A 144179-nucleotide genomic window follows, 5' to 3' on the forward strand; every position below is an offset into this window, starting at 1 on the left:
CTACCAACACAAATAACTGTTTAGCAGAGCTATACTCTAAGGGGTATGTCTTTACATATTAACATAATTTAGGTAGAAGTAGCCATGACACAATGTAAAAATAAGCCATTACAAGAAAAAGCCCTGCATTCAAAGTCAATATCAACAAAAACAAATACATTGTTAAGCAAAAATGTATTATTAAAAGTAAATAGCTTATTCTTATGCAGCAGAAAACCCCCTGTCAGTTTTATAGAATAATGTATTATATTGGAGTTTAATGGTTACAGATGCATGTGCATAATGCAGTTTCATCTGTAACAATGCCTCATATTGTATTTCCAGATTCTGAATCTGGAAATGAGTTATTTACTCCCTAAATATGTCATGAATGCACTGGAGTAAAAAAAGCAGCATTAAATAGAGATACCCCAAATAAAGTGCAGGTACCTCCAATGGAGTAATTGAGTGAATGTATTTAATGAGATTAATGAGATAGATAGATAGATAGATAGATAGATAGATAGATAGATAGATAGATAGATAGATAGATAGATAGATAGATAGATAGATAGATAGATAGATACTTTATTAATTCTGCAAGGGGACATTTGTTGCAGCATTATGATACAGGTAAGCAATCAAAATAACAAAGTAAAAAATAAAAGATTTGGTATAAAAATGCACAATATGTACAATAAAAAATAACAGTATATGTTAATATTAAATTAACCAACTAAACAGGAGTGCAAAGATTTAACCAACAACAAACAACAGTGTAGCGGTGTTATAGTCTTGTGAATGAGGTGATTTAATGTATCTTTAGAGTTTAAGTTGTAACTTAAACTCATTCTAATATCACATTCACTTTATAACCCATCAAACATTGCCATGCTCACAACATCCAGAGGACTGGTGAAACATGTTCAGTTGTTCATGGATCTGAGGCGATCCAACAGCACCATCTATAGACGGACAGCGGGCCTGTCGCTTCTCGCCACCCGGACACACACCACCTCACCATCGCTGCAAAACACAGCACAGGCCGGGCTACTGACTGTCCCCGAAAAAGAGCAACGAAGACCACCAAGATGTCAGACATGGAGGACGATTTCATGTGCGACGATGAGGAAGATTACGACCTGGTATCTGTAACTGCAATTTCATTACTTTGTGCATATATACTCTAACCGTTTTATCCGTTTAGCGCTAACAGTGGAGGGTCGACAGTACGGGCTAGCTAATGTTAGCTGTTTAGTTAGCTTGTTGGCTAATATCAAGCTGACAGCGGATGACTTACGTTTAGCCTCCTAGCTGGCTAATGATAGTTGGTTTTAGCCACTAGCCTTATGCAGTTGGCTAATACTAATACACATTAGCCATCCTGGATAGCTAACTTTGGCTATATGCGTTTAGCTGCCCTTTGGGTTTCAATTACTGGCATGAAAAGCAAACCATCCCGCTAGATAGCACGCCATGGCGTTGGCTAACTTTGGCTAACGTTAGCTCAACGGCTCATACTTGTAGAATTAACCGGTATATTCAGGGGCAATCTATTTCCCCCACGTTTGTTTTAGCTAGCTAAGCATTTCGGTATATTTTGTTAGCAAACGTAACTTGTATGTTAGAGCTGGATTTTATGATTTGAACTTTGACATGATTATGTGATTACATTTAGGAATACTCAGAGGATAGTAACTCGGAACCCAATGTGGACCTGGAGAACCAGTACTACAACTCTAAAGCCCTGAAAGAGGATGATCCCAAAGCAGCACTCAGCAGTTTCCAGAAGGTGGAGTTGTACTCCCAATAAAAGCAATCTGTTCTTGTTTCAGTTATTTAAAAAGCACAATATTTACTGACATCTCTTGGTGTTATCGTGTGCTCAGGTGTTGGAACTAGAAGGTGAAAAAGGAGAATGGGGATTCAAAGCATTGAAACAGATGATCAAAATCAACTTCAAGCTGGTAGGCTGTGCAACATGTGCCATCATTTTTTTTACACCTTTCCTACCAGACATGCATTCTTGAAAAGTTGTTTTCTTTATGTCTCAACCCTGTAGACAAACTTCCCAGAGATGATGAACAGGTACAAACAGCTCCTTACATACATCAGAAGTGCCGTCACCAGAAACTACTCGGAGAAGTCCATCAACTCCATTCTGGACTACATCTCTACCTCCAAACAGGTAGGGATAGACGATACGAGACTGAAAAATACAAGTGGCAGTATCAGATGTTCTGAATCTGTCTTTCTGAAATGCATTTCTTGTGTCGCTAGATGGACTTACTACAGGAGTTCTACGAAACCACGTTGGATGCTTTGAAGGATGCAAAAAATGACAGACTGTGGTTTAAAACTAACACAAAGGTATTCAAGGGTACTCCACTGATTCAAAGCAGTCTTAAACCATCATTTCCTAGTAAAACAGGTGTTTCAAATTCTCATTTTCTTTGTTCCTCTCCTGCAGTTGGGGAAGCTTTACTTAGAGAGAGAAGAGTATGGGAAACTGCAGAAGATCCTGAGGCAACTTCACCAGTCATGTCAGGTAGTAAGATAAAGTCTTTATTCCTTTTCTATCTGTATATGCAATAATATGTTTTGGGGTTTCTATTGATACAAAAAAAGGTTTAACCTTCCAGATGTCTTAGAATAAATTGTGGAATTGTTGATTATTTGGTCATTCAAGCCTATATAATTAGTAAAGTGTATCAGTATCACCATTTATGATGTCTTTTTATCAGGTGTGAATGTATATAATATGTAGATTTGATCACGATATTTATCCAATAAGTGGTTGTTCTATATTGATATCAACTACAGACGGATGATGGAGAGGATGACCTGAAGAAAGGCACACAGCTGTTGGAGATTTATGCTCTGGAGATCCAGATGTACACGGCACAAAAAAACAACAAGAAATTGAAAGCCCTGTATGAGCAGTCGCTTCACATTAAATCCGCCATCCCTCACCCGCTCATAATGGGAGTTATCAGAGGTATTATTGCTGCACATATCTCCTTCATTCGTAATGCAGTTGTCTAGCTTTGTGCTAAGCATGACTAGCACTATAAGTACTGACATCACTGTCTGTTGAATGACCTGTGCTTGTTTGCTCCTGACCAGAGTGTGGTGGGAAGATGCACTTGAGAGAGGGGGAGTTTGAGAAAGCTCACACAGACTTCTTTGAGGCCTTTAAAAACTATGACGAGTCCGGCAGCCCAAGAAGGACGACATGCCTGAAGTACTTGGTCCTAGCCAACATGCTGATGAAGTCCGGAATAAACCCTTTTGACTCACAAGAGGTATGAAAGCCATTTTACTGTTGGAAATGTTTACTTTTAATAACTCTGCATACACTGTATGTAAGAACATGAAACACGACTTGACACAGACTTGTGGTTGCCACATACATTTGTGGAGGTTGCAGTTGAATTTTTAGATAAAGCACAGCCGGAAAGTCTAATCAGAATCACTTGCTGAACGTATTTATTTAAGTTTTAGTGCCAGATGTAACTTTTCATGTTTTTCTTCCACAGGCCAAACCATACAAAAATGACCCAGAAATCCTAGCAATGACAAACTTAGTCAGGTAAGCATACATCAATGTATTTATTTTGTCTTGCTATATAGCATTGCCAATTATTTCTACTTTTACTCACTAAATTAATTCGGAGCTTTATACCAACTTGATGGCCACAGCTTCACAAAGCAGCAGAAATGGACAAGCAACAACAATAGTGAGACCACTTGACTGAGGAAACTATTTCTAAGTGAATAAATAAAATATAAGCACCTCAATTATTTATAACATAATCATTTGGATAAAGACTTTGTGGTTCCCTTTATTTTAAAACAATAGGCTTCGAGGATATAGTTGACCTGTCTGATCGCTGTTCCATACATTCAGTTGTAAACCTTTGTTTGACAGAGTCACTAAGCCACCCACTCTATCACTTAGCATCCATAAGTCTTTGTGAGGCGAGAACAACTTTTAAAAGAGAAGCAAAGGAGAGGTGCAACATGCTATGACCAGTCCCTAACAAGTCACACATTTAGTGTGATAATTAATCCTCCAGAATCTCAGTTTTTATTCAAGTGCACCCTGGGTTTGTGCCAGCATGCCTTCGGCACACTTTACATGAACTTGACTGTGCTTTGCGTGCTGCATCTTTATCTATCACAACAAAGTTGATGAGGAAAACGTTATTGTTAAAAGAGACCAAGAGTGCTAGAAATAAGTGCTGAATGTATTGGTATCTCTTGTATGGCCTTTGGTCAGTATTTCAGCAGAGCTTCTCATTCCCTGTGTCCCAGTTGCATACTAATGCAGTTTGAGGCGTCATGTTTGTTCACATTTTTAATGGATCCCTTTTCCTATTTCATCTTTGTACAAAATCATACATGAACAACAATGGTGGCCTTAATATAATTCGTAACAGTTAAACAGTGCCCTGTCAAGATTGGTGTGCATTTCACAGTATTCGTATAAAGTATGGTTTATGACTTATGTCTTCCCGAGACCTCATTGTCTGCTCTCCTTTGTCCTCATGCTGACAAAAATAACTGGCACTGTCCCATATTTGCTCAGTTTCCATGCATATATTAGACATTTTTATTGCATAAACAAGAAACTAAGAACAGAATCTCCAAAACTGTAATAAGAATAGTGTTTACAAAAAAAATCTCATATTTTGAAATGTGTTAGACAGCTATCAGGATGAGTTTTCTTGTAGGTCACGGAAACGCATTGTATGTGGTGTAACAACACTGATTTATTTTGTTTTTACAGCGCCTACCAGAACAATGACATCACTGAATTTGAGAAAATCTTGAAAACGAATCACAGTAACATAATGGACGACCCCTTCATTAGAGAGCACATAGAAGGTGAGTTGGCGAACGTGACTGCAGTCCACATGCGTTGATATAAATGTGTTGGAGGAACGTTGAGAAAAGATTATCATTGATTTTTTTTTTTTGTGTGTTTCAGAGCTCCTGCGGAACATTAGAACTCAAGTACTTATCAAACTCATCAAACCGTACACGAGAATACACATCCCTTTCATTTCTAAGGTAAGTCCATGTGTTCAGAACACATCCTGTCCGGTGACTTTCTATGTTGTCGTTCCTCTCTGAGAGCATTTTCATGGAATGTTATTAGGTGCCATGTGACTTTGTGTGGATTGTTTCCATTTTTTGTTTTGTATTGTGTCATGGTCATGTCAATGATGAGAAAGTACCATTGGAAGGAAGCACATTGATGAGCTTGTTTTCCCACACGGAAGTGTCTTCGATTTACTGTAATAAAAGAACGGGCGTCAACAAGGCAGGAAGTAATTCACTCGCGTCATGGGCTCATCGCTCAGTCCCATGACAGTCAACAACAATGCTTGTACATGGATGGTATCTGTTCATGCTTTTGCAACACGTTCTCTTTATTTGTTTATATACTCTGTAGTTCACATAGACATGGCAGACTGTCTCCACAGGTCTTTTGCAACACATCTAGCACAACATTTACAATCTGCAGTGTGTTGGATTTTGTGCGTCCTTCCATGTTAAATCATAATAGTTGACATACTTCTTTACAGATGTGAAGATAAGTCTTGTCTTTTTTTTCTTCTTGTGTTTCAGGAGCTGAACATCGATGTGTGTGATGTGGAGAGTTTGCTGGTGCAGTGCATCTTGGACAAGTAAGTGTCTCTCCCATGTGCCTGCTGACAAGTCAGAGAAATAAATAGCTCCCTTCCTGTAAATGGATGTAGTTCCTCATTCATCGCATTCTTTGGCTTAAGAGAGTCGGGCGGAATGAGTTGGCACTTTTAATTACATCTTGTCCTAGATTGAGTGTCATATTGATATTGATTGTCATAGCAACTTACAGTCACACATCCCAGCTGTTCTTCCTCTGACGTAAATAACATTCATTAGGAAGGGAAAACATCAGGTTATTCTGATGTACTGCTGAGGGCAATGTCATGCTCTGACATGTTAAAGAGATTCTTTTTTTATTTTCTATTATTGCCACTCATTTTGAAAAAAAATAATATAGTTTGTTGTTTTAATACAGACATCAATGTTTAAAAAACAGTTGACCAGTCAAGATTATTTTTGTGATTTTCAGTACTAGGCGTTCTCAATAAATTATGCCAAATATGTTCTCGGTCTCATTGACTTTCTTTACTGCATTATCCCATAATTTAGCAAATCAGATATACAGTTGTAACTACAAGAAGACAAGCAACAGTTGAAACGGCAATTCAAGGCTCAAATATCATAGCTTGGCTAAATTGTGTGGAGAATTAAGTTGTGTTTTTATTGCAATATATGTGGCTTAAATGCTTACTTCACTTCTTTCTCTCTTTCAGCACAATCCATGGCCGAATTGACCAAGTCAACCAGCTACTAGAATTGGACTACCAGAAGAGAGGAGGGGCTCGCTACACAGCTTTAGACAAATGGACAAATCAGCTGAACTCTCTCAACCAAGCCATTGTTAGCAAGCTCACATGATGGCATGTCAAATCAAGAGACAAGGAAAATGGCATGTATGAATACATCCATAAAGTATGCTACTGTGCTTCTTCAAGTAAACCCTCTGAGACAAGATACACAGCACAGGTTTTGAGAATGCCACCAACTTAAAGAAGACTCCAGGAACCCCCAAGAGCGTGTTCAAAGTGTGTTGTTTTGTCGTGATGAGAGGAAATCACTGGCACTTACTTTTCTGTTTTTTATGTTCCTGATTGGCAGATTCTTCCATGTGCATCACACAAATGCTTCAATTGTTTAAAAAAGAAAAAGAAAAACAGAAAAGTCAAAAATGTGTATGAAGACTTGTACACAATATTTTAATGTATACTGTTGCCTGTTGGTAATAAACAGATTTCTCTCAGCACTGAAAGGGTTCTGTTGAGTTTGACGAGCTACAGTTTTAATTCTGTAACTGGTGAGGACGAATACAAATAAAAAAATGTTTTTAACTGTCACAAATGAGATATGAATACATCTTTTATTTTACTTCATTTGAATCGCTCTTTGGCGACACTTCCTTGTACTCGTGACATAATTGCGTTTCCTAGCCAGTCAAAAGCTTTTTGAGCCGCGACGGTTTCCGTCCCAGGTGACTCCCATTTCCACATTCACACAGCGACCCCGAAGCTTTCAAGCTAGTCCGGAGAGCGCAGCCAGCTGACGCAGCAACAGTCGGTACTGAGCCGTGGGGGTGCAGCTGTCGGTTAGCAGAAACTGGGTGTGAGTGTCTGTAAGCCTTCAGTGATTATTATTTTGTATTCACAATGAACAAAATAAAAATGCTCACGTCCTGACGTCTGCACTTTAGTCAATGACCGTCTGTCGCGGTGTCGGTGACTGACATGGACGCTAGTGACAATAAGGTAACGTGCAGTTTAATTTAAAATTATCTGGGGTGTTTTTTATGTGTTTTGTTTGGGTTGGTTGGCTAAAGCTTTAGCCTGTGGAAGAAGGGGACACGGTTTATTTAATGCTGCCGAGGCCCAATATCGCACTCTGGTCAACGTTATTAAAAAAAAACCAATTATAAAATGCAGCGATGCTCAGTTGTGGCTTGGATAAACTATTTGTGTCATTAGACATACAAATCGCCCAATAGCTCTAGCTTCGGTGTTTTGTCATGCAAACTGTTATCCCATTTCGCTAGCAAGCTAACGTGAAGACAGCTAACGGTATCTGCAGCTCATTAAAAAAAAGAACTCCGGATATAGCGTCCATTCATGTCTGGTCTTCTGCCTTAGTGTCGTGTGTCTTTGGTCATTTTACAAAATTATTCAGATGTATTTCCATGACAGTAATTCTATGCGATAAGCTCAGAAAGACGGGTCTTGCGTTAAGAGTTAGCTTAGCTCCCTAGTTAGCCTTAAAAGCTAAATATCTCTTCTGTCATTTGACGACAGGTAGCGTTACAGCCAGCAGTGTTTTGGGAAAAGGTAGCTTTATTGTTTGGGTCACAATTTGGATGACCATAAAGGTTTCAGTCGCGTCACCAGGAATGTGTACTGGGTTGTTGTTAGGAGAGGCGGACAGGTTTCGTGGATCGTCGGCAGAGGAATATCTGGTTCTTCTGCATGTATGGCATTCTTAAGTTGAGTTAAGTTGGGTTTTGTGTGCCGAGGCGAATTGCCAAATGCTTCAGATGAACCGGCTGATCTCGCACACTCCTCAGGTAGTGTGCGAGATTTTCGTGCATCTGATCGAGTGTTGTGATATTCGTCAGTTCTGTGAAACCCCTTAAAATTCTCTGTGCGTTCTGCGCTGCAGTCTACACAGACCAAACAGACGCTGCCTGTTGGTGTTTTGAACGCAACTTATGTAAGAATAAGTGCTCACACAAACAAACAGAGGCTTGTGAGATCAGTAGTCTAATTACTCGGAGATCTGTCACCCCCCAACCCCATGCACATCTGGGTCTGACCTCATTGCCTTTTTCCACAATCCCAGCTATTCTCACTCAGCCTCTCCCTGACACTCGGATACTACAAAGACACACATGGTTGATTCAAGAGATGGATCCACTGGCCAGCTCTGTTTTCATTCACAACTTTTATTTTTTGATAGTTGGATTTTTCCACTTGTGTTCAGAATTCAGTGCACACGAGGCTCCTGTATCCTGTAGCACTGTCCCAACTTTATCCTTTCCAGCTTAATCCTATAACACAGCTCCTCTCAGCTGTACTGTACGGTGGTACATGGTCAGACTGACTACTCGAGTCCTAAACTCTTGCAGCGATGTCAGTCTGCCCACGGAGGCTGCTACTACCTGGGGGTTTGTCAACAATCTTTCCTTGCAACTGTAGTTTGGTCTTCTTCAGTGAACCGGTTGACCTGGCTCCATTCACCATAGATCGGATGGATTCTATAGATGAACTGAGGAAAAGTCAGAGAACCACCCACGAACAGTAGCAGTGGGAGACAATAGCTGTCTGTGTGACATCCACTGGCCACACTGATGACTCTATTCATGCACCCCGACCACTGTTTCAGAGAAGTGAGGGGAGCCTTTGTACTCTAAACCCTGTCACCTCTCCTCATCCTCTGTAAAATGGGAGATTATTTTAACGGGACCTCTTGCACGGAGCTGCCACCTCGGGTTAGACCAACGCCACTACGATGTCAAAGGAGGAGCACGATGAGGTGTAAAATATGTCTCATGACCGCAATGGAAAATAATACAACCGCCCTTCTTGTGCTGGCCTTTAATTCAAAGAAATGTTGTTTCGTGTAAATTTCATGACTTCAAATTTACAGTTTTATGACTTTATAGCAATAACTCTTTGACATGTTGGGCAAGTCACTGTAAACTGAGAAATGGAAACGTTTGACTACTATTTACATCATTTATAATTTCTCATAAAAATGTACACGTGACTTTTAAATATGGATCACTACGTTGTAATACAATGAGCAATGCTTTGCTCTATTGTTTTTACATGTTCTATGTTTTCTGGTTTGATTTTTTGCTCGTGATTTATTAAGGAGATATGTACGCCTGCCTGTTAGCTGGTATCATCACCAAGCGTATCATATCCATATGAGCTTGGAAGTACTTAAGTGTTTCAGTCCCGAGCCTGCCTTGTATTGCCCCGGCGTCTTATCTTTGGGCTTTCTGTGGCCTGCTATACCGTTTCCTACAGCACAACAATCTGACTGTTGGGTGCGTGTCTGGGTCATACATCTGGAAACCCATGAAATCAGACTTGACTAGAAGAAGACGTCATCGAGTTTGTGCACAATGACTTGAAGAGGACGTTTTTGGGCCTTTGCCTGCCAGAAATATGTAGATTTTTTAAATATTTTTTTTAAACCAAATTGCTCTCTGGATTGATTTATATGGCCTTTTGATTATATGTTGTGCACAGGAAATGGCATTCTGTCTGACTCTGCCAAAGCTCTAAATGTAACACAAAAGTTACGTTAAGTCCTTAAATTGTTAAAATGATCTACAGTTTGTGTCTTGTCTGGTGTTTGTACCTGGGTGCCATTAAGGCATTGAGGGACTGTAACAACATGACATTTAAGGCCTCAAACACCAGCTTTTAATGTTAATCTAATATTACCTTACATATCTACATATAATTATCTATATAATGTTTCCCAAAACAAACTATAAACTTGTTTTTGGCTTTGAGGTACAGAAACTCGCCTCATTGTCGACCATTTTTGAGTGTCTGCGTGAGTGTCAGAGTATCAGCATGCACTGATACCGTGTTTATTGATTGTGGTAGACACGCAAGACTGTAAACCAACTAGAACAGTGTGACGAAATCACTGCTCCGCTGTGATCAACACTAAACAAAGGGGAGATTGATCAATAGACCTTCTACAGCGCTTTGTCTGTCAAGACATTCAGTACTCAAGTTAATAACTTAATAACACCTCTGCATAGATCTTCTCTCACAATTTTTGGAAAGTTGATGTTGGTAAGTTGTATCATTAGTCTTTAAGCCCTTTAGAGAGAGCTTAGCAAACCTACCCAAAACAATAAAGTTAATTCATGGAAGACTGGAGATGGAGTTGTTACTACGCTGATATGTAGTGTTGCTTTCACTTTGGAACTAACTCATTTGATGTTGCTCACAGTCTGACCGTGATGGCTGTTCGTTTGTCTTTCGTGCAGGATGTGAAGCTTTCAGCCGAAGTGGAACCGTTCATCCCACAGAAGAAAGGTCTCGAAGGATCTCTCGTCAGCATGAGTCTTTCTGGCGAGGCAGGCGGAGGTGGCGGAGGTATAGGAGGAGGAGGAGGTGGTGGTGGAGGGGTGGAAACCACTCCCATACCCAGCTACCTCATCACCTGCTACCCTTTCGTCCAGGAGAACCAACCCAACAGGTACGGTCACTCTTTTTCAGTGGGGAAAGATTCTGGAATAGAAAAATCGAGTCGTTCCAACCCCATTCCACGGAGAGCGAATGGCACCAGTGGTTTAGGTTCATGATCATTTTGGATTTTGCCGACGCTTCCCACTTTGGCAGAAATGTTGCCATTCTTTGTGGTATTGTGGGAAGTCTGGTGTCCCCATTTGGAACCGCCCAAGAACAATCTGCTCTCTTGTGGACCTTTCTATTTTCACAACTCATTCAATGCCCTATTTACTTTCGCAATAACAAGAAAACACTGTGGCCATAATCAGATCCTTGGTGCCATTAGATTGTGCAATAGTTTAAGACTGCTTAATTATGAATGGAAACCCTCCCAGAGTTAAGAGTTTACTTGGAACCACAATCAATGTTTCCAGTGGCTCTTTCTTTGTCCCGAGTGATCTGCTGTATCCTTGCACACATCCGTTCCTCTGTTTCCTTCCCCCCCCCTATTTGAATGCAAGGAAATGCCCGCTATAGTAGGCTGGCTGTGAAAATATCATCTGGATCCTTATCAACATTTCTGCATCGCATGTACACACCCCCTACCAAGCCAACCGCCATGCACTTCACCGCAGCTTCGCCGATGTTAACCCGGGGAGCGTCAGCTCTCTCTCTCTAAATGGGCTTTAGCCTTATTTTGTGGAACACACTTTAATGCGTCTCCCCAACACTGTTGCACGTTTTGAGAGGAAACGCAAAGTGAGAAATATTTAAAATAAGGCAAACAAAGTCCCAAAAACTTCACACACTGCTGTGGTTAACTCAGGATGTTGCAATCATGTTGCAATCATGTTTCTTGAAACTGAACATGTGGGTTTCTCAGTATCGAGTATCTGCCAGTAGTTTCATTTAGTTTCTTTTGAATCTATTTCTTTCTCACATAACAAAGGTGCACAGTGCACACCTAGCCTAAAGTTGACATACAATAGAATAACACTTGGCTGTAGGAGTCAAAAGCAGCGTTTGCCCCTCCCTCGTTTCGACCACTGAGGTGCCCTTGAGCAACTGCGCTGGTGGAGCTGCTCAGTGTTCCGCAGATCAGACTGTTGTTGGACTCAGAAGTGTGACGGGGATCAGGGCATTCCTGCAAAAGAGAACGTTGCTTCCAGTGGAACTCCCCCTGAATAAATAAACGTGAGAAAAAAGAAAACGCATGAAAACTAAATAGATTAGTATGAAGGCAATTGAACCTGCACCACAGCCTTTTTTATGGTTTCATATATAACGTTTGTTATATATTATTAACTGAATGTCACTCCTCCCCTCAGTTAATAATATGGCAGGACATTTTGGATTGGATTTGGAGAGCTCTTCAAAATGCAGTTATCAACCAAGAAAACATTCACTAAAATAGACAAAAAAAGTAATTGAACATGTTACCTCTCTGCTCCTTCACAGACAACATCCTATGTATAATGGAGGGGAGCTGCGCTGGCAGCAGCCTAACCCCAGCCCCGGTGGTTCGTACCTGGCCTACCCCATCTTGTCTTCACCCCATCCTCCTGTCTCCAATGACTACGCTTACTACCAGATAATGCCTGCTCCATGCCCACCGGTGATGGGCTTCTACCAGCCCTTCCCTGGCCCCTATGCAGGTCCTGTGCAAGCTGGTGTGGTCAACCCTGTCTCAGCCGATGTCGGCGAAAGACCGCTGCCTCTGGGGCCAGCGTATGGGATGGCCAGTCAGAGGGGGAGAGGCATGGTGCGACCTAACTGTCTCCCAAAGGTACAGAGGGTCAACAGCCTTATCCTGATACTGTCACATTGACGTCGCATGTTATTTGTGTCACTGAAAAGTGTCCGTCCTCATCCTTAATCTATTTAGTGAGCACGCGCTGCCTCTCTTTCTTTCTCCTACAGCAACAGCTGGGTGTGTGCCAACCTCCAAGGGGTCGTCGGCCTCCAACCAGGAGTGTAGCTGTGCAGAAGGAGGTGTGCACTTTGGGGCCTGATGGTAGGACCAAGATGGTCATGCTGGTGGATGCAGCACAGCAGACTGGTAAGAATACTGCGGCAATAATCAAAGCTATAACTACGTCCTACCAAGGGTGCATACAGAGGGATTTTAAACAATCGTACAAAAATCGAACTAAAACTCTGCTAACTAAAGATGAGAAGTTGCAGTTGGTTTTGTTGCAAAGGCTGCATCCCATCCTTGGACAACAAATAAGCAGTAGTTTCACAACAACTGAAGACAACGTTATCAACATATGTTCTTAAAAACATTCCAGACTTTGTTGACGAAGTTGTCTTGCCTGTGAACAACAAACTTTCCCGTCGGCACACAATGGCAGTAAGTCTGCTGGCCGGTCGTACAGGTTGACGTTGATGATGCCTGTGCTTATCTTCTGAAAGAACTGGAATGCAGAGTTTCCAGGTTAACATAATCCAGGTGTGCATCTCATGTTTTCAGCAGTGATGTCGCCATTCTTGAGCGCTAATGAGCCTGTGTCACTGTTTTGGCAACTCGATTGTGGTTTTAAATCTCATGAATGATGTCCGACAAAGTAAACTCCGTCCAAGTTGGTGGTTAATGAGTCTCCTCTGATTCATCTGCTGTAATAATTGTTATTTTGTATGGTAATAATGGCAGCAGTTTGACTCCACTTTGTAACACTGTAACAAGTTCACTTCTGGTCTGAGCTTCTCCTACTTTGTCCTCAGATTTCCCGGGTGAGGCGTCAGGGCGTTGCGCTGCAGAGCGGGCAAGTCCGCTGCTGTGGAAGAACAGGCAGACAAAGAGAAGACGGGCGTCCCATCCAGCCGAAAACTACAACGAGCAGGGCGCCAGTGAGGCAGATATAGACAGTGACAGCGGCTACTGTAGCCCCAAGCACAACCAGGCTGCAGGGGCAATGCAACGAACCGCAGACAATACAGCAGCACCCACAGTAAGTTTACCGCCAGCTCCAGACCCAACAGACTTACTGTAGAATTTGATTTAATGATCATTGAATAATAATTCCTGTTTGCGATGCACATTTAACACACACTAGATATCTCAACATGTCTTTTTCTTCTCTGCCCTCTCAATGTCTTCTGTGTTGTACAGGGAGTAGAGGCTGGTGTAATGACAGGTAAGCTTGATGCAACATGTTGTGAACATCCTCACATCGTGCTTTCATATTCATAATTCTTATGCGGCCTGTATATAATGTATTACAAAGGCATTTAGATTTTTCTTTTACCTTCTATTCACTAGCAGGTACCTGGGTAAATGTAGCCTCTCAGGCTACCCAGAAGTCCTGGGGGGACAGGAACGGCCAGTTTCACAGAGCAGACCAGAGGAAGAATCCTGAACAGAGAAACTTCTCACAGGTACAGTAGATCTCACTGGAGCAGACGCTGAGTAGAAGGTTGCTGTACGTCTGGGGAGCAGCTACAGTGTTTAGTTATGAGAATAGATGAAATGCTGTTAATGTTGGCGTAACGACTCTGTCCTGTGAGTCACACTTAAGCTTAATAGAAGGTGATCAGAAAAGCAACAAATCAACATTTTCTTATTCTAATTTTGGCTTCATGAAAAAGGTGGTGTGCAATATTATCATTCCTAATTGGCTGAAAAAAAATAGGCTGATTCATGCAATTGTTATTTAATAACACCCTGACTTAACAGGGAAGTACTGAACGTATGTAGGTAGTATTACAATTATATGAATTATTAGCATAGCATTGTTTTTATGGCATTTAAAGATGGAAGTTGTTCAACTGAAGGCTATCAAAAATAATCTCTTATATAATGCACATCTGTCCGTCACACAGTCAATAAACTATTTATACAAAACAAAACGGGTCTATACATGAGTCAACTTATAGGGAAACATCTATGAGCAAGAAAAACATTACCAACAAAAGTGATGCAGCGCCACTTAGTTTGAAAGTTATTGAACACCAGTGGTACCCTGTTTGACGTCTGTGATCTCCGACCGTCTCTGCCTTCCAGGATTTCCACTGTGGCTATCCAGGGCGTGTGCAGCCCAACCAGTCAGAACAAAGGCTGCAGCCAGCAGCGGTCACTGGTACTGGGGTCTCCCCAGAGCCCCTCTACTTCGAGGTGAGAGAGGGTTTCTTGTGACTTTCATTGTGATGAAGTGTCAGTGCAGCACGGTCACCGTCGCACTCATTATAGATCTATTTTAGAGTTTATTTGTTGTGCTAACATGTTTTCTACATGTTTGTCAGGATGAAGATGAATTCCCAGACCTGGCTACTGGAGGGGCTGCCCAACGCAGCACCAAACCAGAATCTACTTCAGCCCAGACACACGCGCAACCTAAACTTCACAAAAACCTGGTAAGGTTAAAGCGGTCTGTGAGGGGTTCATTTTTATTTCAAGTACAGCATTTTTGGTAAATTATTGTCAGCTGACCACATTCCCTTATTCCGGAAGCAAGCGCCCAAACCCGACCCGCAAACCACCAACTTTATGCATCACAGCAGCAACATTATCAGGAACAGGACAGAAGTCTGAGCTGGTTGGGTCAACTAGGGCATCACTGAAACCGACAGACTATCTGTCCAAATGAACACCATTGCTATTGTGAAAGCAATATTTATATTTATTTGTTTCCACCATGAAAAAGTTTACGACGTCATAACAACAGTTCCGCTTCATATTTTCTCTGTCACGCGCACTTTGAGAGCTACTGCAGTAAATAAACAGCACATGGTTCAGTCGCAGTTCAGCCTTGAGCTAGGAGACGCTTCAGCATCAGCTGCGTTACTTAACTTGTGCTGACTGCTCCTCCTGGCAGCTGTGCTGTCAGTGTACAGTGTTTTAAGTTAGTAGCAAGGTGTGTGGTGCTCTGGGCGTTTTCTTTACAATACCTCTGCGTGTTTTGAAGACGGCATTGTACACAACGGTACTGACATGTTGACTTGACTACTTGACTGTGTGATTTGGAAACATTGTAAACCTGCAGGAGAGGCACAGGTTGCATTCAACGATTAAAATCCATGCTGTAGCAGGGGTTGGCAAACCTTTCGATACGAAGTGTAATTTCTTTAATTGTCTCGTTCATCAGTGTGCCATATCAAAATAAAGGTTAATCTAACTATGACACCACTTCAAAATGTATATCTCAAACAGATCCGTGATTTTATTCCATCCATATAGGAAACGTGTTTAGCAATATTTAAAAAACAACAATCTTTTCCCGCTATCAAGACATTGTAATTATATATGGAGCACGATACAAGGAGGCTGCCGTCTTTGTGAAAACATCTGAGTTGAAGTCATTAACGCTACCAACCATCCACCCATCTTGTTCATCAGCAATAACATCTGTTTGTGTATCTATGCGGCCGAATATCTGACTCTTGTTTCGGTTCGTCTTTTCACCCCGACTAATTACTTATTTGTGTCTCTAGCTGGATAACCTGCCAGAAAACTCCCCCATCAACATTGTGCAGACACCCATCCCCATCACCACCTCTGTTCCCAAGAGGGCCAAGAGCCAGAGGAAGAAGGCTCTGGCTGCTGCTTTGGCCACTGCACAAGAGTACTCTGAAATCAGCATGGAACAGAAGAAATTACAGGTATGAACACGCACTATGTCAACTGGTCATGTAGGATTGGTTCAGTTTGAATGTATGACTTGTTTCAGGACATTCTGATCTTCAGTTGCATTTGACGGGCTCATTGGCGTGACCGTCTCCTGCCTTTTTCTTTCTGCGCCCCGGCAGGAAGCATTCACCAAAGCAGCAGGGAAGAAGAGCAAAACCTCCGTCGAGCTGGACCTGGGAGATATGCTGGCAGCTTTGGAGAAACACCAGCAGGCTATGAAGTCTAGACAACTGAACAATACCAAGCCGCTGTCATTCACAGGTATCCATTAACTCAGTCAGACACCAACACGTGGTTTAAGAACAGAAACAAACATACTTTTATAATACATTAGCCCTGCATGAAATGATAATATTGGGTTCAGGTATGTGTCATTGTTCAGCAAATATCCTAATAAGTAATTCAGAAATTCCATAATTGTTGTGCCTTTTGTAAATGTTCGCATGAAAACCTGTTTAAGGATGTTGTCAGACTCTTAAAACGCATGCCCCAATGTTGTTTTAACTTACATCTGCACATGTCCACGTTCTGCTTGTGTATTAACGTTGTTGTTCTTCTCTCCAGTTGGAACAACCACTCCGTTCCACGCTGCAGGCTTGGTCAGCCTGCCGTCCATGTTGAAGGGCCATCAGCAGACATACTCGGCCCCACACAATTCCCTGGATTCCACCGCACCCCGCATCAAGAGAGGGAAGGAGAGAGAGATCCCCAAAGTAAAACGGCCCACAGCCCTGAAGAAGGTAAATGATTTCAGCTGATCATTTCGGAGAGGTGGGAGAAAGATGTTTTAGTTTACATGAAAGTTAGTAAAAGGAATGGAGATCTTTTTCATTTTTTCACATTTTTGTTCTGTGTTTCGATAGATCATCTTGAAGGAACGTGAAGGGAAGAAAGGGAAGACGAGCGTGGAACAGGAGTCCTCGGGCCAGGAGGAGCACGGGGAAGAGAGTTTCCATTTTACTGATGATCTTGCACGAGAGCCTGCCTCCCAAGAAGGTGAGGGTAAATTATTATTAAGAGGTGAAAGCCATTCAGATGTGTACCCATTTTCTTTATCCATCATACATTTTCTAATTGTTACTTGTGGTCTGCTGTTTGTACCACAGACAACGGTCTGAGTATGCCCAGCGATGCGTCGCTTTCCCCGGCCAGTCAGAACTCTCCATATAGCATCACCCCGGTGTCCCAGGGTTCTCCTGCCAGCTCTGGCATCGGGAGTCCCATGGCCTCGAACGCCATCACGAAGATCCACAGCCGTCGTTTCAGAGAGTAAGTAGGCGCGCTCAACCTGCATGGCGCGAGATACGGAATGCCGATCTGACATTTTGTAGGAATCCCGTTCATTGAAATGTCTCAAAAATGCACAAGAAATTGCGAGCAAAGCAAATACTTGTCCCACTCGGAATCCAGAGCCTTGGCTGGGAGAAGCGTCCTCTGAAAGTTATCGGGTGTTCTTAAGGGCGGAACTGTACAATAATGAATTGTAGAGTATGGCACAGATGCCGAGCACGAGCACATTGTCCCTTCTTAGCGAAGATGTATGCCGGTGCTCACAAACACAGCTTTGTCCATCTGCTGTGGGCCTATTGTCCCAGCCCACCCGTCTCTAACAGATTTAGCATTTAAAGCCTCCAACAGGCCTCTGTAGCCAAGCTCCTCCCCTCAGCTGTGCCAGCCAGGACGCTTGCTCCTCAGGACACACTACGTCGATCTTCCCATTCGATGTTTCACTAAACCATAAAGCTCCTGGGAGTATTCATCCTGTTTTTATGGCTCTGGTCAGACAGCAATGAAGTGCGATAGTGTAAACATAACCAACAAAGCTGTATAGACTTTGAGTCACTCTAATAAGAGCAACAACGATGATAGCCGCATAGGGCTTCAACATTTATTTTCATCAGACTGCTTAGGTTATTTGTTAAATCATGAAATGTAAGAGAATAATGGAAGATGCCATCACAATTTCCTGAATCGCAAGTTGACACCATCTAATTGCTGGTTTTGTTGGATCGGCACTCTAAAACCATATCTACTGTTGCATTAGATAGAGAAGCAGCATATCATCACAATTTTTAGCATTATTAGTGCTAGTTACCATTAATGGTGATCACCATTGTTAGCTTGGTAGCCACCTAAAGGATGAAAACACTCTTTTGAACATCTATAACCTCTTATTTTATTTTCTTTCTGCAGGTACTGCAACCAGGTGCTGAGTAAGGAGATCGACGAGAGCGTGACTATGCTGTTACAGGAACTGGTTCGCTTCCAGGAGCGGGTCTACCAGAAGGATCCTACCAAGGCCAAGTCCAAACGCCGCCTGGTCATGGGTCTCCGAGAGGTCACCAAGCACATGAAGCTGAATAAGATTAAGTGTGTCATCATATCTCCCAACTGTGAGAAGATCCAAGCCAAAGGTAAAGAATGTTGTAAAACCACCCAGCGTTAGTCCATATTTTCGTGTTTCATGGTATACCCATATGCCAAATTTCCATAATCCCAAAACGGCAGGTTTTTGCACTTTCTGCTCAAGTCACTAGCTGGAATTTCCTGTTGTTTTAGTTCATTTATTTTCTGAAATTTGATACATTTGAGTCCCTTATTGTTGACTATGTTGCAGGTGGTTTGGATGAAGCTCTATACAATGTAATTGCCATGGCACGGGATCAGGAGATCCCGTTTGTGTTTGCCTTGGGCAGAAAAGCTCTTGGACGCTGCGTCAACAAACTAGTGCCTGTTAGTGTGGTTGGCATTTTCAACTATTCTGGAGCTGAGGTAAGTCACTTTCATAACACGTATGCATCAGGTCACTAGTTTTCAGTATAGAGCAGTAAAAACACAGTATCATTTCTTAGCATTTGGGGTTTTTTTTGCCCCTCACTAAACTTGGTTAAACCTTCTTCAGAGTCTCTTCAACCGTCTGGTGTCTCTGACTGAAGAGGCTAGGAAGGCCTACAAGGACATGGTGTCAGCTCTGGAGCAGGAGCAGGCCGAGGAGGCTCAAAAGAATGACAAGAAAGTCCCACACCACATGGGGCACTCCCGCAACCACTCTGCTGCTTCTGCCATCTCCTTCTGCTCCATCTTCTCCGAGCCTATTTCAGAAGTCAATGAGAAGGAGTACGGTAAGCTCCCTCATAAGCTCCCTCATTTTCTGTCAGTTATTTAGGGTTATCTATAATCGGTAAGTGAAAGCACCAGTTATGGAGCATAACAACTCTATTAATTCCTTCAGAGACCAACTGGAGGAGTATAGTGGAGAATTCAGATGCCCTGGAGCCTGTAGAGGCTGAGCCCAGTCGCCCTGCACCTTCCACAGCCACCCAAAAAGAGGGTGAGACTCTGGCAGCCACGCCTGGCTCAGCTGCTCCCCAGCCAGCCAGGCCAGCGCCTCAGACGCTGACACAGGGTACCGGCGAGAGAGACGAGGTCCGGGTAGACGACCGGCTGGAGCTGGCCTCTCAGCAGAGCACAGAGACGGGCTCGCTGGATGGGAGCTGCAGGGGCCCGCTGAACTCCTCCATCACCTCCACCACGTCCACCCTGGTCCCCGGGATGTTGGAAGAGGCGGAGGAGGAGGAGGAGGAGGAAGAGGAGGACTACACTCCTGAGCCTATTTCTGTGGAGGTGCCTACCCTCAGCAGCCGCATTGAATCCTGGGTGTCAAAGACCCTGGAAAACCTGCAGCTGGGGAAGAGCCAGGAGAGTACAGAAGAGGAAGACGAGGAGGAGGAGAAAGGGCAGAGTGAGGAGGAGGACCTTGATTCAGCGGATATCGCAGAGACGAGGACCGAGGGCAAAGAGCAAGTGGAGGCTAAGAAGGTCACAGGTTGATGTCGGCTCCTCCTCCTCCCTCCTCAGTTCTCACATACACTCATTCCCTCTGTTGCTCTCACATCCTTCTTCACAGCAGCCAGCAGCTTCTCTCCTTCGTCTCCAACCCCTGACACCAGACATAATCTCAGGTATCCAACCAACTGACCAACACTCACACGCATTACAGAGAAACTGACCAACTTACCAACACACAGCATCGCAGACCAAACGGCAACTAACACAGTCTGAGGGACAGTCGTCGACACCAACACTCCTCTTGTAATTGAAAGGATGCCCTCACTTCTTCGGCCCAAAACCTGCTACACTTGAATTCAGAGGGAAGTTTGTGACTTTCCTCCTCCGAGGCTGAACTCGTTTAGAGTCGGGAACGTTTCTGGGAGCAAGTGCTTAAAAATGGTGAACTGCTGTCTGTAGCTCACAGAGAATGAAGGTTGGAACCGTTCAGCTCCCATCTTATTTCATGCAGAGCTCAGAAGGTTTACAGCTCTGCAAGTATTCATGTGCTTGTGCGTGTGTTTACAGGCATATAGTTTGCATTTCGTTTTTGCTGTGTTCTTTAGCTTTATCTTTGTATATCGTGTTTTTTTTGAGGGAAGGAGAAACATGCATTTCCTGATTACTTCTTGGTTGATATTTAGCTTTTCTCACAGAGCATTACAGTGTCAGGGGGTTCTGTCTTTCTACCAAAACCACGCCCACCCATCGGTCTTCAGAGTGTTATTTTAATGTTCAAATAATAAGTGTCCCATTCTGTGTTCAGATGATTCAGATGACTTTAACTTCTAAGAAGCAAAATAAGCTTTTGTGTATATAACCATGTCTATGTGGTTCTACGACAGTATATATTGGTTTGTCATATTGATTCTGCCTCGTGTGAAACTCTTTTGGTTGTTTTTCCGCTGACTGGAATTGTCTTGAGTTCCCAGATGTCTGCGCTTCAGAAGAAGAAAAAAAAGAAGAAGAAATGTTGCTGTTGTTCCTCTGGTGGTGTTTGTTCTCTGATGGGGAGGGCGGTCTCAAGCGGTCGTCTTGGTAATGACATAACATTTTTAGAAGCCCTAACATTGAGATCAGAGAAGATCCACAGAGCATAGTTGTGTAATGTATGAAATAATCCTGGTACTGGAAAGTCATTGTTTTACCAGTATTCACTCCATTTCCTTAAAAATGACACTTAAATCAAGCAGGTGTTTACTGGTATTCATAAAGTTTAACAATACCCAAGTAGGCCAAAAGTCTCAGATCTGGATCAATCCGTTTAGAGCTCTTCTAGATTTTACAGATGGGTTGCCGAAAGTCAGTTCACCACAGAAGCTCCCTCATCGGGGCAGAGGCACCCTGGAAGTAGTCCCACAGTCGTGCTCAGACCTTTGTAAATACATGTGTACAAAAGAGATTTTGATTTTTCATTGTATTAAAACAAATACAATCATCCTGTTCTTAAAGCCATTTGATAAGTTTTAACAATTTAACAGTTTGAATCCAATTTAGATAATGGTGTTTGATAGTGAATCACAGTGAGATGTCAGCCAGCCGACGGCGAGGCGGTGTGTTTAAATGCAGTATGCCGGGCTGTATGCAATGTGGAGCATTGAGAGGGGAGACGACGGCGTCTTAAATATCATTCTTGGGATTATGAAAGTATTTCTGGTTTGGTAACAAGTACGCTGTGTGTAGGCTTTCGGTTGCTCTGACTGCCATCAAAGTGTTTGAAGTAAGTTAATTAACAGCAAGTGTGTTTCTTTGCACTATGTAAATACAGTACTGGTAAAGGTCTTGTAACTAATGTGAACAAAAAAAAAAAACCGGTTCAATGAAGTACTTTTTTTTTCAGCGTGTTCCTCGTCTTTATATGGATATTTAACACCGTCTCCTTCAGACTGTACATCACGAGCAACATTGTTCTAGGCTGTTTCTCATAATCCTGTTATTGCTCTTAACCTATATGAACTGATGATTATTAACATCATTAAAATGTTTAAGTAAATCGTTTGACTCATACCTTGTCTTCTTTGTTGTATATGACAGTAAATTGAATTTATTTGGGTTTTGGGCTCTTGGTTGGATAAAACAAGCGATTCCAAGAAAATACAAAAGCCATTTTTTAAATGGTTTTGCGATATTCCACAGAAATAAACCACGCTTCAATTAATCGAGAAGCTGGTCGTCGGATAATTGATTATCTAAATAATTATTAGTTCTAGGCCTAGAGTGCAGTTTCACCAAACAACCACTAGGGAGGGACAAAACTCTGCCGCACACTGTTTCATGCACCAGACTTGACTCTTAACTGTCACATCCAGCTTATTTACATATAGTATGCAGTGGACCAGTTATCTGTCGTTAAATTATTTGTTTGGAAGAAAAATCCTAAAGTCAAAGAAATAGTGCTTTACTCTTATATTCCAGGCTGAAGTATGAAAGTACTTCTACACTCTGTCTGCACTTTGCTTCTGTTCCCTATTAATCTTTTCATCAGTAATGAGTGCGATATGTAAATCACTCTTTAGTCGGTGCTGACATATTGCTTTGATTGGAATCAAACGGAAATGCAAATGTTTTAGGTAAATGTCCTTCCTCTTGCGTGTTCATGCAGGTCATTTGAATATCACATGCACGAGGTACACTATGGAATGTATTATTTGGTAAATCAAGTCACTTTGATTCATTTCTACAAAAGATGTCAACCCCTTATGTTCTTAGATTATGAGAAAACCTTTTTAGGGCAAAGCTAGTGTATTAATATCCCACTTTAACAGCATCTCTGAGGTGCAGCTGATGTTAGACTCAGCACTGTACTGTATTGGCTCTGCCTCAGTGTGTGAGTGTGTGTATGTACAGCATGAGTCACCCTACTCGCCTGTGATTGGATGGTAGTTTATGGGTGAGGGAGGGGGTGAGAGCCTTAGGGGGCCGTCTGTCAATCTCCTCCGCTCCATTCACACATTCATCTGCATGCACCGTCATAGAGAGAGACAGAGGAAGTGAGCGAGAGCCTCTCATTCATAAAACAATAAATAGAAAAGTTCATTCATAAAAGCTGCACAACTGTCTGGGTCATTCTAGTGGGACTACAGCAGGCAGGACTAGAGCGCAGCAGACTGGACGTTAGACTACACGGGACATCCGCTGTCCCACGCTGGTGAGTTGAATCTACTGTAACGTACGGCAATAATCTGAGGACACAGTGTGCCAGACGCTTAGATCACTTCCCAAAGATCAGGTGATTCGCAATTGAACCGAAATGATCAACTTATCGCATTTCATGCCTCTCTTGTTTTCAGCTATCTGTAGTCACATCTATGTAATCCAGTCAAACCTCTGTATGAAATAACTGTGATTCCTGTTTCTGTTCTGCTGTGTCCTAGTGCTCCACCTCGTCCAGTTTCTTGATTATGAGAGAGCAAACCTCACCCAGGTTCAAATCACAGACGGGACCAGGTAGCTCATCTCTTTTGTAGTCTTTACAGACATAATCAGTGCAATGAAATGCACTTTGCTGGACATCTGATTGTCACTTTCTGCTTCATCTTCTACAGGCATGCTGAAGCGCACCAAATACAGTCGTCTGCGCAACGATTCGCTGACGTCCCTCGAGGATCGGCCCCAAAGAATGCTGCCCTCAAAGAGGGACCTTTGTCTCGACTCTGACTTTGCACAGCTGGATGCCGGAGCGCCGACACACCAAGGGACGTCCACCCTGAGGGACTTCATCCCCCGCGTGGCCAACATCCGATTGCAAAGTCCAATTTCCCTTTGGGGCCTGAGGGGACAGACGAACACAGACCGGGACAGAACCATTGATGGACACACCGACAGACCCTTATCCAGGACAGAATGGGGCTCAGGGCCTGATCAGAGATTTTGTAGCCACCCTTCCCTCAATGTGCCCCTATCCACTGGCCAAAACCTGACCCACTCGGCTCTGCGCTGCACAAAAAGATCCATCACCCTGCATCGGATTACCAGCCTCCCCTGGACCCCCGACTGTCCTCCTCGCTCACAGCACAGAGACGGCCTGTGCCCTTTGAAGACTTCCTCAGCAGCAGACCACTGTGCAGTGGTGGGGACGGCAAGCAGAATGGTTCACCATCACATCAAGGTACCGATCACACGTGCACTAATAACAGCGCATGGATATAAACCATTTGCCCAAAATTGTTCATGTTTATTACTAAAATATCGATCGGTTGTTGGTGTAAAGCTTCTTCACTTTACACTTGGTAAGACAGTGCAGCTAACCTCATATCCAGGGTCCCATCAGAGACTTGAGGTCTAATTGCCGCTCGTGCCAACACAAAACACATACACGTGAAGGAAGAGTGCAAACATATAGAAACATATAGAAACACATAGAAACACTGTCTCACTGAGCTTTATCCACACCATCACACTCACTCTCATACGTTCATCCCCTCCCTCTCAGATAGAGCTTCCTGTGTCGGCAGTCGTGACTCATCCTGGCTCTCTGCTCCTCACTAGATCTGCTCTGCTTCTGTGTGTGTGTGTGTGTGTGTGTGTTTGTGAATGTATCCGGTATCAGCAGAGCCCATGCTGTCTTAGAACCGGAGGTGTGTCCGCATGGGTGATTAAGAGCAGGGTCTGTGAGCTGACCACTGATGGAAATGAGAACGGACTGTTTGATTGTCCTTTCTAAACAAGCACACACATACATTACGCACTACCGCCCACTGACCCCACTCACACACACACACACACACATACACATATTGATTTAAGTCCGGCGTTCATCAGTGGTCTTACTCATCCTGCCCTCGGCCTATAGAGTCTGCTCTGCTGAAGCTCACGGCCAATAGAAGTGGGACTAGCCAAAGTGTATCCAAGCACATGGTCTAAATGTCGCCTGGTTGCATTTACTACATGTCAAGACTTCCAAAACTATTTCTTTAGTGCAGAAGTTGCATGTCGGATAACTACGGATGGACTATTCCAACAGTTTTCGTCCATAAGAACATCTGTATGTACCGTACATTTAATGTTTAATGCAGCAGTTATGAGTGGAAAATAAGAGAGTGTCACATTATACTAAAACTATTATTTTTCCTTATTTAGACTGAAATATCTCCACGACATATTGGGCTTTTGATGTCTTATTATTTAGCTATTACACAACTGTTGGATGGATTTGGTAGCTACGGATAACCACTCTGCCCGGAGGATGGATTCTAATGACGTGGATGATTTCTCCACGAGAACCACAAGCAGTGTTCTTATACTCTGACACATCTCAGTATCTACTGGATAGATGGGCACCACATTTTTGTTCAGACAAATTTTCATCTAGCGCCATTAAGAGATTTTGAATGAAAGGTCTGGTCAACTATGTATTACCTTGAAACTTGTTAAACATCCCCCCTCAATGGGGATATAACAGCTTTGGTGATTTCTTAATTTTTCATCATCAACACTTTGATTTGGAGCCTCAGCAGTTTGTATTTTGTTCTAACTAGCAAATGTTAGCATGCTAACATGCTAAACTAAGATGGTGAACATGATATCTGCACGTCAGCGTTGTTCCTGCCAGCATAATAACATGTGTTACAGCCCCACAGAGGCACTAACGTGGCTGTACTCTAAGTCGCGTTTACTTGTTTTTGTTAAATCGTTATTTTAACTGATTTCCTCGGCAGTCATGCCAAAGATTTCTGCAACAGCCAAGAAGAGAGAAAAGCATGACCCCATTTCAATTGAGGAGAAACAGGACAGAGACATTGCCCACATCAGCACTCTTTCTGAGATCACATCATACTTTTATTGTGGCTGTATTACTTAACATTTAAATCAGTGAGTAACTGGTGTTTTGTTGTGTTTTCCTAGTACATGGGTAGTGTGGAAGTGACCCAGTCCATGAGAACCCTCGACTTTAATATGAGAATGAAAGTCACACGGTAGGAAGTCCTCCAACTACCACACACACACACACACACACACACACACACACACACACACACACACACACACACACACACACACACAAGCACACGCACACACACAGATAGATCCTTAAGATACATAATAAAACTAAAGATCTGACTGCTGACAGTGTGCATGGAAGAAGAAATATACATGTATTTGTCAAGCGTGTGTGGTTTATTTGAAAAAAAGTTTCAAAGGGGGAAATCAAATTAAAAGTATAATGTTTCATAAACCGGGGCTTTCTCCTCATCATTTGATGTTGACATCCTTGTGCAGGATGCCAAAACACAGCTCGCTCTGTTCACAACAACACTGCTGAATGATGGGGCAGAAAATCCAATTCGATAAACTTCCTCCTAATGATCTCGCATGGTCTTAGAGGAGTGGGAGAGAGACCTCAATCCATTACATACAATTTGTTTTCAAGGAGAAGAAAAGTACTTCCTGGAAAAAAGTCTTCCAAATACCTGAAAACTGTATCTGAGTAAATGTATTTTGTTACAGTTCTCCCCTGAATATACTACTTTTAAAAGTAATGTTACAGTGTATTTTATTTCTCTCATATACTGTGGATGAGCTTCTTGTGATGTAGTTTCCTTCCTCTCATGTTCTCACATGCAAGTCACATGTTAGCAGGGCGCACTGGATCCCATATTCACAAAGGTATCTCTGTGTTCGTTGTGTGTGTGTGTGTGTGTGTGTGTGTGTGTGTGTGTGTGTGTGTGTGTATGTGCGTATGCATGTGTACATGTTCATAATCTCTGTTTGTGTGTGCAGAGAGGCAATCAGCAGACTGTGTGAGAGGACATCAGCAGTGAAAACTAAAAGGGTAAGGTACACAAACACACACACACCAATGCAATCAACAGACCCAACTAGAATAACAGATTTGTGTCATCCTCAGCCTGTCCACAAGGGTCTGTCTGCTCTTCTGGGTCAAATCAACCTACAGTTTTCAGGGAGCAGAATCATCGTCACTGTCTCCACAGACAGTGTGAGTCTTATCGCTGCCGCCTCCTTTCAGGTGACCGAGTCAACACGCTTAACTGCATCATAACTGTCACACGTCTTAATTATTGAGGCATGCGGAGTAGAAAACAAACAAACTCTGTGCTTGCTTTGTTCCTCTCTCTTCTCCTCCACAGAAGATTGCCCACCACCCCATGCAGGCCATTTCATTTGCCTCAGGAGGAGATCCAGTATGTTCATACACACACACACACACACACACACACACGCACACACATACATACACAGAGTGACTAATTCGATTTAGCTTCATTACTGCTTGGTTTGCTGCCATGTGTGGAGGATTGAATTATTTCCGACCGCAACGCTTGAATCTTCTTCACTTTTAATTGGTGGTGTGAGGTCTGTATTTATCAAGCCACTAAAAGTTACATTTTGGACACAAACTCAAGAATAAAAGTTATTCATAAAATACTTGCAGCTTAAAAAATGACTCTTACAAAGAGGATTTACAAGAAAGAAAGAATAATCAATATGGAAGATGGGTAAATTCTCATCTAAGATTGGCTTAGAATAATTCTTGGGATAATGCACGACTATAAGCAACAATTCAAGCTGGTTGGTGCTTTAAAACTTGGTAAAGTTTACCAAGTTTGTTTCAAACTCATTACTCTTATGTGTTTTAATTCTCTTTCCCTCCATTCCTGCATTATTTCCATATGAAAGAATTTGGGTTATTCATCCTGAGTGAAACAAATGAAATCAATGCTGTCTAAATAGCGAGCAGGACATGTCAGTTATTAGCTGCAAACGGCTTGACGAACAAAAACGGTGACCGGTACTTATGCTTTGGTTTGTGTTCATGAACTCCATTGTTCAGCTCGAACAAACAATGAATACAAATGCTGGGTTCACACTCTACCCAGCATTTGTATTCAATATTTCATTTCCATTGTGATACTGCTACGTCGGTCTGACCAAAGATTAGAGAGAACAGGAGGACAGTTTCTCTCAGGGAAACACAACACCATCGGAGCGATGCATGGGATTATAGCTCGCTGCTTAATTAATTCGCAAAAATAATCTTGTAGTGTGTTCTAAGCCTCGGCTCAGTTGGCTTCGACACACAGAAGATAGCGGGGGAATTAAAATCAATCTGCCACAGAGGCTTTATGGTGAAACATATTCCGCTGACTCTGCTCTTGTATTAGTATCAGAGAACCACTGATATGAATTATTTAAACAGAATACACGTGGACGAACAGCTAACTGAAAATGTCTGCTGTGTTTTCCATGATTAAATCATGAATTGTAGAGCCTAAACCCACCAGATGCACAGGTTATAAACTGAAGAACACAACAACAGAGTCAGGAGGTTTAATAGCGTCCTTGTGCGCATACAAATGCTTTCTAAAAGACAAAATAATACTTTCTTTTACAAATGAAAAGTTGAATTCTTTGTAAAAGGCATACTACTCAATTAAATACACTCGCTGCACTCTTACTTGGTCTGATATGACCAGCAGCTTACGGAGGCTAATGTTAGCTAACGCAGACAGTTACGGTTGTATAATTATTGAGTCGTGATCTCACTTATTGTTATCTTATCTATTTGTGCTACTGTTAAACAGTTCAACTGTATGTATACACTTATTAGAATTTAGCTTCTTGTAATTGCCATTCGTAGCCACGGTGTTCAACAAAGTTTACATACATTTACATTTTGCTAAAAGTCTTCTTGATTCTTCTCTCTGTCTTGCAGGACATGGCTGATTACATCGCTTATGTTGCCAAGGACCTCGTCAATCAGAGAGGTATAGCACAGTTTAATTTCACATTATGATGAGCTCGGCTTCCACTGGACTTACTCCTCCCCCCCCCCCCCCCCCACAGCATGTCACATCCTGGAGTGTCCAAAGGGTCGTGCCAGTGAGGTTATCAACAGCATCGGTCAGGCCTTCGAAACACGTTTCCGACAACTTCTGAACCACACGCCATCGCTCCTCTCCAACAATCCCAGGTTGTCCTTCTGTCTACCTTAACTGTCTCATTGCCGTGTTTAATGTACATTTCACCCATCTGATCAGGAGTGCAATTAAACAATTCTGTGTTGGCCAATTATTATTTTCACTGGCTTTTATAACATCATAGTTCTTTGAGAGTTTGATCCAGGGGGCCCTGATCGTTAGGTGACTTAGTTTTTGTGTTTGTATATTTGTGTAGAGCTGAACAATGTGTTGAGTACGTGTCTATCTTTGTGTGTGTGTGTGAGTGTGTTCTCGTGTGTGCATTATAGCAACCAAAGCCATGTGACAGCTTCTCCACAGTGGAGGCAGTGAGGTGAACATCATGTCACTCTCTGCCTGCAGGTCAGCAGTGAGGATCTGTCACAAATGGAGCACAGAGGAGACGATAACGGACCAAAAGGCCAAGCGAGCCAGCGAGCACCGTGACTACTACAATATGATCCCCGGAAAGACACCACCCGCTGCTGGAATAGAGGACCTGCGGATCACGAGCGAGGAGAAGAAACAGGATCCTGACATAATGGGGGTACGAGTGACATTAACAGTAACATTTAGTCAGCTTCAGGGAGACCAGAAAAAAAGTCCAACTTTTTCCCAAAGCTTTCAACCACATCTCCTGGCCCTCCTCAGCATATTCACTTATTCTGCAGCCATGGAGATGGTTTAGTAGTTCTCTCATGATTCAACGATGGAATATAATAATGATATAATGTATTGATATTATATCACATGAGCGTAGATTAGAATATATATTATACATTGTACTTCCAGAATTACTGAGCAACTCCATCCACCGAGGAAGGCCATTAGATGTGGTTGAAAGCTTCAGAAACGAGTAAGTTGGAAGGTGTGCATGATGTAGACAGTATGAGCTCATGCCATTGGATTAATAACTCTTCTTCTGCTTCTTCTTCTTCTTCTTGTGACATGAAGTGATTGGAGTGAGTCCTTGGGTGTGTGCATATCCAGCATATTGTGTTATATTCCACTCTTAACTTCCTCCACAGTAGTGGAGTTGTAAATGTTGCAATGGTTTCACATGTGTAGCTGTATATCTCAGTAATGCACTGCCTAATTTGAAGAAAGCGCTTTTTTACGACACCCAAAAGATAATTTTACATTTTAAACGAGAAGAACAATCTAATTTCATCTCCAGAAGCACTTGAGCTTGTTCAAGGACGCCTCAGTTGTTTGCAATAACTTCCCAGAATTTTTGTGCTAGTTTGGGAATTAAGTCTGCAACTTTCCAGTCACGAGCACATGTCTCTAACCTTTATGCCATCACTGCTCCTGCATGCACACACACACAGATCTTGTCTGTATGACTCATCTAGTGCTGTTGCAGGTTTGTTCATCTCAGTCTCTTTCACTGTATGAGAACTGCTCCATCACAGAAGAAACTCCAGCTCCACCTGCAGGTAAAACTCATCCATACACTGCAAAGTGTCTTCAGACTGTGTGTGTCTGTCTGTAACCACTTTGTGTTTCTATGTGCATGAGAAAGTGTACTTCAAACCAAAATAAGGGTTAATTATAGTTCAAGTAAACGTTGTTTAAAATGATTAAACCAGGTTTTAAATGAATCCCATCTGTGCTGCCAAATTTCAATGAAAACCTGATTCAGTAAACCAAATGATATAGTTTCAACCAAAGTACAATGTTGGTTTAAACCAAAAGTGAGACGACTATAGTTCAGGATTATTGAAACCAATCAGTAGCCTATCTGAACGAGAAAACCATCTTATTTGTATGTCACATAATTAGAGCATTCTTTTTATTGGATTGTTGATTGTTGGACTCTTTGCTGATGCTGCAGTGACTTAAACATTAAGAATATGTTCTTCAGCAGGGTTGAATCTGCCAATTTCTCTGCTAAAATGCAGCCATTTTAAAACACCTCAACTGTCAGTTTAACGTTAACCACTAATCTGAGTTTGAACCTGAGTTTTGCATCCTGGAGCTGATTTGAAAGGAGCTTTAGAGTAAAATTAGATTTTAAGAAAGGTCTAGAATTAACCTTATTAACACTAAGTTTATAGATTTACAGCATAGTTAAAAAAAAAAGAAAACATGATATTATCTTGGTTTGAAGTTACAACCCACCCTTGTGGACAGTTATAGTATTCCTCTGTTGTGTCTCCATCAGACTCAGTGGTATCTGAGATCAGTGCTGAACAGTGCATTCCTCTCTCTGAGACACGGATCCAGGACCTGATCCAGGAGGAAGTCTGGTTCCACGGCAGGTAATCCCTGTCCTTCACTACCAGTGAATTACCAACTTAAATGTGTCTGTCTGCTAATGTATATCTCCTTCTTCCTTTCTCACTAACTTTGTGTCTGTCCTTCATCCCAGATTAGGAAGGGAGCAGGCGGAGTCACTTCTCACCTGTGGCGGTGATTTTCTGGTCAGAGAGAGCAGCTCTGCCTCTGGTCAGTACGTACTCAGCGGGATGGAGGGAGCCACCGTGCGCCACCTACTGCTGGTGGATCCACATGGACAGGTAAAGAGCTTTGGTTGTTGGATTTCAAATGCTCAAAGCATGCAGAGAGGCAAATGCCAGCTGGCTTTAACGTTTAAACTTGTCTGTGTTTTTGCTTAACCAGGTGCGGACCCGAGATCAGGTGTTTCTGAGTGTTGGTCACCTGGTGCGATTCCACATGGAGAACCAGATGCCCATCGTTTCTGGAAGCAGTGAGCTGTGTCTGAGACAGCCAATCCTACAAAGACACTAACACACACACACACACACACACACACACACACACACACACACACACACACACCTACACACACATACACATACACACACACACACATTCACAGCATGTATAAATTAGCCTGCAGCAGCGGTTCTCAACGGTTTTGAGCTGAGGCACAACGTGCACAAGCAAAACAACTTTAAACCTGTCAACATGTGAGCCATTGCTGAGTACATATACTGTACATGTGCAGTGAGTTGTTTCTTAATATTTGAGTCACTTCTCACTCTTGTGCACACTGTGCCTCCTCGCCCCGTGTTGACTACAGAACATCCTGTCTCTCTCTCGCTCAGGCGAAACTCGCTGGTGTTTACTCAAAGTCGAAGCACAATCACTGGTTGTCGGGAGGGAATTACCAGAATGTTGGCAGACTTTCAGAATCTTTTTGTTTTTTGACATGTGGAATTTGTCTTGTGTTCATTTGTTTTTGATGTGTTCGTACTTCGTGTCCCCATTTCCCATGCTTGACTTTTGAATCCCACTTGTTTGTTACATTCTGTATAAAACATTAAAATGCTCTTTGTCAACAGAGACTACAGCAACAGATGTGCAGTTTAGTCTCAGATAAGATGGCAAATATGCAAATAGTAATGTTTTGTTGTTTCCAATAAGGTAATCAAATACATCATCAGTTATTTTACAGAATGGATCACTGGATTTAGTTTTTAATTTCTTTCTTTTTAATACTTAAAAACACAACTTTATTTCTTCATAGCCTTTTTATAAGCTAAGAAATAAAACATTGATGAAGTTATATGTTTCATAGTGCAGCAACATATATTTTGAGGTTACACATGGCCGGTGAAGACATTTCCCACTTTCAGTTATGTGCTGTTTGGCTCCTTTATCTCACAGATCAAAAAGGACAAAAGTATTTGATGGTGGAGGCTGGAGGGAAGTTGTGAGCGCATTTCTTTTTTTTCAGGATTATTTCAGCAAGCAAACTGCACATTAGTCAGATGATTTATAGATCATTGTGAACAATATACTTTGCATTGTGTTTAATTTGTATTTACACGTATAGCTGAGACATAAAGGTGTAATTTGCTGTCTTATTTTGGAGGAGTCTATTTCCTGAAGAGTCCAACAGAAGAGGAAGAGTTGATTGATTTAATTTTTATTTTTTTTACATTCGTGTGTGAAGTGTGACCAAAGAGACATGGAGTCAAGTGCCTCTGGTAAGACTTCTGTAGACACACACGCACCAAATGTCCCTTCAATAAAAGTACAAAGCTACTTTTATTTTAAAAGTTCTTGAGGACACAAAAATAATAGTTTTACTCTTGTAAAAAACAACAACCAGTGAGTGTTAGCCAAGTGAAGGCGCTACAACATGCACGTAATTGAATACAATTGGATAATACCTACATCTCGCGTAACATTAGCAACGGGATCCAGATCCAGAAGAAACACTGCTGAAACAGAGAAGACATGATTGAAATGGAGGTAATGAAATCAGTTATAACACTTGTTTTGGTCTGTTTAAAGTTCTCTTCAAATACCGGTACAATTAATATGTATTTTTGGATTTAATGATAGGACAAGGTAGTGTTGGTGCGAATATTGGGTGATAATATTGAACTCGGAGGAGCTGGAGTAAAAGTACAGCGAAGGAAATCATACAGCAAGACCAATCTGGTCTTTATTTACGTAATTGGTATGTGGTAGACTATTTACCGGTGTGTGTAGTTTTAGAGAATGTTGTTTTCAGTAACATCTCTTGATCCCTTTTTTTGCTCTTAGTGTTAAAGGTGAAAATGCTGGTGAGGAACCAGCAAAAATTGCCACAGAAGTGGAAATGCAGAAGACGGACTCAAAACAACTGGATTTGGCCAGTTGGCAAGCTGATTCAATTGGGATTTTGATGATGATGCAACAAGGACTCACTGCAGTGTTCACGCTGCATGAGTTTAGTGTAAGCTAAACATGTAAATAAATATGTAAATAATAATGACTTTTGTTTGCCATGAAGTTTAAACAAATAAATGATCAGTTATTTTACAGAATGGATTACTGGACTTTGTAATGCATTTCTTGTTTTGATGCCTTATTTTAATGGAGACTGTAGGAGTTATTTATTTGATGTTATTTAATTCAAAAGCAGTATTGTTTAATTATTCTAGACGTTTGCTTATTTAGGTTGGATCATTTGCTTGATATATTGAGATTGCTTTATCTTTTTAACAGTCATTCGTTTAGTTGAATTATTTGTTGTTGTTTAGTTTTTGGGTTAGTTCGTCGTTCATGCTTTAAGTAACAATGTGGGCCCCTGTGGTTACTTATAGGAGTAGGTAGGTATAGGACCAGCATGCACTGGGGTGGGCCTATGGGGTTTTTTTTTACCAGCGCAAGAGAGACAGCGACAACAGTTTTCTTTGTTCTTTTTGTTAATTTGCTTGTTTTTGTTTGGTTTGCCAAATAAATGAGAAAAATGTAATCCTGTATGGACAATCTACTCTGTTTGCCTGCGAAAACCACAAAACCCACGGTGCATCAGTGGCCCTTTGATGAATGTTTGTTTCTTTTGATTTATTGGACAAACTGCAGAGACCAAGATGGCATTACTGTTGCAGCAGGCAATCAAAGTGTGCATTGCAATGTGCTGCACAGAGAAAATGAAGAGTTCATTGATTTCTTCACATTCTGGTTACAATGTGACCTAAGACACTCTCTCACACACACACACACACACACACACACACACACTCAAATGCACGCATAATTAACTACAGAGAGGAGATTGTTTACTTTACTGTGACTCTTATCCTTGGGGCTGTCTTCACATGTTGCAACTTGAAGCAACTCCAGTCCTGAACGTAGTGCGTGAGAGCCATGCGATGAACATTTCATGATTTGTTCTGCATGTCTGTGTGGTTCTAGCAACAGTGGGAATGCCATGCAAATCTTTCACAGCCACTTCAAAGCAGGACTCTTGAATCCAGCCTGCAGAGGCCCATACGCTTTCGTAATTTATATTCCAGGTTGTTGTTTCATATGCCCCCTCAGTAATTGTGATTTTTAAATATATTTGTTTCACATGCAAATGATAACTGGAAATACATGTTTTTTTAAATGTTCCTTTATAAAGATCTTACTATGACTTCAGTTAGAACCACACACGGAAATCAAGCAATCCACTTTTTTTTAACTGCCTGGATTAATTAAGCCACAAGATGGCGCTATCAGTCTTTTAAAATAGCTGATTCTCCTTCAGCATCTACCGACATATGTTTTATTGATTGGTCAAATACTCTCTGGCTTGATTTCTTAAATTCTTCTAAAAATTGTTTTATGTGGTGGTTGCATTGCTCCCTGATCTTAACCACACATGTGCTTTATGAAATATATAATCTGATTATGCATATATGCTCAAGCCACTGATTTAAACTACAGTGACATCCTGCATTTTTTCCCGCGTATTCCTGTGTTCTTGAGACAGATGTGTGTCTGAAAGAGCAGTGAAAATCACTGGTAGTAAACAGCCTATAAATTGCTGCAACACTTCTCGCAGCTTTCAGCAGCCTTTCACTTTTGGTGAAGGGAAAGATGACTGTGTGCTAAAAGTATGCAGCTGACTGTTTTCGGGGCTGTGGCCCTCATCGTCCTCTCGAGAGGCCTGGAGGGTCTCGCCCACATTAATCACCCTCAGCACAGCTTGTTAGGCTGAGATCAGGGAACTACCGGCAGCTGATGAGGAAAGAAGCAGCTCTGCCAAAGGGTGATACAAACACTAGGGTATCTGAAGAAAAACATCACTTCAAGCCTTTCTGTTCAGATAACTCTGTCAAATGTAATCACAGATCTCACACAACTTCCCACAATCCCTAGCTCTTGGGGCGTCAAAAAGAGGGCTTATCTGGTTTGTTACAAAGATCAGGAAATGAATGCACTTGAAATGCTATCTCTGCCCTTTTCTACACACTTTGTGCACAAGTTAAATATGATAAATGATGTCTTCATCTTATCTGATTCAGTCAGTAGACAAACAGAAACTGAAAGTGTCTCTCGGCAAACAAAAAATCAGATATAACTATCATCTATTAACATGAAAGCTATCATAAGTGATTTTTCAACCGAGTTAAGTGATTTTCCTGCTTCTATTACGTCTCTCTGGACTTTCTCTGAGTCACACGGACCTCGCCCAAAACAACTCACCAAGACCAGCAATGACCCATGTGTGTGATGCCTTTCTTGCAGATGTGTGAGGCCTGCTGATGGACACGTTTTCAAAACTGTGAGGTCACTGTTTGACCTCCGACCCCTCATTCACGTCAACGCAGCAGCTGGTAACCTGTGTGGCGTTATCATATAAGCCGTTTTGGGAGGCACATAAACTGGGCCACCTTTTTAGCGATTTTACAGGAAAAGTAATAAAAACCAACACTGGCAATTTTGATTAGGATTATTAACATGATGCTGAAGAATGTTTCAGAACGCATTTATTTATAATTTGTCATGATGTTGTCTTAATGTATGTATGTTTAAATGTAGCTATTTAATTACTATATGTGTATTTCATTACCATTATTAATATTATTTACTTTAGATAATGGAGATTTATTCAAACCTCCATATTGAAATGGTCAGATTTGTTTTATTTGGGGCATTTTACATTTACTACGTACTATAGTAACTGCAGCCCGATAGAATTACTCATAATGCATTAAACAATTACAATTGGAGCTGAAACTATTCCTTAATTAATTGATTAGTTGACAAAATAGGAAAAGTATGAATATTTGCTAGATTTAAAAATAATCTTTTATTATAGTAGACCCAGTGTCACAGCCCGGCTCATAGACTGGAACAAAATAGGGAGACAAAGAGCTTGCCGCCAAAAGTAGGAGTTTATTTGTCTCGCCATGAACACAATGTTAACAGCATTTTCACAAATGACAGCAACAACTGAGGTGAGCCCATCAACAAAGGTCTTCCTTCCCGCCCCCGCCTGCCAACTGGAACGGGTATTTAAGGATGAGCCACCCCGGCACAGGTGAGACTCATCCTGCTGACGATCCTCCACTCAGCACCTGGAACAGATCAGACACAACCCGACACCTCGTGTATGATAGGAGGAGGGTCGTCACAGAATATATTTGGGTTTTGGACTTGCAATCAGACAAACAAAAGCTATTTGAAGATGTCGACTTGATAATCGTTAGTTTCAGTCATACGAACAATATCTATGACTTTTTAAATTATATAAACCAAGGAGTAAATCATCATAGCCTCCACTTTATCTTCATCGATGCAACCACATGTTGTGTGTGCATTTGTTAGTACATGCGTGTGCATTCCTTGAACCGAGGCAGTGACATGACTCTGAAACAGGAAATGATAAACATTCAGTTTATCTTCAGGTTCTGTGTCTTTGGTTCAGATCCAGAGCATTAAAAAGCCTGAACTCCTTGAATTCCTTTATCGGATACACTTGAGTGCTGATGAGCCTGAGGGCATTCACTTCACACACACACACACACACACACGTGTGCGCTCGCTCACGCACAAACACACATATTGCGCATATGACAAAGCATTCCCAGACCCTGAAGCGCCTTAATGGAACAATTAAAGTCATAAAAAGCGCCCAGAGTACGAGAGCATGAAATTGTTCCACGTTTCAATGTTAGCAGAGTCACACAGAGTTCAAATCTGGGAGGAAACCAAACAAGACTTGGCCACTGACTGGGCCGTGTTGCAGCAGCATGTCATGATCTACACGTGTGTTCCTCTAGAGACGAGTGAGTCATGTGAGGTGCGATAAACAAATGCACACAAATAAAGAGACCGGCTAGTTTTTGGTTCCTCGGTTCTGTTTCCTGTTTCCACAAGTCCACAAGTCAGGAACCAGTGAGGGAACGCTGTGCAGAGGAGTGAGCCAAAAGTCTCTGTTAAATGAGTATACAGTACGTTGCTGTTGGCCAGAGTCAGTGCAGAGTGGATGAGTGTGTGTGTGTGTGTGTGTGTAACCCCCACGCCTCACTCCTCAGCAGTGCTCTAGTTGAGCTTTCACCTTTCACAACACACACTGTGTCCTAATGCACAATAGGCCCTGAAGTTTCTTCATCTTTCCACTCTCTCTGTATCATTAACCCTTTGGAAACTAGGTCATGCCATTAGCTTCTGCTCCAAGTAGAAGAAAAGTTTGTTTTCATGCTCTGTGGCCGTGGATTGAAATCGGGTCTGCATTAGTGTGTGTGCGTGCGTGCGTGTGTGTGTGTGTGTGTGTGTGTGCATGTGTGTGTGGGCGTGTTTTACTTATCTTGTGGACACGTGAATCTGTTAACACAGTCACATTGTAGGGACTTGGCTTCCTTATGGGGACAACATGGGGGTCCCCATAAGGTAGGTCATTGCACTTTAGGGTGAAGGCTTGGTTTAATCTCCAGAAAATGAATGTGAGTCAATGTAATGCCCCACAAAGTCATGAAAACACAACTGTGTGTGAGATGGTGATGATGAGGGGGTGGGGGATTCCAGGGTTATTGCATGAGGCAGCAGGCAGATGTGGGAGACTTGAACCAAAACTTTTCTGTTGGCAAACTTCAAAAGGCAACTTTTCCTCCTGTGTTGATCTCTTTTCGCTCTCCATTCCTCTGCCACTTCCTCTTGCTTTGGCCGGCAGCGCACACTTCTCCCTTGGATTTTAAGCAGAGGCCGGGATCAAAACTTTGATTCTAGGGATGATGGATGATAGGGATTTCTGTTTTACAAGAAAGCGTTTCTGCCTTAGCATAAATGCATCCCATACTGAAGTAGTGTGTATATTAGTGTATTTCTCAATGTGTCTATTTGCATAGAGTGTGTTTATGGGTCTCTACATCTGTGCTGAGTGTCTATTACAAATGGTGAGGGCGAACCCCTGGCGGGAAAACTCAACAGGGAATGTTTTCCATCCCTAAGATGGTCAGATCCGTGTGGGGGAACACTGACTCTGCATAAATCACATGTGGAGGAGAGATAAGTGAGCGGCTAGACCAGCCTGGATGAATGGCTCAAGCCAAAAATACTATCCACTGTGCCCCGCAGGCGAAAGACCCTGAATAAATCTCTATGTATTCAAACACAGTGTGTGGACAGAAGAACACAAATACCTTATAATATATTACAATTCAAGATCACCTACTACAACGTTCCTGAAGTAGAATTAACAGCAATGTGTATGAAAATATATTATTAACTGCAAACTGTAGTTTTTATTGCAGGGCAAGTGTATTTCAATGATGTATTACCTCTGGAGTAGACTTCCTTAAAGGCAGTGGTTCAGCATTTTGGGAAATACACTTATATTTTTCAGATCAGAAGATTGATACCACCATTTCTCCGTTAAAGCTACAGCCAAGACATATTAATCTTAGGTTAGCTTAAGCGTTACGACTGGGAGCATGGGGGAAAAGCTATGTTAATTGGTCCCTTTTCATGGTTAAAAGCTATGTTAAAACATCAAATGTTGTCAGTTTGCACAGAGCCAGGCTAGCTGTGTCCCCCTATGTCTTGTCTTTAAGATAAAATGCTGAGCTTTAAGCAAAGATACAATAAGATAAGCAGCTGCTAGCTGTAGCTTTATATTTAACAGACAGATATGAGAGTGATGTTGATCTTCGTATCTAATTCTTGGCAAGAACACAGATAAGATTATTTCCAAAATTCTCAACCTATTCCCCCAAAGTCCCTTCTATTTGTGCATTGGGTTCGTGTGAAGCTCCCTACACACACACAAAAGGAACGTGCATACACTGCTGGGTGTTTATACCAGCAGATTCAGAAGTGTTTATAGCTGAGATTGAGGATCTGGGATTTGAGAGGCTTTCGCATTACTTTTCTCCATCCACGGGGGGGGGGGGGGTGGTGGGGGGGTGTTGTAATGCAATGTCCTGTTTTCTCAATCAGGGGTGACGCCAGAGGCAGAGCACGGCCGAAAAACTGGGCCGAAAAAGCTGGGTGAGCACCAGCTATTAAACACTGGTCCCAGGACACTTAGAGATGACTCACTGTCAACCCTGGTCCCCCTCTCCTCCTCCTCCTCCTCCTCCTCCTCATAACTATTGCAGAGGTATCCTCACCATGAAAAGGGACCAATTACAACTTTTTATGACCTGAAAAATTCTATTCTGTTCGTCTGCTGAAACAATTTTTTAAGGGAAATGAGTCCATGCAGCGCCTAGGTACACACAGGGAAAGTGATCCATTTGGAGGCAAAAGGGGATTCCTCAGAGTTATTTTGTGGTGATTTTGTACTGCAGCAGTGCACCGTATGTGTGTGTGTGTGTGTGTGTGTGTGAGAGAGAGAGAGAGTTAGTGAAGGAGACCATATGTGATAATAGACGACCAAGCCCATACTGTTGATAGAATTCTATCATTATATTATCCTTATGACAAAAAAGCCAACTCCAGAATAAGTAGAAGTAACCCCATTGCACACACACACACACACACACACACACACACACACACACACACACACACACACACACACACACACACACACACATACAGAAAGAGAGCGGGAGGAGGGGAGGAGGTGGAGACTCATTTCTGCTGCAGCTCATTTTCTCGAAATATTTCACATGAATATTGGCAGCAGTTGTGCTGCAGAAGACAAAAGGAAATGAACCGTAGCTGCTGACGCCAAAGACAACACACAGTGTGAGAAAGTCTCGTTGCAGTTACTGCTCGCAGCACAGTGAGAGACGAGCTCAATCTAAGCTATTAAAAACTGCCTTGGGATGTATGGAACACATGAACACAGAAAATGAGTCGGTGAAGGAATATCTGTGACGTAGCCGGAGAAAAATGAGCTTCTGTCTTGGTGAACATTAAAGCGAGAAACATTTCAGTGCACGAGTTGTGTTTTTATTAAATGATAATAAGTTAATTGTCTGGTGTTTGGTATTGAAATACTCCACAGAAATATCCAGACTACACTCTTAAAGAATGTTGATCCAACCTCTTTAGAGTCTTGCTATTTCAGGCTTTTTAGTTCAGCCATTTCAGGCCAGTGCACATTCCCCAAAATGAAACCCGCGCTCAGTTACTAACAGTATGGGGATTAACTGAAGAAAGGATGGGGTGAGACGCAGAGGTGGGTGGGGTGGAGAAGGAGGGTGGGGTGGGGGAGGTGGTTTCTTACTGTAAATGACACCTCCTCTGTGTTGAGGAAGAGCAGAGGGCAACCCTTCTCTGCTATCCATCAGTCTTCTCTCACAATACGTCTTGTTGAGAACCATGAGTTGAAGCTTCAGGAGAAACAATCCTGCAGTACGCTCCGCTCTGACGTCACCCCAACAGTATGGCGTGTGTGTGTGTGTGTGTGTGTGTGTGTGTGTGTGTGTGTGTGTGTGTGTGTGTGTGTGTGTGTGTGTGTGTGTGTGTGCGTGCGTGTGCGTGTCTGTTTGAGTATACGTATTCTTGTCTTTAGTGGTGGTCTCTCTGCATTTTCATCCAAATTATCCTCCGCATGTCAGAGTGTTATACACCTGTAATTATTTGTTTGTTATTACTAATGCAGTAATTAGTAATGAGTAATCTAAGTTTGGGTTTGGAGACGACACATTTATAACCCAATTGACCTTTGACATTTTGTGATGATATAATTATCGTGATCACAGGGCTGACTACAGCTGTCACGTAAACTGTTAAATATAAATATATTTCCCTCTGGAATGGAATGAATTAGGAGAATAAATAGAGTATAATAATAAGTACTCAAGAAATACCTAAAAACTGTACTTAGAAGAATTCTTTAACATTTTGGGAAGTAGTCTTATCTGCATTTTTTGCCAAGAATTAGATTAGAAGATTGACAACACTCATAAATATGAAGTTACAGCCAGGAGATACTTTAGCTCAAGGACTGCAAACAGGGGACAACAGTTAGCCCGAATCAGTTCACAGATTTAAAAAAATAAAATAAAAATGGCTTTCCTGTAATCTTGGATCTCAAATGTATCAAAAACCTGTAAAAATGTGAACGTTATGACACTATTTCTTGTTTTTGTAAGGATTAAACAAACTAACTGTCTCCTGGCCGTATGTTAAACGGACAGATGTGAGTACGGGGTGTCGATCTTTTCATTTAACTCTTGGCAAGAAAGCAAATGAGCATATGAGCATATTTCCCTAAATGTCATTACACTACAGGGAGGTAATGCCCTGTTTACATATAATATAATTGCCATGCAATGAATACGTATTTTATAATGTTGAACTTTCAATACGCATTGGCGTTAATTTAACATCATTGCAGTTTTTGAGGCTTTATTTTGTTTACATTATAAGGTGTTTGTGTTATTTTGTCCACTGCCTGCTTCTGCATACATCCGGATTTATTTTGGCTGCTTGCTGTGGCTTCATATTCACCAGATAAACATGTGAGTGGTATCTTTTCTTCTAACTCACAGCAAGAATGCGAATAAGCATATTTCCCTAAATGTGAAACTGTCCCTTTAAGTACAGCACCTATAGGTGAATGTACTGAGTTACATTCCACAGCTGGCTGAAGGAACATCTGCAATAGAAGCACGTCAATGCCCGACGTCGAGCGGTGTCGAAGCCAGTGAGCAGTCTCTGACTCCCACCAACATGCCACAGACCACTTTACGCTCGAGCACACAGCTATTCAGCCTCATCTCAGCTCCTCACACCAAGGCCATGCTTACGTTTCAGAGGTTGACCTCAGCTATACGCTCAGAGAGAGAGAGAGAGAGAGAGAGAGAGAGAGAGAGAATCGAGGCTCCAAGACGACCAGGGAGAGGCTGTCTTACTGTCAAAACAAACCAATCAACGGTGGCCACTTCTGCCCTCGGCCTCTCCCCCAGACTCTCTCATTCCTTGACTCAAGACCTTTTCTCCTTTCCTCTGGATCTTTGTCTCCTCTGTCAACTCATACATACCATTTACTGTAATTGATGGTCCTATCTTACAACACGTCCAATAGAAAGATAACGTTTCAGCTCTCATTTACATTCATATTTCACCAACCTCAGCTACCACCAGTTATTCCACTATTATGTTACTTTCATAGTTATAAGGCACAGTGATGTTGAGCCTCAAATAATATTTCAGCGACAAGATAATGATAATGTAAGAGAGCAAAAGAGAGGGAATGGATTCAGTCAGCAAATTACAACTGAGTAGCAGAGAGAAGAAACAGGAGAAGGTGATCTGTAATTGTGATTAATTACTCCAAACCATGGTGGTCAACGTGGGCTTGAGTCAATACAAATCTGAAAGATTGTGTGAAAAAACGTGCTCGTCCAACAGCTGTGTAAATGTCTTGACTTGGTAGTAGATCATGAAGTACACGAAGGAAGAGACTGTTCAAGCCAGGTGCAATATATAATGATGGAGCAATACATCCAAATACATAAAGACACAACCGAGGTTTGACATGAATCTTCAATGAATCTTGTTTGACATGTACGTATAGTTTCGGATTTAGCTTCTAGTGATATGAATTTATGAATAACACATGATGGCAGTGGTGGAAAGTCAGTTATATAGATAGCAGAATATCTGGGGCTTTACGATCAGTTTAGCATGTGACATCCTCTATTCTTTGACACTCAATTCGGAAAAGGAAAAAATTTCCAACTCTAACTCGTACATTTGCTCAAGTTTTGTACTTAAGTTGAATTTACTTGAGCATATCAATGTTTTGCTACTTTATACTTCTCCGCCGCTATAATTCAGAGGAAAATATTGTACTTTTTACGCCATAAAAGTGCAAAACTTTCGTTGCTCGTTTGCTAGTTACATATTTTGATAACACAAAATATAATCAACAAATAAAATATGACGTATCGGTATTCATCTAGATAAAATAGGAGTTCGCTATGGGCAAATGTACAATACACAGCAACATATAAAGTAATTAAAAGTTGTCCCGGCTTAACCAGCTGTAATAATGAAATGATGAACACATTAATGTATTAATCATTTTTATTTCAATTATGTAATATACATTAATCTGAAATGAGCCATTCTGCATAATGACTACTTTTATATAAATATATTTTCATAATACTCTTGTACTTTTAGAAGATTTAAATGCATGCTTTTACTACTTTTACTTACCGTAAGTAGAAGGTCTGAGTACTTCTTCCATCACTGGTTGGTGGTTAAGGAATTTGTCATTTTCAACAGCAGTGAATGAGACATGATGCTGTACAGACAATAAAAACAATACATGGGAACTGGGAGGGACTCTAGGACCCAGCACCTCAACGGTTAAGAGGCTCATGAAACACAGGTGTGTCCGCTTCATTCCTGCTCCTGTGATCCTCTTGTGCACATGCTTCCTTGGGTCATGACTGTGCAGGTGTAGTGGCACTGGCAAGGCGAAGTGCTGGTTGTCGTTTCCCTTACATTGTAAATTAGTTACGTCTTGTGTTTGGTGTTGGCCTCCAGTCACGAGGACCAGTTGGTGCACTGGGAGGTTGAATTATGGTGATATTAAATAATTAAGAGAGCATTCAAATCATATTAATAAAATACTGTAGTGTGTCATCAGCGTATACAAATCTGGATTATTTCATCATTCAGAAGTGAGGTCATTAACATGCAAAAAAGAAAGTATACTCGGCGCCGATTCAAATAAAAATGTACACCGTTTGTTTCCTCCACTACGCAGCTGGCAAAAAGATGAGAGGAGACTTCGTGAAGCGGTGACCAGAAGAGCTGCAGGGCAAGAACACATCTGAACCATGACATGGAGGTATGGAAGCAGAAAGCCTAAGCATTTCAAATGACATACAGAAGGTCATGGGCAAGCAGGAAAGGGAGTTTACAAAGGGAGTAGATCGAGAAACTTATGAAACTGAAGATGGGGCGGCGTCCAATATTTTGGTGGAGCAGTTGGGGGGTTTACAGGGCGTGTTTTTGGGAGGTTGTCTGAGAGAGAGCTGCAGTAGCCCAAACAGGACATAACTATAAAACAAATAAAGAAGCTTTTTAAGAACAGTGATTAGAAAATAAATGAGCAAATTTGCAGGATTGCACTTTGGGTGCTGCCTGAGTTGTCTTGAGGCAGACAAAGACTCTTGGCAGTCAGTTCAGGAGTAAACGTGGTCTTGTCAGCGGTGATGGAAAGGCCTTGCAGAAGGCAGGACTTTCCAGGGGGAAAAAAAGCAGTGCAGTATTGTTGAGACTAAGTTTGAGAAGGTGGGCAGACATCCAACTGGAGATGTCAGCGAGGCTAGTGGAGATGCGTGCCTCAACCTGAGTGTCAGACGATGGAAAATAAAAGTTGTAGAAGTTAATAATGCATATACTACCCTGTGCACCAGATGAAATACTACATACGGCGAGACGCTTGTCGGAGCAGCTTCGGCAGGTCACCGCCATTGTTCTTTTGACAGAAGAGGTGAAGAAAAGGGCTTAGGGTTGCGGTTTAGAGGCACAGCGGAGTGGGTCAACAGAAACAGAAAATGTAATGTTTTGTCCCAGCCTTTCACTTGCAAAGTTCTTCAAAGTCGTGGTCATATTTCATGACTACGACGAAAACTATTGTCCATGGTCAACCGTGTAAGATCGAATGTGCTAAATCAACACAATCTATGAGTAAGTGCAGGTTGAGGCCGTGTTCGGACATGTGCGAGAGGAGAATGCGGATGATAATGAGAAGAAGAAAGAAGGGTAAAAGCTGATAGTGGAAACTAATGTAGTGGAATACAGTGTCAAGAGGCTTTAGAGTGATAGCATACTTGAGCGAGGAGCCAGGCTGACTCTATATTTGCTGGGTGTGGCTGCAGACATGAATCAGTGTGTGTGAAAACTATCACTGCACTGGACAAAATTCCTCAAAACACACAGCATGCACAGTGTATATATGTATCGGACATCATTCAATACCAGATGAAGCGGATTGAAACAGTTTAAGTTGGGATTTTGTGAACGAAAGTGTGTCTATTTAGAAGTCACTGAAAAATTAGCTATCATGATTCTCTGGCGACATTTGGGTACCTGTTTCGACAGTAAATATACATTTAAACGATGTATAAGTTGTAACAGTGGCGGCTGGTGGACAATGTTCAAAGTAGGGCTGTGCCACATTCAATCAATTTCAGCAAACATCCCAGTATGTTTTAATGCAAAACAATGAAGGTATCAAACACGTATTACTACTTTGCAGTTAAATATTTAACCTTTATTCCAACATGAAAAAAAACAGTCAATAACACTTTGACAAACACGTCAGGACATCTTATTTTTGTCACCCTCACAAGCAATTCAGTATAATATAATAATATTCTGTATAATAGAATAATGTATATCATATAATAATATATATATCATATAATAATATTCACTATAATATAAAACACACACACACACATACATAATTATTTATTCATAACTACATTTCTCGACAGTTTCCATTTCCCTCACTCCATAAGATGTCATTTCCAACTTCCGGTTGAAAGCGGTTCAACCGGAATCGAGGAAATGACAAATAAGAGATTGGCCAAATCACAATGTCCCCCCTAAACCCTCAAACCCTGAACCCTCAAGGACTTACTGACATCATCTGGTAAGTGGTTGAGTGTGAGAGACTGCGAGGGCTTGAAATGGTGTAAATGGGAATGGGACGGCACTTTGCTGCAACATATCACGTTACCATGAAAACGACAAGAAATATGATGTATAATTGTGTGTATTTATTTTATATTTTCTACTCCCTGATTTGAAAGTCTTCCAGGCTCTTTCCTCACAAGATGAGAGGTGATTTCATATGATCTATTTACTCGTTTTGTCAAAACAGCTTCAATGACAAAATCAAATATTTGATGAATAAATAAATAAATATCCTCTGATTTCATGTTTATTTTTTGTTCCATCTTTAACCCTTCATGTTTCTGAGTAAATTTAATAAGACAGGCTGAACACAAGTGAGCCGTCCTCTTTGTTTACCTTTTTTTTTAGTTTCCATGCGTCCATTTACCCGTGTTTAACGTCACATTGCAATGATTTGTGGGTACTTCCCGTAGGCTAAGTCAGCATACCATGCTGACTTATGGAAAGGGTTCATAAAGGCCTCAAAATGTCTGCTTGAGAGCCCTCAAACACTTGACGATTTGACAGTGCACAGCCTTAAACCCACCCTCACCGCGGGAGCGCGCCTCAAAGTCCGTGAGTCCGTAAGGGGGGACATTGGGATTTGGCCTAAGAGACTTGGGATGTACCCTTGGAGGAGCAGTGCTCGCGCTCGCCTGTAGAGACTCGTCCGGACGGGAACGCGAAACTTGGGGCAGAATCGATTCTGCCCCAAGCTGAATCTATTTGAGGAAGCTGATTGGCTAAATTGTATGTCACACATTTATATCTTTAATCAGCAATTGGCTAAACTGCTTCATAGACCCGCCTCTTTTGGGCAGTTTCTCCAGCGCTCCAGAGCTGCTGAGACGTGCGAGAGGACGTGCAGGAAAAGCATATATTTAACGCAGATATCATATTTTATACATATTACTGGGATTACATATTTCAAAAACACAAATATTGACAATTTTTATAGTTTATTATTATTATTATTTATTTTATTTGTTGTGGGTCATGGTGGGGCGGCGCCCTAGCGCCCTCTATTGACCAGCAGCCACTGAGTTGTAATAATAATGGACATCAATTTAAAGTTGTTTCTTCTCTTCCAGCAAGCTTCAGAATTGTATCTTAGTCCTCTTATTCAATTAGGAAGAACCTTCTGCAGCAAACACGTTATTGATATCTTATTAACATTTATACCTGCAGACTTTACCAGCCAAAGGGATTTTAGTTTTTATGAATGGCTCATAACTGATATAATTAGCTAATTGTTTATCAACATTAATAAAGGCATTTTTACAAGTTATTAACCCTTTTCCCTGTGGCACACACATTTTACAGTCAACAGTTAACAGGTGCAGTGTAAAAGTAAAATAGCAGATTATTTATAGTCTATATTTGACACAAATCTAGAAGCTCTGTCTTCTCCCTCTAAACGTCTATGAGTTAACTTTAAGGTTGAAAGTCGAAGCTAGTGGTCCAGAGTTTAACTTGTGCTTTTTTTTTTTGCACTCAAAGCTTTTGTATCGCGAGAGCAGCGGAAGAAAGAGAGAGAGAGAAAAAAAAAGTTTTAGGGAAAGTTGAGCAGAGCAGGGATGAGGAAAGAGCTCTGCTGAGAGGGAGAGACACAGTGAGTTTTGCCATTCTCATCCTCTGGAATGCATCAGCTCCTTTAACTGATCTGCGCAAAGTCAACACACAACTGGATGCGCACCAGCAGACTCCAGAAGTTACGATGCGCATCTATTCATAGGAGCTCAGCGAAAGGTTTGAGTGACTTTTCTTCTGCTCCGCAGTTTTCCTCTAAACTTATATTTAGCAGTACCTGCAAGTGAGAGTGAAGTAGTCCTCTGTCGGGTCTGAGGCGAATCTCCTGTTCGGGAGACAAGGTAAAGTAACGACTCACTCGTGCGCAATTTTGCACATGATCATTTCTACACTGCATGCTTTGCTTTTGCGATTCTTGAGCTGAATGATTTTATAACTTATTGATGAAAGAAGTGATATCACAGCAGCCACCTCTCAGAGTGAGCACAGTTGTTTTTCTTTTGTGCGCAGCATCTCCTGCGCTCTCCTCTGCGTCTTTCACAAACCTTTTTTGAACTTTTTTTTTCGTTTGGTATTGTTTTGCAGCTTTGACTGCAGAGGTCGACGGGGCTGGGAAACTAGTTTAGGATACATTTTTTTTACCACCGAGCACTGGAGCTGTGTACACTTGAGAGTGGATATGCCCGACAGTAAGTGTAGAGGACGGCTGCTGCAGTTGGCCGTGGCTCTGCTGGCCTTGCTGTCGCTCTGCACCGAGCTTGGAGACACTGCAGAGGTGGTGGACACCGAGGACAGCGAGACGATGACCAAGCAGATCGACTCCAGAGCCAGCAGGGCCAAGAGGAGGGGAGGCTCGGACGTCCTCAGAGGGTAATGTGACTATGATACTCCTTTTTGGTCCGATTTTGGAACATTTTTATTTTCTAACACTGCCAGTTGTTTTTTTACACTCAACCTTTAATTTAAATGAGCTTCTTCACGTGTGTTTTAGAGCAGGTGTCTGTTCTTCTGTATAACTCCTGCATGATCAATGAAGGTCAGAAAACGCTGTTTTTTTTAATCAGGCAGGCTGAGACCCATGAGTGACACTGTATGTGATGGGAAATTCGGAGCAATTAGACACTGGCAGGAATATCACATTCCTGCCGACCGCAATAATCAATTACATGCAAACAAAGGAGGCCATTGGTCGTGTGTGGCTGTGGCAGAGGGAGGGAAAGAAAGAGGGAGAGACTAACAGTCTAATCCCTCTGGCCAAAAACACCACACCCCAGTTGTGGATAAATCACATCTGCAGCTGTACACAGTGGGCCACTGCTGGAGAGGTTTTGTGCGTATGTGCGTATGTACGGAGCGAGGGGGAGAGAGAAAAAAGAAAAGAAAGAACTTGTGTGTCCAGCGATGACAGCAAGCAGCTGATGAAGGTCACACTGTAGACAGCTCAATGAGCATCCTCCACAGGCGTTTTTATTTGACATGCTTTCAGTTCATTTCTCAGAACATCTGGGTCCAGAGGAAGGAAGTGCATATACAGGCCGCATACTGTGTCACGCTGACGTAACCAGACATCCACCAAGTTTCATTTTTCACCTCGATCTGTTTGGAGTTACACTGTTCAGTATATACACTTAGCCCTGGGTCAATACATGCCCAGGCGAAGCTTACAAATCCACACATGTAGTAGACCTGTTACAGACCTGTAGCAGGATGGCCCATGTCAGATAGAATCTTTTATTTATTTATTTTTTTACAGGTGTATGAAATGTCTTAAAACACCTTGTGCCGCATATTTTCCTCACCAACAATATTTTGTATTAGAAAAGTGCCAAATGCGGCATGCCAGGCCGCGCCCTACAGCAACAGCCCCGCAAGGAGCACACACCTTAACACCAGTCCAGTGGTTCTCGTCATAAGGTTCGAGGCCCCCACAGTGGGTCACAAGATGAATCTAAGGGGTCACTAGATAATTGCAGGGGTAAATAATACCGTATAAATTGTCTTAAAACTATTTTTTTCTTGTGAAATACTTCATAGATTGACCTATTCAGGACCAAAAAGGAAGGGAAAAATCCCTGTAAAGCCCTCAAAGACAGTTCTGTGATGATGGTCTTCATGAATACAATGGACTTGACTTGAGAGCGATCTGAAGTGGTTATTGGGTTGTTGACCTTCTGATGCTGCGTCTTCCTCAGGCCAAATGTGTGTGGCTCAAGGAACAACGCCTACTGCTGCCCTGGCTGGAAGACTCTGACTGGAGGAAACCAGTGTATTGTTCGTGAGTATTGCCTCCATTATTCCTGTATCGCGTTAAATTCAGGTCAGGTAGAATTTTGAGCTCTTCATGAACATCTGTAATTTTCAGATTCCAGCACCCTGCTGTTTTTTTATTGGAGCCATCCGGTCACAGAGTGTTACACACCTGGGATGCAAAGTGAATGCATGTAATATTACTTAAAAAGTTCTACTTCATCGGGAAAACAACAGGAATGGGAATCCTGCAGACTCAACCTTTATTTTAATTGATTTGCAGCATATAACAAATTAATTCATCTTTTGTCTTAACGGTATCTAATTAATACAGCAGGACTGAAATGCACTGTACTATATTACTATACTATACATATTACTTTAATATGTAACTTATGTAACTTATTGCACTCATTTAGTGAGTTTGTCAAAAAACAAATTGTATTTCAGATAATGGAACATTGATGACTTTCAGAAGTGTTGTTGCATTCAGATGGCTCAAAGTTGCAACAGGTGAAAAACTACATAACAGTTTAAACTATCATTAGATTATTGTATGAAAACAATCAGTAAAAGCTTTCTAGATGGCGATTTATCTTTTGTTCTCTGACTCACCTGTCTTACAGGTGTGTGTTTTTTTTGTTATATGATGCCAAATATTTGTCCACTTGCCTAAATATTGGGACTCATTCATTGGACTTAACTGAGGCACAAACCAAATATTTAAAGGTGTTTGATCACCCTATGATTTGACATTAGCAACGGTTTAGTTGGGTTAATGATCGCAATAAGCTGATGACGTGGTCATTCATTTTGGTCCATTTCCTCTGGTGTTCTGGCAGTGGTTTCTTTTTCTGGTTTCTTTTCTCTTTGTATTTCCTCCCCACGCCTTTCTATCTCTCTCCCCCCCTCTCTCTCTCCTTCTCCCTCTCTCTCCCTCTCCCCCTCAGTAGACAGGAAGGTCTGAGGGGCTCTAGAGTTGTGTGATTTCAGTCTGGCGAGTCGGCTGGCCGGATGCCTGTCGCGGCTCTAATGACATAGTTTAGCAGTGGGGTTCAGGGAGTAGGGGTCAGTGGCTGGACTCTACCTGATGGGAGCTGGGTTCAGGGGACCATGCCAACAACAATCTGTGGGAAAGAGAACAACTGAGCGAAAACCTCCTGCGCCAACTAAAAACACACACTGGTACACATTTATGGCAACAAAACTCAAAGAAGAAAATTGCTCGATGCCGTTGCCAATTGGGCTTCTATAATGTAGCCATGATGAAGTTTAAAAGGAAGGTTTGGCCAAATTTGGACTGTGGTCTGTTTTAGTTTTGAAATATTATAGATGAGAGTTCAGTATGATGTTTAGATCATGGCCTAAGTTGCACCAAATGAAACTCAAACCTGAAATTCAAAAGCAGCAGGGGACAGGCTGACAAGCAACAGATACATCACATGAATTTTCTCTCACGCACAATCCAGACAAATCCTGGCACCGTAAAGTCAGCATTGGAGTGTTATTTTACCTTTCACCTGTCAAAGGAGGTTTGTTATGTTGTTTGACCAAGTGTCATGTTCTCCTTTGCAGCGATCTGTCGGAGTACATGTGGAGATGGTTTCTGCTCCAGACCCAACATGTGCACCTGCCCCACCGGCCAGATCGCCCCATCCTGTGGATCCAAGTCAGGTCATTAAACAGCGCCTCCCCTTTCCCACGGAGTGAACTCCTTTGAAGCTTGCTATCATCAGCTTTACGTGTTTTACAACATAGTGTGCATAGATGGAGGCGTTCTCTGGTATTTGGCCGATGGATAAACACAGTAATGATATGATTTATGTGAATAGGAGAAGATGTGGAAAGAATTGTGTTTCGGAAAGCACGGCCTAGAACAATTGTGTTTTAATTAAAAGAAGCTGTAATCTGAAGAACAAACATTTCACCATGCAGTAACAACAATGACAAACAGTGACAGATTATAGATGGCAGAAAACGTGCAGTCTTGTCATATCTTATCCTCCTTAGGATAAAAATCAAAGAGGTTGTAATTGGCTCAGATCTTTTCATCTGCATCTTTTTTTCTTAAGTTTTCTTTTCCTCATCATGAGTAATGAGCACTAGCTAGCACGGCACAAACATATGAGGTACTAAGCCAAAAAATCATCCCCTGAAACTGCGTCAAGCAATTTATATATACGTTGCAATCACGATCTTGCAAATAGCGGTCCATCTCTTGGGTTGTGTGTGTGTGTGTGTGTGCGTGTGTGTGTGTGTGTGTGTGTGTGTGTGTGTGTGTGTGTGTGTGTGTGCTTTGGAAGACGTCCACAGTAAACATTTCCTCCATGTTGCCCTTCTTGGAGCTCTCAGCGCTTCAACCCAATGTGCTCATCTTGTTTGCACACCATAACTTTCTAGGAAATTATATCTGAGCATGACTTTGGAGTCTAGAGTGCATTCTGTTTATGTTGTAAATCTAACATGCAGCGCATGTTTGTGTACTCTGAATTTAACTCGCAACACTGCTCTGTGTGTAAATGTCTGTGTGTGTGTGTGTTTGTGTTGTTGTGCCCACAGTCCAGCACTGTAACGTTCGGTGTATGAACGGGGGAACCTGTGCCGAGGACAACTGCCAGTGCCAGAAAGGCTACGTGGGAAACCACTGTGGTCAACGTAAGGATCATCCTGAAAATACAAACAAGGCCGCTGTGACACACTTTAACATTGGCAGCATGTTTTAACTTTAGTATCTTAGATTCATTTAAGAGAAAGACAGATAACATCCATTTCCTAAAGTTGATCCTTTTCAGCCTGAGTTTAGTGCTAACTAGAGAAGCACACACAGTAGAGTGCAGATCCTCGCCAGGTGGGTCTCCCTCTCTCCTCCCAAACAAAGAAGAGTTGAATCTCACTCAAGTCACCCTTCTTTAAGCCCCCCCCCCTTCCACCGCAGACTGGCCAATCATGGCGTAGCACCTGCTACCTCTGAGACAGTCAGACGGCTCTGCTCCATAGAACAAGCTGGCTGATGGGTCCAGTACTATGCGAGTTTAGTGGACAGACGGACAGATGCACACGCGACTGAAGGCATGATCTCCAGCCAGGCTTATGTTATTCCTGGAACAAAGAGTGACAGGGCAAGAAACAAGAGCAGTCAGATGCAAATTCAGACTTATTTGGAAGCGAAAACAAATTTAAACTGTAACATTTTCAATCAAACTCTTTTAAACATCTGTTACTGTGTGCAGATCATGTTCCTGATTCAACTTGCATACTTACTATAGTTGTGTGTGCTGTTTTCAGTTTCCCAGTGTAATGAAGGATCATTGCCAGCATTCTGGGTTTTACTTCCAAATAAAGTGGTTTAGATTTGTGCCTTAGTTTGTCTGTGGCTGGGCCGATCAATAGCTGCTCTGTTTGTTTCCCCATCTGACTTCCTTTTGGCGATGTCGTCATGTTCCCAGATATCTGCAATTTATTTCGTGACCAGAACCAATAGAAATGAGACCCATACAAACCGTCAAATATCCTGTGAATTGTTTACTTGTTTTGTCGTCATTGTTTGTTTTTCTCTCTTTTCTTCTCCAGCGGTGTGTGAAAATGGCTGTCTTAATGGAGGAAGGTGTGTGGCTCCCAACAGATGTGTGTGTACCTACGGCTTCACCGGGGCTCAGTGTGAGAGAGGTAATGAGCGCCACACTTGCGCTGCTTCGTGTTTCTCCCACTCGTCTTACGTCACACTGTCTCTGTGCTCTACATTCACTACTCACCACTGATGAAGTGTTCTTTAAAGCCACACGTGCTGCTTATGTGACAACGTGACTGGAAGCTGAATAGCGTTTTGTTGTTGTTGTGACTCAAGTCAAATTCCTGCTTCGTCATGCCACCAGCACCAGGAATGTGGTTTGATGTGGAACATTTGCATGTCAAGCTTGAGCTCAGAAATTACAATTATTTTCCACATCTGTTCCCAAACAAGGCTCTGGGGAATGTAACGTCTTTCTAAATATGCACTGTTTGTTAACTGAAGACCTCCCAACCTCCTGTGGTTGCTCTCTTGCACATGAGAGCAAAGGCTCCAAAGTATACAAGCACACGTAAACCGAGAGCAGCCTACGCTGTGTCTGTGCTTGGGGTCTGTGGCTGTGATGACCTGGAGAAGTCAAAGATGTGACCGTGTAAAGCTAATATTTGGATTGGCAGCAGAGCTCCTAATTAGTAACGTCCCTTTTAATGAGGCCATGCTTCCTAATGAGGATTGGTCCTTTACTTTACTTCAGTGTTTTCTTCCACCCTGCAGCTAATAAGACTCTATCTGGTTGCCGGGCGGGTTAGTGCCAGGTCTTATCTGCTGAAGCACACTTCTACATGTTGTGACTTTGGTTTCCACTCTTTCCTGTGGAAGCTTGGCCAAAGAGCTTGTGAGACTGTGGAGGAATTCAAAATCAGCACACAGTCTCTTCTGGATTCTAGTTCATACTTTTCAGGGAACATAAGAAATCTCTGCGAAACGCTGCTGTTGTGTCTTGTGTTGTATTTGTGATGAATAAATAGTGTCCGGGCAAAAGATATGACCACATAGTTTGTCTTGTAAGGTGACAAGCATGCAAACTGGCCACTCACAGTCTGCTGCTTTATGAATGGTCGTTTCTTGTCTGCTATAGTGATAGTGTTGTTCTATGATTGAAACAGGCAGACTTTTTGTTGTGTGTGTGTGTGTGTGTGTGTGTGTTTGTGTGTGTCTGGGAACAGCTTCTGTCTTCTATCAGTCATCTACACAGTTCATTGTGCTGAATATATCTATAGAGGTTCTCAAAAGTGAGGATCTGCTGCTTTATCTGTTTTGTATGATCATTCATTAAATATTTTTGGGTTTTGAAGCTATTTGAAGATATCTTGTTTGTCTTTGGGCACTTGTGATGGGCTTTATTTACGACACATTTTGTTGACTTTGACCGTTATCAACTACAGCTAAATAATCAGTATTTGCAGCCTTGTCAATTGATCAGTCATTTGGTCCTTTATCTTGCATTTGGTTGCACCAAGAAAGGTGGTGAAAGTAGGCCAACGGATACAGTGGCATTTTGGGTTCGGTTACTTTCGTTGGAATTTCCTTGGCTAGTATCCATCACCTCCCAAGAGAAAGCCATTGTGCTCTCACACAAACACAAGCACATGCATAGAGTACATGTGTACACATATCCATGCGCACATGCACGACCCCACACTGTTTTTAATGCAATTTACAGAACCGTGCCCCATTATGGCCTGATCTTATCACATTAACAAAAACACAAGGGTTTCCACAAACACGTGATCTGACCAGGGGGAGAAGTAGCTGCAATCGGGGGGTTGTCTTGGATGTGGAAAGATCCTGGTGCAATCAGGGCTCAGCGTGAACACACCACCACTGCGGAGCTGCGTGACTTTGAGCTGTGTGCTGCTCCAAATGACTGGCGATCTGCTGACCAGTGGTCCCACCACCAGGCACAGCTGACTGCAGTGAAAGTGCAGCCTGGTACATCAACGTGTTCTTTGTTGGTTATAAATGTGATTTAGGTCGGAATGTGGGATTGGTGAGATCCAGCTCGCTGCTGCTGATCGCACGCAGGCCTCTCTGCTCCTGCTGCAGAGTCGTTTAGCTACGGAGCAATAAAGCCGAGCATTCGGTGTGACGCCATGGAGTTCACATGGGATGGTGGTGAAAGACTGGCCTGAAAAGTGGTAACACGTGAGTTGCACAGTCGATAAGTCAGCAGTCGGATTACACAGGGAAGCCGGTCAGTCAGCTGAGGGGCTCTCTTGTCTCTTAATGCCTCACTGACTTTCCCCTATCAGGCTCTGTTCTAGCCCAATACAAACCTCAGTGGATAGATAACCAACTGTGTGTCGTTGAGTGCACGCTCAACTTGTTAGTACTGGGAGGATGGAGAAATCTGCTGACGGGCCAATAGGGAAGGCCCCACCCAGATATAAGACCCCATAGCACATGCGTGGAAACACACGCAAACATGCACACACGGATGCATGTGCACAAATTCTTTGTGCTAAGGCATGTAAGGATGCTGTGAACACCATCTGCAAGGAGGTAGATTGGAGAAGGGTGGATATGGAAAAGCGAGATGGATTTTTGTGTGCGTCTGTGTACAAACATTTTGGAGTTAATCCAGGAAACTCTTTCAACCAACTTCCCTGCGGGCTTCCCTCCTGTTTACACCGAACTGTTGCTGTGCATAAACTCACCGATCATTGAGGAAGCCAGCATTTCTGTTTTGTTCCAAAATGAACTGAACCTCTGCACAGACATGAAATTGTCTGTGCAGAGAAATCTGCTCCCATATTGAGATGCATGTTTACTGAAGCAGCTACCATGATGTGCAAACATGTTTCCAGAAGTAGTTAAGCAAAAACAAGAGCGGCATTTTTCTAAGTTTTGGTCTGTTGAGATCATCTCTGGCTAGACTGCGGATGAGGGGCTGGGACATTGGCTTAGATTCTGTGTGTGTGTGTGTGTGTGTGTGTGTGTGTGTGTGAGAACATATGCGATTGCTCCCAGATGTACAGGACATGGGTGTATCCCCCAGATGTATGCAGTTCACAGAGAGACAGTGAGATGACAGATGAAATGACAACACTTTCCCCATACAGCTGTCCGCCTCTCCCTGTTTACCTCAGCTGACTGTTTAAGTGCTGCACTTGTATTTGCATTCTTTCATGCTCAGATCTTTGTGTTTTTAGTGTTTGCTCTCCTCCACTAACAGCTGTAATGAGCAGGTATTATGTCAGATGGATTATGTGTGGCAGCTCGACTGTAATAACACATAAACCTTAATCTGATGAGAAGAGAAACTTGAGTTCTTTACACAGTCTGCTGTACTTATTCGGGCGCCATGTAAGAACTTTCCATAGCTCCTGTAATTGCTTTTTCCTATACGGTGTATTGCTTTGTTGTTGTAGGTAAGGCACATATTGTAGGCTTTAAGTAAATACAGACGATACCTGGCAACTGGTTTGTTGTCTGCAGAAAAGTTTTGCTTAAAGTTAATACAAGGAACTTTCATTTTGGGGGGTCCCTGTGGATGAAAGTGGTGGTGTTTCCCACCACCAGTGTCCCTTTAGAAAACCTCAAATTTGAATGCAACAGGATCTGACAATCTGCCACTCAGTCCTGGTTCTGGTTCTCCCGTGCCTCCTTTTTCTCCAGCAGCGTGGTGTCAGAGCAACGAGGCAAAGCTCTGCTCCTGGCAGGAAAAGGAGACGCTGCTACGGGGCTCTCCTCCTCCCGCCGGAGCTTCCGACTGCGTAGTCGTATATCTGGGTCTGTCCGCGGTGGGCTGGTCACTGCCGGAGGCCCCACTTGACTTACTTGTGAACCTGCATGATTGCATCTGATTTTGCGCGTAATCCGACCCGGTGGTACTGATGACAAACATTATGAATAATTATATAGACATAGCCAATCTTCTCGCTGATGACTTGTTTATGATTATGTCGTGTATGTAGGTTGATCGATTTTTAAAGGAATAGTTTTTGGCGATGCAATCATTAGCTTTCTTACATAGAGATCAAGGAGAATGATATCACTCTCATATCTGTCTGTTGAATATAAAGCTCAGTTTAGTACCAACTAGCATGGCTCTCTCTTAAAGTAACTGACCTGCCTGCTGACCTGCACCACTAAAGTTCACTAATTAGCATGTTTCACCTTGTTTGTTTAAGCCGTAGAAAAACTGAACTGTAAAAACAACAGGGGCCTTTGTGCAGGACAATCAATCTTCTCATCTAACCCTTGTATTTCCCAAAATGTTAAACTATTCCTGAAATGTTCCAGCTGGTGCTATGACAAACTTGTTGTTCTTGGACGATATTTTTATTGTTCTGTTACAATAGCAAGTACTAGCTTCCCTGGTGTAGAGGTTGCACAAAATGGAAATAATCAAGTAAAGTCCTAGTACCTCAACTTAAATGTCCTTAGTTACATTCCTCTGCTGGGTGAACAGAGAAGTAGATGAAAGATTAAAAGCATTTGGTCCTCAGTTGAGCCAGAGCAGGAGTGAGTGGGAAAGAGCAGGAGAGATGACCCAGTTGTGTTTCACACAGCGCTGGTGCCACAGGCAGAGAGACCGTGGAGGCTGTGGTGCACGTGACGGATCTGGGCTGGGCCACACGGGAAACGCACAATGTCTCGTTTGTTTTAAACGACTGCACTGTTGGAACTGGTCTCCCTCTTTCCTCTCGCCGTCTGTTGTCTGCCGTGAAATGTGGAAATGATTTTTGCTCCTGGATCTCGGCCAGATTCTTTTGGGAGGGATGAGTTTTTCACTCTCTCTTTCTTTCCGTACCTATCTCTGTTTCGCCATCTTCCAAATCCTCACCTGATAAGATTCAGTGATTTTGTTCAATCCGTGGGGAGTTTGCAGCGAAGGAGTGGTGTTTGGAGAGAGGATGAAGTGAGGGGTTAGATGCATGCAAGCAATGGGATCAAGGGAATGAGGAATAAACCAGTTTGAAGGGGAGGTGAGGTGAAGAATCTTGACGCTGGGACTTTCTTTACACACTTGAGCTCATATTTATTATAAGCTATTTAGTCTGTAATTCTCGGCTGCTGTTGCTGGCGGCCAAAATCACCCACTGTACTCCGCAGACATGCCCTGTCAATCAGCCCCTGCTGGCCTGAGGGATGATCAATTCCATAGATTGTGTATGACTAGAAAAATGAGAAAAAGCAGCACACTCCATGGTGAATTTGTGATATTGCCTTCAAACACAATACAGGCAACTAAAGAACTGATGATCATATATCGTGTGCACCAGACTGATTTTTCATTGCCTCTGTTTATTCTAGCTTGTGTGTTTTACTCTCCACATCTGCCCACACAACTTTAAAAGGTTTTCCAGACCCTTTCCCTATCTCTGCTTTTCTCTATCACACACACACACACACACACACACACACACACACACACACACACACTCATGCACGTACAATGTACCTGAGAGCCAGACCGATTAAAATGCCAGGAACAGACAAAGCATTCTTTATGGAGTGTGTTACTGTCCGCTCTGCAACCCTTTCATCACATACAGTGGAAGGGAGTTGTGAATGTCATGCAAAATTGCATTCAGTTTGAGCGTTTCTGTTTGTGTAATTTCACAATCATTCACTCACAGAATCAAGTTCAGGTTCTAGGTTTTTCAGGATTATAAATTTAAGCTTTCTTTGTCACAATTTTGGTTGAAGTATTTGACAAATTTAGTGGTGTACTTTTTTTAATTCAACCAAAATTTATCTTCCTTTTTACATGTAAGACTGGCAACCAAAACGTTGCTGTTTTGCATTGCGTTTGTACTGGAACTAAAGAAACTAATTTAAGTGTCCACCAAAACATACTCTTGCTTTGCCTCTGCAGACTACCGCACTGGGCCGTGCTTCGCCTCGGTGCATAACCAGATGTGTCAGGGCCAGCTCACAGGCATTGTGTGCACAAAGACTTTGTGCTGTGCCACAGTGGGACGGGCGTGGGGTCACCCCTGTGAGATGTGCCCAGCCCAGCCTCAACCCTGCCGCAGAGGGTTCATACCAAACCACCGCACCGGGGCGTGCCAAGGTAAAGTCATCATCTCTGTCTCTTTTTCCGTTTCTGTCAGTTTTTTGTCTCTCTGTCACCCTCCCTCCCCCTCCTTCCTCAGGTGAAGTGCTGCTTCTATCCTCTCTGCCGTTTTAACTCCTTCTCCCTCTTTGTCTGCCTTCGCCCCTCTCCCTCTGTCGTCCCCTCGTCCCTGCCCATCACCCCTTTCCAGAGGATTAGTTATAATTGGGTTAAATTGGGGTGGGTGGCAGTGCCTCCCACATGTGTATGGAATGCCCGCAGACACCCGCTGTGGCGGGACTGTCAGAGTCAGTAACACGGGTCAGTGGCGGTGCCACGTGGGAGAGCTCATTTATGGTAAGACGGCCCTCTGCCTGTCTGCTCCAGACCTCTGCAGGGGAGGCGGACCTGAGCCAGGACCCAGAGCAACATGGAGTGCTCTGAGACTGCATCAGGTCACAGCCTCCTGGAGGTTTTCAGCTACATTTTATTCCGTCAAAATCCATTAAATTACTTTCATTACTTTCATCAACGCAACTCACAAAGTCAAAGAATTTAATTTTTTTTTTTCTCCCAAAAGCTGTTGGATGGATCGATTGATAGAGTGTCCCTCCTTTGGAAGTACATCTTCATGTTAGTCTTTGTATGTGATCACAGCTATTACCTTCTGTCTAACTGTAGACCTGTATTTTCTATATTTCTATCTCTTCCGTGGTCTACTGGCTTTGATTTCTGTTCCTCTTGCAGGAGACATTCCTTTCTCTCTCTCTCTCTCTCTCTCTCTCTCTCTCTCTCTCTCTCTCTCTCTCTCTCTCTCTCTCTCTCTCTCTCTCTCTCTCTCTCTCTCTCTTTTCCCTTGTCACTCACTTGATTGCAGGAAGGTCAGAGCCAGACTCTTAAAACAGACCCAGTTTCTATCCAGGCACATCCCAACGTGTGCAGATTTCTGTGTTAATGTTAGTCTGTGTGTGTGTTGCCCTCTTGCCGCTGAGTTCATTTTTTTTATCATTTCTTTATAATTTTCCTTGTTTTGTACATTTAAGTAATGTAAGTACTGTAGTGCCCATGTGTGTGTGTGTGTGTGTGTGTGTGTGTGTGTGCGTGTGTGTGTGTGTGTGTGTGTGTGTGTGTGTGTGTGTGTGTGTGTTAGAATGTGAATTCATTTGTGTGCTTTGTATGTACAGATGTGGATGAGTGCCAGGCCATCCCTGGCATCTGTGAAGGAGGAAACTGTATCAACACAGTGGGATCCTTTGAATGTAAATGCCCCGCTGGGCACAAGTTCAATGAGGTCTCACAGAAATGTGACGGTAGGTATCAAGCTGGCAGCCGTCACATTAAAACTGTGAAATGTCTGACTGTCGGTGTGTGCTTGAATGACAGGGTAGGCTAAAATAAATTATTTTAAAAGCTCCCAGCTAACAATGTCAAAGTAGAGTTAAAAGCCACATCCGTCTAGATGTGGTTAACTTCACCTCGGCTGCGGTATTCTGATTATTACTTTGTGGGGAAAGACCACACATAAGCCACTTTGCCCGTCCCTTGAAATACGTTTAATTAAACCAAAGCAGCACTCAGCTTTCTCTCAGTAATCCTGTTTAACACTTAATTGTGAGGCTTGAAAGAGGCTTTTCCCCCACTATACGCGTGTTAAAGAGAGCCCATGTAACTTTTGAAAGTCTAAATAACGCCTCATCCAAACGTTGATGAGCAACAAATACACTCCAGGGTTTTGTTGCTTTAACCTTACTTGGTCTGGTCTGACCAGTAGCTTATGGTAGCTGATGTTAGCTTAAGTTAGTAAATGTAAATAGTGGCCCTCACTCTGCATCACTTCTAGTCCTCGGCACATAAAGACCCACAGTTAGCGTGTGTAAAATATTGACTCATTAAAACCTGAATATGACAATTTCCAGACCAAGTTTTACTCGAGTGAGGCTTTTGTGGCACTCATTTGCAGAGTAAAATATGTGCTATTTTATGCCCAGAAATAATTACCGGAAAACTTCTGGACTGTGTAAAAGACATTTTGAACGGGGATAAGTTACAGTGTACTTCTTAAGAGACTTTGTGCAACGGTGCTCACGGATGAGCAGCTACAGAGGCCCCTGGATGTAATATCCAGTGACAATGCCTTATTTCCATTGTCACTGCCAACATGTGCTCAAGTCACTTTTGAAAGCATTCACGTTTCATCTGAATCGCTTTCATCGAAAGTTTACTGTGATTACTGTGCAGTTTTTAACAAACAGGAAGTGATCTGAAATGTTTTGAGAGATTCTTGACAGCTTCTTTTGTTGTTAATTTCCTCCTCTCCTCTCTGTAGATCTGGACGAGTGTTCAAACATTCCAGGTCTCTGTGGTGTAGGGGAATGCTCTAATACTGTCGGCAGCTACTTCTGCAAGTGTCCCCAAGGATATTACACCTCCGCGGACGGATCCAAGTGTATAGGTGAGCTGTCTGTCCCACTGGCTGCAAACCTCTCCGAAGGATAATCGTCTGCTTCGTATTTGCTTTGGTTCGTTGTCACTATGATAGATGAAATACGAGACGAAGCAGTTGAGAAAAGAAGGTGCTTTCCTTTTTCCACCCTATTTTGGTTCTTCCCCCTTTATGCCGGGCAGGAAGAACTGAAATCTGTCCAACGTTCCAGCTGGTAGAATTTAGGTCAGTAGTCACTTGTTTCTAGTTCCACAACAATGAGCTATATTCTCTTTAAACTGAGGAGGAGACATGACGAGAGAAGTAAAGTGAACTCCTCTCGTGCGCAGGTGACTTTGCTGTTTGACATTACAGTGTGTGTGTGTGTGTGTGTTTTTCTATCAGTATGTGCATGCTGGGAGGTTGATAGCAGTCTCGCACGCACACATAAGCACACGCGATCACCAGAGAAGCCTGTTAAGCTCGCAAGTTCAGCTCAGTTTGACCCAAAACAGACCAGGAAGGAATTTGGATCAGAATAGACCATTAGATGTACACGCACATACTCTCACGTGCACGTATACACACATGCATTCGCACACAAACATATGCAAACCCACGCTCAGATTACCCCCCCAGGAGAGGATGTTTGCAAGAAAGGAATGTCTGAGTCTTTTGCTCCAGAAAACTGTTGTGCCAAACATTTTAGTTTGTTTCCCATGCAGCAACGTCTACTCCGACCCCTGAAGCGCACAACTGTTTTTCTGTCAACCGACTCGACGCTCGCCTGACATCTTGTCAAATGTAGCCAAGCAATCAGTCGTGTCGCCTGTCAGTTTCTCCATGTGAATACGCTGGGTGTGAAACAAGACGTGATATATTTATCTTAATAGAGAACCCGAGTGCCAGAAACTGCAGGATGTAGGAAAGGTTCTCATAAATAGGAAGTGATGACTATTGGCTTCCAAATGATGGAAAATCTGACGCATCAACCGCCACGTTGTGATTGTTCTTGTGCCAATATGCTCAACATGACGACAACACATGCCATATTCCATACAGCACGGTTAAGTCAACTTCATGCTGTGATGTTTCCCACAGATTCTCGAGGTGGGTATTGCTTCACGAGCCTGCTGAACGGGCGCTGCGCCAACCAAAACTCGCAGCTGTTGACCAAAATGCAGTGCTGCTGTGATAATGGACGCTGCTGGTCTCTTGGATCCACCCCTGAAATGTGCCCCATTCGTGGAGCAGGTGGGGTCACTCACCATCACATGGCTTTCAATTTCTTGTTCTCATCTCTGTGTCTCAACTCCTCAACAACACAGAGCTAACCTCCTGTTGTTTTTCCACATGTGCTCATTTTAGATGAGTACCAGAAACTGTGCTTCCAGATACCCAATGGGAACGGTGGAGGGCCGATACCTGGTCGTGTCCCAGGGAGTCCTGACTTTCCAGGCATCTACCCAGTTCCATATCCTGGTCAAACTCTTGGGCAAGGTCCTGGGCAAGGTCCTGGGCAAGGTCCTGGCCAGGGACCTGGAGTGTTTCCTGGTCGAATTCCCATCCAGGGCCCTGGCAATGGTCAGAATCCTGGACAAATTCCACAATATCCATTTTATGGACAAAATACAGGACAATTTCCATTTCCAGGACAACAACCGTTACAACCTCCACCAGGTACGCTCCTACTTTCTGCTTTTATTTGGTTCACAACGTGTACATGTATTGTACGGCCCGCGGGCCATATCCGGCCCGTTGGCTGTCACCGACCGGCCCGCAGGACGTCAATGGGAAATTAGGAATAAAACGTAAATAATTGTACATCATGCACGGAATACAGCTGCGTTGCTTTTATTTTGAAGGCGACTGCTGCTGTATTTCATCTCAATTTCCGTACGTTAGTACGTTCGTGGATGTGTGCGTAACTCATCCCTAGAGTCTCAGCCACGTCATTTTGGCTACCTGGGATGTGTTGGCGATGCAGAGCGGACACGGACCTCTGAGGCTTTGCTAGCTAAGCTGCAAAAGCAACATGCTCAGGAGATGTTGGTTCTCTTTGGATCGACCTCCATATGTGAACAAACATTCTCCGTGATAAAGTTTAGCAATCCAGATCCTCTTTCACTGACGATCACCTGTCAGCTGTCCTTCACTTCTCACCTCACACATTCAACCTGACTTCAGTCACTCGTTCACTGAACGGAAAAACTGAAAATTAGCTCATTGGACTACAAACAATAGTGATTAAAGTACTAATTTATCAGAAACATGATCCCTGTCAGTGTTGTACGATGATATATGGATATTATAAATGTATATTTGTTTGGTACGATGATATATGGATATTATAAATGTATATTTGTTTGGTACGATGATATGTGGATATTATAAATGTATATTTGTTTGGTACGATTATATATGGATATTATAAATGTATATTAGTTTGGATCATTATTCCTGCTGCAGATGTTTCAGGTGGAGTTCATTTGAACTCCTTTGTACTCTGTTGTTCAGTTTGGGTAGTTAGGAAAGGTTTGAAAAATGATAATGTGCAAAGTAACTAAAGCTGCCAGACAAATGTAGTGGAGTAAAGAGTACAATATTTCCCCCTGAGATGTAGTGGAGTGGAAGTACAAAGTTGAAAAAAATGGAAATACTCAAGTAAAGTACCTTGACTTTGTACAGTACTTAAGCAAATATACTTAGTTACATTCCACCACTGGTCATAATATTTACTCTTACCACTTTATCAGAACCATACAATTTACTTTTTATAAAGAGGTGGAGCAATATAGAGCAGGACTGAGTTCAGTCTGTTGGTCCGGCCCTCCTCAACAGTCTCTGTTTCTCATGTGGCCCCTTGGGAAGAATAATTGATCACCCTGCTCCACACCCATTGGTCTTCTGTTGCCATGTTCAAAATTCCAGTTTTGAGCAATCACAACACACACCCTCCAGCTAATGAGCGACATGTTAACGATGCTTACTTTTACTAAGACTCTAATTGTGCACTGACGTAAGGCTGCTCGTTTCATTTGGGTATTGGTAAAAGTATATAAGCGGAAAAAGAAACGCTTCTGACAAGTCCGGACCATGTCAAGAGTTTATTTAGGCAAAATCCTCCGCAACAGCATTTTACAACATTTTACAAGGGCGCTTGGAAAAGTTTAGGCTTCTCTTCAGAAATTCAAACCTTAATTTTTGCCTTAATTATAATCATAGTGACTTTAGTGCATCTGGCAATGCAAGTCTACGTGCTTATGAAATGCCAATTTACTTTTGCAAGCAGTTGAGATATTACGTTTCCTTTCCCACTTTGTTCAGACATATGGTACGGTTCATTTCGGTTGACCAATTATCCGAAAAATGTAAAACAAGACAAAAAAAAGAAACAGTATTTCTCATTGTATTTTATTTGTGCGAATGTTTTTGTCAGGTATTATCCAAACCCAGAACATCACCAACATGTGCCAGGCCTACCGTAACCTCTGCCAGAATGGCAGGTGTATCCCCAAGCCAGGCACCGATTACCGCTGCGAGTGCAACATGGGCTTCAGGTTGAACGATAGAGGCGATTGCTTCGGTAAGTGAGCGAGGAGCAAGTTTCTCAAGCATTAAACTGGAGGCGCACAAAGGTGAAGAAGGTTTGTGAGCTTTACGTTTGTCCCCCAGATGATGACGAATGCGAGAGAAGCCCGTGTGCACACGGAGATTGCGTGAACACCCCTGGGTCGTACATCTGTCAGTGTCCCGCTGGATTCCAGACGACTTCAACCAGGACAGAGTGCCGAGGTTACGCATACACACACACACACAGACACACACATGTGCACACACCTTTAAGAGGATGTATGTGTTTACTGTGCTACGTGTTTGTGTCCGCCAGATCTGGACGAGTGTGTGGCCAACGGTCGTATCTGCAACAACGGCCGCTGCGTGAACACTGTGGGCAGCTTCCATTGTGTGTGCAACGCTGGATTTGAGATTTCAGTGGATGGAAAAAACTGTCGAGGTTTGTCAAGTTCTGACGTCTGCATTTATGGAGTTAAGGCATTTTGAAAGGGTAGTTTTCTGTAATAACCACAGCATGTGTAATGTTTATGTTTAATGGACCGTGGATCTGTTGGAGGTGGTGATTTAATACCAATGCCTGTTGGAGGCATGTGCCGTAATAGACAGCTTTTATGATTATCATGCTGGTGGTTTTGTGTGTTTCAGCCTATTAACTACAAAATATGTACATTTTAAATCACTACCAACCTTTTTCCAATATTATTCGTATTTACTTCTCTTACCTTGCAGGCATCGATTTGTTTCCATTCATTTTAGTTTGCTACAAAGTCTTGCAAGTTTTGCGTCAGATAGGTCGTCCATCACAGGAAACCTGTTGTTGAGACGAAGGGGCCAGTTTAAATATCTCTACATCAGAACTACGTTCAAATTGCTTTCGAACTCCCGGACAGAAAATGCTCGCAGTTGTCCCCATTTTAAACAATATCCTCCCTTTCTATGATGACCGTCTCTTTCACCCGCCTTCCAATGTGGCCGTCCTGAACAGCTTCAAACACGAGTCAAATAAGTATCGACACATGGGAATTACATTTTAAGTGTATTGGGAATTCTACTTGCTGTTTTGTTGAAGAATGCGCCAAGATCCAACATTCAGGGGTTGGCTGCTAAAAAGCAACGTTTGTTGTCCAAAATGTCCTGGTTCCTATGTTGCCTGTCCTCTGGACTTCATTTCCTGACAGCATACATAGCTCGCCAGTGTAATGATTTGGCAGAAAACTATCAATTCTCCAATGTGTGAAGGAGGGTTTTGAATATAGCCGCTGCATTGGTAAAAAAAAAAAACAGCAATATAACTTTGATTAAAGCAAGCAAGTTCTATTACAATATGATTGTCAAGACAGAATATAATTCACTGAAGTGTAGTTTGTCTCTGGTCAACGATTATGAAAGCTGTTGTTAATGTACTAAACCATGGTTGTGCCTTTAAACACTAAACAGTATATCTGTGTATCTTTCCTAAAAGCACTGCTATTAAGCTATCAATTTGTTTCTGTTCATCCACAGACCAGGATGAGTGTCTGATCAGGAACATGTGTCTAAATGGACTGTGTATCAACGACGATGGAAGCTTCAAATGCATCTGTAAACCTGGATTCCTGCTTGACACCAGTGGACGCATGTGTGTAGGTGCGTTTGTCAGAAAGAACCACGGATTATTACAGTCACACCTCTACGTTCTAATGTAACCAGCTACTTCAACCAGTAGAAACTTTGAGTCAGTTTACTCTTTGGACCTTCATATTTAGCGAGTTTGTAAGGTCGCTTTCTCTCTGGCATGTAGCAAGCAAGCCAAAAAAATCCCCCTAAAAGCCTGGAAAACCCCCTCAGAATCCTGGCAGGCCAGCTGGACATGCAGACTGTTGGGGCACGCCTGTTTCAGACAGCCTTCCCTAAACCTGTTCAATGCAAAGAGAAAAGAGATGTGGGCCTTCTCCTGAAATCCACAAAACATGCCACAATAAACCATTCATGGTATGTGTATTAGATGCTGTGTAGAAGCGTATTTGCAACATCAAAACAGATTAATTAATGTCATGTTTGAAATACATCTCCAACGAGGCAAATCTTTGGCAGCCATTTTGCTCCACACGGCTTCAGAAACAGACGTTTGATCTCAGGGACACTGACCTGGTTGAGTCATAGCAGAGTAAATAAATAGGGGAGTAGGGTGTAGGTGAAGTGTCCTGATGGATGCAGTCATTAATGACATGTGTAGTCTAAAGGGGCCCCGGGGCCTCATCATTTCTATCTACAGTCTGCCTGTTCCCAACACAACCAGACAGAACACACATAAAAACACAGTTGTGCTTGCATACCATGTCATTGTTTACGCTCATTAGGATAATTATTGTAATACGCTGATGGGATCAAGAGGAAAGGAACAGAATGTTTTCTTCGCTGAGGTCATAAAATTGAAACTGTGCAGCAGTTTTGGCTCAATTGCTTTTAATGAATCAAGCACCTGAGGACTTTAATAATGCTTAAGCAGGAAATCGGAGCTTCATAACATTCATCTTGTAAAGAAAAGTAAACAAAGGGCTGATTTTGCTGTATCTGTTTTTAGACATTGATGAGTGTGAGACTCCAGGCATGTGTATGAACGGCCACTGCGTCAACACGGAGGGATCCTTCCGCTGTGAGTGTATGGCTGGGATGGCAGTGGGCCTGGATGGACGGGTCTGTGTTGGTGAGTAAATGTTGTGTTCCAGGAAGGGTTCATGTGTTCATTTTGGATACCAAGGCAAACAGTAATCTCGCAAAACAAAAACCTCTTCTTTTTTTTAATCTCCGGCATGTGTCCCCTTGTTTCAGTCTGGCTAAAAGTTCTCTATTGTTGCATGGAGAAGATGAAAATGAAGTTATTCTGTTTTTGACAACATGTCTAAGTTTAAGAGCTTAATTGACTACTTTGGGAAATAATTGGTACTTCCAGCCGTTTCCTGCTAGCACACATGCTTAAGATTCTAGTAAATTCCTGCATTGGTGATCAAAATGTTGCTCCTACTACTTTTTTAACGAACTGCAAGCTCAGAGTGAGCAAACTTTTCAGGATTTATCTCACTGCTGCCTTCACATTTTACCCAGAATAACCACAACACAAGCCTTTTCCAGTCAAGTGATTAAATGAACAAAACCGAATGTGAGCAAGCAGAGAATAATCGCGTTGTGATAAACTTGACCAACAGCTCATCCCTGTTGCAAACTTAAGCTCACTATCATTAATGAGCATGTGTTGATAAATGTTTTCCTGCCTCCCTGGGCTCTAATCTCCTGGACTGGGACTCCGAGAGCAGATCTGTTTATGCCTCTATTTTCAACATTCCTACAGTATATTCTCCCAAATGACATTTCTTTGTATATTGAGTGGAAAGTGTTGAAATGCTGTTGTTCGTTCTGGGTGAGTTCTTCGTCTGGATGATATCAGCGCTGAAGAATGCCTCAAATCCCTGGATATTATGGAGAGGGAACAACCATTTGTTTGCCAGTGTTGTTGCTTTTTCGGAGCTACGGACTCTTGCCTCCCTGTCTCTCTGCTTCGTTCTGTCTCCAGCCTCTTTCCAGATCTTTTGCCTCATCCCTGTTTCGCACACACTTGTCTTTTTTTGTGTGTCTAAAACAGATACACATATGCGCAGTTCGTGTTATGGTGGCTACAAGCGAGGGCAGTGTGTTCGGCCTTTATTTGGATCTGTGACCAAGTCGGAGTGCTGCTGTGCCAGCACAGATTACTCCTACGGAGAGCCCTGCCAACCCTGCCCACCGCAAAGCTCTGGTACGGATACTAGAATCACCCCGCCGTTTACACATATGGCGCCACCTCCTGCCGCCTGACACACACACACACACACACACACACACACACACACACACACACACACGTGTGTTTAATTCAAAACACACCTGTCAAAGTCAGGATGACCAGATCAAATGCTTCGTGTTCTCTGACATTCTAGCTTGGATTTCACAAATGACAGAATAGCGGCGATGAAGTCACGGCTAACTTGTTTGACAGAGACGCCCACAGTTAGGAGACATTGACAGCCTCCAAACACACACACACACACACACACACACACACGCACGCACAAACGAACACACACGTCATCCAGTCACTTGTCATTAGTCCTGCCATTTAAAGTTTCTGTATCAAAAGACGCCAGAGCTGCACCACATTAAGGAGACGGTTTTATATACATCTTGGCTAAATGACAAAGCATGGAAATGGATAATGACATGGTATTAAATGTTTTGCTTTGAGATTTCTTGAATTTTGGCAGTTGTGATATTTTCTCAAACGCTGGTATTTCTTCTTTTTTATCAACCAAACTTTGCTGTTTGTGTGTTTTGTTGCAGCTGAGTTCCTGGCTCTGTGCCCCAGTGGCCCCGGCATAAGCGGCGATGCAAGAGGTAACGAACGCAAGCTCGTCATGGGTCTTGCATTGATATTAAAACAAAATGAAAGTATCACCGGTTAGTACTGGTGGTAAGGTTGTTTGCATACTGTGACGTTCAACAGGTTATTCTTTGCCCTCTCAGATATTAACGAGTGCGCCCTCGACTCAGAGATCTGCCAGAATGGGGTGTGTGAGAACATGTTGAGGTCTTACAAATGCACCTGCAATGAAGGCTTTGAGGTAGACCTGACGGGCAAAAACTGTGTCGGTAGGTTAACTGCTCCTTCATGTCCTCGTCCTCTTTGAAAATGAAAGCATACAGCCCTCATATCAAAAGACAGTTTGAGGAAAGTCATCCTGTCTCTCTCTGTCTCTCTCTCTCTCTGTCTCTCTCTCTCTCTCTCTCTCTCTCTCTGTCTCTCTCTCTCTCTCTCTGTATGTGTTTTTTCCTCAGATATTGATGAGTGTCTGATGAACTGGCAGCTGTGTGAAAACGGTCTGTGCAGGAACACGCCAGGCAGTTTCACTTGTCAGTGTCCCAAAGGATACGTCTTCGATCCTGAGACAGACGTCTGCACGGGTCAGAGACTTATTCATTCTGTTGTGCAGCACAACGTCACTTCCTCACTGCACGGCTGCTATATCAGATGGATTAGAAATGACCAAATTGGGAAAAACAGATCTGTTGTTTGTTTTTCGTCTCCCACAGATGTGGATGAGTGTCTGTCTAGCCCCTGTGTTCATGGAGATTGCAGGAACAGCCAAGGGTCCTTTGTGTGTTTGTGTTCACTCGGCAGTTCGTTGGACAGCACTGGGATGGAGTGTATCGGTGAGTGAGCATCGTGTTGTGAGAAGAGTTGGGTCAAATGCTCTACCAGCACTGTCACACTTGAATGAAATGAGCACTCCTTTTTATTTAAGAACAGCTATGCAGATTAATTGATTCAACTCATTAAATACAGACTTTTGGCATCAAAGATCTATATTCAACATGTTGACCCACGTGTTATTTAATTCCACATGACTGAATGTCAAGTAACTATAAGGGTTGTTTCATTACAACAGAGACTACTAAGAGCACCTGCTGGCTGAAGATAGTCAATAATCGCTGTGAGGTCAACATCAACGGGGCCACACTGAAGTCCCACTGCTGCTCCACACTGGGGGAAGCCTGGAACAGTCCGTGTGCCAAATGTGAAAAAGGTGAGATGATCAACATGCACATCTTAGTAAACCACATACCTGCATTGACCGACATCTTATTGGGTGCCCTTCTTTTTCAGATCCAATCTGCGGTAAAGGCTTTGCCAGAGTCAAAGGAAATGTCTGTGAAGGTAAGGTCTGCTGTGATTCCATTTCGACCCAGAGATGCACTTGCATCTTGTTTTAGTAATTTGAAACACTGGACCTGCTCTTGATGTTGCTCTATTTTCTCTGCCGACTGTCAGATGTGGACGAGTGTCAAGTGTTTCCCAAAGTGTGTATCAATGGCAAATGCATCAACACACCGGGCTCCTTCTTCTGCCAGTGCCCTCCGGGAATGACTGTTGATGTGACCGGCAGGACGTGCATTGGTGGGTACTGTCCACGTGCAGTGGAATTGATGTCATCTGTTAAATGTGTCATTTACACCACTTCACTACAAATGCATGTAATATACTGTACGTGTGACTTCCAGACCTGCGTATGGAGCATTGCTACCTCACCCATGACGATGAGCGCTGTGGGGCTCCCATCTCAGGGAAGCAGCGTGTGGATGCCTGCTGCTGCTCAGTGGGTGTAGCCTGGGGCCCCGAGTGTGACGAGTGTCCGGAGAGGGGCTCTCCAGAATATGCCCAGCTCTGTCCTCGTGGCCCAGGCTTCTCGCACAGGGGGGACTTCATCAACGGCAGACCCTTCCTCAAAGGTACCGCACCCTCCACAGACAGACGGCGTGGGTTGTTTCATTAATGGTCTCTCACCTGTCTTCAACCCTCTGCTCCTTCCCTCAGATTTAAATGAATGCAGGATGATCAACAGCCTGTGCTCAAATGGAAGGTGTAGAAACACCATCGGGAGCTTCCGGTGTCGCTGTAATGGCGGCTATGCTCTGGACTCTGATGAGAGGAATTGCACTGGTGAGTAGCACTGAAGCAATGAGACGATTGTCATCTAGTCGACAAGGAAACTAATCAACAACAAGTTGATAATTGATTCATCATTTGAGTTATTTATCAAGCAAAAATATCAAACAGCTGCTGGTCCCAGCTTCAGAATTGTAAGGATCTCTGTTTTATATCATTGTTATTTTTATCTCTTTGAGTTTTGGGGCAATTTGAAGATGCCGCCAATGACTCTGGAAAAATTGTGATTGTCATATTTCACTATTTTCTGACATTTTATAGGCTAAACAACAAATTGATTTATTGATTATTTTACCAAAATAATTTGAAGTTCTTCTGGAATGAACTGTTCACATTTCCAATACTATAAAAGCTGACATTTACTAGCTGCTATCTTTGGCTGGAAAGTTTGCTTCACATCTCAGCTCCATTGTAAATGTACCAGTTGAGTCATTGTTCATCAGTCCCCCTCTCTGAATCCCTCTGCCAAGGCTAATCACAGTAATGTGGTGTAAAGCCATTGCCCACACTCAGCTCATTCCGTCTAATGAGAGTATGACTGCGTTGGACTTGTTGGAGCTGGTCCATGTAGTCTGCATTACTGCTCTGGTGAAATGTGCGCACATCATTTTAGCTTTAAATGCCAGTGCCATGGCTTTATTTTGACAGAATGTATATGGTCTTAGTAAGTAAATGATATATCCCAGCAGAAAGTCTTTGTGTTGAGTGTTTCAGAATGTGGATTAAATTCAAAGGGGATCAGCTTTAGACTTTGGAAGAATCTGCTTGAAGAGCTAAGGCTGCCTAAGTCCTCCATAAATTCACCTCTTTATCTCATTTTACAGCCTTTCTTTGTTGTAACCTTTTGTGCTTTTTCGCTTGGTTTGACTTTTATTCATATTTTGTACCTTAGCGTCATTGCTTTTTGCTACTAATGTTATCAGTTCCTCACTTCTTTGTTCTTTGTTACAGAGTTGAAAATATCTACAAAACAAATGTTTCATCATGTTTTTATTTTATTTGTATCTCTCTGTATTTGTAATGAATCCAGGGAGCTCTCTGAATGTTTTCCTCTGCATGCAGGAATGTTAACGGTGTTTTAAAGAGAAGTTCTACCTTGCTGAGTTCTGTTGCGTTCCTGTCCTGCAGACATTGACGAGTGCCACATCTCTCCGGACCTGTGTGGACAGGGCAGCTGTATCAACACAGTCGGAGATTTTAAATGCGAGTGCTTCGAAGGTTATGAGAGTGGCTTCATGATGATGAAAAACTGCATGGGTGAGTGGCGAATCCTCACACACCGACACCTGCAGACGCTAAAAACACACTGAATCTTCAGCGGGAGGTGATTTGGTTCCGCTCCATGCAGAGACAGCACTCTTTCATGTGAAATCATTTAGTCTGTGAGGACATGTGCGAGAAACTTGATCTTCTTAACAACTCTCTCACACACCCTGTTAAATGAGTAACATCTAAAGAGCAGACAGCTTTGCCAACCTATAAAGGTCTCCAAGTATAGGGAAGACCTGCCTCACATCCCCAGTCCTAATCACAACCCGGCCATCTCCTCCACCCTCCCTCTGGATGAGGTGCTTAGGCTAACATGCCAGACACGGGACTCATTGTTTAGACCAGTGGTTCTCAACTGGTCTGGCTGCGGGACCCACCATCACCCCTTAATGACAAGCCGGGACCCACAACCCAAATTACATATATATATATATATCACATATATATATACTCGAATCAGGAAACTTGTCACAATACCCATAGTTGATTGGCTGAGCTTCATCGTCTGTGTTTTTCCTGCACCGCTGAACAAGTGCCGTAAATGCTGGAATAATTCCGCTGCATAAAAAATGCCCTTCAAAATAAAATCACATTTCTTTTTTCTTTTTTTGTCAGGCAAAGGCCCCGCGACCCACTGAAAACGAGTCCGTGACCCACTTTTGGGTCGCGACCCACCAGTTGAGAATCACTGGTTTAGACAGATGATGTAATCTGATATTCGCAGGCTGTGTGCATTTGTACATATATATATATATATATATATATATATATATATATATATATATATATATATATATATATATATATATATATATATATATATATATATATATATATATATATATATATATATATATATATATATATATATGTGTGTGTGTGTGAGAGAAAGACGGAGAATTAAACTGACTTCATTTAAAACCCCTGTTGGGTGTTGAAAGGGGTCTGGTCTGTGCAGCCAAAGTCTCGTCACAATCACTTTGACTAACTGCTCCATGAAGTCTTAAAAGATAATTGTTCTTTATTACATACTTGACCTGCATGTGAGGGACACGCAATGATTTTCATATGCAGCTACAGTACAAGTCCTAATGTTCTGCCATCTGAGAAAATACTTAACGCTCTATTTCTGTTCTGGTCCGTCGTTGTTGCCGTTTGATTAAATTCTGAGGAGAAATTGTACACACAAAATGGAGAGTCTCAATACTTTTGTCGGACTAAAGCTGCCTTTAGACCAAAATTGGCACGACAAAATTTACTTGCAAGCTGTGGCAAAAAAAAGAAGCATAAAGGAATGGAACTAATGCAGACGGGTTTGCAGTCATAGGATGTTGGTACTGACTGGGCTAGCAGGCGAACAGAAATAACTAACATGTAAAATAATTAGAGACCTTTTTACCAAACACTTTATAGTTGTTACCATCATGAATCTAGCTTCTTAACATCACTTCCAGCCATGAAGCTGCTGAACTCTAACACTAAGGCCGTGTTCAGACTGCCAGCTCAAATACGTTTCTGTCATGTCCAGATTGATTTTAGAAAGTCTGAACAGTAAAAAAAAAACAACAACACATTAAATGTGATTTTTGCAAACAGGATCTAAATCACAGTTGCAGGTGGTTTTAAATGCGGTTCCAAATAGGATTGTGTCTCAGTCTGGCGCTCTAGCCGCTCGACAAACAAATCTGATTTGCCTGCAGTTTGAACACAACATGAATATCTCTACTTGTGTCCACTATCAGACATCGATGAGTGCGAGAGGAACCCTCTGCTGTGCCGTGGAGGTGAATGTCTGAACACAGAGGGCAGCTTCCAGTGCGCCTGCCCCGAGGGACACGAGATCGCACAAGATGGCTCGGCCTGTCTAGGTGAGTGATGAGGTCGTCAGAGAGGAGAGTCGAGCAGACTCAGCGTCTCCGACCTTTTTCCTCCTTCTCGCTTTTCTCCTTTGTTTGACAAATCTGTGTTGCAGAATATAGTTTCTACTCTTATTTTCCTGAGAGAGGAAAGAAGGTCAAAAAGAAGAAGAGTAAGAGCAATTGCTGCCTCAGAGGAGACAGTATGAGTGACAAGTAAGCTTTGGCTCGTCCTGACTTTTCCCGTGCTTTCTATCGTTTCACAACTCAACCCATGTTTGGTTTGCGTTGCGCTGATCATGCAATATTCACTGGGTGTCATTCTGATGACCTAATGCAGTGTATTATGGATTCACACCACTGCCCTTCACGCTCATTTATTTTCTTTATAACCCCCAGAAGTAATAAAAACAATGAAAGCATTACTGAAAACTGCCCACCTCATCCCTTCTGAGACAATGGTCTTCATTATCTCTGGTGAAGTAACATGTTGAAGTGCTAAAATGATGATAGAGATAATAAACCTTGGTTATTTAGCATATTTCAGAGATGGGTGTGATACAGTGTGCCTAATCATGTCGGATTATTTGTTAGAAAGGTCCTATATATCACCATTAAGTACTGAATCCATCATGAAACATCTGTCACAAGTTATACTTGAAGTATGATTCGTGTCTCCACTGTAAGAGTTTTAATGGTGCCATCAACTGTGAGTGTGGAGCCGAAACGATTGTCAATTCGTCGATCGACAGAACATTTAAAGGCAGCTATTCTGATATCGTTTGTCAATGCCAAATGACAAAAATTGCAATGATATCAAAGGTTCTAATATTTAAAATATGAACAGTAGTTTCCGTAGTGTTAAAATGAATATTATTGAGTTGAGTTTTGGACTGTTTTGTAACATTTGTAACTTTGGGTTTTTGTGACATTGTGACATTCTTTTGATATTATGAGCCAAATTATTAATCAAATAATCAAGAAAAAAATCAACCGGGAAATCGATAATGAAATGAATTGCTGGTGACGCCAAACTGTAGGTGGGTGCCTTGCTCAAAGGCACTTCGAAGGGCAAGTGATTGACATTTAGGAGCGTGTGACTTACTCCATTTATTCCATCCTGACTTGCAAGAAGATTAAACCCATCATGCAAACATGCCGATGGCACCTTCAGCTTTAAAAATGAGGGGGTTATCCGTACTGATTATTTATTTACAAATACTTTGAATTTGCTTTGTTCTTTCACAGATATCAACGAGTGTGACCTGAGTGACAGGCTGTGCAGGAACGGCCAGTGTGTCAACATGATCGGCCGCTACCAGTGTTCCTGCGACACGGGATACAAATCGACAGAGAACAGACTGGAGTGTGTTGGTGCGTATTCAACATATTACTCATCATTTCCTCTCGGAGATGTTTCTTTTGATTCCATTGTGACAATCTGAAGTTTAAATGTGACGGTGGGTTTATCTGGCTCTCAGACATCGACGAGTGTACCATTGAGAACGGTGGCTGTGAGACTTTCTGCACCAACTCAGAGGGAAGCTATGAGTGCAGCTGCCACAGTGGATACGCCCTGATGCCCGACCTCAGGAGCTGCACTGGTAAGTAGCTTTGTGTCTTATCTCTGCCATTCTGTCGTAATTCATCTTTTCATCCCTGCAATTTGTAATAGATGTGTTATCGAAACAAAACTACCTTTAAATGATTTGAATCAAGGTTTTTGAGATTGAGAGAAGATTGCACATGCAGCAGTACTAAAGGAATTTAAAAGGTTGTTTTTAGAGAGAACAGATTTAAGAGCAGGAAGAAACGGAGAGAGTCACTGCTGGGATGTGACTGGCACATGTTCAAAGAAAGCATAAGTTGGTCGGCAGACAAAAAAAGTTGAGGCCAAATCTGACAACTTATCGTTTGCTATTAGATCCAAAATGTTACCAAATAGAATAGATAAGTAGATGGTGCTTGTTTATTGATTCCTGGCATTTTATTTCATTTCCATGACTGTAGGCCTCACGTGTTGTACGTAGACTGACTCCTGTGATTCCTGTTATTTTATCTACCAGAGACAGATATACAGACAGAGATCAAAGGCACTACAAGGGTCATTTCAGAGTAGTTTGTGCAAAAGAAGAGCTTGAAATAACTTGAAACATTGTTGTAAAAGCTGTGTCCTACATTGACCGTGCTGATTCATGAGTGACAAAGTAAATGTACTTGTATTCTCCTGTATTCTGCCCTACATAGGAAAGAGGAATATGCCCCTGAAGGCGCATTGTTTTATGTTGTGGTCTCGATGTGTTCTATTAAAATCTGTGGGGTAAATAATAAATCAACATTCAATCCTGGATTACTAGTACTCATTACAGTTGTTCCTGTCCTCTACACTTTGTCTGCTCACATTTCATTTTTTGATTTGCCTCTCTGTCTTCAATCTTCAGATATTGATGAGTGTGAGGAGAGCCCAGAAGTCTGTGACGGAGGCCAGTGTACCAACACCCCAGGGACGTACCAGTGCCTGTGCTTCGACGGGTTCATGTCATCTGACGATATGAAGACCTGCCTGGGTAATGAATGCACATTTTATGCCTGCAATAAAACACCACAGACCACACAATTCTGGCGCTCGGCTTTTACTAGATTCAGTGGGTTCTCAGAGATTTACTGAAAAAACCTTAATGATCATCGTAAAGGTTATCCAAGATATGAGTCATGAGAATAAGACTTAATGACTCAGATCTATGACTCTGTGTGTGTGAGAGAGAGAACAGAATGTAATGTTGTTGTTGTTGATTTACGAGACAGTGCACATTGTGTTAGTTTGGAGGAATGCATGACATTTAGAAGTCTGGTTCCACTGAGCGAGGAAACAAACCCCTTCCATCAATGATGTAAGGACTTTTAGATCGGTGAGCACAACACTCTCTTATTGCTGTATTGATAAAGGTGTTGGGCTCTGGCATATGGCTTAAACATGTGCTGTGGACAAAGAGAATCGGGCCTTCACTGTTTCAAGCACAGGTCTCATCCTGACTTGTAGTTTGAGGAGAACAAGCCTCCTCTGGGTGAAATTTCACACTCAGGTGTGAATTCCCCCCCCCCCCCCCCCCCCCAAATAACCATGGTAACCGCGGCAATCTCATTGGCCGAGAGCCAAGAGACCCGAGGACCCCTGTGGTTCGGCCACTGTTCTATAAAACTCTCTGCTGCCCCCACCTCATAGCTTTCCCCCTTCGACCTCGGTTGAGTTAGGAGGCACACAACCGCTCTCTTCGCCCGGACCCCCCCCCCCGTCCAGGCCACAGAGAATCCAGCTTTCCCCCCACGAGGGAGCCCCTCGAACCCTCATCAAACCCTGACAGGTCACGAGCCATTTTGCTGGACGAAACGACAGTGTTCCACTTTGAGTACGGCTCCACTCAGCCCGCGAGACGAACCCGCATCAGCGATCCGTTCTCTGCTTTTTGTTTCTTTTTATTTTGTGCACAAACCGGCACAGAGGAGCCCGACGAAGCCTCGCTCCTCTCGTGACCGAGGATTCCCGGCAAGACGCGCAGACACGTCGTCTCATCCGAAGTTAACTGTTCTCCCTGCAGCGAGTACAGACCGGACCTGCGTTTGCTCCAGAGCCACGCTAACGGACCGAAGCCGCGCCAGCTCACCGCCGCGCGACACACAGCGCCCGCTGCAAAGCCGCGCCGACCCGCAAGCTCCCCCCTGTCCCCCTTCCCGACGAGGAAAACGGACAGCTTTGCCACAAACACTTCCACGTTGCAACGAAGCATCTACAAGTAAGATTCTTGGCATTTGGGCATAGCTTAGCTTAAATTAACTTAAGTTTAATTCAGGCCATTCATTTATATGTTGACATTCCCGTGTTTTTGTGTGTTTAAGACTGTCGCGTGATATTGAGGTATTACGCAATCATTACGGCGCAGAGAAGCGCCGCTGTATTTGTGTATCAACTATGACTGTTTCTCTGGGATTAATTTCATTCATTGTCTTCCACTCCGTGTGGAAGTTCTCTTTTCATTAACTCGACTCGGTGAGTGAGCTGAGGTGCGTGGTTTATCACGGCATAAGTTACCGGCAGTTCTCAAGACGACAGCGGTATATTTATGCGTGATAGAGCCAGCCAACTCAGGCTCACTACAACGCGCACCGCGCGCAGAAGTCTGATTCATGAGCCCCCACCTTTTTTCTCTTTCCTCCTTTCACGAAACACACACACACACAGCTCCGAATTCTACCCCTGGGGAACCTCGTTCAAACGAGCGCCTCACATCACGTGCTGCCCAGGCAAACGTGAATTACGCACAGCAGCCCCATTCTGCCATTTTGTCCGGGTCCCTCGACTCCGCCATCTTTGTAGTTTCTAGCTGTAGTTCTTAAGGCCCCTCCCCTTTGGCCAGCGTCACTCGACGCCGCCATCTTTGTAGTCTTTAGCGTAGCTGTAAGACTCCTTCCTGTTCACCCACAGACCCACACACATACACATACACATACACACACAGACATACACCCTCATCCATTTTATTCATTCTTTAGTTTAGGCATATAAAATTGTATGATAATGTTTGTTGGTTGCAATATTAATTGATTTGATCATTTATTATTTTGATTCAATAAACTCTGTTATACTTTCAGGAGCAGTCGTCTGTGATTACTTGTGCATATGTATTTGATAAGACTGTATGTAGTGGCCTGTGCTCGAACTTAAAACCCTTCACTGTCACTGAATGTATAGTCATACGCAGACTATTGACATTATGAGTGACTACTAATTATGAGACTTAGTTTTATCGTTTGGTTATTGGTCCCTGTTCGCAGGGTGGTGCCCCGTTTATATTAATAATCATTAATAATTGTTACATACATCAATAATTCTATTGATGTCAAGAATTCAGTTTCTTAAATGCTGATAACCCAAACACGCTCCTTTAGATCCCAACATAATGGTGCCCCGTGTGAGGGTACGTTATTCCAGTTTTGTTACAGTATATATGCACATTAATCCATAATTATTTTTGAATAATTAATTTTCCAAAAAATATTTTTTTTTCGAAAAATTATTTTTTTCTTCGTTTGAATGATCCAAATTCCTGAAACTTATTTCCCAAAATAGGTAGGCTTTGATCTTCAAAATCTTGTCTTATTGTAATTAAATTTTTGATTTTAAATCCAGATTTTTAATCTTAATCTTTAATTCCCTTCTCGAAATTTTATTTCGTTTCCAGGTTTAATTATTCGTTTCATTTCTTAAACTAACAGCCAGCTGTGTAGTAGATTTGATCGTTTTATTTGTAATACCTTGCTTGCTTTCTTAAATCCCTCCAAAGAAGTTACACACAGCTGTCACAGGCCCAAAGTGCTAAACCACATTAGCATTTTCGCACCTCTGGCTGCAAAGCAGTAGTGATACCTCAGAGCAGCAACAGTAGAAACGTAAGTCACAGAGCTAGACATTTCACTGTGCGCCTGCATGAACCGTAACACTAACAGTAATTAACATCTAACAGTAGAAATCCTAAGTTACCGAACTAGACATTTCACTGAGAACCGTAACACTAACAGTTTCCGTTCTAACACTAGGGAATTAACAACTACTGGGAGTCGTGCTCATTAGAGAGAATGAGTAACGAGAAACCCCCCATTCCTGGAGCTGTAGCTCCAGAAGACACCGCATTACGAGATGTGGTGGCTGATGTCCTCGGACTCACAGCAAAGGAAAGAGAGTACTTTGTAAAATACACTGCTGTCCTATGCGACGAGCAATTAGAGCAGCTGGTGGCTTATGTAAATAACCCAGCAGGTAACAGAGAGCGCCTGATTCAGGACGTAATCGGCGAAATACTGCTCATCTACCATCAGAAAATGCAGCTGCAAGCTGCCCGAACCCGGGCACAGAGCGACGAGCAGCAACGCGAGATCTGGACACTCCGAACAGAGGTTCAGGAGTTGTCACGTGACTGTAGAGCCCTACAGTCAGAAAATAGTAGCCTGCGCAGTGACCTCAGAGAGGTCAACCTAGAACTCTCTAAAGCATCAGAGAGTGATGACAAACTGAAAGCGCTTCAAGGTGTTCCAGCAACCCCGGTAGGTACTGCTACCCCCTACCGAGCCTTTCAGCCCAGTCATTTCTTGGTCTCGGCTCCTTCATTCCCCGAGACCCGAACCACCTTGCATTTCTTGAAAGCGACATCCCCAACCAGGAGGAGAGAGGACCAACACCAGGTCCTAGTCGGCCCAGGTGGCTTCAAAACCACCTCAGGCCAACGCAATCCTCCACGCAGTTCACGCGCGCAACAAGAACTGACCCCATCCCCCTCAGGGAGGGAGGATGATAGTCGTTACCACCATCGCGAGTATGGAGACTCAGACGACTCGGACGGCCCAGGCCCCATCAACCTTGGAGGCCTGCGTACTCGACAGATTGAGTCTCTGGTAAAAGACGTAGAGCGCTTTAATCCCGATAATCACGACTCGAGCATCGATGACTACCTAAGGGAGATCGATCGCTGCCTCCTCGACCTATCGCGCCCCTCATCGCGCGAAAAGCTAAAGCTAGTGTGGAAAACCACTGCGCGAAGCGTTCACGCTTTCATTGAAACGCTCCAGCCGAGCATCCGCGACTGCTATTCATCCCTGTGTCACGCCCTTAGGGAGGAGTACTCCCTGTACACCGACCCAGCCTCTGCCACCCTCGGCGCCTTTGCCATTTCCCAGGAAAGGCTACAGTCTCCGAGAGACTACTTCAGGCGCTTGAGATCTGCGTACTTCCAAGGACGTAACGCCCCAGGTCTAGAAGAAGACCATGCCTTCAAGTCGCTTTTCTTGCACAATCTCCACGACAACGTGAGATACGATGTTACTATGCACTGCAGAACGAGTAACCTCACCATGCCAGAGATTAAGAAATACGCGCAACTTGCATGGGAGACACGCGGACGGCCGACAAATCGGTACGAAGACACCGCCATAGTCTTAGGCATCCAACAGTCGAGCGACTCCGACCTAGCGTCGGAAGACGACGAGAGGACTTGGCCTAGCGAGCCCTGGTCACCCCCGAGGAACAAACGACCCTGGCGGTCGAAAGACCAACGGAACCAGGGGGGTGAAAGACACCCTCAAGGGCAACCCATCAGGTAACGCTGACTCGCAGCCCACCTGACTAAGCCAAGTGACCTTTCCCCCTGCTGCCAAGTCGACGTGGTAGGGGGGGGAAGAGAACTCAGCACACTTCCGGAAACGACCACTCCCATTTTCGCACCTCGTTCTTCAACCTTCTTGGGCGACCTTGCTCGCAAAGGCAATGCCCGTTATGTATAAATCTATACATATTCTTCAGTCCTACTGGGGGGTCATAACACTCTTGCTCTACCCGACTCCGGGTCAGAAACGAGCCTCATGTGTTCCCCCACCTTTTCGCATACACCTCTAGGGTGCCACAACCTTAGAGGCCCTTCGAGCACCCTTTCGAGTAGCTCGTAAGATCTTTCGTCAACTAAGCCTTCTTCTCCTGCTCTGTCAGCATGAGCCACCTCCAGCTTGTTCAACGAAGCCACCGCCTTCTTTCAGCCGAGTCATCGCCCGGGCCTATCAAGTCGCCAGTGCCGTAGGTAACTGAACTTGACCTGTGCGCCGGACCTGTCTCCATCTCTAATTAGGAGGGTGGGGGGAGGGAGATATCACCAGCCCGCCATGACACACTCCAGAATGAAACTGTTCGCGACATTTCCCTGAGTGCTGACGGTAACGTGGGATATCCACCCTCGCCACTTGAACAGCGCGAGGGGGGGTGGGATCTCTGACAACAGAAACTTAGAGAGATGCACTTCACAGGAAGTACACTCTAATCTCGCCAGTGCCGAAACCAACCGGCAGAATGGCAGCTTACTATTGACTACTAACGTTTAACTGCATGCTCCACCTCACCCTGTAGACATGCACTAACCGCTAACACAGCCAACTTCAACCAGAACAGTTGCATGACCTGACAAACCATTGTGACTGTAAACTGATGCTCCACTCTCATAGAGAACCCTTTGCATGCTTTATAGACTCTACCAGAAGTAACCAAAGAAGACATAACCTCTGCCGTAGCAGTCAGATTTAACCCAGGACCTCATCCGAGAAGGCTCAGCTGTCAACAGCTGGAGCAGCGAGAGACCAGCCTAGCTAGTCACACTAGCCGTGCTAAGAAATCTGTAAATCTGCTACCACTACTGTTATGCAACCCTCACAGGTACCTCTGGCCTATAGTCTTGGCAACGCAACTCCAATATCGATAGATTCTAAAACTTAGACACAGGACTCGCTCTAAATCTACCGATCAGAGAGAGATAGACGCACATATCATGTACCAATAGATCCAGAAGCGACAGACTAACTGGATTCCCTCCTATTCGTAACACCACGTAGCCAACCTACGACTGCTCCACCGACGGACTCCAGTCCTGTCTAGGAGTTGAACCAGTAACCACTGTTTGCCCCTCACCTGCTTCTTGTCTTTCTATTCTTTCCTTCTCTCTCTTTTGTTTTGTTTATTTGGGTTGTTACTTTCTTTGACACTGTGCCACAATGCTAGATTATCACAACATCATAATAGCGATTGAATTATTTGGGAATAATGTTTTGCTCACCTATGATTTGAATTGTGTATGATAGTAGATGTAGGTAGAAGTAGTTAAAGTCATCTGCCCAGATGCCACCTTAGTCATCTGCCCAGATGCCAATGAACTCTGAACAATGAACTCTGAACTTGAACACCATGAACTTGACCACTATGAACCTTGAACTCTATGAACAATGAACACTGCCTGTTTTAACCACTGCTTTTGGTCTCAGGAACACTTGGACTGTCTCACCTCTTCAGGTTTCCCCACCACATGGGTGCACATGCCAGCCCTTGGTTTGCTCTAAAGACCGAAGCCAACACCTCGCTCTTCAGAACAAAGGGGGGATGTTGGGCTCTGGCATATGGCTTAAACATGTGCTGTGGACAAAGAGAATCGGGCCTTCACTGTTTCAAGCACAGGTCTCATCCTGACTTGTAGTTTGAGGAGAACAAGCCTCCTCTGGGTGAAATTTCACACTCAGGTGTGAATTCCCCCCCCCCCCCCCCCCCAAATAACCATGGTAACCGCGGCAATCTCATTGGCCGAGAGCCAAGAGACCCGAGGACCCCTGTGGTTCGGCCACTGTTCTATAAAACTCTCTGCTGCCCCCACCTCATAGCTTTCCCCCTTCGACCTCGGTTGAGTTAGGAGGCACACAACCGCTCTCTTCGCCCGGACCCCCCCCCCCGTCCAGGCCACAGAGAATCCAGCTTTCCCCCCACGAGGGAGCCCCTCGAACCCTCATCAAACCCTGACAGGTCACGAGCCATTTTGCTGGACGAAACGACAGTGTTCCACTTTGAGTACGGCTCCACTCAGCCCGCGAGACGAACCCGCATCAGCGATCCGTTCTCTGCTTTTTGTTTCTTTTTATTTTGTGCACAAACCGGCACAGAGGAGCCCGACGAAGCCTCGCTCCTCTCGTGACCGAGGATTCCCGGCAAGACGCGCAGACACGTCGTCTCATCCGAAGTTAACTGTTCTCCCTGCAGCGAGTACAGACCGGACCTGCGTTTGCTCCAGAGCCACGCTAACGGACCGAAGCCGCGCCAGCTCACCGCCGCGCGACACACAGCGCCCGCTGCAAAGCCGCGCCGACCCGCAAGCTCCCCCCTGTCCCCCTTCCCGACGAGGAAAACGGACAGCTTTGCCACAAACACTTCCACGTTGCAACGAAGCATCTACAAGTAAGATTCTTGGCATTTGGGCATAGCTTAGCTTAAATTAACTTAAGTTTAATTCAGGCCATTCATTTATATGTTGATATTCCCGTGTTTTTGTGTGTTTAAGACTGTCGCGTGATATTGAGGTATTACGCAATCATTACGGCGCAGAGAAGCGCCGCTGTATTTGTGTATCAACTATGACTGTTTCTCTGGGATTAATTTCATTCATTGTCTTCCACTCCGTGTGGAAGTTCTCTTTTCATTAACTCGACTCGGTGAGTGAGCTGAGGTGCGTGGTTTATCACGGCATAAGTTACCGGCAGTTCTCAAGACGACAGCGGTATATTTATGCGTGATAGAGCCAGCCAACTCAGGCTCACTACAACGCGCACCGCGCGCAGAAGTCTGATTCATGAGCCCCCACCTTTTTTCTCTTTCCTCCTTTCACGAAACACACACACACACAGCTCCGAATTCTACCCCTGGGGAACCTCGTTCAAACGAGCGCCTCACATCACGTGCTGCCCAGGCAAACGTGAATTACGCACAGCAGCCCCATTCTGCCATTTTGTCCGGGTCCCTCGACTCCGCCATCTTTGTAGTTTCTAGCTGTAGTTCTTAAGGCCCCTCCCCTTTGGCCAGCGTCACTCGACGCCGCCATCTTTGTAGTCTTTAGCGTAGCTGTAAGACTCCTTCCTGTTCACCCACAGACCCACACACATACACATACACATACACACACAGACATACACCCTCATCCATTTTATTCATTCTTTAGTTTAGGCATATAAAATTGTATGATAATGTTTGTTGGTTGCAATATTAATTGATTTGATCATTTATTATTTTGATTCAATAAACTCTGTTATACTTTCAGGAGCAGTCGTCTGTGATTACTTGTGCATATGTATTTGATAAGACTGTATGTAGTGGCCTGTGCTCGAACTTAAAACCCTTCACTGTCACTGAATGTATAGTCATACGCAGACTATTGACATTATGAGTGACTACTAATTATGAGACTTAGTTTTATCGTTTGGTTATTGGTCCCTGTTCGCAGGGTGGTGCCCCGTTTATATTAATAATCATTAATAATTGTTACATACATCAATAATTCTATTGATGTCAAGAATTCAGTTTCTTAAATGCTGATAACCCAAACACGCTCCTTTAGATCCCAACAAAGGTCAACACATTTATTTTAGTTCTTAATGTAATTATTTTGTGACTCACTTCCATATATCACATCTTACAAGCTAAAATGAATCTGATCAATTTGTAATGATCTTTTCCTTCATTATAGTTGTGTTTAGCAAATTAAAATTCTTGCTCTTTCTCTGCTCCACTCTTCTCTTCCCTCCCTGTCTAGATGTGGATGAGTGTGATCTGAATCCAAACATCTGTCTGAATGGGAACTGTGAGAACACGAAGGGATCCTTCATCTGTCACTGCGACCTGGGATACTCTGTCCGCAAGGGAACCACAGGCTGCACAGGTGAGCGAAACAAACCCACACATTCCGAACCACAACAAAACATCCTGTCAGTGGAAGAACATGGATGGGAGTGAAAGCGATGGTGAGTCAGTAGAGCGCTGCTGCTGATTAAGTGGTGAAGGAGAGGTGTGTTTGTGTGTGTGTGCGTGTGTGTGTTTGTGTGTGGTTTTGTTAAACTACAGGAGTGAAAGCAACTCAAAGAGAGAGGTGAGAAATGATAGGACGCACGAAGAATGTCTGCCTAACCAGAAGCCGCTCTAACATTACTCACCCTCATTCAAGAGCTCCTGTCTGACTTGACGAGAAACACGCTCACAAACACACGAACGTCGTTAACACACACGCTCACACGCGCTACTAGCAACCGCTGCGGGAGCAGTGAGGTCACTGTCTTCTGTCAGACGCATGCATCACATCGCACATTTGTTTATTCCTTTGTTGCTCTTTCATTAAGGTCAGTTAAACATTACGTGATGGTTGGAAGAGTTCTGCAGCATGCAATCACCTGAAAGGGCTCCAGAACACATAAATACAAAGTCCATCCGGCCAGTAGAGCCCTTTTGCTCGTTTGGACTCACTCCTTGTCGAGCCAGAGTTAAGTCTGATTTACAAGGGCACTTAAAAGTTTGGAATTGAAGGGTCGTTGAGGGTTTTCGTTCAGCAATTTAATCTGACCTCATCTCGGTTATCGAAATGAGTCAGACACACAGTTAGCAGCAGCGTGTCTCTTCCTTCAGACGTAAATAAACAGGTCTGAAGTATCATTCAAACTCACTCACACACACACACACCCTTGCTCATTCTAATCCCATTAAAATGTCCATACAGTATTTCACTTGTTTTGAGAGAGCTTGGGTTGCAGTAAAGCAGCCGGTGCTGATTCGCAGGTTTGGAATTTCAGCCCCAGAATACCAAGGAATCAAGACACTAATTCCTCTCAGGCAGGCAGGATGTCTTGTTATAGATAAGTGAACAAAACCTGCTAGTCTATTTGGGTCGGATCCGCTTTCAATTCAGACGTAAAATGAATAAGAAATGTCTTGTCATTGTCGAAAAGCTTCATGTGACCATGTTGGTATGCGTGGATTAAATCTCCTTGTGTGTGTGTGAGTGTTAATGAGTAAGTGGTGCTCTCAAGCTCAGATCTGATCCAGCTGTGGATGAATCTCCCACAATAATAATTTCACTTTTTATTTATGACACACCACAACACTGACAACTCAGTGGGCATGGAGTCAGTGTTTGTATCAACTTAGCGAGTTTTGTGTCCTTGCGTGTGTAATAGAAAGTTAGGACTGGGTGGAGATGTGCTGGGGGGGTTTACAAGGCTGGGAGTCTCCTAACTTTAAAGAGAGGATCAGGGCGAACGCTTAATCGTGTTGACTTTGTCATCTTAAAGCTAAATCACTAAACTGTCAAACATTTTGAGCATAACACATACCACAACCTTCCTCTTAAACATTAAAAGTTAAGCTCAAAAGCAGTAAAAAAAACCAAGTTTTGGTTCCACAGTCTTATTTGGTCTGGTATAACCTGTAGCTTGTGTTGGCTAAAGTTAGCTAATGTTAGATCCTTTGTGGTTACTTTTAATATTCTATTATATTGTTGTGTAACCGACATTACTGATTCAGTTTGTTAACTTAATGACTCTTCTCTACTTATTATCATTATCCTGTTATTGCCACATCGTCTCCCTATCAATGAGTCTGCTTAGTTCAGTACAACCAGTGGCTTATGTTGGCTAAAGATAGCTAATGTTAGCCTTGGACCGTAGCGCAGTATTTGCTTTTTTTGGGGCGGAAAACTCTTGCAGGTGGGCGGTGAAAGCCGCTTTATCGACTTGTGCTAATCTTACAATGCATTTTAATACTTACCATTATCTCCCTGTTGTCTTGTGGCCACAGATGTTGTAGTTTATCAGAAATTACGCAGTGTCAGGGTTCATCTTGTCAAAACAGATACATGGAGAAGATGACGGCATATACCGGGAGCTATTCACAAAAACAGTGGAAAGGGGCTCGTCAGGGATGAAACATAAATAGCCAAATTTAGTAAAATGAGATTATTTAATATGCTTAATAAGGCTTGGATCAGCAGATAGTTAGAATTTCTATCTATTTTGTAGTGCAGGGCAGCCATACTAGCAGGCATTTAGACATCGAGCAAGACCGGCAGGCAGACATATAGACAGAAGGACAAACAGATACACAGCTAATCAGGCAGGCATACAGACTAGGAGACAGCTGGACAGACAGGCAGGCAGATGTGTAATCCTCTGTTTTCCCTTTTATATCCTTTTTTGCCCTTCATAGTCAAATCAAGCCTCCTCTTTGACACCAGCTGTGACCGCTGCAACAACCCCTGTTTGCGTTTTACATTTCCACACGAGAACGTGTGTCTGTTTGTTGTGCTCTCTCTGTCATCAGAAAGCTTGGTGGGAAATTATCTTTATTTCCATCTGTAATCCAGGGAGATTTGTTTGCTGCCAGCCCTTATATTAACCCCGTCATCAAATGTAGTGTAAATATACCGTACCTTCTCCTCAGGAAGACTGTAAACCAGCAGCAGTAATCTCTAATTGACAGTGTTTTGAATTACTACCCTCACAAAGACAGACACACAGAGAGGGGTGCGTCTCATTGGCTGATAAGTCTTAACATCTTGATTGAGTTCATGGCATGGCTTCCCTTGATGTACAGGGACACACACGTTCACACACAAACTTGCACAATCGCTCTATCCAAGCTGTAACACGGTGGGCAAGACATTGTGTTGGTCAGTTTTCACAGGGTTGTTTTGACTCATATTAGCAGTCGTCATTGTTGTAACACCGTACAGGCTTTTTCCATTGTCCCATGTAGTTGATAATGCCAGAACTGCTTGAAGAACAAGAGCCGCAGAGCCACACTCACAGTATCTCGTCACCGCACAGCTGCTTCATGGAAATCTTATTGATTACGCCCGACAGGATGTAAACAACTTCATGGGCAGGGCAGATTTTAACAGCAGCCAATTTAATTGTTCCCATTAATTGCTGTTGTTCATTTATTAGAATCCATGGCCAGATACAATAGCCCGTATAGAGAGGTACTTTTATAACCGCATTATCTGCTAAGTGCCTCAATATTTCATCCAGAGTTCAGTTATAATTTTAATGGTTTTGCCGTGAAGGAATGTTTATTTGTAGAGTTGGCACGTTACCACATCGCAGTTCTATGGAAATTATATTTGGGAAAGATTACATTTCCAAACTTGACATCTGGGGTGGTGAGAAACCCAAACATGAGCACTAAAAGAGGGCTGTTATAAAAGCCTCATATGAGAGGTTCTGGGGGTCTGTGTGCAAAGAGGGAAATCTTTGCCTAAAATAACCTCATAAATACTCGTTCAGACTGAGCAGACAGAACAAGGCCTTAGCGTTAGGATATCGTTCTCCCTCTTGGCGTTCTTCATAGCTCCCCGGACACACTTGCACAATGAAAACCCAGAGACGGGGTCTGCTCATTAAACCTCTGCAGGAAGGCTATTAGTATCGGAGATCATGAGAATGTCTCTTTGCCTTCTGCTCTGAAATACATGGCGGAGACAGTGACCCAGAAAGACTTAGTCCCGTCGTCTCCTGCTGCTGTCTGTATGCAATTCAAACCAAGCATCAACTCGCCCCACAATGCCAAGAACCCCACTGGACTGAGAATGCAGACCCAAATCATCAGACCATCAGAGCACTGCCTATTGTTCTTTACATGGCCCCTCGTTTGTTTCCTCTGTTGTCAGATGTCAATGAGTGCGAGATCGGAGCACATAACTGTGACAGACATGCTGCCTGCACCAACACAGCTGGCGGCTTCAAATGCAACTGTGCTCCAGGATGGATCGGCGACGGCCTCAAATGCACAGGTAAGGCTGATGGCCTTTAACCCCACAGGTAAATGCTGCCACTCGATGGCTCCATCGATCTCATGAAAGGAATAGACATTTCTTTAACATTTTGGCAGTATCCAAGGAAGCTGATGTGAGAATATCGCACTCTTTTTGATTTAGCAACCAAAACAAAAGGTTACAAATACTCTGGCATGACAAAGGCTATTTTTTGCTGAAAGTTGGTCAGAAATGACCAAAACAAACAATTGAGGTGAAGTGTTGCCGCTCTAGCCAATATATATATATGGAGTATCTTACAGTAGTCCCTGTAAACTACATTACAATGTACAGTACCACATACAGTCACTCAATACTTGTGTATTAATCCATGGCTGAACAAATGCACTGAGTAACTTTTGTTAACATGACAGTGCCAAGCTATTTTAGGAAATTATAACGCCTTTTTTTGTAAATGAAACTAAATTTCTGAGCTGTTTTTTTTTTTTAGATTTGTGATGAATGTGCTTGTGGAGTGCTACAAACATGGTAGATAAAGTCATAACGTTTTAAGCGACGGACTAATGGCATGATTTGTTTTGTGTCTTTTCATGAGTTTTGTTACCAAGAAGAAAACATATCCTCAACATTTGGGTGAAGTAGTTTCCACATGTTATGGGACTTTGTTGTGTTTCAGACCTGGACGAGTGCTCCAATGGGACACACATGTGCAGCAACAACGCTGACTGTCTCAACACCATGGGCTCATATCGCTGTGCGTGCAAGGATGGATTCTCTGGAGATGGATTCTACTGCTCAGGTCACACTTCTCAAACCACGTGTATTGCTTTTTTAAAAGAGACACTCGTGCATCGTGTGTATACGGACTGTGAATGTGTGTTTGATCACCCCGACAGACAGCGATGAGTGCGCAGAGGACGGCAACCTGTGTGAGAGTGGCCACTGTCTGAACCAGCCAGGAGGCTTCCGCTGTGAATGTGACATGGGCTTCATCCCGACTCCTGAAGGAAAGGCCTGCGAGGGTAAAACAATACAACACTGCTATTCCTGACTGTGTTGGTTCCGGACCTCTGAATTGGTGCCCACATCCTAAATTAGGTTGAGTGATTCAAACAGGCCTGGTGTTCGGCTACTCTAATGAATGGTTGTTTGTTTCCCTGTTTGGAGGAACAAATGATCCAAACAGATGTTGCCTTCAAATGGAACTCATGAGATGGAGATAGGAAGTACACAATGAGCTCAGCGTCCAAGTGGTTTTAGTTGTGAGAACAAAGAGACTGACAACTTTTGAGAAATTAGAAATTAGGTTGTTGATTTGGTGGTCGGTCAAATATTTTTAGTTTTTTTTAGTTTGAGGGTTAAAACATCAGACATCGGCTGATGACATCCTTGCTGTCCAAACGTTTCTTGTTAGATAATGTTATTTCAGCTAATGTGTTCATTATCAATGTAATTCTGCTTTTGTCCCAAATATGTGTAAATATTTGAATTCATCTTTTTTCACAGTCTATTTTTCCTGTTTTTTAACCTATTTTCACTCATGTTACTCTGTGTTTGGTTGAGCAGCATGAGGAAGTAGCTTAAAGGTGAGAACACTAGTTAGCTAACATTAGCATGCAATCGTTTAGCCTTCTTAACACTTGAGTGGGCGCTGACTTTAGTTTTGTCTTGAGTGAATTAGCCATTCCCTTCATTGGCTCATGTCCATGTTATACAGTTTAGAGTGATAAAGGTCTGTGATTTTTCCTGATGCAGATAAACAATGGACTGGCTGAAAGGAACTCTTTTTTTGCACCATAGAAATTCACGCCCAAATATTTTTGCTCCCCTAAAATGCAAATTGTCATTGTATTTAAGGAAAGTTTAATTTTATTGAACATTTATCGTGCAAAACGTCTGTCTGTACGCTGTACAGACTTACAAAGGCTACAGAATAGAGTGGTAACAAAAGGCCATGTGGTCTGAATCTAATTTCTGACATCCTAGAAACTGTCTTTTATTCTTTTCACGTTCTTGTTTGAGCTAATGCTGAACCTTTAAGACATATCTCTAGATTTAACACCTTGGTGATATGCTTACATAAAATTCAGGTTTGCCTTATTTCAATATCCCACAGACAGTAGATCTGTCGAGCTAAATTACTGCCGAGTCAACACAATGAGCACATTTATGACTGGTAGAAGACGAGTGTGACTCATGCTTCCAGTGATAAGACATTGCTGGATTCAATCGAATGTGCAGCAGACTGACCTCATTGTGCTGATGTGTCTAACATCCTGAAATAACCTGTCCAGTCCTGCCTGTCTCAGCTCAGGCAGCACTGGACAGTAATGATTTGTGCAGAGTCTAATGATGTGGAAGAGCACAATTTCATAACCTTGGCTGCTGCTCTGATAGTGTATGTGTGTGTCTGTCTGGGCATTTCTTTTTGCCCCAGAACTGTCATTCTTCAGCAAAGGTGAGCGGCCTTCACTTCCTATTGCTGGCTGCCAATTTTCCACAATGATCCCATGATCCACTAATCCCTCACAGCTGGGCCTCTCGCTCCTTCTTTATCTCTCTCTCTCTCTCTCACTCTCTCTCTCTCTCTCTCTCTAACTTTCTCTCTCTCGCTCTCTCTAACTTTCTCTCTTTTGCAGACATCGACGAATGTACCTTTGCTGACATCTGTGTCAATGGACGTTGCCAGAACATCCCAGGACTTTTTAGATGTGATTGTGGCATTGGTTATGAACTGGACAGGAGTGGAGGCAACTGCACAGGTAAGACTAGTCGACGCGCCAGTCAAGCTGCCAGCCCCAATGATGCTCTGTTTATGCCCCAATGGGCTGAGCAGATTTTTTTTTAAATGTAAAATAAATGGAGCAACAGCAGTGAACAGCTCTCATAGCCCCTCTGAGATTTAGAGGGGAAGTCACTGCTCCTCTCTTGGCTGTTGTGAACATATTTCTGTGGAGATAAAGAACTTTCATAGACTGTTGCCTTGTCTTTTTCTCTCAGACATCAATGAGTGTGCAGACCCGACCATCTGTATTAATGGAATATGTGTCAACATCCCTGGAAGCTATCACTGTAACTGCCCTGCAGACTTTGAACTCAACCCCACTCGGGTGGGCTGTGTAGGTGAGACTCAACAAGTTCTCACTACACATTGTTGGTGTTTGAGCTGAGCTAATCATTTAACTAATTCTGAGGCAAAGGCAAGACACACCTGTATACCTGAACACCTGTGTGTGTGTGTGTGTGTGTGTGTGTGTGTGTGTGTGTGTGTGTGTGTGTGTGTGTGTGTGTGTGTGTGTGTGTGTGTGTGTGTGTGTGTGTGTGTGTGTGTGTGTGTTTACAGACACTCGCTCTGGAAGCTGCTACCTAGATGTTCGTTCTCGAGGAGATGCATCAGAGAGCTTGGAATGCTCCAATGAGATTGGAGTTGGTGTTTCCAAAGCGTCCTGCTGCTGCTCCCTGGGCCTGGGCTGGGGAAATCCCTGTGAATCATGCCCCTTCGTCAACTCAAGTGAGTCAACCCATCCTTATTTAGATATTCAAAAAACGAAGTCGCTGCTACTTTGTCAGGTATTTTCCTGCCCTGAGAATAAAGTTGTTGTTATTTCAGTTTATGTAGCCGAGTTGTCTTAAAGTTTCAGTCTCTGTGATCAGTCTCTTGTCATCACTTAATCAGTAAAGAGTTGAGTAGACTTTGGATTGCTGAATGGGCGAGGAAGTGGCTAAAAAATGGATTTTGAATGTCTTTTGAATGTCACTATCTGGCAAATTAATTTCACTGTCACTGGCTTTGATCAACAGCCTGTCAAATCATTTCATTAGTTGTTTTGTTCCATGGCGTTTGCTGTAATTGTTGTTGCTGGTGAAGATGAGACAGCTTTGTGCAACTTTCTTGAAATTGCCAACAGATGGTTCAAAACATTGCAGGGACTGACTCATCCTTTTCAGCTCGGGGAAATACTTGCTTCTATGACTCCTGAGATCTGAGCTGGCTGAGAGTTAACGTCAAATCCTGCATTAAAACAATCTTGATTGTGGCTTTTGCGCTGTGTCGTTGTTGCTTGTTCATGTGCTTGTACCTGTACTGTGTTACAGCCGAGTACAAGACGCTGTGTCCTGGAGGAGAAGGCTTCAGACCAAACCCCATCACTGTCATCTTGGAAGGTCAGGCAGCAACATGCTACCATGTCTTTGTGTCAGTTTGCTCCTGTGCACACTTAGAGACACAAATAGCACACACACAATGCCCACTGAGTGTTTCCTTTCTCTCTCTGGCAGACATCAATGAGTGCCAGGAGCTGCCAGGCTTGTGCCAGGGAGGACAGTGCATCAACACCTTTGGCAGCTTCCAGTGTGAATGTCCAAGAGGCTACGCCCTCAACCCAGATACCAGAGTCTGTGAAGGTATTAAACACACACACACACACACATATTTATATTCCTATGCAGCCCCACTGACACATGAACACACAGGTGACATATTCCACTCTAGCTCTTGCCCTGGGACGTTTCAGTGGGATGGAAATTGAGTCCATCCGCAAAGGCCTTCGTTCAGCGAGGACACATGGAAAGAGGGGAGAAAGCATTGAGAGCAAAGAGACAAAGAAGTATTCGCCCCTTTTTGTCCCTTAGACGACACTGCAGCTCGTTCTAGCTCATTGTGTCTCTGCTCGAGTTCCCCGTCTGTTGCTAACCCTGCAAAGCTCAACTCGGATGATGAGACAGCTGAGCGCCTAACTGTGTCCAGAGGAGCGAGGCTCTGATGTGGTCAGCCCTCTCCTCGGGGAAGTACACTGAGTCCCCTGTAGACGTGCCAGAGATGACAGAGGGAGGGAGAGACGAAGGAATGAAAGATGGGAAGGGGGCGGGGGGGGGGGGCAAAGATAAATGAGAAGGGTGTTTAGAAAAGAGAAACAGGAACAAAGAGAGGACTGGAGGGGGCTAAGGGTTAGACAATGACATGTGGCTGGCGGCATTTTAATTAGCGTGTGTTTGTTGGCCAGGAGAACAAACACGTGTGCCTGCTCTGTGACGTCCAGGATGTCACATCCACGATGTCTCCAGCCAATCAACAGTTCAGCTGTTAGCTGGGCTGTAAGGAACAAGCAGTAATGTTGATAGAGAAGTATAGAAACAAGGAAAGCTATTAGGAAAAGTATTATTGATGTGAGTAGAAGATGTTAAAAGCAAATCCCAGCATGTGTCTCGCTGTAGTTGTAAGGGGGGGGGGGTTGTTAAACACAACACAATGTATGTGATCGGAATATCTAGCAGAGAGGTCGATTTCTATAAGAAATTTGTATCATGTGTTATCTTTATCGCACTCATTCCACCTTGCTTTTAATTACACATTTTAAATAAATACGTTTTTTTCACCTCAACTACAACGATAAAAACATTGACTAATTGCCGTCTGTCCTCCTTTCTGTGTGCAGATGTCAACGAGTGTGAGCGACCGGGTATCTGCGGCCCAGGCCAGTGCTACAACACCATTGGAAACTACACCTGTATCTGCCCTGTGGACTACATGCAGGTCAACGGCGGGAACAACTGCATGGGTAGGTCTGCACTCCTGCCCTCTCATGAAGTCATCAATCAGCGAGATATAGTAACATCCAGCAACATTTCTCTCATGAACACACACAGATATGAGAAAGAGTTACTGCTACAGGAACTTTTACTCCGACAACGGGACATGTGACGGAGAGCTGACCTTCAACATGTCCAAAAAGATGTGCTGCTGCTCCTACAACATTGGCCGTGCATGGAATAAACCCTGTGAACAGTGTCCTGTGCCCAGCACCTGTGAGGTTTCATACACACACACACACACACACACACACACGTGTAGAAAGTATAAGTAACTAAAGAGGAGCTTTTATAAACTCGTGTCTTATGTCCTCACAGACGGGTTTGCGATCCTGTGCGGCAGTGAGAGACCAGGATATTTCATCGACATCACCACAGGACGGGTCATTGGTAAGATTTCAGAATTCAAAGGGTTTTATGATGAAAATAAATGTTCTGTTCTAATGTTTTCCCCTCGTCTCTGTCCTGTGCGCTAGATATTGATGAGTGCAGGGAAATCCCAGGAGTGTGTGAGAATGGAGTGTGCATCAACATGGTTGGCAGCTTCAGGTGTGAGTGCCCCATTGGCTTCGTCTACAACGACAAGCTGTTGATTTGCGAAGGTACAGTAAAGCCTGCACTCAATTTAAGTCCTCAAATGATGCCAAAATGTAAAACACTGAGAATTCTTCCTCGGTTTTGAAACTAAGTCAGTCTTTTTGTATTTATACCCTCTTTATAAAAGTGTCACCAGTAGATGACTGCCTTTGAACTCGTCTGTCCCTGTTGTTAGATATTGACGAGTGTCAGAATGGACCGGTGTGCCAGCAGAATGCAGCCTGTCTGAACCAGCCAGGAAGCTACCGCTGCGATTGTAAACCTGGATATCGCTTCACCTCCACCGGACAGTGTCTCGGTAAGGCTGCGGTGGTGATCAGGTATTGTCCTTTGAAGAGGAGTGCTGGGTCAGCAGCACTCAGATTATACAGCGCATAACTGGTGTGTGATGCTGGGTTGCCTCAGGACCTCAGTGGAGATCATACGGAATTGGTGGAAACACAGAGCAGGATGAGAGAAAAGATTAGAGGAAGCAGCCAAAAACGCTGCTGTCTTCCTCGAGGATGACGCCGTCTTGCCTCCTCAAGCTCTTGGATCAAACTCAGTCATATGAAACTCTTTGACCTGCACATTCTTGGCAGTTGTAGGCCGAAGATAAAGCACCAGAGGCAGCACAATGACAGTCGGGCTGAGTAGGAATTCTACAGCGTGGGCTTGTTGTTAAAGGAGAGAGGATGTGGAGCATGTGTTGAGCTGTTGAACACATGCTGTTGTATATCTGAAACATGTCACTGTCAGTCCTCACCGATAAGCAAATGTTGAATCAACATCCTGTTTTGCTTCCTGCTTTTCATGCAAGTCCTGAAAACAAAACACGGTCAGACTCCAGTGAGAGAGAAGCTGAAGTGTGAATTATATACAGTGTAGGGATTTGAAGAAACAATCAGCATTGCTGCAAGGCATTATGTGAAATAGAGTATTTAAAAATAGACATATTTTTACTTAAATGTTACTCCTGTATGAGTTATTGGCCAGTTTTGTGTCCCATGAAAGAATAAATAAATGCCCATATTAGTGATTGTTAACTGCGATTAAAATGATTTTAATTGTTATACATATTTGAAATTATATACACAGTAATAGTTTGTTTGGATCTCTTCAAATTTTGGCCTTGCATATCAAGACTCTTTACAGTATGTATGGCACACAACCTTTGAGTAATTTAAGCTTGACAAGATGTTTGTCCAGTCTGGAGTAATTCGGTTTCACACTGATGTCTGAGTAAAGGAGAGAGCAGCGTATCGTCTGTTCTCCAGCTGGATTCAAATGACATGTCTCAAGAGCCTTGCCAGACAACAGCGGATGTATTGACTGGCAATGCAATGCTATCAGACTGTATGCTCACATTTTACTGTTCGACACGTTTATTTTTTTCTCGACCGAACTGAAAAAAAAGGTGTAATTTTGATTAGAAAACAAAATACATTTTGACGTATATGATAAATAAAGTAATAGAACAGTACACTGAAGGATAAAGACAACAATATAGAAAGGGGCTCTTCATTTAATGGTGTATAATTACCCCGTAATATACCAGTGGAATAAATACAACGGTACATTTGTCAAACAACTAAATCAGTTATAATTGAACAAGTTGGTTGTTTTCCTCCTCTTCCAGACCGTAATGAATGCATTGAGAGTCCCGGGATATGCAACCCAGGTCAGTGCATTGACTCGCTGGGGAGCTACCGCTGCATCTGCCCCAATGGCTTCAAGACAACGCGGGACAAGACGATGTGTGTCGGTAAGCTGCGTTGGTTCCTGTCAGTTTCTCGCTTGTGTCTGACAAGAATGTGAGCGCTGTCTGAGGTGAAGCTGTGTGACGACGCTCTCTGTTTTTTGTAGACGTGGACGAGTGTGAGAGGCAACCCTGTGGCAACGGGACCTGTAAGAACACAGTGGGCTCCTACAACTGTCTCTGCTACCACGGCTTTCAGAACTCACACAACGGCGACTGCATAGGTATGTGCGTCTGCGGATATGAGCTCGCAAAAGAGAAAAAGCAACAGATTGCACGGCATTGATGTGAAAAGTGTTGTGTTTGTGCGTTGATCAGATGTCGATGAGTGTTCGACTCAGAGGGGCATGTGTCGAAATGGCCAGTGTGTGAACACCGTGGGCACCTTCCTGTGTGTGTGCCACGATGGCTATGAGCTCACTTTGGACGGCAGACAGTGTGGAGGTAATGAACCGCCATTTTGAACGTTTATCTGAATGTTCTTACAGTGTATTCCTTATGAATTCCTTTTTTTCCTCAGATATTAATGAATGTGCAGTGAATCCAGGCACATGTGGCGCAGGAACTTGTCTGAATCTGGATGGCTCTTACAGGTGTATCTGCCCACCTGGCTACTACCTCCATGAGGAAACCTGTGAAGGTACAGCGGCCCTGAGTTCATTCTGCGTCACGGTCAATGAATATATAAGCCAAATATGGAAAATAACAGGAATTTATGAAGTAATAAAATATCTGCATGTGTGGGGGTAAATCTCACCTCAATAAATTCATACAGCGCCTGCTTACATGCAACACGCTCACTCACACAGACATACACAAATCACAGCTCTGCTGAGGTGTACAAGAATAACCGGCTTCTTCGCCGCCTCCTTCTCTTCAATCGCCTCGCTGCTACGAAACACCCCTTTTCTCCCTTTCACACGTGGGAGTGGGCCCAAGCCAGAACACTTGGATTGTTTATACAGTGGGGCTGATGAGGAGATATTCGGCAGACTTCAACACATTCCTGCTCTGTGCTCTGTTCCTGGAAGCAGGGAGGAACAGCACTGAACTCTCAGCATCAGTAACAGCAGCAGCTGCTCATTGAGATGAGCGAAAACGTGACGTGGAGGCTAAAATACGCCTTTATCCAACTGTCCATTGTTGAGGTTACATGTATTAAGTTATCCTTGCGGCTTTGACGATATAAAAAAAAAGAAAAACGTAGATGTCAATGAAGCACTGCATGGGTGAAACTTCTGATGGTGAAAATTAGAAATGGATTTTAAATTGTGAATTTGATGAGGTGGTTGATGCCGTTCCTCATTTTGTGTGTCAGATATTGACGAGTGCTCCCAGGCGCCGGAGATCTGTACATTTGGAACCTGCTCCAACAATGAAGGAAGCTTCACCTGCTTGTGCCCCGATGGCTTCCAGGTCTCTGCCTCCGGACGCAGATGTTTAGGTAATTGTGTGTGTGTGTGTGTGTCAGGAAGAGGACAGACAAGGCTATGAAACTATCTTATGCATCAAGTTTAAAGTGCAAAGTGTAAATACTAGTGCATCTGTATAGTCTGTCTCTGAGTGCTAGTGGAGACAAAGCAGCAGTCAGTGGTGTTAGACTTTTCCTGCTCTTTCATGATAGCACACAGTGTTCCAGCTGGTTCTGCTGCTGCGGCCTCCTCAACAAGGCCAAGGGTGGCTCTGAGCAGATCACTTTTCCATTTCCTCACCAGTGTGTGTGTGTGTGTGTGTGTGTGTTTATGTACATACGTGTGTTTCTGGGTTGGGTGGGGGCGCCCTGAGTCCTCTGTTAGGGAGTTCCCTCTCCAAACACTGAAGTGATGACATCATCAGTTCAGTGAGGCAGTTTGCAGTTTGTATTTCACTTTTCTCTCCAGTGTCATAAGTGCTCGACTGAGGGTTGGGGGATGAACGGGAGGAGAAGGGTGGCGAGTGAGCAACATGAGCAGTAAAAGTCATCGAGGACAAAGCCTGTCCCACTGAGAAAAACCCTTGTTTTTATTAAAAATGATGATTGACATGAAGAAAACCATGATGACAACAGTGATGGAAATCATTTGTGGGTCTTTGTTTGCACTCATTTATATTTAATATGAAAACATAGACGGGGGAACGTTACTCAGTTACAGACTTGTGATTTATTGGTTAAATTGAGTTCATTGCTAATTATTGCATTGACTCATAAAGTTGCAATGAACAGTGAGAATATCAATAGTCATGAACACAACATCGCTTGTTGTCTTTAGGTGCAGTTCAGCTGAACCTGTGCTCGTTTATGTCTTCGATTCCCATCTTTACTTGCGCATTTTTCTTTTCACACATTTTGCAGTAGCATTTTGGAGAGAGCCTGGGAGCAAGAGTTTCATTTCCAACTGCGCCACTGTAATTGTTTTGCAATTGACAAATAAAGACTCAAAACCCTCAGGACCAGCTTTGCACGCAGCTGCGTTTTAAACCACTGCAAGTTCCACTTTAGCTGGACCCGTTCTTAACCACATGTTAAGCTATTTAGATGCTAAGTGACAAAACAACAGCCGCAGGAAATACAGTGCTATTTTTTTCTTCGTCCTCATTTATTTCATTTTCGGCATTTCTTGGAGCAGCTGGAGAATGACAGCAAAGGGGGAGAGACAGGGGATGACCATGGACCGCAAAGGCCTCCAGTCTACAGTCTCAGTCTTGATTGATAGTATATACACATAGGGAGAGACACAGGGGGGGTTACGTACATCGGTCCCTGGCTGGAATCATACTTGTGATACTGCGATAACAGTATATGGTATGTGCCTTAACCACTAGGCCACAAGTCCCCAATTTATAATATTTTTAATAGTTTTAAATTAAAATGCCGTAGTGGTTATGCAAATTTCCAGAATCATGACCATTAAATCTGTCACCACCCACACCACCATCAGATTTCTGTCATCACTGCCAAACCAGAACTGTTGATTTATTTAAAAAAATGAATTGTTTCGTTATTTCTTTTCAGTATTAAATTCAACTCTGATTTGAAAAACGACATAGCCTTGACATTTGAATCAGACCACAATATTTAAACATTTGTACCATATTTCAGTGTGCAAACTACCAGATACGAATGACATATCCACATGCAGATGCACTTGTGCATGCGCTCATACACACTTGAACAACAGCTCTGTGCACAGGGCACCATAAATCTCTTTTGCGGAAAGGCTGACAAATCAGTTTCATGGAGGAAAGTAACATGACTCTCTTTGACATTCTCCTCAAAGCACCAGGTGTTCATGTATGTGATCCTTGCCTCTGAGCCAGGTGTGTGTGTGTGTGTGTGTGTGTGTGTGTGTGTGTGTGTGTGTGTGTGTGTGTGTGTGTGTGTGTGTGTGTGTGTGTGTGTGTGTGTGTGTGTGTGTGTGTGTGTGCGTGTGTGCGTGTGTGTGTGTGTGAGATCTATGGTGGGCAGAAAGCTTATTTGTGTTGAGTTCAGTGAAGGCCAATGCTAGCAGGAGAGCGCGACCATATGCTTCTCATTACAAGTAAATGCCTGCCTCGTCCAGGAGGAACAAGAGCCCTCAGAAGCAGGGAGAAAGACTGGCAAGCACAGATCATTCAGGATAATTCGCCAACCTCCGTCCTCATTGCAAATACATCATCAAAAAATGTAAAATGGTGGTTGAAAAGAAAAATACATGAAAAGAAAAGTTGTAGTTTTGGTCAATTTACAGTACCCACAGGCGAGCATAACACTGAACTCACGACTCGCTTCTCCTTCAGTCTCTCATTTTTCACTACTTTTCTCCCCTGTGTGTGTTAACCCTCAGATATCCGTGTGAACTACTGCTATACCAAGTTTGAAAATGGCCGCTGCCTGGCTCCAAAGCCTCAGAACACTTCTAAGGAAGCGTGCTGCTGCACCGGGATGCCAGGTCAAGGCTGGGGAGATCCCTGTGAAATCTGCCCCACCAAGGGAGAGGGTACGTACACCTCCTACCACATACGCCGTGGTTACACTTTTCTGTTCAATGCGACTTTCGTCATCGGATGCGCCGGATCGTAACTCAGCTGTGTCCGCATGTGACACTTCAGTAGGACCTGTCTAATCGGATGGTGATCGGATATATTTTATGGTCAAAGGAACGACGGCAGAATAGTGTAATAAATAAAAAATAAAATAAAAGCATTTCATTTCCCATCAATTCAAAAATCAGGAAATGTTTGGTTTTCATCAGCAGTAACTTCACACGATCCAGCCTCGGTTTTCCTCCTCTCTTACCTTTGCTCTCACTCGGGAGAGGAACTCCGTCGTCGGGGGAAGATGATGACGATACCTTTGATAAATTGTCCGGATTGTGCCCATTTGCTGTCCGAACTCAATGCAAGGTAGACCACATGTGAATGTGGTCTGGGTGATCGGATCCTAATGTAAGCCAGATCTGATCGGAGCGTACAGCCTTGACAGTTAATGCATCCTTGCGTAATCCGATGACAAAAGTTGCATCGAAAAGACAAGTGCAACCACGTTCATAGACACACATGCAGGGAACACAACGAAATGATGTGTATTACTGAATGTTATTCATGACTTATTACATCTCATGGTTCCAGAGGGTTATCCTCTTCTCTGTCCCAATGAGGGATATCAACGGGGAACAGACGACCTCCCAAAAGGTATGTGTGTCATTAACACCGACCCTTCACTGTCCTACACCTCTGTTAAAGATGTGGCATGTAATTCATTTGGTGTTGGTGTTTTTCAATTGTAGATATTGACGAATGCCTCAATGACCCTTGCATCAATGGCCAGTGCATCAACATAGATGGCTCTTTCCGCTGTGAATGTCCCATGGGATACCATCTGGACATTACTGGAGTCAAGTGTGAAGGTCAGTTATCTCACTGTTTCTCTCAATGTCTTCTTATCCTCATCTTCCTCCTCTCGCTGTCGTACTCTCATTGATGTATTTACCTGTTAGACGTTCTGTAACACTAACATGCTTTTTGTAACTTTCTTGAACACAGACACTGACGAGTGTGCCGTTGGCAATCCCTGCGGCAACGGCACATGCACGAACGTCTTCGGTGGCTTTGAGTGTGCATGTGATGACGGCTTTGAGCCGGGGCCAATGATGACCTGTGAAGGTCTGTGAAGTTATGTCTGCACTCTCACTTCCATCCTGTCTTTGTAGTGCTGTACTGCAACTGTAACTTCTTGCCTTGTGCTTCTTGTCCAGACATCAATGAGTGCGCCCAGAATCCTTTACTATGCGCCTTCCGCTGCATTAACGTGGTGGGCTCGTACCGGTGCAAGTGTCCCACAGGCTACGTGCTGCGCGAGGACAAGAGGATGTGTAAAGGTACTCCAGCGAAATGACTCACTCATACACCCTGCTTTGTTAGTCATGGTCCATTTACTGGAAAGTGTTGATAGAAAATAAACGAAGTACGTGATGGAGACATGGTGGCCCCGTCCATAAAGTTACGTAACACACTATCTCTGCGAGATCCTCAAGAGTTCTCTGTCTCGGACGAACTTAAAAGCGAGTCACTGTTTACACCGCCGCTCTCTCAGATAGCTCGGGCACCATAGCAACGGTTGTATTTGGAGGGAAGTGCTGAGACAGGAGGAACTTGTCAGTGTCTATAGCGTCACTGTTTACATTAAAGCTCCAAACAGACCACCAACCCTCCCACTACACGCCTGTTAGCGCTACACAGCTCAGTGTTTCATTGGGTAGTTACCGTACATTAAACTCTTGAGTGCTGCAGTTTCCATGAGCGTCTGTGTTACACCACTGGTGTGCTGCACATGCATGCATACACACAGATATCTGTCTTTTCTTACTTTTGCATCGTCTTACTCTGAGAACATTGTTTCTTTTCCAGACCAGAATGAGTGTGAGGATGGTATAGATGACTGCGCCAGCAGAGGCATGACCTGCAAAAACCTGATTGGTACATACATGTGCATCTGTTCCCCTGGTTACACACGGCAGCCCGGCGGAGACGGTTGCATGGGTAAGATTATCATAGTGTCCCACTGTAGGAAGTAATGAACCGTCATTCTTGTTTATGGCCTCCAATCTTGGCTTCACTTCGAATGATACAAATCAGTTTTGCCTCAATCTGTTTTGCAATGCACTTCTGTGTAGTATGCAAAGATAGTTGTGTATTCTGGATTTGAAAGTTGTTAACCCCCCCCCCCCCCATTTCCTGTCCTGGTAATTAGTGGACTTGTCACTGTCATACAGTGGACTTGAGCCATTGGTGACTTTGCACAAAATTCTGGATGACAAACTTAATCCTTTCCATTAAAAATCAAATGTTAAGCTCTGAATATTTGTTCAAAATACTGGCAATGTCCAGCTTCAGTCAAAAATATCAGGTTTACTCTTGATGTATTGGAAATATTTACTTCTTACTAAAATCCTCCCTCTGTAAATAATAACGTGTTGGTTAAACCAGAAGAAACCAACATGATTAAAAGGATTAATTACTTTATATACGTAAGTATTCATGACACACAACAGTATGGAATGAACCCTTAACCCTCAAGGCTTAAGGTTGTACAATAAACTTGTGTTTGTACGAGAGATGATGGCCTTTTATTCATGGCTATGTCCCTGATTGTGAAATGTATTTTTTAAAAAGGCCATAAGAAATACTGTGTGTTTCTGATGTGTGGACTTCCTGGTTGAACTTCTACTTTAGCTTAATTTAACTAAGTTTAACAAATAACAGAAAGTCCTGTCGAACAAATGTTCATGTGCATGTGTGTCTCTGTGTTAGATCTGAATGAGTGTACAGCCAAACCAGGTATCTGTAAGAATGGCCGCTGTGACAACACAGTGGGAAGCTTCCGCTGCAGATGTGACCAAGGATTCGTCGCTAACCCCACGCAGACGGAGTGTATCGGTACGTACATTGTTATCAATGTATATATCTTGCTCGTACTGTGTTCATTGTGCTCTAACTTCACTGATCTGAGTTCAGTGTCAGCTTTTAACAGGATCTCTAATTTGACTTACCCCAGTTTGGGCCTCTTGTGTTAAGACAGCTTGTTGAAAATAAGGCCGTAAAGTGATAAACTCAAAAGAAAACACTTGTATTTATTGTCATTTTGTTTCTGTATTACAAACATCTCTGACTGAAAGAGGATGTTTGAATGGATTGTAATACTGGGATGGACAGTTCAGGAGACCAAAAGATTTAAAAAATGTTTTAAATCATCTTTTGGAAACATTTTAAAATTGCTAAATGAATTGAACAAGTTGCAGTCACTGTGACAGGGATATGGGTTTGATGAACATCAAAAAACTCTACTTCTCCCTCTCACTCAATCCCCCATATTAATTACAATATATATCCGTTTAAATATCCGACATTTTCAATATTTTAGAGTTTAACATAGCCGCACGTGTTGTTGTTTCTTTATGACTTTCATATCTGGATAGAAATGTTTGATGCTGTTGAATCCTGACTAACTAGGTGAAATAAAAAAAATGTAACCATTCCACGACACTGTACCGTTAAGAAACAGGCCTGTTGCTGTCAAGATAGGAGAGAGGAAATCCTTTCAAAGCCTTCCTCCCTAATCTAAATATATACTTCTGGACAGATGTGATGTGCTGAACTCTGTGAGAAACCCACCAGGGAGATTTTGTAACCTCCGTGGTTCTATGGCTATCTTACTCCTCACCGACAGTAGTGATAGAGGAGTGTGGGTCATCTATTTACGTCTGGTTCTCTCAGGCCAGCTCCTGTCTGGGTGGTTTGGTCTGCTTTCCTCGGGCCCATCTCTTTGTTTGACTGTCCTTCTGTTTCTCTCGCTCTTATATTCGTTACTCTATCTCTCCCCTCCTCCAGATAACCGCGAAGGCTTCTGTTTCACTGAAGTTCTGACCACTCTGTGTCAGATGACTTCTAGTAACAGGAACTTGGTGACCAAGTCCGAGTGTTGCTGTGATGGAGGCCGAGGCTGGGGCACCAACTGTGAGCTGTGTCCCCTGCCCGGGACCACTCAGTACAAGAAGATGTGTCCTCTTGGACCTGGGTTCACCACTGATGGCAGAGGTAGCTTACTGCTGAAGACACTTCAGCTTAAATATCAATATATTCTTTCCATGATTTAGCCTTGAACAATGATCCTCAAATTTAAAATTGCCGCCTGTAAAGTACGAAATCAATTGTTGTACTTTTTGAATTTGTCAGCAGCAATGTTCACATGAAACCACTCATATAGTCAGTGTTAAATTAACAGATGGTTGTTGTTTGCAAGCATTGATTTTTTTTAATTTGCCAGTTAAAATCACTACGTTTGTACTTGACACAACACTGATGTATAACTAAATGCATAGAACCAAATCCAGTTCTTAGCATATACACTGTAACACTGTTATCCCCACTCTGGTAATTCCGTTCCAGTTTATCTGGAGCTCACATTTTTTTGTTTCCGTCCAGATATTGACGAGTGCCGTGTGATGGGCAACTTATGCAGAAATGGTCAGTGTCTCAACACTTTGGGCTCCTATACCTGCAACTGCAAGCCTGGCTACAGCACTGACTTCAGCAGCACACTGTGTGTGGGTAAGTCTTGCTTTCACCTCCAGCACTTACACTTTATGGACTCTCTTCCTACCATGCCTACCTCCCGTTCCCAATCCTGCTGTCTAGTAAAGAGCTGAAACTACGTGGGTGGACTGCCCACACACTCCTCAGAAAAATGCAGCCCGAGTCTGTCTGTCGTCTCCTCTTATGGAATTTCTGGCGATAGGATCAAACTCTCTCTCCCTCACTGTCTCACCATCACCCTCTCCCTCTCTGTCTAGATGTGAATGAGTGCATACAGGCACCAAAGCCTTGTAACTTTATCTGTAAGAACACAGAGGGAGGCTACCTCTGCTCCTGCCCCCGCGGATACATCCTACAGGAAGATGGAAAGAGCTGCAGAGGTGACACACACTCACGCACACACACCAAAAGAGAACCTCGACATAGTCTTGTAGCGACCAGAAGCAGGTACTTGGCTGTGAGACAAATTTCCCCTTTAGGACAATAAAGTTTAAGTTGTGCTTGACGTAGTTTCCAGGTTAGAGCCACTGTAGTGCTGAGTGGGTCAGGTCCAAAGACGCTCCACTTGGACTGGTTTGTCCATGTGCACGGTTTTGTTCATGAACGTGTAGCCTGTATCCAGGGCCTGTGACAAAGTGCAGTGTCTCTGTTTATCGGACTTGTTTGTGAGTCTAAAGAAGTGTGCTCGTGGTGCTCAGTTTTTCAGGTCCTCCTTCATCTTTATTTACCACAGCTTTAGTTTCCCCCTCTACGGACCCCCTCCGTGTTTCCGGTGTCCGGTTCATTTGTCGGTCACTGACTGTAGAAGGACTGGAATTTGACTCACAGAAAAAGAGCAGCACCCAAACAGGAGTAGTGATCTGAAACATTGTCTTAGATGAACTCCTTAAACTACTCAGCAGTTTTTACTTTTCTGTAGAATTTATCGGTGGTTTAATGTTGTGCAACTCCTCTTTTTCAGATCTGGATGAGTGTTCGACCAAACAGCATAACTGTCAGTTCTTATGTGTAAACACCATCGGCGGGTTCACCTGCAAATGTCCTCCTGGCTTCACCCAGCATCATACTGCCTGCATTGGTAAATGAACAAACGCACAATAGAGATATTACTGCACATCCAAAAATGCTCTTCATGCACTTTTCTGTTTATTCCCGAAAGCATTGTTTTAGAACATTTAAACCAATGCAGCCTCCACTCCCATATCATGTCAAATCTTCTTTCACAGGATCATTTCATATAGTATCTTCCTGCCAATCTCATAAAGACCTGTGAACCATCTTAACCTTTACTAACTCTTATTCAGAGTTAATGGACTCCGGCTGATATCACACTGATCTTATTAGGCTGGACAGGTTTGGAGTCATGGCAGCTTAGCAATGCTTTGTTATGGAACTTTGCAGTGGATCGCCATGACAACCACAATCTTTTTTCTTTTTTTTTCCAGACCATAAAACAGCTCCCATGACCTCACATCAAATTAGGGACAGGGAACCCTCAGTTTTGACGATAGGAATAAGACACAGGCAAATGACACACAGTAGGTGTGGACGTGTTTTTGATTTCGGAGTAAGGAGGTTGGAGAAACATGGGTGGAACATTAAAACACTTGTTCAAATCATACCTCGTTAACTACTGCTGATGTGCGTTAGTGTAGGACACTAAACTCCAAACTCCTTCAGGGCAGGTGCCCATTGGCCAAAGACACTTCTATTGATCTGAATACTTTTCCAGACATGTTGTAAATCCTGAATGTAAGACCCTCTTGTTCCCTCCAATACATCTGTTCCTTGAAGCTGCTGCTGTGAAGAAATATGTCCGTTTCCAGTAGAATAGTGCTGCTTCCTTTCAAGCAATACTTGTTTGAAATCTTTATTTGGATTTCCAGGTAATACTTGGAGAAATCAGACCTTCCATCTATGCTTTTGAGCACTGTGGCCCACACATCAGCAAACAAATATCTAAACCTGGAAGCACATGAGTCAACTGTCAAAAGGATAACACATAAAACAGCTGACATTGCAACCTTCTCCTCTTTCATTTGAGTTGCTAAACTGTTTAAACTGCCTAATTGGGTTCGGATTTACCGACACAACAGCCGAACAACAACTTTTCTTTCCCGGGAAAGGTTTGTAAGTGGACGTTGTGTTTCAATTGTTTTGTCAATCTATTCTTCCCAAAGTCAAGAATGAACTTTTACACTCATATGTGATTATATCCTCTGGTCTGAAGTCAAATCAGTAGTTGAGAGATTGTATTCCTCAAGCCCTGCAGACTGTGAGATCATTTGTGCCACCGGCCTATAGTGGAGCTGTCCTATTATCTTGGAACCAATGTCGACCCCTGTGAATTAGAAAATGTCTCTGCACATCCAAATCAGGGTGTTAGTCGGCCGTTATATCAAATGTCCCACTTTACCCTTGTCTGAACCTTCCCTCCTCTCTGTGTAGACACCAATGAATGTGCGTCGGACCCTAATCTGTGCGGCTCCAACGGTGCCTGCCAGAACACTCCGGGGAGCTTCAATTGCGACTGCCAGCGGGGATTCTCATTGGATCCCAATGGACAAGCCTGTGAAGGTCTGACAACGATTGATACCAACCTGAGTATCAGCTGATTCATTGCAGAAAACCCGGCTCTTACTGTGGCTTTGTTGTGTGTTTGTCCCTGACAGATATGGATGAGTGCGACGGTAGCCACAGGTGTCAGCATGGCTGTCAGAACCTGGTGGGTGGATACAGGTGCAGCTGTCCACAGGGCTACCTACAGCACTACCAGTGGAACCAGTGTGTGGGTGAGTAATGCCGCTGTTTTTATCAGCAAATATAAAAATTCTTTCCTTTTGGGGCAACCTGATGACTTGGTTGCCAAAGTATGTACCATGCAGCCTTGATGTTTGGGATTAGAGGCTGGCCTGGAGCCTTTTTAAAACAAGTTATCCATCCTTCAACTCTTTCCTGCCACTCTTAAAATACAAATATGTCAAATATGTTTTTCCTTTCCTCTGGAAGTTTGACCCTTCCCTTTCTGCGGTAAGGTCATGAGAAAAGGACATGTTGTGTTAAAACAAAATGTTCAAAAAGTTATTATATATATCCACGAAGTAATACAAAGACACAGAAAACACAACTTATGAGGGTGATAAGAGATGTTATGGAAATATCTCACTCTAAATGGATGAAGAGACCCGATGAAGTAGGGACAAAAAACAAGTGCAAAAAGGAGGATGATGCAACACCAAACTCTGTAAGTACTAAAGTAATCAGAAATAGTTCAAGCACAGACAAAGTAATTGTGTGGTACAGCGTGCGTGTGCCCTGGTGTAATGCCCCAAAATAAAGATCCTTTGTTCGTTAAACATCTATTTTTCGTTTGAATCTCTCCACATTCATGGCAGACTTTCCCAGTATTGTTTCTGTCCTTTAACTGAACTGACGTCTTGTTTGTTTATTTCCCGTCAACTTCCTGTGACCCAGATGAGAACGAGTGTCAGAACAGCCAGATCTGCAGGGGAGCGTCGTGCCACAACACCCTGGGGAGCTTCCGCTGCCTCTGCCCCACCGGCTTCAACTACGAGCAGACGGGCGGCGGCTGCTCAGATGTCAACGAGTGCTCCACCAGCCACAACCCCTGCAAGTTTGGCTGCTCCAACACAGACGGGGGCTACCTCTGTGGATGTCCAACTGGATACTTCCGTGCAGGACAAGGGTACGTGAGCGAATAAACCGTGTGTGGAAGCGCTCTGTAGAGGTTGCTAGTCGACTGATGGCTTTGTCTTCGTTTCAGGCACTGTGTCACAGGTCTGGGCTTCACTGGTGGCGACTCCAGTGCTGGCCAGGGAGGGGAGGTGGATGATAATTCTCTGTCTCCTGAGGCCTGCTATGAATGTAAGATCAACGGCTTTCCCAAGAAGGGACGCAAACGTCGCAGCACCAACTCCACACAGGAGGACCCTCTGGAAGACATGCAGGTAATCTGTCTGTCTGTGTGCAATAACGCTAACGCTGAGGACGCAAAAGTCATGGGAACCTTTCGGGTTTTACCCACCTGAGAGGACTTAATATTCAACAAATAACAACATAGACAGGTTAGGTGTTTTAAAAAACGGATTCCAGTCATTTCGCAATTTGTATACATTTTCCTACTTTCGGGCCAACAATTATGTTTCCAGGTTTTCTGTCCATCCGTCCCATTTTCCCAGGAACCCCTTGGGAGAATTTATTTTTGACCCAAGGATGAACTGATTCAAATTCGCTGGTCTAAGGTCACTGCAACCTCACAAAACATATTTTTGACCATAACGCAATAATTCATATGCTAATTATGACAATTCCACACTAATGGGTAAGAATCTGTGTCCACATAGCGTCTTTTTCTGGAAGAAAAAAGCGCCCACAGGCTCGCAGGCCTTCGTTCCAGCATTTCATCAAAAAAACGCTCCAAGCTCTTTTTTATGTTTCTGTGACAACAATATCTTAACAACTACTCTAACCCCCGTTGTATGACATGAACAATTACAAATTGACACTGGTGCTCATAAAAAAAACGATCTGTTTTTGTACTATTTGTACTATTACAAGTTGTTCTTTTCCCTCGCTTGATTAATGACAGAAAACTCTATGTACTCTAGGACACATGTCTTGTATCGACTAAAAAGTTGGACCATGTTTGTCTTTCTGCAGCTGACTGAGAAGGAGATGGTGAGCCTGGCCAGCGTTGACATCGAGGACACTCTGCAGTTCCACTTGAACATCAGCAACCTGAGCAACCGCGACCACATCCTTGAGTTCACCCCGGCCTTATCGACCCTCACTGACCACGTGCGTTACAGCATCGACTACGGAAACGAAGAGGGCTACTTCAAGATCAACCAGAGAGAGGGCGTCAGCTACCTGCATCTGAGCAAGAAGAAGGCCCTCCCCCCAGGGGCGTACTACCTTCAGATCAGCAGCATGCCGCTCTACAGGAAGAAGGAGCTGGCTGAGCTGGAGGACCAACACGATAAAGACTACCTCACAGGACAGCTGGGAGACATACTGAAGATGAGGGTGCAGATCATCCTCCATTAACCGTCACAAGACTGAGACAGGCAGATGTTGCTAAAGCTGCTAATCCAGTGTCAGGCTCACAATTCGCCAAAAAAAGGCCAAACATCTCTGACTCTGGATCAGTGGTTCGGGGCAACTTCTACTTGCTCCAACAGGGAGGAGGGCTCGCCACCAAAGAGACAAGAAAGGGGTGGGGGGTGGGGGGACTGCGTCGTTTGATTGCCAAAGATGATTCTACATATCATAGATACAATTTCTGTGGAACATGCCAGCTGAATGAGGTAGTATGAAAGATTTCAGTCAAATGAAGAACATATTGCCCCGACACACAACGTCAGCTGTGTGTGAAGCACTATTGAGAACGTGAGTGGTTTTTAATCGTCGGGTTTCATGTTGTATGATGATATGTGGAATCAGGTGCCACTTTGAAGTGCATGAGGACTGCAGAAAGCTCTAAAGGCTGAGTTTTTTTTTTAGAACTCAGCTTAGGTGGAAGAAAAGGGTCCCAATAGTCTGCAATACATTAATTTCCTCCCCTCAGGTAAACAACTGAACGAACCTGGATACATGAACGTGAACACATTTCTCCTTCCCCAGATGTTAATTTAACAGAGTGAAGATGAAAATATGAGAATGTTTAGGAGAGGAAAGGAACCCACTATGGACTATTGAGATGTAGCCATGTCTGAGCTTGAATGACTCCACAACTGCATATTTAAACTATGCTTTTCCATTTTTCCTACTGACTAGAATAATTCATATTTACTGGTGCTAGCAACACAACATATACTTCTGAATGCACTGTACTACTCTACAAAACTCAGTAGTCAACAGTACAATCCCATTGGTCATTCTGAAGATTTCATGTCTTTGCAACAGTAACAGCTAGCTGCATAGCCTGTCCGCTCTCCTTTATACTACATGTAAATTGTGTTTATACTGTAATAACCGATGCCACTTTTAATCTATGAAGCATTTGTAAACTAGAGGAAGCCCCTGGAATAGAGGGGTTTGTAATGGTGCTTATAATGACCAACTACTTCCTTTGTAAACTGTGTATACATACACACACGACACACACATTGATGATGCCAAACCTGGGCCTTCATGATTATGCACTGAGGTCTTCATGGCCACACATTCTCTCACAAAATACAATCAGTGTTGCATTGCCACAGACCAGCCTGACACCAGTCTGTGTTCCCATCAGTAAAGGTTTAGTTGTAAATTCACAATAAAAACATGTTTGGTGTATATGTATTCACTGCTGTACCTTCCCCTTTATCCAGATTGAATTATTAATGTGACAAAGCTAAACTAAAGGCTGCTTGCGTCATGTTAAAACATCCCTTTCCCTCAGTCATGTGCAACCTGATCTGTGGCTGTTTTAGCTAGTTAAACTCACATTAGCCCAATGGAAACTGGTATGGAGTTGAGCTTAACATGGTTAAGTTATTTACCCGAGAAGGATTTCTTGTCCTGCACTGCCCCCATGTGGGGATTTGGAAGATTGTTATTTTTTACTTTGGGGTCAGACAAGAAGTTCATCTGACAGAACTCAAACTGTGACAAACTGTGTCCCAGTAAAGACACCAAAACTCTCCAAAGTACAAAAAAAAGGATTTTATTAACACCTCATCAATATATTTTAACATGTACATCGCCAATAATATTTGGAGCTTTCAGTTGCGTCCAGTTGATCCAAAACCTCCAGCACCGCGCTCCGTGTCATCAAGCGTCTGAAAGAACACAGCCATGAATTTATGATTAAAATCGATCCGATGACGAACATGAAATAAAGCCAAACAGCCAATGGAAAATCTGACTGTTTCCACAACAATTTGAAACACGTAAAGCACACTCAAGTTGCCAGTTTTAGGCAGTCCAATACAACAGTCCTGCAATAAATGTTGAATGTTCACTTTCTGTTGAAGCGGTTTCAGAGAGGTGTTGATTCAGCTAAATGATTCTTTCACAGGGTGAAGTTTGCAGTTAAATTATATTGCATTTCCGAGGTGTTATTTTGCCTATCCGCCATGATATAATTGGGTTGGGTAAAAATAATAGAAAACACCCGTCATTGTAACAATAAAATTCCACAACACCACAAACTAAAGCCTCCAAAATTATCATTAAGTTGAATCAACGCCTCTCTAATGCAGCTGACAAACAATGACCATTATAACCTCCAGGAGGGGAGGATTTACTGCAGGACCGTTGTATTAAACTGCATTAGTTTTATCTAAGTGTACCCAATAAACTGGAAACAGTGCGTATGCATTAGTGTTGTTTCTTCGACCTGCAGTTTACCTTTTGCTCCACCAGATCTGGGTAGCAGATCCTCTCGCAGACCAGCTGAGCAACTCTGTCGCCCTTTTTCACTGGAAAGACAAACAGACGGAGATAATAAAAAGATATATGTATAAAGAGCTTCATATCTTTAGTTATGTACAGGATGCAATAAGCCAATGTTAAGAGCAAAAATGTTTTGCTTATTAATTTCTAAACAAACTAATATACCAGGTTAAAAAAATATTTTTTATTTTATGTTAGTTTTAGCCAGTTTTGTGTTTTACCAAACGTAGAGAATAATTTTGTATCAGAGATGCAACGACCTCATTCATTCTGCTATACATAGATTTATTGAACAGTTAAATCTGTTAACCTACAGGGAGCTGGGTCAGATTTAAACTCAACATGTTGTGTTTACTGTGAATGACACCCCCCAGCCTTACATCATCACGATGTATTTCATGTACGGCAGGTGATGCTCGTCACTGACGCCACCACTCACCATCAAAAGAGTCCTTGCTGAAGTTGAAGAGCACAACTCCCACATTTCCTCTGTAGTCTTCATCTACAACTCCAGCTGAGGAGAGAACATACAGATGCAGTCGGGGAAAAAAAAAAAATTAAAATGACTGGACGTGTCCCGGGTTAGAACATCACCTGCTCACATGGATTCTAGTCATAAGTAGATCAAACATGCAAAGACTCACCGCCAACATCAATGAAGTGTTTTGCTGCCAGTCCAGACCTCGGTGCTGAGAATGACACAGTGGACAAAGACACATCTTATCAACTGGTGTGACATAATCCTGACTTGAACTCACATGTAGTGAGCTAAACCTAAAGCAGCAAGTCGACAAAGCAGGAAAAACATGTACTGGCATTGTTGCATCAGTATGTCAAACACACTCACCCACTCTCCCATAGCAGCCATGTGGTACTGCTATCTGGATGTCTGTCTTCACGATGGCCTTATCCATAGGACCAATGGTGTAATCATATGCACTGTTTCAATCCAGAGAGTTACGGTTGGCTGGTTAACAGACGCTTTTACACAGCACGAGGATACAACCGTTGCAGCTAAATGCTCACTAGCATTTGAAGTGACTATCAGTAAAGCTAAACATCATATTAACTCATCGTGTCACCAACCTGTAGAGATCATATCCCGCTGCTTTAGATGAGCCTCTGGTCGGTGTCGTGGCATACTCAGAAAGCTTTGCAAACCTGAGGACAGATCTGTCTTCTGCACGCTTTGTCTCCGTCCTTGCCCTCTTCGATGGAGAAATTGCAGATGCATCTGTAACTTCTGTAACTTCTAGGGAGGGCATGTTGGCAAAAGTTTTCACAGTTAAGACCCGACTGTACACTGAATAACGTATACGGACAACGGACGAAGCAAGACGTGGCGCTACAACAGACTACTGGAAGGTTAACAAGCTCCTGCTCCAGTGTTCTTGGCGGTCCCTGCTATTTGAATGTCCCGCGTTGAGAGTTGCGCCCAATTGGCCCCTCCTCAAAAGACACGTAACTTTTAATATATACTGCATCATACACCGTGATGCGTCGTAATGGCAACTCCAAGCTCTTATAAACGTCGCTACAGAACTGTCAGAGAATGCATTGTTTAGAAAACCCATTTTTGACGGATAAATCTGCAAGAAATTACAACCCTTTCGTCACCACGTTGCACATCAAACCAAGTTCTCGCGACAGTTCCTACCGTAAACAACCGTAACCTCGATTAAGAATAATGTCACCAAATCACATACTTGAATAATAATAAGCCTCGCTTTACTTACGCATTGCACCAGAATAAAGCAGAGGTAGTGTTGCTGGTCTCTACAAGAAAGCGCTCGACGCATAAATACCCATTCTAAAAACAAGCTAGGCAGGCTAGCGAAGCTAACGTCAGTAAGCACTTGAGATGTTGCTCGTGGTAACGTTATCCATCCTAATATCTTGCTTGCCTTTGTTTCGAGTAAGCGTCTGCATATTAAACTCCCTTCCTAGACGGGGAGCAACGACAAACATCGCAGAGCATTGTAGCCGAAGATCCCTTAGCCTCAGCAGCGTTCGTGTCATTTTGATAAGCTAACGTCACGCTAACAGCGAACTAAGCGCTAGCATCCTCTCAGCTGATTGATTCCTCCTCCTCCTCCTCTCTCTGCAACAGACGACTCGTCAGAGCCGTGCATTGCGGCAAAGGTGGAGGGGAACATTCAAGAACAGCATGCTATCTCACTTCATGTTGATCCAAAGAGATGTGCAGCCATTGATTCGCTTTTATTCATTTGGAAAAACAAAACTGAAACGATGACGGTCGACCCTCATCTACCTGCATGCATGTCTTTTATTAGCTGTGTCTGACTGATTTATATTTTTCACATACTCTGCGTGCTTTTATGTTTTGTGCCTCTGACATGGATGTTTTTTAGTGTCTAACAATGCAGCATAATCTTCTCCATGGTCCATTTCTATTTAGTTGTCCCTCATTTTATTTACTTTGTATGTGTTTAATTTGAGAGCCTCTGTGTTGCATGTCTTGTTAATACTTGACAATGTATTCTCCTGAATGATGATACGATTAATGTTAATATTCTCACTTCTTTCATTGTTTGTGCACGTATTGTAAAGGGTCAATATTGCATAACTTTGTAAATGTAATCTTATTATAATCTTATTATTATAATATTCTGTTTCTAGGTTTACTTTCTAACATCTGCCTTGGGATTACAGATGAAAAATGGCCTCTTGGCTAACTCTAGCGCATTTACAGCAATGTTTTTATTAATGTGCACTGTCTCTTATCAAATAAACCAATAAATAAATTTAAAAAACATGTATTAGAAGCTACTCTGAAGCAGGCTTATGCATTCGATTTCCAAGATCTATTTGGTTAAAACAGTGTTTGTATGAAATAATTGTCAAAGATTTTGTATTCCTAATTTATTGTTAAGAGGTGGCCTAAGATTGCTGTGATTAAAATGAATAGTAAAGCTTGTCGTTAAAAAAACCAATTGCAAGGCATGCTATACTATGTCATATAAAAGTTGTCGTAGAATATTTCATAACAAATGTCCCAGCATTGTTAGTCACAAAAAGTCTTGGCACCGTATTTCAGAAAAAAAGTGAATTCAACGTATTCATGTCGAAATGTAATTTGTTTTGTTTTTTGTGAGACTGCAGTTCATCTTCACAATAGAACAGTTGCAATTCTCCATCCTTGCTTTGTTTGCTTTTAGAGAAGAATCACAATGTGTTTATTTCATATCAGTATGCATGCCTTTTGTTTCTCAGAAGCTGTTACTTTTTCACCAATTTAAAGCAGCTTTCAGCGTTGCCTACTGTCATTGGGATTTATGTTTAGTTATCTCTTCCTAGAGCACCCTAAAGATCCATAACCGTGATCACCAAAAAACAACAGGAGTCCTCCAATCTCCACCGAGCCATAGCTTCATCTAAGCTGAGATACTGCTGTTCCTGCCCAGCTGCAGTGTGTCTGAGCTGTCTGCAGATGGCGATACAGACACTCGGGAGCATCAGTGGGCCTCAGCCGCCAGCTTCTGAGAACACTGATGAGGCTGCTGCTGCTGGTTGGATGGGTGACCAGCCAGCAGCTTTCTGCTCTTCTTCCTTCTCTGCAGCTGAAGTTGCCTGTGTGATTTCTGGAGGATAAGTTAAAAAGATAAAGAGGCAAAGTGAATGTTACAGCAAGCCCACTCACACTTCCAAAAAACTCCTCAGAGAGATCATCAGTTAAACTCCGTACACTGTTTCATTTTATTCAACCCAAAACTCAAAGCCATATTTATATTTATATCAATTTTGAAATAATAGTCCATCAAGGAGATTGTGTCAGCACCCCGAAAGAAACAAAAACTAATTGTCAACAAGGATTGTTTTGAGAATTCTTGATTAATATGGCCACGCTTGTCTCCTTGGTTTGGAGATTTTTTCCACAGACTTTGTTCTGGTGGTGAAACAATGTTGCTTCAGTGTTTGTCAACTTCCATGTTACCATGTTTACATCATGGATTTGCATAAACACACAAGTTCTCATCCTGTTTGTCCACGAAGTTATTTGAATGCAGATATTTAACGCAAAAACATTCAGATGTATCTGATAGGAACTGTTTTCTCTGTCACATCTCTGAAAACGTCATCGCAAATATCCAAATTGACATTTTTTGGATATACTGACCACATACTTTTAGTTTAAAAATAGTCACTCTGTGGCCTGAAAATATACAACGATAAATTGACACATTACCAGGTTTTAGTCTGGCTCAAAACCTCACGGCTGACAGCCGGTGTCAAGGCACCTTGACGCAATGCATTCTGGGGCAGTTGAGTATGCACAGAAAGCTCACGTCGCATACTCAGAAATGCTTGCTAATCTACATCCGGGCAATTATTGCGTTCACAAAATCCACATACTATGAGGTGTGAACAAACTTTCACTTTTACATCATACTGAGCATTTATAGTATGTGCATGCTATTTTATACAAGTGCACACATTTCACTGGTCAAACACATACGTAAGCACAGACATCCACATCTTTAATGTGTTTTACAAAGCAAGACAAGGCCAGGACTAAATCGAATTTACAAAATCCCTTTAGAGTCCTACTTTTTCCAAAAAGATTTATTCTTTTAACATTTTTACCATGTTTGAGATAATGTCCTTTATCCTCTTCACAAATAAGCCTCTACAAGTTCTCACTTTGACTACTTAATAATCCTTTTAGATCTCCATGCACATTGGCCAAAACAGGCTGTTGCACAAATGTCTTTTGGTGCTGGACTGAATTCAAACAATACCTTATTTTCTAACAGACTATGTGCATTCGCAGATTTTTTTGATTGTCTAAATGGCTGTAAGCTTAACAGGGCTTTTGAGTCGACTCTCTCCTCGAACACCTCGGGTTGTCTATGAGCAGACATGAAAGAGAAGCAGTACTTTGGGATTCAAATCAAAGTGTATAACCCAATGCTGTGAAGTTGGTGTAAATATTTGGACCACGAGCGAGAAAGAAAATATATTGATGTGTTTTGGTGCTCGAAATCAGAACGATTTGCAGGTTGATTGGGTGAAAATGTGTTGACTTAATAACTTATTCCCATCCTTTCACTGCAAAGCCTGTTTTATGTGATTTGTGATGAACAAAACTACAGTATATTATATATACTCTGTTTATTGGGCTATAAGCAATCTGAGGTTAAAGATAGGAAGGTAATCTGGGTTGAATGGTGATGTAAAACGGTTTGACATCATTTCTGTGACTGATGGAAAGAATAGTGTACTTTGTATTCTCTTTAAACCTCCCAGCCTATACCGTCTTGAAAAGCAGGATGTTTAGAGCCGGTGTCATGTCAAAGGTTATTTGTGAATTGTGAACAACAAAAAATCTAACAAACACACATTTGACTTGGAATTGTTTACAATTTTATTTGGTATTGTACAAAAAGTGTGAAATAAACATATATACAGCACATAATACAACATACTTATTAAAGAAATTCATATAAATTATTAACCAAATAGCTACATTTTTTTCAATAAACAACTCTATTCAAGGTAAAAGTAACTCAATATTCTTGGCATAAAATGTCCATACAAAATTGTACAAAATACTGTACAATTGAACAAAGCTGTGCAAAACAGCAAATTGTGTCCCAGAAGCAGATCCTGTACAGTGCGCATGCGCTGAGTAACCAACAAACTGGAGAGAAACTTCATTTTTTTTAACAATGACATTTATGGGGTCGGCAGCTTCTTACAAATCTGGTCACAGTCTCATACGAAAACAAAACATGGGTTATATTCTCTATATTTGCTTATTTTTAAATAAATTAAGATACTGTTATTTCTTCTTCGTCTGACTCTGAGAAGTCCGAGTGCTTACTGGAAAGAGATGGAGAGGAGATGCTGGAGTGCGCCCTGATTCTCTCTCTTCGAAACTCTTCTTCCTCATCTTCCTCCTCAGCCGAAGACTTCTTGCCCACGTCGCTGAGGTCCGGGTGCGGGTTGGCTTTGGTGGGCAGCGTCTGCTCGCGGCAGCCACCGGATGACAGCAGCTCTCGTTCCTTGGAGTTCCTCCACTTCATTCTCCGGTTCTGGAACCAGATTTTCACCTGTAGACGGCGAAAAAAAACGGTGAGTGAAAATGTGCTGCGTTAAGTGCAGCGGAATGCACAACAGTGGTGTTACGCGCAAATTACGCACGACGTATTGAATATTTGAATCACTTGTGAAGTTTTACCTGTGAGTCTTTAAGGCCCAGCTTAGAGGCAAGCTTCTTCCTGTCGGGCTTGCTGATGTATTTCTGTTTCTGGAACATTTTCTCCAGAGCTTTGCGCTGCACATCGGAGAACACGGCCCTCCTCAGCATCCCTCTCCGGGGTTTTCCTCTGGCGGCCAGGGGCCAAGAAAAGGTCCCGGGAATGGGGACAACGGATGAAGATGCTACAATACAAACAACGAGGAGAAATTGGAACTTGTTAGCTTTGCTTTCTTTGCCACATCTCCGAAATAAATACTGTTCGCGGAGAAGAAATTATCATTAAAACGACCCTGCAGACACAAATGACCAACTAGGAGATATTGAATATTCTTCTGTTGTCTAAATCTCAACTAAAAATCCCTTAGAAATCTATATGAATGTAATGATTTCCCTTTAAGCCCGTACTTTTCAACTTTTTATTGGAAGTTTTCTTCCTTTAGAACTGTGCAATACGTCTCCGTTTTGAGTGAAATGGCACGAGGTGACTAATTAGCACATTGGCCGGTCTCCAACCGCATTGGTATGGTAAAGAGGTAGCATATCCTTTAAGGAACCCTGTGAGGGCGGATAGAGGAGTTAATAAACCGTGAACGGTAATTGTGTAGTAATGAACTAACGCAGAAAAGACTCTGGACAGGCGGCGAAGGCCATATATTATCGCAACAAAAGGAGATTTACACTTTCAAACTAAGCACAACTGCATACCAGAATACTGATGCCTGGAGGGGGGAGTGAAGAGTGGAGGGGAATGGCGCTTTTTTTTCTTCTTCGTGCCTTCAAATCATTTTCATTAAATGAACACGAAAAGCTATTCAGCACGCTGGAGTTGTTTTGTTGAGGCTTTCAGCTGAGCCCATGAAAAGACTCCATCTCCATTATGATTTGTCTGAATGAAAGCACGGACTAGCGACTTTATAGACTTTTCTCAGAGATTCTTCTTTATCTCAACTCGTTGATTGGCCCGCTTGGAGAATAAACGTTTAGGGCACAGAGAGAGGGAGGATTGGAGGTCAGTGGTAACCTATCCTATGGGCCGAGCAGCACGCAGGGACAAACGTCCCCCAGCTATGACATTTTTGGATGCAGTAGGGCTTTTTTTTAATTTTTTTTAAATCGCCTTACTTCAACTCCCTCCGCGCGAGACACTCTTCCTGTCTGCGTTCTGCTAACTGGACGTCTTCCTGACAGTAGCTGCCCTGTGGCCGCAGAAGAATCAGGAACAACGACGCGCTATGTGGTCTTGTGAGAATATTGAAAACTCTCAATAGCGCCTAATAGGGAAATTAGTGCATGACTGGTTCACGCCTTTGCCCCCCACACCCCCCCTGGTAAAAGTCACTCTCCGGGGTGTGTGGGTGGTTCGCCCGGTGGGAGCTGACCAAATTGGTCATGGTGCTGAAGGCTTTGTTGCCCACCACAGCGGCCCGGTGGCCCCCCGGGCTCTGTGGGAAAACGCGGGGCCAGAGAAATGCCAAAACGCCCCCCAATGGGAAGCAGGGGGGGACTATAACTCGCCACCCCGCCTCAAATTTAGAGTGTGACGATTTGGGATAATTGGTTAATTAGGAGTGGGTGTGTGCGTCCGGGCAGGGGCCAGAGCTCCCCATTAATAAGACAGTGATTTCTTCTTTCGGTGGTTAAAAAAATATATCACAGGGTGCGAGAGTTTTTTACATTGAAAAGCAATTAGTTCAGACAGAATTCTAAAGGCTAAAGATAGATGGAGAAGTGCGTAAAAGCTGCGCCCACCTGGAAAATAAGGCGTCCTGAATATGGGGTGAAAGGTTCCGTCAAAGCAGGGGATGGGGAAGGTCTTGGCGTGCAGGCTGTGGAAAGTAGGGTGTGAGGACGCTGTGGAGGAACATCACACGTTAATCATTCCCGAATGAGAAACAATCATTTCTAAGAAACACGTCAACTCAAACTGATGGTATGGAGCACGGAGTCCGTCTACTCACCGATCTTTGGTGAAGGTGCGAGGATGGCGCTCACTCCAAACTTGAGAAAAGTTGGGTCCTTGCTGCTCGACACCGACATTTTTGGCGAGCACGATTCGCGCGTCACCGCGGTCGTGGCCACCGCGCGCTCCGCGGGCACGCCGCTGAAGGACACGGTGGTGGTGGCCGTGGGCAGGGAGGCGCACGCTAACGGGACAGTCCGGTTAATGAAGGCGGCAGGCCGGCTTATCCGCAGCAGGTCCTCCACTAGAAAGCTGGAGTGGGTATGGAAGCCGGACGGGTGGGTGTGGTGGAACGGCAGAGCGGCGGCGGGCCGGTACAGACCCGGGTAGAAGGCAGGAGGCGCGAGGACGCTTGGGATCATCATGGTCCCGGATGAGAAAAAAGTCTGTGTGTGAAATCTGAGATACTCCTTGTGTCAGCTGGGAGAGAATCAGTCGTGTGAATGGCTGCTAACTCCTCTGGTTTTCCCACTCAGGGGAGAGGTATTTTATAGTGGCCTGCCCCCCCCTCCCCGGCCCTCCGCTCAGCGCTGACAGCCTCAACAATGGGGCTCAACAAAGTTCTCCACATGGGTCGCTTTCATGCCGCATCCCCCGGCCCGCTGATTGGCCGAAGGACGCAATTTATGATTGCATTAGACTTCATAAGCAAGCAACACACAATGTCCCCACCACAAAAGAGGCTCAGTCATCAATTTTGCATGTTGACCACTTTCCTTTCAATTTGTTTTGTTTGGCAGAGGCAAGCGGCCTAATTAAAGAGCAATCTTTACAGATTCAGCCATTATATGGGGGCTTTTAATGAGTACTTAAATAAAAGATACTTTATTCGTTCCCATTCATGGTGTCTTTCTGTTATGCAGATTATAAAAAAATATACAGCCTACTCGTTAACAATGTGAAATTATTCTTTTATTCTATTTTCAGCAGTGCAAAAATAAAAAATATATACACATAAGATGATAAAAGTAGGCTTTAAACAATATAATACTGTTAAAATAATAACTGAGTGTATTATGTTAAATCTAGGCGAACATTTTCTACACTGGTTGCAGCGCTGCGCAGCATATGAAATGTAAATCAGTTTTAGGGTTTCATCGGATTCTCAACACTCAATCTGGCCCTCGTCATGGAATAATGTCTTAAACGGATTTCTGCTATCAAAACGCTTTAACAGATGTGTTAAATATCACTCTTTTTGCACAGGCTCTATTCAGTGCGCAGAGCCGCAGCTCAGTGCGCACAGGAGAAGTGTGCGGCCTGAGCAGTGCGCTCATGATCCTGTTAACCATGAACTAACTGTCAGCCTCAGCTGCGGAGGAGGCGCCCCTCGGCCTTTCTCTCCTGCCCTCTCTTCTCTTCAAAAAAAAGCCCAGAGGAATAAAAAAAAGCTTTATTTCTAAAGACGGTTTTGTTCTGCTATTTTAACCGGCTGAATAAAAGTGCATCTGTGATTTGATTTAAAACGCATTCATATGAGCGGACACTGAGACCCCATATAAAACTCTTATTAAAGCGACTTGGAGCCTGATCGTCGTGTTCTGTCAGCTTTGCCCCTGAAAACCCGTTAAAGCAAAGCAATCAGGCGAAAATGCATCGCAGAGCCCAAGAGGAAAAATAAACGCCAAATTGTTTCCAAATTAAAATAAGAAATACAATAAAACTATTTGGAAAAGTTTGATTTAGATTTAAAATACAAGAAATAAAAAACTTTATACATTTACTATTTATGTTTTACTTTGTCATGTCTGCCCTTTATTGCCACAAATTGTCAAAAGTATGTCGACATGCTTGATCTTTAACACTCAAATATATTTTTCCACTTAACTAAAAAATACCGGGATATCCCGAGCGAGTCTATGTGTTATTATTGTCCACTCATGATGTTAAGAACAAAACAATAATATAATAATAATAATAATATATTGTACTTTTAAAATCATATTTTATATTTGACAATATGATTCTGAAAGTGGTTTTATTATCAGTCAACTAAAAAAACCGTAAGAAAAAAGGCTCAATGTTTAATTGAAAGTGTAATATAAAGAACAATTTCCGGCAGCCGGTCTGTGCGCACAGTCAGCTTTACTGAGTGATATTTCTGTCTTAAGTGAACCAGTCTGATCAGTTTGCATCATTTGGGATCAGCTCAAATGACGATAAGTGGTTCGACATCAATCTAATATAAACTGGCCACAATTCGGTAATTAAAAGGGAACGCCTCCGTGAAATGATCCTTCAGGAGAGTCAACGCTTATCAGAGGTGCGTCTGCTTTATGAGCGCAGGACGCACAAACAGGCGTTAACGCAGCGCTCCGCCAGCACAGCTACACATCCGCTAAGGAACGAGAACCTTCAAAGCTTTTTTTATGAGCCCATATTCCTTTACTTGGCTGCCCGAAATCCTCCTTTTGTGAGCCGTAAGCAGATGGTTAGCAGGAAGCATAGGCTGCTCTGGCTGACCGAGACTAATTTCCACGAGCTTTGCAAGCTTGCCACGTCCCCGCTCCTTTACCAGGCCGAGTAAAAACAGCTGGCTGCCGCTGAATTAAGGCCATTAAAAGCACATCTCTGAAATATTACCACCAACAACACCCCCCTTCCCCTTGTTAGAGCCCCCTCAAGTCCTATCGCCTCCATCATAGGATTCAACTTCCCATGTCAAAGTTGTCATTATGGGGTCATTTGTAGTATTTTCTAGCCTCAACACCAGGTCCATTATACATTTAGCCTATTGGTACGCATTTGTGAGTTTATTTGTACACTATTGTATCGGATCATATTTAATAACAACTGTATCAATATTCATCATGATATTTCAGCGTTTTATAATATTCATATTGACACCACCTAATTGTATTTATGTTCACTTATGGTGGGCTAATGCCCCCTTAGGGATTATACTGATGTGTATCACTTGTGGTATCCTTAGATATAGGATTACTCATAATATTCATATAGGGATTACCACCTGACAATTAAAGTTAAAATATTCCTAAATTAATTAATGTTTTTTTCCAGATATTTCCATCTATACCTGTAGCCTACATAATATAATCGAACAGTGAAATATATGCAAATATTATCGGATTGTCGGTCATGCCAGTTTACCAAACAGATGCACTTAACCATTGTCTTGGCTCTCTTTCTACTTCGTTAAGTGAAAGGGGCTGAGTAAATATGTTACCCATGCATGAGAGGCTCTCTATGGGCCGTCCCATTGTGCCGCGGGTCCGACAGGTGGTTAACTGTTTATTATTCCCTCATTATTTATCGGTGACGTGGACGCACCGAGGAAAAAGGGAACTCCCCATCTTTTCACATAACCGGGGAGGAACAGATTGTGCTGACTGGTCGCAGGCTCGTATGTGACACCGGTCACCAGTCCATCCATCTCAGCCCTGCAGCCATTCAGCCTGCATCCAAATCCATCAGGGTTTGGTAAATTGAACGATTTATTTCACTTAACACATCCATCCTGACAGATTTAGCCATTTTCTGTTGCACTGCATGCTCGCCAAACACAAGCAGGCAATTGATTTTTAATACGTTTTCGGATATCATTTAAAAACAACAACTACATTTATGAACATTGTAATTTACGTTTAAGTGCCAATAATACAGAAAGACAGATGATATAGATCAAATTCAGAGTCACGACCGACCAGCCATGAAAACATTATAAGGAGATTTTAATAATGTCAACACTGTTATTAAAATGGCCTAAAGAGAAGTTTATAAGTCAATTAAGTTGAATTTGAGACATCTCAAATGTTGATTATTAAGGTAGTTTACTTATTTAAAATTTATATTTTACCATACATATTTGAAAGCTACATCTCGATATACTGTATATACACAAAACATGATGCAATATAGATTAAATATAAAATGATCCTGTATAATTAGCTGCAATTAGCTCGACCAGCACCATAATCATTCAAAAATAAGCCAATAATACAAAAGAAAACTCAATAAGTAGCCATTTGACATAATAAATGCCTCACGTTCGAGACTTAATGTCGCTGCTAAAATGTCAAATTGTGTCCATCATTTTACTGAAAGCTAAATTGACTTGCAATGAAGCATGATATATTGCTTTTACTAAAGTGTCTGCCTACTTCTGCCACCATTGCACACTCATTTTTCAGACTCGAGTCCATTGGGCCTTAAAATGTCACAGTTCGTACAATGAATCCTCGCTCCTGCCATGTGATGTTAACCAAACATCTATTTCAGAGGATTCAGTTTGTGACCGGGCTTCACCTCAGCAGAGGCTCCCACTTGGGGTGTTTTGGCCGCGGCTTCACCTCGGCTCTGCCGGCGGCACTGAAGGTTCCTGCAGCATCTGGCGCAGGCGGCGCAAAAGCCCTGCTCAACACTGAGCGAATTAGCAATGCCACAAGATTCAGAAGAGCAGTGACAAGCATTAAATCGATATTAACTTTGTATTAAACATGGGCCCCTCCCTCTTCCCCAAATGGACTGGAGCCATATCAGAGCACAAAGCGGTCTGTATGAACTCTGGCTGCACCTGTTCCCCCTCACTTGGCCATGGGATTTCAGCTTCTTAGTTTCGCCCCAGGCTCTTTCGTCTGCTTCACCCCATACTGAATTCTTTCAGTTGGGCTTTTGTCATCCTTTTTGATCTCATCTCACCCTCGCACGTTTACAACTCATCAAGTCACACCATTATGCATTTCACATTTACATTTTCATTAACTGTCCAAACCGTTACAACACAAGTTCCACTTTCAAGTGAAGAAAGTTTCAGGGAAAAACTGCTCTGTCTGGTCCAGACTGGGACACTTGCCTCCCACTTTTTTTTGCTGTTCATTTATTAGTTGTCAGTATGGATGTCGAGTGGTGTCCTAATCCTCTTAAAGCGCATGTTGGTACAGTTTGCATATCATTTTCTCATCTTGGAGAAAGGCCACAACCCTCTCTATTCACAGGGATTCCCTGTCCTCTTTCAGTGCAGCCACAGCCAACAGCATTAGCATAATCTGACAACCAATACTATTGTCTGTGACCTTGTATGCAAAGTTAATTGCTCATTAATACCAGACAAAACAAAGGGGTGCAGAGGAAACACTGTAGTCCTCTAAATCCTTGTTTTAGAAGGAGCAGGCCGGCAACACCTTCCACTGGCTCATTATACTCCACCTGAAATCATTAGAACTTATTCAAAATCTAAATATTCTAATATTTAATTTCTGACAAAAGCATCTGGTGCTCAAAAATACCTGGAAACGGGTGTAATAACTATAGTTGTGGTTTGTTTTAACATTAATCTGGCAAGATATTGTATTAAATCCACATAAACACACATTGTATTGAGTCCACACACACACACACACACACACCCACACACGCACACAAAGACTTGCACACACTCCCTCAAAAGTATATTCAATTTGTCACAGTAGCTCAGTGTTAATCAATTGCAAATGTATCTCTCTGCGAGTTTAATCTCATCTCTACATTCGTTTCACGGACGCGGGGCGATTTGCCCCCCCACCCACCCCAGCACCTGGCAGTCTTTTTTGGGGTAGCGTCATGTAAACACCCACTGCTTCAACGGGTGCCCCCGTCTGAGGACCCAAGCGTCACCGCGCAGCACGGAAAAGAAGGCGAGGCTGTGTGGTTGTCAACACCGGTTTAGCTTAGGAGTCCCGTTGTGACATTAGTGGTGACTCTTCTGGTCGGGCCGACCTGAAGCACTTGTTTGATATAGATACAGCAGCTAATATCTGATTATTATGGAATGAACAGGCACTAGACAGGGTTCAGAAGGCCGCCACATGCAGCTGCCTAATACTGTCTTTGTGCTCTGCTCCACCGGCAAGGACATGCTTGAGATAGATTTCAGAAAAAACGCAATAAAATGCTTGTTTGTAGGATTTGAAGTTCAGTGCACCACAGGCGATTATGATACTACTAGTTTTAGTCATGCACAGGGACATACGCATCCGTAAAAAGGTGCAAAGTAAAGTTTTCCATCTTTCCAAGAAAGTTTAAAACTTGCTACTTGACCACTCTTGCCAGGAGGTTTGTTGTTTACTGGGGCTGGAAGCTTGAAGAAGTGTGTATGTGTGTGGGAGGGGTAGCTGTGCAGAGCAGTTGAAGAAGAAGAAGAAGAAGGTATGAATGGGGAAAGAAGGGGCTTGGGTGGAGGAGGGGATGCTTGACGGACTTCACTGCCTGTTGGCCCTGCAGCATTGATGCCGTGTTGGCCATATAATCGGATTGCCAGTGGGTGAAAGTGAGCCCGGGTGCTTATGTCAGTTTGCGTCTCGTCAAGCTGAATAATACGCATGGCCAGGGAGTGAAGCGGACGCTTGCCATTGAGGGCTCTCAGTACTTGTGGCTAAGCATTTCTAAAAGAGAAAAAAAGCCTCATTGGATTCATATATAATTCTCACTCAAGCGTTTTGAAGCATTTGCATAACAGGAGGAAACCAGTGATCTTTTCAGTGCTGCTGCTGCTCCTGCTGCACAAGTGTGTGTGTTTGCATGAGCCACTGTGTGTGTGTGTGTGTGTGTGTGTGTATTTGAAAGGGCCCTAGCTGAGCCCTGCATAAACAAGGCTGGACACGGTTCTTGCACTTGGCCTCTCATGATTAATCGAAGATCAACAACAAAACGACAGAACATTTAGCTTTTTTCACTTATCTTCTTTCACATTGAGGAGAAGAAAAAAACAGAGCCGACCAAAGAAATCACTGCCGACCTTCGGATTCTGTGGATTGCATTTGAAAAGTTTCATGGAGAGTCGATAGTGGGAGTCTTTTCTCACTACCAGTGTTCTTTTACCACATCAGCTGAGGCTCCGGTTGAATTTTGCCTGCATGAAAATGACTGAAAATCCCTTTTTTAAAACATCATAAAGTAGATGCATTTGGATTAATCCATCTTTTGATCCACAAGCTGAATTCTGTTCTTCAGCATTATTGTAGTGTGTTGTGTTAGCCCAGTTACATGGTGAACCTGCAGTGCAGTCAGAAACGACAAAACATTGTCTCCTCAAGCCCAGGGACGACGATAAATGCCAACTTTCAGCTTTCATTTAACAACCACATCACACTACCACTATTATGCCCTAATAGATAATTATAGAACAATTCGGCAGGACACTGATCCCAACAATGCGATTAAGGCAATAGCAGCTGTTTAGGGTCAACAGTGGAATGTTCTGGATTGTCCAAGTCAATCACCTGACCTCAATCAAACTAATCAAACTCAGCAAAAAAGCTGAGCAAAAAGATCCCAAAACAACAAAGAAGTGAAGATGGCTGCAGTGCAGGCTGAGCAGAGCATCATCAGGGAAGACAAGCATCTAGTGTGTCTATGTCTTATGACTTCTAAAGGAAATACAATATTATGACTTTGTGCGACTTGGGCTTTATTTGACTTTTTTTGTCTGCTTACTATACTCTAGCTTTTATGAGATTGCAGTGACTTTTTATGACATACTATACTACATATTTTTGTGACAAACTATACTACGAGACAACATGAAAGGAAATGCCCACATATAGAACCTTTTTCAAATACATTTTCATGATCATGACAATGAGTCCACATTGCCTTTTTGGCATCTCAGAAGGCAACAAATTGCAATCTTGACTCGTTATACTTCCAATATATATGATTCAGTTTATGTTAGAGCCCCTGAAATTTGGTAGAGCATAAAATACTGTATTTTTTATCAGGACATATTGAAATGTCCATGTATATACTTTGGGGCGACTGCTTGGGGCTCCAAAACCACCCATTTTGCACTTTTTTTCCATTTTCAAGGGTTGCTTATGGAATCTCCTTATGCCTTTTAATTATTTGAATCCATTTTGTCTGCGACGCTACAACATTTCATGGCTGTAGGATATCGAAGATATTGAATTGGATGCAATTTCAACACACTGTTCATCTAATGCGGATGTGCTGAAATAATTAGAACAATATTATCACTTATAATCAACACCAATTTTCATGTATAGTTTGAGTAATTTATCAACAAAATAGATTTGTTGTCTTCTATCTCTTATTTAATTGAAAATGAACTTTGGGTTTTAAAATCTTTAAGTTAAAATCATAATGTATGGCAAAAACAAAGAAAATGTGTAATTGTCCGAATACTTTTTGACTGCACAGTATATCCTTATCTATCTCGTCTATATTTGTTATGCAATTGGAGATTGGTAAATCAAACATGGGTTGATGAAGCCGTGACAGCAGCCACATGGTTTGATACGCCGCGGTGTGAGGTGGCAGCTTGCTGGCGGCCAGCAGCTGAAGCTGTAGGTCTCTTCAACCAGGATGTGGACCATCAGCCGGTCCATTTACCCCGTTGAAACTCTGTGAGGCATGATGACCATCAGGACGGGCAGGGTCTTTGGTCATACAGACAGCAGTAATGTGGTCTGACTTTCCACACAGCAGACCCCCCAGGTCTGATTCCTGGAGCAGTCAAAGTCCTGCATCTCAAAGTCACTTACAGCCATTTGGAGCCATTGGCCTGTGTTGGTTCTCAGTCCCAGTGCGGCCTGTAATTGATCCCATCATTGCATTATGGGGGATCTAATAGGCCCTAGGTGAGCTGACCTCGACTCCACCAGGTCTTTGACTCCCCTTTTCTGCTTGTCAGTTCTCCAAACCATCACTCTTCCACCCCTTTCACTATCTCCTGCAGTCCATTTTCCCCTTTCTTCTTCTTCACGCCTCCTCTCTCCTCAGGTTCAGCAGCCATGTTGAGCTCCGAGCCGTTTCAGCGTAATGAACGAGAAATGTCACAGTTTATCCAGATCAGAGGCAGTGAGAGGCAGGAATACTTTCATGTTTTTTTTTTTTTAAATCAGCTGAGCGAACATTAAGACACCATGGATTGATATTGGCCTCTCACGACGAACTCATGACCAGGATGTGGGGTTAAGCCAGTCCACCATAAACAACATGGAAGAGGAGACATATCTCGAGAAGACAATAGTAGAATATTGTCATAGAAAATAAGAACTTGTTAACTGTTGAAGTCTGTAAATCTCTGAATCCGAATCTTCTTCAACTTTTCCATTAGTCTTCCACTCCTGGTTATTCAAAGTTGAATTGAGGTCTATCGCAGAGTACTTTGTATATTATCTTTAGCTGGAGAGTCTTCCTAGAGACCTCTTGTACTTGTACAAAAGCCGAATGGGGCGAGCAGGGGGAAGGGTCACCTATTGCAGAGTGACCTCTGCTCTGCAGGGCCAAATGATAAGACACTTAAGGTCAAGGAGAGCACAATGGCCTGACAGAGAGTCCACTCCAAAGACAACGAGCCGCAGAGCAGGAATTTGAAACTTTCACTTGGCTTCAGAAAATCACTTGAGGCAAAGAGAAGTCTAGAGAAGCCTAGAGAAGAGAAGTTATCCTTTCATTTGGCAAAATATGAGCCGGATTAAGGATGGAAGGAGCTAAACCTGCTCTGAGAGCTTGTCTTCTGTTTAGGGAATATGGAAGGCGTGGAAACCTGGAGAGTGACCTATTGTTTTCCCCGCCACACACAGAGACAGAGTTTTTAGTTCCAGTTGTTTTACGTTGTAGTTTTCACGGGACAGTGTGATTCCAGCTATTATCCATGGCCATGGTTCTCCTTTAGTGTTTTCCCATCGTCTTTGCCTTTGTGTCTACGGCACGATAGATCTTTACAGTCTTTTCTCAGAGGCCGATACAGTGGGACAAGCGGAGACTAATTGATCAAGGGAGAAGCAAATCTCAGGGTCACAGTCTTGGAGTCCAACCCTATTAGCTTTATGACGTGTGTCCAACCAGCGCTGCCTGGCCAGATCTCCGACAATCTCCAAGATCCAAGCAGATGGATGGGAAAATAAAGCTATACCATGTGTTGTTAGAGGCAGACACTGAAGTAAATCTCCAGAAATCATTCATGCAATCTGAGAATCTGAAATGGCTGCATGTTTGTTGAAATTTGTTTTATTTTCTAAATGTTCTTTTTAAATATTTGCAATTACTGTTATATGGGAAGTTTGCAGCTTGTGAGGAATGGTCTGTGAAAGGAGTGTGAGATGAGATGACAAACAGGCAATCACAGCATAATGAAAAATGCACAGAATAAAGACACATATGTTCCAATTTTACACCATTCATTGAAACGGGACAATATTTCAAGGATTAGTGATAACAGGCTTTCTCCTGAGTCCAGGGATCATGGTTTCATTCACATGCAAAGAGACTAGACACACACGCACACGCTTAAACAACATTTTTACTCCTCTTTCATATGAAAATGCATTTTTAATGACAAAGGTATCGGTCACAATCGTCCATTTCCCACCAAAAAGATACCAACGATAATGCCGTCAACGGCACGCAAAAAAAACCTAATTAATAACAGCACCATCAATTAATCCGCTATTGCGACATCTGACAAAGAGAGTAGAATGACGAGTGCATGAGAGCAAGAGACAGTTGGCAAGGGTTGCCAGTTGAGAAAGCTCTATTCAGTCTCCCTGAGGTCCTTCATACTCACAGAGGAGATGACAAAGAGCACCAGTTAATTAGCAAGAAGTAGCATCTCAAGGAGGACTGTGAAGGAAACCTCCATTCACTCTCTCTGCTCACCTCTCGCTTATGAGAAAGACTGAAGGGCTGGAAGGAGAAAGGCTGAGCAGAGAGCAGGCTAAGCTCTGACTGAGAGCCCGGCCGTCTGCATGGGGCTGCCTTGCTTGATTTAATTTGGACAGTCATTCCTTTAATTTGCAAGGTCATTGTATCTAACGGGGAGCTTCTATTGAGGCCGGCGAACAAGTGAAGGTCTTGGATTGCAAGTCAACGATGCCTCCCTTCTGTCTGCTGGATGAGACGCGGCGGAGGAAAGAGGATGAGAAGAGGAGGATGAAGTGGAGAGGGGGCTTTAGAGAGAGGATGAAGTTTTAATTAAGGCACTTCTCTGTTTCTAAGCAGACTAATTTAAGCCATAGTTCCTCACAAGTGTATGAGAGGATTGAAACAGAAGTGAGGGAGAGGGCTGGAGGGTAGCCGATATTAGATCTATTGTTGAAGAAGATTTTGAAGCGCCTCAATGTGTCATTGAAAAGAAAATAACAGATGGAGGGGGAAAAAGACGAGTAATCAGTTGGCGTATACTTTCCTTCAATAAAAATGAATAAACACAATCTTCACCTTCTATTAAGAAGATGCACATTGACACGATGCAGCGTTTGATTTCATTTTCAAATGCACAAAAGCAGGTAAACCTGATGATATATTTTGCGGTGAAACTGCCGATTAGGAAATAATGTACGGGCCAGAGGAGTTAGCGTTTACCATCGGACCAAAAGCAGAAGGGCAACAGCTTGCAACTAAATCTCTGATGGAGGGAACCTGGTTGGTTTAAATGCTGTTGTTGTTTCACTTGTTTAAATGGAGGCCTGATCAGAGCAAAGAACTCCCAGAGGTCTACAGGCTGAGGTGCAGACAAAGGTAGGCCTGCCTGTGCTGAGGTCCCAGAGGACTGAGGAATATGCAAAGCTCTGCACCTCCACACCGAGGCTGCATTTGAATGGCTTAAACCAGGCTGCACCATAAGGAGGCAACATTCAGCTCCTCCAGCCACTTGGCTTTACATATAAAGGTTAGAAAATGTAAATGTCTTACAGTGAGTGGGAAGTCGGGGGTTTAAGAATGGAAATGCGAGTATGTATGGCGTTACTGTTGGGAAAGGGGAAGGCTAATTAACGGTAAGACAAATACTAATTAATGAATAACTGGACAACTTTGTCTTAAATAACCCTCGTGTGAAATCCTGGAGAAAGAGGAGGGTAAAAAAAAGGACAGAGTTGAGTTCATTGCCTGTGACAGACGGTGTCAATCAAACCGCTGTGTGGAAAGCCTCACCGCCCAGGTCTTTGAGGGCGCATTGACTCTCTGTTCATCTTCATTGCACAGTGCTACACTGTGGAGAGACGACCACATGGGAGCTGAGCTGCATTCAAAATATCCGTTCGTCCTCTGTGTTACGACGCGGGAACTCATCAATCGACAGTACGACAACTTTCGTCAGCTCTTTCTTTATTTCCTCCCTTATCCCTGGAAGCTGGTTTGCTTTTCGGTCAGCTAGGAAGTTGTACAATAACACTTTATACTCCTTTAACATTATAAGTTGAAGGATTCTTGCCATCTCTAGTTTCAGCATATATACAACAATGTTAACTTTCAAGTGACAAGGCCCTTTAGGGGCTGCAGGGATTTGGACTCTTTTGCATCAGGAGCAAAGCAGGAAGTCGAGTGACGTTGTTATAGAGCAACAAGGTCGGGGTGGATGGATGGGTCAAAAGAACTCCTGTTTCCTACCAGCAGCGAACCATAATTGCGATAAAGTTCCCTTAACTTTAACAAAGTAAATTAATCTTAAAAGTAATTGTAACCCAAACCATTATCCTTCCCTAAACCTAACCATGTCATGTTTGTGCCTAAACCTAACCAAACCTGAACCAAAAAGTCAGATCATGAAAATGTATTTTTCCGATAGTGAATTGTAACTGTTTTGGAAGGCAAGAGACAAACAATGTCCTGTCAATAGTGGGGTATCTAAAAAAATCTTCTGAGGTTTATCCTAATTTATTTTATGAGTTCATATCATGTTGAGTGGAAAGTCTGAATCGCGAAAGCAACAACCAAACCCAACACATATTACACAATATATGCTGAAATGCAGGAAAATTCAGTCTCCCAAAATGTAAAGGAAAGCACGACTACATCAAAACTGTGTTACAGGATTTGGTAACTTAGTAAATATATCTAATAACTTCCCTCCTCTGATCAGTCAGCATGAATTAACCTGTTCGTCCTATTGTGTCAATAAGTGTCGGATGGATTCTTTCTGCCACCAGGAAACTGCTGACAGGAGCCACGGCAGTGCTAACTGGGCCTGTATAGATGCAGGCTAATGGTTAGCTTGCCCTGATAACATCGCCGTTTCAGCATCTTTCATGTGTCGACAGGAAAGAAGACGACTGACGGAGCGCAGTACTTCTGTTTCCTGCCACTGCTCATCCTGATCAGCTGTCAAACTTTAAAGGAGTTTAAAGAGTGTGCTGCCAATCAGATGTGAATATTTCATGATTTATGTCATCATTCATCAGCTTTCTCTGTTCACATTGCTGTTGTATTTCTCTGCTAACAAAATGCCACTTTCCACAAATATCGAATTTGGGATTATTGATACTTCCTGTAAAGTTTAAAAAAGCATTCAGAGGTAAATGAACCCTAACGGTGTTTCGATTCGTCATGAATATCCAAATAGCAGCGTTGTGCCTACAATGGTCAATATGGAAATGTTGACTGTCCATTTTGTGAGGCATGAACATTTGTGAGCATGAAAAGCTTGAGAGAAAGGCGAAGACTTTTTTTTTTCCCGGAGAAGTGTGGAAGACTTTCGGGAGGGAGGAGGGACAGAGGGGCTTGTGCTCAAATCCCCAGAAAATTCAAAGTGAGAGAGCGGAGGGGGTGGATCTGCCAGAGGAGGAGGGTGGAGGGTGATGTATGGAAGCGTAAGAGTAAGAGTTTATTCACTGGTGTCTGAGGGAGCCTTTCAGAGCCACTGAGTGAGTCTCTATAGCGGGGCAATCAACCATAGGACTAGGAGGCTTTATCTCTAAAATACAACCCCACCTCCACCACCCCGCTCCACCCTTCAAACACACACACACACACACATGCTCTCGCTCTCGCTCTCTCTCTCTCTCTCTCTCTCTCTCTCTCTCACACACACACACTCTCTGGTACCTGTGAGAGCCTCTCATGTGCGGCTAAGGGTGCCATTGAGGGAGACAGGAGGGAGAATGGTCCGAGAGGGACAAACAATCCTGAGGAGTCTATCATTCTGTGTGGTGTTGTCTTAGGGCCTGAATGGAGCCAGTGTGACCTGCCCACATCCACCACCACCACCGCCTCCTCCTCCTCTCTTCTCCATCAACCCCTCCTGCTCACTGCCAACTACTCCACCACTACCACCACCCAGCACCCCGCGCCGTCCTGATAAGTGCCTTATCGTCAAATGCTCTTTCACAAACAAACGACTATCTCTTCCAGCCAGGGTTCTCATTTTTATGCAACCAAAACAAATCACTAATCCAACATATCTTCAACTGGAGATGTTTAGATCAAGTCCTTTTGGCCCCAATCCCGTTCAGAGTCCCTTTATGTGTGTGTGTGTGTGTGTGTGTGTTTGTGTGTGTTTGTGTGTGTGTGTGTGTGTGTATCTGTATATACCAAGTCCCATTTAAATGTTGATTAAAAGAGAGGATGCAAAGGTGTCAACGTGTGACGCTGGAGCTAATTTCAAATAATAAAACATGACAAATAGCAACTTTTTAGATAAGTTTTCGTTTGTGTGATACTTTGTTTTCCAAGACACCATCTTTCTCCCTTAAACTATCTGTGAGTAGATCTTCCATTTAAAGAATTAAGGTAAAGCCTAATCTCTGAATGGGGTAAATATAATTTCAGTTTTACAACTTCGTCTGTGCATCAGATTCCGTAGGTGTTGAAAATATTGAGTTTCTACATTTAAAAATAAAACAGACCTTTCAATCAGTACTCAAATACACAAGAGTTAAGAAGACTTGTACTCACAGTCGATGATGCCAAATATCACATAATCACATAATCATCAAGAACAGTGTATTTAAATGCTCATTAGCTTGACCGCAATTACAAAGAAACCACATTTAAGGAATTCAGAGGATAAACAGATGTTCGGCTCCTTACTACCAGACTTGTGTAGGCGTTAATCATTTGCTGTAATAAAGTGGAAATAAAAGGAAAATGTTCTCATTATTTTTTTTTTGTATTTATTACAATAACCATGATATTTACATAACCTAAGTTGCCTAAACTAGTGAGTGAACAGTGAGTAAGTTGTTTTCAGAGCAGTCATGCGAGTCATTTTGAAAGGCACTGACGGAGACTTCTCAAAGAAAACAGATTATAAAGTTGCATTTTTTGATCCAGTCTGAACAAATTCTTTGAACCCAAAAGTCAAAAATTTCCATCGGGCAGAGACTCCTCAATCAAGCTCCCCTGTGTGGGAAAGACCGGAGATCCGTGACTCATCCAAACACATGGTCCTCTGATTCCCTCTGACTCCCTCTGGCTGATCTGTCTGCAGCATCTGTTGGTAAGTGCACCACACAGACAGGCACTGTGACCGACAGCATTGTGTAGATGTGTGTGTTAGTGTAAATGACACCAGAAGAGAATGGGGGGGGGCACCAAGGGTTGGGTAAAGGGGTACAGCGGGGGTACAGGGAGGGAACGGGGCTGGTGGCCGATGGGGTAAGGTGGGGGGTACGAGGGCACCAGAAGGGCGTCAAGAGAAAGGCAGAGAATACAGTCATTACCCACCCAGGGCTATTCCTCTCTGGCCCATTAGCTGCTGGCGGCCGTGACCAATTGGGTTTTGTCGCTCCTAGCAGGGTCATCCAGTGGTGGTCTGGGCCTTTCCTATAATGGACGCTCACTCAGCCGTCCTCACACAAAACCTTTAAGACGGAGAGAAATTCTCTCCCTGGCTCTCTCTCCTCTCCCTCTCAGTTTAAAAAGACCCAGTCAGGCAAGAAAGAGAAAGAGTGAAAAGTCATCATGAAAAGAGATTTGTTGCGATACGAGGCGCGCAAGGGAAGTGATCGTTTAGCCACACGTGGGGTGAAGGGACTCCATGGCGGTGGGTCTTGTTAACCCTCTTGACTCGTATGCCGGGAACCAAATCAAATTGTTCCGTGCCTCAAAGTCTGAGGACGTGGTTCCTTGTGGGAAAAGCTCACAACTTCACAACTGGTGGCGTGTGTAATTTTCAAAGTGGAAAGGAGGAATTTGAATAGGCCACAGCAGATTATCCAGTGTGTATGAACACTGATCCTTGAACTCAGACGGTTAAAACGGTGCCGCTCAAACAGGAAAGCTGTTTCTCTGCATTTGATTCCATGCGGTGGCTCAACAGAAACAGGTGTGAGAGAGGTGGCAAAGGCTGGAGGTTAATCTTTAAAGAAGCTGAGAAGTATTCATTTCATTTACCAGATTCTCTAAATGAACAAAAGCTCTTTCTTCCATGCTGATTTTTCCACCATATTGTCCTTTGAAATCCTCGGACATCTAGTCCATCAAGAAATTTAACGTTCATCTAGCAGCTGAAAGACACTTATCTTCATCTTCTGGCTCAAAAACACACCACCGAGATTTGATGTTTCCATGCAGGGATTTGTACCGTTACAGCACAAATGGTTGCGTGTACATATATGCATATTCCATCAAGTTGTGTATGTCTGCTTGCGTGCGTGTGTGTGTGTGTGTGTGTGTGTGTGTGTGTGTCTGTGGGTGTGTTTTTTTGTCCAGTCCGAAGCTGAATAAAAGGCCAGTTAGCCACCTAGCGGGCTACTAATTCTCCATGTCAAATACAATGGCTGCAATTATATGGTAATCAGTGTTGGTGGCTCATACCTTTCTGCTGCTTTCTGTGAGTGTGTGTCTGGCCAAGCTGCTCCTCAGGGAGACGGTTAGTCACGGCTTATTATTGACCCATTCGACACCCGTCCCACTGCCAGAAAGAAACCAGTCGGCTCACAGGCCGCGTTGCATTCACTGAACAACAACAACGAGAGGGAGACTGAGAATGAAGTCAATCATTTTGTTATCTATGGGCGAAATGAATGAACTCATCTGCGCCAAAACTGTGATTGAGATTGTTATCTTTAAAGAACCATGCCAGTGGGTTTGCATGTTATACAACGTAACTAACCGTAGCTTAACCGTTCCAGACATCCATGTATTTATCCACTAGACATGAGAATCAATGTGCAAACAATGTTTAAACACTTGAACTTGTGCAAATCTTGAAAGTCAACATCATGTCTGCATTCATTTGAAATGAAAATGAAATTATTAAAAAGAGTGAAAACAGTGAAGGCCTGTTCAAATTATTATGCACGTTAAGTGCATTGCCACTCATCCAACACGTGAACGTGTAAAGGAAAGGATTTTCTCGGATGACAGATAATATGGTTGTTTTGATTATAAATCTAATGGGAATTGATTTGAACCAGGATGGGGTTTTTTTTGCGTGCTCGTTTTGTTCTTGTTTTGCACTTGATTTTGTTGTGATGAAAAACTCTGTAAATTCTAATTCAAATAATAATAATAAAACAACAACTCCATTGAAGCTCATTGATGATGTAACTTTGACGGAAATAAAGAGACTTCACAATGACGGCTTATCTCAAACAAGTTTTAACAGTGTGCTGATTTATTTTCACACAGAAATGCATGAATACCAACGGCTGCCTGGAACTGCAGAAAATGTGCATCTAAAAAATATTAAACTGACGAAATGCAAACTACAGAGTTAAAACGTGTGCGTACACACACTGGCCCTTCCACTGGCGCTGCAAATAAAAATCAACTTTGCCAGATTTTGTTTTTGTGTTTAAACAGTCTTTGTTTGTGTTACGGCTTACACTGCAGAACGAAGCGTTTACTACAAGTTAGAAGTAGATTATCATGCAAAGCACATTCATAACATGACGCAAGCCTGTGAAGATATTCTCTTTCAAAACATGCCCCCTCTTTGTCGCCTCCTCTCTTCGTCATATAATCGACAAATGTGTTGTTTTGATATAATCCCCCAGATCTGTCAACTCTGAAGCTTGCCCTCTGCTCCCCATCCCTCCGCCCGAACCCCCCCCACCCACCACCCACCACACACCCACACAGACCCCTCTGCCACCTCCTCTCCAGTCCCCAGCCCTACAAAGCAAAGCTCTCTTTGTTAACCTAATGTGCTTTTACCAGTTGCTTTCTGCCAGGGAGACATCTGCTGTGTGCAACCAGTCAATATTGTGAGGACAGTTCAAAGCGGCCAGTTCATTATCTGTGTCAGCTTAACAACCCAAAGGTAGCGGTCTAAGGGACACAGGGAGGAGGGGGGGGGGGGGGGCGAGGAGGGGGACACAATGTGTGAGGATACAATAGACTCCTCATTAACCAGTGATTTATCATGATAGGATGCCCGGTTCAACCGTTGCCCCCCCCCCCCATCCCTCTGCCCCCACACACACCTCTAGAAAAAGATCTTATTGTTGGAGAAATGAAGAGAAGACTGTGAAAGTGGAGTTGAAAGTGGAATGATATATGTCGTTAAAATGTCAAATGAAAAGTAAAAGTGAAAGAAATTCATCCTCAGCTGAAGTGTGTCCTTGAGAGTGTGTGAGAATCGGTGAGGAGCAACACACACAAGCGTCTGTGCTTTTCAGTGTTTTCATGGCGAACTAATATAAAACAGAAAAAAGCTGGTAACTTTCTCTAATTGTCACTTTTTCCGCTTTCATTCCATTATGCTTCTCTCTTATAGTTGTTAACAATTTACCATGAAAGACTTGGATGCAGTTTTTGACTTCTCGGATCAAATTCTCCCCCTTCTACTATTTTGTGACAAAAGCCAGCGGCCCCAAAAAAGCCAACTTTATTAAACATTACAGACAATCTGATTCACAGCGTAAAAATTAGCCTCGCAATAGACACACCCTCCCTTTCCTGCGAGCCTTTGTCAAAGTCAAACCTCTCGGTCATGATGATATCATACATGTCAGAAAGCCTCTAAAAGATGCTCCATGCATGCATATGCAGGGAGATCATGGTCCATCCTCAGCCGCTCTGCCCTCACAGAGACAGAGCCTCCTCTTGCACATAAAGGCTGTATAATGAGCGTTTAATGTATGGCTTCTCAAAATGCAAGAGAAAAGGGAATATTCAACGTGGCCCATGTGGTGGTTTTGTAAAGCTGCTGCAGGAACACACCTCTTTTCACTTTCTCCTTTTCCATCCTTTCCATGCAATCCCCCCCCCCCTCCTCCTCCTCCTCTCCATCCCTCCCTCCCTTTCTGAATCCATTTGCTTAAATCAATCTCACAGGAGGCGGTCGTGGATAATGTACCAGCCAGGGTTTGTAAACCGTTTTGTTAACAATGCATTCTGAAAAGAAAAGAAAAGAGGAGGAGAGGAGAGAGATAAAGCGAGACAGGGAGAGTGAGAGAAGGAGAGAGGCAGAAACGGGCAGAAGGGTGCTGAAAGAGGAACAGTTGGGTGGGTGTGGTGCGCGGCGCTGTTTGGGACAGGCCCCGTCGACTGGTGACACCCCTGTCCCATCTCCTCCTCCCTCGGCTAAAGCCTGCATCCGCCCAATTCGGTCCAGTCCTTGCTTTAGTCACACCACCTGCCTTCACCATTCTTCACCATACACCCACCCGTTCGCTGACAGGACGAACAGACGGCATAAACCCCCGTAACTCAGCCTAAACGCCCCGCTCACATACACACACACACATTTAAGTACACACAGTGACAGGATAGTGTTCCCTTTATAGGATTATAGTGATCAATAATGAGCAATGAGAGAAGATCATGGTCAATTTCTCAATCGTGTCAATATTCTGCTCAGTGGAGACAGAGAGGGACACATGTGACTACTCTGAACAGATCCTTGTTGGAGTCATTATTTGTTTTTTTTTACCTTTACTTATAACTCACAAAGGAGTGTGAGCGCTGCCATGAAACTCAGCTTGCTTCTGTGACTTAAACTACCACGAGATTTCACATCCTAATAGCCATGACACCAGATCAGGATAACCTTTAAAGTTCCTCATATCCACTGAACTTGATTTCTTCATGAATTTAAAAGCACAGCAGCTGAAGAGAGCATCATGACACAAAAGTCCCAGAGGATAGACCTGACAAGCATGACTAAAAAAATTACTTCCAAAGTGGTTCTCAATGGAAACAATAAAGGGAAACAAATGACATCATAAACGTACTCGTCCTTCTTGCACCATGTACCTGAAACAAAACAAATTGAAGTTTGAGACTGTCATTCCACTGAGGACTTTTCGTGTAGTAGTACTTGCTTGCTGATATTCCTAATGATTTGAGCTTGCTTTAGTGTGTGTGTGTGTGTGTGTGTGTGTGTGTGTGTGTGTGTGTGTGTGTGTGTGTGTGTGTGTGTGTGTGTGAAGGCTGTTTTGAAGTTGCAAAAGAGATCTTGATATCTGGGATTTATTCATGACTTAATGAATACATATGATAAATAAAATTATGCATAAACTTGCAAAGTTGAAGCCTTTGTGGAAGTTTGTATTGTTTATTGTTAGCTTTCCATCTATTTGTTTTCATCAGTGCAAGAAAATACAATGTGGATGCGACATTACAGCAGCAAACTTGGCATACCTTTGTGTTGGACCTTCCAAATACTTTCCAAACGTTTAAGACTGAAGACTCACAATCTTTGAAATGCAAGACATCTCAATTTCAGACCAGAATCAAAATCTAAGATCAGCCGATAATTAGGTTGAGGATGATCTGCCATCCGCCAAATCCAAAAACAGACAAAACAACTGGCAGATCATACAGAAAACATGTCACATACACACACACACAGACACACTCCAGAGGTCTGTGTGTTGTAGAGTTGTACCAGTTACGTACTGTTGGCAGCAGCGGTGTTACGGGCTTTGGTACCTTGGTGATGCTGCTGAGACTTTTTATTCTCTTCTCACTTCAATTTGGATATAAAGATTGAGTCAACCTTAAAATGTGTCTAAATATACTACAAAGCAAGATGGTCAGTGTTAATTCTCCTCACTCACGTTTAACACAGCAAAAACATTCATGATCACTGAAAAATCCAACTAAAAAGTTTGTCTGTTCATGCTTTATATGAAAAGGGTCAACTGCTAATGTACAAGTTAGGAGTGACACATCCTATTAGCAGGGACCTGTTCCTCCATGTTCTCTGTGCCAAGCTGCTTTGCCTATCAAAGCCCCTTTTAGCCTGAGGAAGCCTGGGCCAGTTTGACACCATATTCCCATGGGTCCCTCTCAGATCTCCACCAAAGCACCCATTACTGGATCATAAGCTGCAGAATCAGGCCATACTGGACAGGAATCCCCAGTAGAGTCTCGCAGATCGGGGCTGATTTGCAACATAAGCCCCCCTGTGATTGCCCATTAGCCCCTGTCCCCACTGGCGGCGGCTAGCAGGGTAGCATGTGTAGCTCTAACCGGCTCCTGTGCATTGCCATTGAAGGTTCGCTGCCACTACTTTCCCTAATTGGCTGTGAGGGGTATTAGGAGAGGTCGTGGCTTCAGGGAATTGATAGTGACATCTGATCTGATGTCCACTTAAAATGAAGATGATGTTGCGTCATAGTGTGCTGACAGAAGAGGATCCCCCTGGGATGCAGCTTAAGATCTGATGATTGATGGGTTATTGTAATACAATAATACAAGCCCCCTGTGTCAGGACTGATTTTACTTTACGTTCATTTTCTTTGGTCCGCACCACAGTTGAAATTTGCACTGTACTGCAGTTTAACATTTGGTTTCTGACCAATTAAAAGCGAGTCAG

General features: G+C 43.1%; 6 protein-coding genes across 13 annotated transcripts; 4 read left to right on the forward strand and 2 right to left on the reverse strand.

Annotated features, from left to right (window-relative positions):
- Positions 1 to 1002: 1002 nt before the first annotated feature.
- Positions 1003 to 6991, forward strand: cops2 (COP9 signalosome subunit 2). 2 transcript variants are annotated; one of them, XM_079287190.1, is made up of 13 exons: positions 1003 to 1124; positions 1658 to 1771; positions 1869 to 1946; positions 2042 to 2167; positions 2260 to 2349; positions 2450 to 2527; positions 2803 to 2977; positions 3106 to 3284; positions 3519 to 3571; positions 4772 to 4869; positions 4973 to 5055; positions 5617 to 5675; positions 6351 to 6991. In XM_079287190.1, the coding sequence occupies exons 1-13, from the start codon at positions 1071 to 1073 to the stop codon at positions 6493 to 6495; spliced, it is 1332 nt and encodes a 443-aa protein (XP_079143316.1). In that variant the 5' UTR covers positions 1003 to 1070; the 3' UTR covers positions 6496 to 6991. The 2 variants fall into 2 exon arrangements, with proteins under 2 accessions (XP_079143316.1, XP_079143315.1); XM_079287189.1 differs by having other exon boundaries at positions 1009 to 1130.
- A 168-nt stretch (positions 6992 to 7159) lies between these two features.
- secisbp2l (SECIS binding protein 2-like) lies at positions 7160 to 22269 on the forward strand (the record flags this gene model as incomplete). 5 transcript variants are annotated; one of them, XM_079293099.1, is made up of 19 exons in its annotated part: positions 7160 to 7236; positions 7325 to 7379; positions 10637 to 10848; positions 12279 to 12606; positions 12741 to 12879; positions 13545 to 13771; positions 13933 to 13957; positions 14083 to 14198; positions 14824 to 14934; positions 15063 to 15173; positions 16251 to 16418; positions 16566 to 16707; positions 17011 to 17186; positions 17310 to 17442; positions 17553 to 17715; positions 18640 to 18860; positions 19064 to 19218; positions 19349 to 19568; positions 19679 to 22269. In XM_079293099.1, the coding sequence occupies 18 exons, from the start codon at positions 7359 to 7361 to the stop codon at positions 20275 to 20277; spliced, it is 3267 nt and encodes a 1088-aa protein (XP_079149225.1). In that variant the 3' UTR covers positions 20278 to 22269. The 5 variants fall into 5 exon arrangements, with proteins under 5 accessions (XP_079149225.1, XP_079149224.1, XP_079149226.1 ...); XM_079293098.1 differs by having other exon boundaries at positions 7169 to 7379; XM_079293100.1 differs by having other exon boundaries at positions 7169 to 7379; positions 14086 to 14198.
- A 1406-nt stretch (positions 22270 to 23675) lies between these two features.
- Positions 23676 to 31946, forward strand: LOC306790411 (SHC-transforming protein 1-like; the record flags this gene model as incomplete). The annotated part of the gene is made up of 13 exons (XM_079286657.1): positions 23676 to 23721; positions 23820 to 24382; positions 26119 to 26189; positions 26995 to 27046; positions 27122 to 27241; positions 27363 to 27416; positions 28949 to 29000; positions 29080 to 29206; positions 29556 to 29739; positions 30559 to 30631; positions 31360 to 31456; positions 31567 to 31714; positions 31818 to 31946. 13 exons carry the CDS (start codon positions 23676 to 23678, stop codon positions 31944 to 31946), a joined length of 1716 nt encoding a protein of 571 aa, XP_079142783.1.
- A 16217-nt stretch (positions 31947 to 48163) lies between these two features.
- On the forward strand, positions 48164 to 113453 carry fbn1 (fibrillin 1). Its single transcript, XM_079288874.1, has 66 exons — positions 48164 to 48397; positions 48642 to 48926; positions 50249 to 50331; positions 51879 to 51977; positions 52863 to 52958; positions 53874 to 53969; positions 59696 to 59893; positions 61060 to 61185; positions 62202 to 62327; positions 63399 to 63551; positions 63666 to 63977; positions 65737 to 65883; positions 65973 to 66092; positions 66187 to 66312; positions 67377 to 67499; positions 68437 to 68559; positions 69493 to 69645; positions 70227 to 70280; positions 70410 to 70535; positions 70722 to 70847; positions 70977 to 71096; positions 71333 to 71470; positions 71551 to 71601; positions 71716 to 71841; positions 71946 to 72173; positions 72259 to 72384; positions 73519 to 73647; positions 75402 to 75527; positions 76764 to 76889; positions 76997 to 77119; positions 77957 to 78082; positions 86669 to 86794; positions 90569 to 90691; positions 91350 to 91472; positions 91570 to 91695; positions 93313 to 93435; positions 93674 to 93796; positions 94017 to 94184; positions 94769 to 94837; positions 94952 to 95077; positions 96109 to 96231; positions 96320 to 96478; positions 96581 to 96652; positions 96739 to 96864; positions 97035 to 97157; positions 98478 to 98603; positions 98705 to 98821; positions 98916 to 99041; positions 99118 to 99237; positions 99916 to 100041; positions 102401 to 102553; positions 103185 to 103247; positions 103343 to 103462; positions 103599 to 103718; positions 103811 to 103933; positions 104463 to 104594; positions 105366 to 105491; positions 106443 to 106649; positions 107037 to 107162; positions 107405 to 107527; positions 108109 to 108225; positions 109596 to 109724; positions 109820 to 109939; positions 110622 to 110853; positions 110932 to 111115; positions 111828 to 113453. The coding sequence occupies exons 2-66, from the start codon at positions 48736 to 48738 to the stop codon at positions 112212 to 112214; spliced, it is 8784 nt and encodes a 2927-aa protein (XP_079145000.1). The 5' UTR covers positions 48164 to 48397; positions 48642 to 48735; the 3' UTR covers positions 112215 to 113453.
- Positions 113454 to 113801: 348 nt separating this feature from the next.
- Positions 113802 to 116654, reverse strand: dut (deoxyuridine triphosphatase). 3 transcript variants are annotated; one of them, XM_079288886.1, is made up of 7 exons: positions 116453 to 116654; positions 115635 to 115800; positions 115396 to 115487; positions 115193 to 115237; positions 114988 to 115062; positions 114504 to 114574; positions 113802 to 113932 (listed from the first exon to the last, which is right to left on the reverse strand). In XM_079288886.1, exons 1-7 carry the CDS (start codon positions 116565 to 116567, stop codon positions 113876 to 113878), a joined length of 621 nt encoding a protein of 206 aa, XP_079145012.1. In that variant the 5' UTR covers positions 116568 to 116654; the 3' UTR covers positions 113802 to 113875. The 3 variants fall into 3 exon arrangements, with proteins under 3 accessions (XP_079145012.1, XP_079145014.1, XP_079145013.1); XM_079288888.1 differs by having other exon boundaries at positions 116285 to 116653; XM_079288887.1 differs by lacking the exon at positions 116453 to 116654 and having other exon boundaries at positions 115635 to 116275.
- Positions 116655 to 120208: 3554 nt separating this feature from the next.
- On the reverse strand, positions 120209 to 123096 carry LOC306794706 (homeobox protein DBX1-B-like; the record flags this gene model as incomplete). The annotated part of the gene is made up of 4 exons (XM_079292890.1): positions 120209 to 120622; positions 120751 to 120953; positions 122521 to 122622; positions 122730 to 123096. 4 exons carry the CDS (start codon positions 123094 to 123096, stop codon positions 120341 to 120343), a joined length of 954 nt encoding a protein of 317 aa, XP_079149016.1. The 3' UTR covers positions 120209 to 120340.
- Between the last annotated feature and the right edge of the window lie 21083 nt (positions 123097 to 144179).

This window comes from Melanostigma gelatinosum, assembly GCF_949748355.1.
Source record: "Melanostigma gelatinosum genome assembly, chromosome: 2".
Taxonomy (NCBI): domain Eukaryota; kingdom Metazoa; phylum Chordata; class Actinopteri; order Perciformes; family Zoarcidae; genus Melanostigma; species Melanostigma gelatinosum.

Coding starts and splice junctions, on each gene's coding strand:
- cops2 (XM_079287189.1), top strand. CDS start 1,071: ATGTCAGACATGGAGGACGATTTCATGTGCGACGATGAGGAAGATTAC. Junction 1,131..1,657: donor AAGATTACGACCTGGTATCT/GTAACTGCAATT, acceptor GATTACATTTAG/GAATACTCAGAGGATAGTAA. Junction 4,870..4,972: donor CATTAGAGAGCACATAGAAG/GTGAGTTGGCGA, acceptor TGTGTGTTTCAG/AGCTCCTGCGGAACATTAGA.
- fbn1 (XM_079288874.1), top strand. CDS start 48,736: ATGCCCGACAGTAAGTGTAGAGGACGGCTGCTGCAGTTGGCCGTGGCT. Junction 59,894..61,059: donor CCGCACCGGGGCGTGCCAAG/GTAAAGTCATCA, acceptor TTGTATGTACAG/ATGTGGATGAGTGCCAGGCC. Junction 76,890..76,996: donor GAACAGACTGGAGTGTGTTG/GTGCGTATTCAA, acceptor TCTGGCTCTCAG/ACATCGACGAGTGTACCATT.
- dut (XM_079288886.1), bottom strand. CDS start 116,567: ATGACACGAACGCTGCTGAGGCTAAGGGATCTTCGGCTACAATGCTCT. Junction 114,575..114,987: donor CAGCAAGGACTCTTTTGATG/GTGAGTGGTGGC, acceptor TTGTCTTTCCAG/TGAAAAAGGGCGACAGAGTT. Junction 113,933..114,503: donor CAGATCTGGTGGAGCAAAAG/GTAAACTGCAGG, acceptor GTGTTCTTTCAG/ACGCTTGATGACACGGAGCG.